This window comes from Rhinopithecus roxellana, chromosome 21 (assembly GCF_007565055.1).
Source record: "Rhinopithecus roxellana isolate Shanxi Qingling chromosome 21, ASM756505v1, whole genome shotgun sequence".
NCBI classification, from domain to species: domain Eukaryota; kingdom Metazoa; phylum Chordata; class Mammalia; order Primates; family Cercopithecidae; genus Rhinopithecus; species Rhinopithecus roxellana.
The window spans coordinates 43142075-43286253 of NC_044569.1; the positions used below are offsets into that span (position 1 = coordinate 43142075).

General features: G+C 37.2%; 3 protein-coding genes and 1 pseudogene across 10 annotated transcripts in view; 1 reads left to right on the forward strand and 3 right to left on the reverse strand.

The window, feature by feature from the left end:
- Window positions 1-4127: 4127 nt before the first annotated feature.
- On the reverse strand, window positions 4128-17999 carry LOC115895474 (annotated as a pseudogene).
- Window positions 18000-39088: 21089 nt separating this feature from the next.
- Window positions 39089-62873, reverse strand: C21H18orf54 (chromosome 21 C18orf54 homolog). 4 transcript variants are annotated; one of them, XM_030926167.1, is made up of 9 exons: window positions 62667-62873; window positions 61684-61810; window positions 60674-61002; window positions 59090-59878; window positions 58603-58753; window positions 55698-55800; window positions 48774-48905; window positions 47012-47082; window positions 39089-42969 (listed from the first exon to the last, which is right to left on the reverse strand). In XM_030926167.1, exons 3-9 carry the CDS (start codon window positions 60954-60956, stop codon window positions 42897-42899), a joined length of 1602 nt encoding a protein of 533 aa, XP_030782027.1. In that variant the 5' UTR covers window positions 60957-61002; window positions 61684-61810; window positions 62667-62873; the 3' UTR covers window positions 39089-42896. The 4 variants fall into 4 exon arrangements, with proteins under 4 accessions (XP_030782027.1, XP_030782029.1, XP_030782028.1 ...); XM_030926169.1 differs by lacking the exon at window positions 61684-61810 and having other exon boundaries at window positions 59630-59878; XM_030926168.1 differs by lacking the exon at window positions 61684-61810 and having other exon boundaries at window positions 59573-59878.
- Window positions 62874-63486: 613 nt separating this feature from the next.
- Window positions 63487-107266, forward strand: STARD6 (StAR related lipid transfer domain containing 6). Of its 4 annotated transcripts, XM_010375364.2 has the most exons (9): window positions 63487-63562; window positions 64456-64478; window positions 65284-65367; window positions 67144-67237; window positions 67624-67673; window positions 94626-94752; window positions 99912-100029; window positions 102336-102429; window positions 106883-107079. In XM_010375364.2, exons 4-9 carry the CDS (start codon window positions 67148-67150, stop codon window positions 107064-107066), a joined length of 663 nt encoding a protein of 220 aa, XP_010373666.1. In that variant the 5' UTR covers window positions 63487-63562; window positions 64456-64478; window positions 65284-65367; window positions 67144-67147; the 3' UTR covers window positions 107067-107079. The 4 variants fall into 4 exon arrangements, with proteins under 4 accessions (XP_010373666.1, XP_030782030.1, XP_030782031.1 ...); XM_030926170.1 differs by lacking the exons at window positions 63487-63562; window positions 64456-64478 and adding an exon at window positions 63618-63742 and having other exon boundaries at window positions 106883-107266; XM_030926171.1 differs by lacking the exons at window positions 63487-63562; window positions 64456-64478; window positions 67624-67673; window positions 94626-94752 and adding an exon at window positions 63618-63742 and having other exon boundaries at window positions 106883-107266.
- A 15798-nt stretch (window positions 107267-123064) lies between these two features.
- POLI (DNA polymerase iota) overlaps window positions 123065-144179 on the reverse strand; it is a 26320-nt gene continuing 5205 nt past the window's right edge. For both annotated transcript variants that reach the window (XM_010375359.2, XM_030926173.1), the window contains 7 exons: window positions 139898-140050; window positions 136881-137117; window positions 134781-134959; window positions 133737-133828; window positions 130345-130475; window positions 125744-125949; window positions 123065-124144 (listed from right to left, as the gene is read on the reverse strand). In XM_010375359.2, coding sequence (XP_010373661.1) covers window positions 123326-124144; window positions 125744-125949; window positions 130345-130475; window positions 133737-133828; window positions 134781-134959; window positions 136881-137117; window positions 139898-140050 — 1817 coding nt within the window. In that variant the 3' untranslated portion in view covers window positions 123065-123325. The remainder of the gene's footprint in view (window positions 124145-125743; window positions 125950-130344; window positions 130476-133736; window positions 133829-134780; window positions 134960-136880; window positions 137118-139897; window positions 140051-144179) is intronic.

Below are 144179 nucleotides of genomic sequence, written 5' to 3' on the forward strand. Positions count from 1 at the left end.
GGTGGGAAGACCTGAACTTTGGTCTCAAGTATCTTACTTGCCATCTGGGCAATTTAGACTTCTCAGGTCTCAGTTGCCATTTCTGCAAATTAAAGTAATGGGACCAGATGTTACATGGCTTCTACCAGCTCCACAATTCTCTGATTCAAAGGTATCCCTTAACTGTTTTTTTCCATAGTTTCAACTTAATTACATGATGAAAATAGTTTCCCATTTCTTTAGCCATCGCTATTATTTTCTGGACTCTCCAGTTTCTTCCTGTTTTTGTTTTTTTTTTTTTTTTTTTTTCCAGAGGAACAGTGATCCAAAATAAACATATCAGTTTCATAAAGTTATGATTAGTGAATAATATGGAGGAGACATCACTTGTAAATTCTAATTATAACACAAAATCACTGTAACTCTTTCTTTCTTTTTTAGTTTGTTTAAGCAATAATATTATACTGCTGACTTGTTTTTGACAATTGATAAATTATGTAGTTGAGAATCAAGTTATACAGTAACAGTAACTATTTTCCTTTCCTTAGATCATTTGGGTGATAAAAAGCAGCCCAGTGACTCCTCCATCCACAGGTAAGGATGGGAGTATGAACAAAGAAACTTTCCATTATTCAGAAGAAATAAGGAGCATGCAGTGGTTCTTTACCTAACCTGTAGTTCCTGTATTCAAATTAAATTCATTCCACTCAGTCAAAGCTGCTGTTAAAAAGAAAATTCTTTTTAAAAATCTTTTTCAACATCTAAGTATATTTTAGGTATTATAATTTATGTCATTTCAAATTCATCAAGTGTGGCTATATCATTGAATGTGTGTATAAAGTTGTTAGGGTGAATTCAGTTTTAAAGCAGATTTTCTGTCAAACATCTGTTTACCTACATGATAGCAAATATCAATCTGATTGAGCAATTCACACTTCAATACATTGATTTTTTTTTTAAATGAAGTAGATACACCAAAACCTCTAAAAGCACTTGCAGGGTAACAGACAAATGTACCCTGAATAATAAAGTAGTATGAAGAAACAGATACCATCCCAAGAAAGGGAAAAAAAAACAAAATTCATGAAATGAAAGAACACATTCCCACTGTAAACTAATATACCAACAAGATTTCAATGGGATTGTTTTATTAGGTTATTAGGTTTTTCTTATTTCATGGTGGATTAAGTTTCTAAATCAGACTTCAAGTATATTATTATCAGAAAATACAGAAAGTTCCTGCACTATAATATATATGTTTTCTTTTCTTTTCTTTTCTTTTTGAGACAGAGTCTCACTCTGTTGCCCAGGCTGAAGTGCAGTGGCACAGTCTCGGCTCACTGTAGCCTCCACCTCCCAGGTTCAAGCAATTCTCATGCCTCAGCCTCCCGAGTAGCTGGGCTTACAGGCGTGCACCATCTTGCCCAGCTAATGTTTGTATTTTTAGTAGAGACAGGGTTTCACCATGTTGGTCAGGCTGGTCTTGAACTCCTGACTTCAGATGATCTGCCCACCTCGGCCTCCCAAAGTGCTGGGATTACAGGCGTGAGCCACAGCATCTGGCCCATATTTTCTTTAGGTAATGATAAATCATATTTGAAGAATGCCTAAAAGGATCCAATAATGCCTCAAATACACAAACCTACTAGAACAGATTTTATTCAAAATTACAATGACAAAATAATACACGGAGGCAAAAATCTTTATTAAATGACCACATCGTAATCTGATAAAATATTTCCTGATATAAGAGAATGAATTATGAACTGGTTTATAACATATTTTTTAAAACCCAAGGTAAAACAAAACTAATAGATAAACTCTGCATACATTATCATTTACATTTTATGATTATTTTCTATTTGGACATCCTCTTCCACATACCCATTGCCCTGTGCTTTTCACTGATTTTCTCAGCTACACTCCTCCTCCTGGACTGTGAACATTCGCTAAAAATCTCTTTGAAACACCACCACCACCACAGACTTCCCACTGCTGCCATGCTCTCAGATTGTCTAGCTCTCCCAGAAAAGGACAATAAGCTAAATAAGCTAAATTCACAATAAGGTGGATTTAAGGGATAACAGGTCTTTTCAAACCCGATTCCTCCCTTCTCCTCCACCCTCACCTCTCACCACTGGGCCTCTCCTTTCCAGCCACAGTGAACTGCTTTCTCACGCTTCACAATCATGCCTGGCATGATTGGCTCCTTCAACCTTCACCATGGAGCAGCCTTCACGCACATACATTCCCTCTTCCTCTTCATGCTTTGGCTAACTCTTCATCTTCATTCAGAGCGATTCCAGGAAAACTTATTGACACCCTCCACCTCCCATCCCATAGCTGGGTGTGGTGTCTAATTTAGGTATGTATTTACAGATATATCCTTTGTATGTGTATATATACATATATATCACTGATTACAATGTATACTTCTCATAGCACTATTACAATGTATCACTGTTTTTACTGTGTCTTTCAATAGGCTCTAAGCTATTTCAGGGCAAAGATCATTTAAGTCAATTTTACATCCCTAACATCTAACATAATGCTTCACTTATAGTCATAGATTGTAAATGGTAAATGAATAGCTAGATAAACAAATAGTCAAGGGCAGGGAGAGGTTGTCCTGTTCCTAAAGTACATTATGGAGGCGGCCACCTCCCGCTGCAAAAAGTGAGCCATTCCTGATTTTCACCACATTCTGTACTTGTAGTCAAGAGAAGTAACCGTTCAGATAGAGATAGACGGGTCAATGGATGGATGGATGGATGGATAGATAGATAGATAGATAGACAGACACAGATTCTTTGTAGCCTAGGAACAAACAGCCTAAAATATATTTTTAAATATACCACCGAATCTCAAGGCAATGACTGAAAGGGGTTGGATCAAAGGCATTAAAACCCAGCTACATCTACTTTAAAATGTTATATAGGGTAGCACAAAACTGATGGTGGTACCCAGTGTACTGCAAGGGTACCAAATACCTGTTGAAATAAATTGCAAACAAGTCCGGGTGCAGTGGTTCATGCCTGTAATCTCAGCACTTTGGGAAGCCACGGTGGGTGGATCACTTGAGGTCAGGAGTTCGTGACCAGCCTGGCCAACATAGCGAAATCCCAACTCTACTAAAAATACAAAAATTAGCTGGGCATGGTGGCGTGTGCCTGTAATCCCAGCTACTTGGGAGGCTGAGGCATGAAAATCACTTGAATCTGGGAGGTGGAGGTTGCAGTGAGCTGAGTTCATGCCACAGCACTCCAGCCTGGGCAACAGGGTGAAACTCTGTCTCAAAAAAATAAATAAATAAAATAAATTGCAAACAAAAACCAAGTGCAGATTAGGTCTAAACAAATTATTTTTTACTTAAGACAGTAATCCCCAACTTGAACACTACCAGCTTCAGAATCATAATAAGGTATCCTTGAATTCACATTTACAGGCAGCATTGCCAATAGACAAAATAAATGCTTCTCAAACACAAGGATGACTATTTGTCAAGTATAAATAGACGACGGTGTGATTAATAAAATCCAAATACATTTAAAGATGGTATTGAATTAATAATCAGTTTATCATTAAATATTTTCTCAGCTAATATAAGTATTAATGAGTCCTTGAAAATGTTGGCATTATTTAAAGCATCTCATGCCAACAAAAGGATTGAGAATTGCTAGTGTAGGGTTCTTTATAAACTCTGCAGAGGAGGCTGGAATTTCTGGGTTCCAGTGCCTTAATATGTATATATGTAAGCTAACCTCTTTACTTCCTTTCACAAAGATTATTAACAAAAATAGTTGCAATGTATTAAGCTTTACTGATGAACATAACGAGAATGGACTTACATTTGGAGTAATAAATTTGAAGTACTAAAAGGAAAGTAAACAATTATGTACATACATGCTAAAACCGATATAAAAATCTATTAATTTAATTTATTGGGTCTCCTCCATAGATATGCTCATCTACAGAGTGTACTGAAACTTTCTCTTAGCACAAAGTTAACTGAGCCCCTCAGGCTGCTTCGAACCTGTTTTCCCACTTCCACTTTGTAAAGAGCTCCAAGTTCACTAACAAAGTGGTCCTTCTTTAACAGCAATAACAAGAAATGGGGAGGAAGAATAGATAGGAACTCAACAGCAACTCTAAGGCGGGTTGATTACCTGGTCCTCCTTAAACTGGGGGCTCTTGTTAAACTCACTTTGCTTCCTGAAGAAAAGCTGGGCCAAGATGCGGCCTGCTGTAGCCTGGATATAATCGTCCATGTCAAGGGTTTGAAGCTGATAGTGTAAACCAAAAGAAGATATGTCAGCATCTAAAAGAAGATATGTCAGCATCTAACTACTCAGATCCCTGCAGAGATCTTACAGCTGTCAAGGCATTTGCTGTACTACACAGTACTTGGCTACCTGCACAGCTATTGAGAGGTGACAACATGCTAGCGGCCCTCACTCTCGGAGCCTCCCCGGCCTCCGCGTCCGCTCTGGCAGTGCTTGAGGAGCCCTTCAGCCCGCCACGGCACTGTGGGAGCCCCTGTCTGGGCTGGCCGAGGCCGGAACCGGCTCCCTCTGCTTGCGGGGAGATGTGAAGGAAGAGGCGCGGGCGGGAACCGGGGCTGCACGCCGTGCCTGGGGCCAGCGCGACTTCCGGGAGGGCGTGGGCTCGGTGGGCCCGGCTCTCGGAGCGGCCGGCTGACGCTGCCGGCCAGGGCAGTGAGGGGCTTAGCACCCGGGCCAGCAGCTGCAGAGGGTGCGCAGGGTCCCCCAACAGTGCCGGTCCGCCAGCGCTACGCTCGAATTCTCGCCAGGCCTTAGCTGCCTCGCCGCAGGGCAGGGCTCCAGACCTGCAGCCCGCCATGCCCGAGCCTCCCCCAACACTGGCCATGGGCTCCTGCGCTGCCCGAACCTCCCCGACAAGCGCCGCCCCCTGCGCCATGGCTCCCGGTCCCACCAACTGCCCAAGGGCTGAGGAGTGCAGGCTCGCCTGGGACTGGAGGGCAGCTCTGCCTGCAGCCCCCGCGCCGGATCCACTGGTTGAAGCCAACTGGACTCCTGAGTCTAGTGGGGACTTGGAGAACCTTTATATCTAGCAACTGGATTGTAAATACACCCATCAGTACTCTGTGTCTAGCTCAGGGTTTGTAAATACACCAATCAGTACTCTGTATCTAGCTAACCTAGTGGGGACTTGGAGAACTTTTCTGTCTAGCACTCAGGGTCTAGCTCAGGGATTGTAAATGCACCAATCAGTACTCTGTATCTAGCTAACCTAGTGGGGACTTGGAGAACTTTTCTGTCTAGCACTCAGGGTCTAGCTCAGGGATTGTAAATGCACCAATCAACACTCTGTCAAAATGGACCAAATCAGCTCTCTGTAAAACAGACCAATCAGTGCTCTGTAAAATGGACCAATCAGCAGGATGTGGGTGGGGTCAGATAAGGGAATAAAAGCAGGCTGGCAGAGTCAGCAGCAGCAGGCTGGTGTGGCACCATTCCATGGTGTGTAAGCTTTGTTCTTTCCCACTTTACAATAAGTCTTGTTGCTGGTTACTCTTTGGTTCCACGCCCACTCACCGTGAAGGTCTGCAGCTTTACTCCTGAAGCCAGCGAGACCACGAACTCACCAGAAGGAAAAAACTGTGGACCCGTCTGAACATGTGAAGGAGCAAACTCCGGACACACCAAATTTAAGAACTGTAACACTCACCGCGAGGGTCCGTGGCTTCGTTCTTGAAGTCAGCCAGACCAAGAACCCACCAATTCTGAACATACTATGACCTCCTGCAAGTGGTCATCTTGTGTACCAGTTTCGCCTTGCCATGGGGAGCTCACATTCTCAACTCTGAGTGGTAGGGAGAGTCTGATAACTAGAGGGCCTGAAGCATCTGAAACTTTCAGGGATGGATGGTGCAGGACCTAGAGACAAAAGGGCTTCTCAGAATTCCATGCCCAGAGGCTGCCAAATAGTTGGTTCTGGTGCTCTGCAGTCAGAGACTGATGGTCTGTCTCCGCTGGGGCCAGTAATCACCGTCTGCTGGGCCGGGATGTTTAGTGGGCTGGGTCTGATGCTCTGTGTCTGCCTTTGCGTATACGGCTCTTGCTGTCCTTATTCTTCTTCCCACTCTTGACATTCTGTTTCTCAGTCTGCCTCTCAGTTTCTGTGTGTGTGTGTGTGTGTGTGTGTGTGTGTGTGTGCGCGCGCGCGCCTACCTCTCAATGAGTGTTTCTCCCTGTGTTTATGTGTGCACGCCTCTGCACATCTGCGTCTGAATCTGTCTTGTCTGCATGTGTGTCTGTGTGTGTTTGTCTTTATGTATGTCCTTGTGTCTGCCTTTCTTCGTGTATAGGCCTGTCTGTATATTGGCATGCGTGTGTGTTTCTTTTCTTCTGTCTCTCTATGGGTTTCTGTCCCTCTTTGTGTGTATGTCTGTGTCTCCTACTTGTGTATGGCTGTGTTCTTCTTTTCTTTGCGTCACTCTTTTCATGTCTGTTTCTCTGTGTCTTTCTCTTTATTGGGGCTGTGTGTCTGTGTGTGTATGTGTGCCTCTTCCTCTCTGGGCATCTCTCCGTGTATCTATCACTGTGCTGTGTCTGTCCCTCTGTATGTGTGTAACACTCTCTGTGTTTCTCTCTGGGTATATGTTCCTTCTGTCTCTCTGCCTGTCTATCCTCCCTCCCTCCTTTTTCTTTCACACTCCTGATGCAGAACACATCCCCCGTCACCCCATGAGAAGCACTTCCCATCACTTACTCTGATGGGGGTTGGCGGATTATCCTCCATCAAGGTGCAAATCAGACATTCCTGAGGGTGGGTGAGGAGTGAAAAAACTTCCTCCTACCCCCAAATTCTGATTCATTTATTTATTTCCTGTTGTAAATCAATTATTGTTTCATTTAAAACTCCGTACTTCCGTTCTCTTTTTAAAATATTTGTACTCTTGTAATTTGGGATTTGTATTTAATGGTTTTCAATTGTCATTTTTATCTTCTATAATTTTAAGCTTTAATTTGTTGGTATTAGCCTTTCATATCACATTAAATCTTATTTTGCCTCCAAAATAATTTTGATTTTTAACATTTTGCCTTTGTCATATTTTGCACATACATAACATTTTTATTCTAATCATTTTTCTATTCTCTTATTCACTTTTTAAACTTTAATTTGCTATCTTTGAGTTTTCCCTTATTTTCCTATTTTATTTGATCTGATTTTGCTTTATGATTTGTTCTTATTATGGCTATTGAGAATGATGGCCAAGAGGGTGGCAGTCACAGTGAGACCCACACCGAAATTCGGGGTCACCAGAATCCTCCTTCCCTGCCATCCCCTGCCAATAACACCTACAGCCAACTTTCTGCTTTTTCTCATATAGCTCTCCATAAACCTCTCGCCAGGTAGGCCTAGGAAGGTTTTGAGACCAAGGTGCTAGAATTTGCCAGTCTCCCTCAAAGAATGGAGGGAGTCATCCTGGGAAATGAGTTTCACCAGGATCAGGTCCACCTTTGGACTTAGGCCCCGTAGAGACTGCAGAATTCACCTGTGCTTCTCCCTGGAGGCCTTGTTGGGTCTCCTTGTAGAAAGAACCACAGCGAAGAGAAATGCCTGTCTGTTCCCAGACTCACCCCAGGGGTGCCCAATCAGACTGTTTTATTTTCCACCCAGTCTCAAAAAGCAACCTAGTCCTAAGGATTTTTAAAATCTAAATTCACAATGTATCCCTCTCTCAAACCCATCATTTCATCTAATTAAGGAGCCCAGGAGTGAATTTTTTAAAGCAAATAATTATTTAATGCAGTGAACAATTTATCTTAGTCTGTTTTGTATACACAGGTCATCATAGATTTCCCAAAATAAAGAATGAAAGGGAAGAAATTCTACCTTGGTACTCCTGAAGTTTCTCTTCATATAGAAGAAACTCTCTCTCCCTCCCCCTCTCCCACCCTTTCCCCCTCAAGTATACTTGAAAAGTAAGTTGGGCATGCTCACTTCATCTCCTCCCTCTTTTTGCTTGGGAGCTGGCAAACCTTCCAAGAACATGCACTTTTACTTTATGCCATAAGGTATACAAAGACCTGCCTCAACATGGGGAGGCCTATCCAATTCTGGGGACCACTATTAGGAAACCCACCTGCCCACAATATTAGTACATTCTCTAATACGTGATTTATTACTAATAAAAGTGATTTGGATCTCTATATGTTGACTTTTTGATCTTTATTTCTGGGTTCAAAATTTCAAGCATTAAGAGAGAATGTGACATATTGGATCCCTTTTTAAAAAGATGAGAAGACTATTTGATTCTCCTGTTCACATGTTAATTCATCCAGTTTATTTATTCATTCATTTAATACACATCTACTCAGGGGTCCCTTTGGTCCAGACACATTGCTTACCAGAATATTGTGCAGAACACTGACACTTGGCAATCTCTCTCAAGCTGGCTTATTCTCACCTGGTCTTCAGGGTTATAGGCAAGAATGAAAAGCAAATCCTAATCACATGTGCTCTTAATGTAATGCTGGGTTCCAATAGTGAAAAATACCACATCTTCAATGTGAATGTTGAATTCTATGGTACCCTGAGTGCCAATAATCCCCACCTAAGGAGGAAAATGCTGTCTATTTAACTTTAAGCAAATAAAATGTACACTTGTTGTCTTGGTGAAATTATTGGTCACACCCCTTTGATTCTCCAGAGAGCCTAATTAAGATGATCAATTATATGGATACCATCAGAAAATCTAATTCATTATTCAATCAAATATTCATTAAGAATAAGTATTAATAGTGAAGAACAGATGAATAAAAGCACGTGATTATACAGGAACTCCTTAGTAAGGGTAAGAGTGGAAGGTAGAGGCCATCCCTAACTCCTTCACATAAAATCTCCTAGCCCCACAAAAATCAAAAGATAATAAAGTAAATGTTCCTTAAAATGTATTAGTGAGTTCAATACACAGAGCATTATGAAAAAGGGTATCAATCACCATGTTCTAATTAAGGGTTACAAATGATGCTCCCTAACACAACAGGCAGAAGATTTACATTTCAGTGTTTTACCGCCCCCGTGCCTTCCTTTGCACTTGCTTAGCAAAAATCATCCTTCTAGGATAGGAACATCCTAACAATCTTCCTTAAAAGGGCTTAAAAAGTAAATTTGTATACAAATGCTCACACACAAACACAACAAAATGAAGTCTAATCCTTGAAATATAATTTGTGAAAAACCACAATGCCCTTTTCCAATTTATTAAAGCCTTCACTTCTAAAAAGATAAAACAAGACTTTTGCTATGATGACATAATGAGTAAATTCCAGTCTGGTTTTAGTTCTTTCTTTCAAGATGGAGAAAGGTACAGACTTCTTAGAGAAGCCCATTCCATCTGTGTATACTATTGCTGATTTCCCCAGGGAAATCCGTGAAACTCTGGAAGAACCACAGCCAAATCATTATAGAAACATGCTACACAGCTTGGCTTTTCTTATGGTACCCATGTAATTGATCATCCAAATCAGGTTTTCTGGAGAGTTAAAAATGGTGATCAATAATTTCACCAAGACAAGTATACATCAGGGATACCCTGGACAAACTGGAATATGGCCACTCTACTGATGCTCCATGTCTCCCCAGCTACCCACACTCACATTGCACTGAGAGGCAATCTGTTATTTCACACTCTCCCAAGGGCAGCACCTTCCACTATGCATTACCTGAGGATGCAAAACTGTAAAACCTCAGCAAGCATTCCAGACCTTTCATCATTGTGATAACATCTTTACCACTTCTGAAATATTTTTAGCCTCTTTTCATGCACGTCTTGAATCATTCTGTCTCATTAAACTCAGAAACTACCTTGCAGGATCTTCATGTTTTCCTCTGTAGCAACTGTGCCCACAAAGCCATTAGGACTGAGTCATTCTATGTTATTAACAACTGAAGCAAAATGAAAAATACCTCCCATTTGCTTCTTTCTGCATTAAAAAGCAAATTCCCCCCCAAAAAATGTTTAGAGATAAATTACCTTTCCACATCCACTTAACACATAGTGCATTTTGTTTGCATTAAAATGAAAATGTGGCTGTCATAATCCATTGTAATTCTGTTACAAATTCTGAGTGTACTCAAAGTGAGGACATTTTGATGCTTACAAAAGAAAAAGGAAAAAGAAACCCCATTAGCCAACATCCTTTTTAGCAACTTAGCAATTCATACAATCATAATAATAATTAATATTTATGCAGCCCTCACCAAGAACATGCAATTTTCTATGTCTTTTACATTTATTATGTCACTTCTTCCTCACAACCACCTTATAAGTTCAGTGGCATTATTCTCCCCATCTTACAGATGACGGAATTAAAATCTAACTTGGTTGAGGAATTTACATAGGTCTTCACAGGTAAGAAATGGCAGAACTAGGATTTGAACCCAGGGAATCTGACACCACAATGATACAATATAACCAGTTGAGCATTTAAAAACAAATGAAAAGAGAACTCTCACAGGCATCTAGTCTTTTCATTAATATAATTATCTATAAGCAGAGAAGTTTAGTTCCTAAATCCACATTGAAGCCTCAGTCAACCATTGAAAACATGATTGCATTATCTGCAGCAAATTTCTTCCCATAGAAAGAACGGGTGAGTTTATGACTCTTCAGAGATACAAATTATAGCAAATTTTCTGTTAATTATATCATAATCTTTCTGCCAATACATTATAATTTCCTGTGGAAGACCTTCATTAAGGAAAATAAAAAACAACTCAACTTCAACAAGATTTTGTCATTAGGAAAAATATAAGATGTACTTTTGAGTCCATTATCCAACTTCTATTATATATACCTACTAGTCAATTTTCCCTGGACTTAGCTGACTGCTGCCCTAGAAACATAAATACTCATGCTCTCTTTGTGTCATACCTTCAGGGTGATATGTCTTTTGAGATATGGTACATAATACATACCTTCAGGGTGATATGTGTTTTCAGATATGGTACCTACCTTAACTTGCCTGGAAGCAATGTCTCAGTTGCAGAAAAAAATACATCATCAACATTCAAAGTCTGAAGTTCATCATGTGTGGAAAAGAAGAGTAAGGAAAAACAGTCTTCATTCACCACATTCTTTATCCAGTATAGTATATTTTTAGGGAAGAAGATTACTTGGCCAGCTATAACATTGTATGTGTAACTATTTTACCATCATCATCAACTATCCCAATCTATGCTGTTCCCTAAAATATAAGCAGAAAAACATAACCAACATCACTTTGGAGCAATGTTTCTCAACATCTTTCCATTACTTTCCCTCTAAGTTATGCTTTTAGACTTTTTTTCTATTACCACCCTTTGCAATTTTAATACCGTACATATACTGTAGATCAGTATACTGTATAAATCTATTGTTTATACACTCTATGCATATCTATTCATTATACATAAAAAGGGTAAGACTTTTGTCTCCCTCAAAAGTTGTTACCCCGTTGGGGGCAATATCAGCTCCTATTAAGACTGCATGTTTTACACTTTGAGAGGCCGAGGCAGGTGGATCACCTAAGGTCAGGAGTTCAAGATCAGCCTGGCCAAAATGGTGAAACCCTGTCTCTACTACAAATACAAAATTAGCCAGGAGTGGTGGCGCATGCCTGTAATCCCAGCTACTTTGGAGGCTGAGGCAGGAGAATCACTTGAACCCGGGAGGCAGAAGTTGCAGTGAGTGGAGACTGTGCCATTCCACTCCAAACTGGGCAACAAGAGCGAAACTCCATCTCAGAAAGCAAACCAAAAACAAAGACTGCATATTTTAAAGTTTAAAAAGACTGAGGTCACTTGGATAGGATGTGTGCATGTTCTTAATTGGTTGTACAAGTAGGAATGTATGTGTTTGTGTGTATGTATACATACAGATATGTGTGTGCTTTCCAGATAAGAAAAAGTCTACATACAATTTTAACAATGACAGCTAACATGTAGTGCCTTTAATATATGTCAGGTATTCATGTGATCACTTTACTTGATTCAGCCTGATTATTCCTTACATCAATCCTATGAAGCATGGTAATATTATTATCCCTGTTTTACAAAAGAGAAAACTTTGGAGAGAACTTATTTTCCAAGATTACTCAGCTAGTCAATGGAAAAGCTGAGATTTGGACCCAAGCAGTCTGGCTCCAAAGTCTATACTTTTTATTCATACTAAACCATATTTTGATTCTGCTTCTATAAAATTATATACTTTCTCATCCTCTAATCTGTTCCTCAGTATTACCCTGTGAGGTAGGCAGAGAAGATACCATTATTTCTGTTTTACCAGAGACTCATGGTCACAAAATGGAGCAGCCACAGGGGCAGACAAAAAAGAAGTCTTCGTTCTGTCTACACGGACATGTATAACTCAAATTCAGATTGGTATTAAAGATACAGAGGAAAGGTGGCCCTCTAAAGAGCTCTCTCTTCATCCATAAGCAAGGAGCAGCAGCAATGTGTACCTATTCATATCAGGGCACCAATTACTCCAGATACAGAGCAGAGATTGCACAGGAGTCAGTAGGATCTTCGCGGTGAAGCCAGGCACACCAGCCAGCTTGCCCCCCCTACTCTCAGGGTCCCTTCCAAAGCTTCCATGAAGACACCCAGAAGCAGAAGCAATCTCCCTGGACGATAGGAGTAGAGGGACTTCTTCACATACTGTTGCTTGGTTTCTTACCCTGATTGTGAGAAACAGTAATCTCACAATTTTCTGGGCATCCAGAGAATATTCAACTCCATGTAGCTCACATTATGAACTCTCAGGACTGCCTGAACAACCTCCTCAGGCTGAGCTGGGTCCCGGGGTCTATTTTCTACTAGAGAAGGCTCCAGACCCATTTCCCTAGCTTGGAGTTTCTTTTCAGGGGTCTCCCCTCCCCCAAGGAAAGTCCACTGAGCTGCCTTTTCTTCTACTGTTCTGCTACTGCTCAGTCAAGGCCATGAAAATGAATCTTTTAGAGATTATCCTCTTTTATATATTTTGTCTAGGTGGAAAAAGACAAGAAGTCAGAAAACATGAGCTTTGTGCCAGTGAATCCAATGACTACAGTTTATCTTTAGAAAACCGAACTAATCTCTCTGGCCTCCTGTTCTCTTATAAGTAACAAAAGAATAGTTTGGTCTCATGTAAAGGAAACTCTAATCTCTCTCTCTCTGTTGTAAATTCTAAAATTGAATGCATTGTCCAAGAATAAGAAAGAGGGCTTTCTTAACCACAACAAAAACATCACATAAAATCGGCTACGTGTCTTTAACTAGATCACCAGGGAAAGACCAAACTCTCAAAGTTCTGTGAGGGCTTAGTCACTACTGCTTCCCCAGTGTCTGGAATGCAAAAGGAAATCAATAAATACTTTTGGGAATTAATGAATTATTTGAAATTCAAGTAAGGACACTCATTTTACCTCCAGCTATCTCTATTTCACTAGACTTCAAGAACATTCTGAAAAGTCTGAACCACAAAAGGGCATCCAATTGGCCTGATCTTAGACTCCAGACTGAACACAGCAAACTACTTTGTTATTCTGATTGCTGTTATTTTCCTTAGAGAAAAGCTGCTGTTTCTTTGATCATTAAATCAGAGCTACTGGTTTTAGCTTTGGCTCAGAGGACCAAACAGTGATCTTATTTTAACAATAGTGTGTGAAAAATGATTTCATACTGAAGAAAAGAGTTCAAAGTGATGCCGAATATAATTTAAACAAACAGACTAATGCTTAAAGGCACTTGTAACTAATCTAGTTGAATATATAGCCAAAGCATAAATGTTTGTCTATCTCTTAGTTAAGCAGATTTTGTAACAACTAAAATAATACTCTCAGGACAAACAACTTAGATGCTTAAGAGGAGAGTGTGGGCAAACTAGTTATACCTGAGCAAGACAGTCATGTTCATCGGTGTTGAAGTGCCAGTGAAGGGCCTGGAGGCCATTGCTTTTTATCCTAAGGGTCCCCAGAGTCATTTGTGATCTCTGACTGTTCAAGTTGGTGCCAAAGGCCTATTCTTCATTGCTGAGATAGTCTTTGACATTGTTCCTGTACTGGGCCCACTGAATTGTACCACCAAGGAACTGAAACACCTGGAAAACCATAAACAATCCACCATAAGCATGGAGGCCACCTCCTAAGAGCATGGGGCCATCATGGCCTATAGAATAAGAAGGAAGCAAAAGGGAAAAGGCAATGGTAGTGAGGTGACTTTTGGAGTCCCAGAAAGGAAGAGGAGGAATGGGTCTGTAAGAGTCCAGGAATGGCAATAGTAACACATGCAGTGCTCTCAGTCTAGACCCTGTTAGACATTTAAAAAGACACCTAGGGTGGCAAGAGAATAGGGGAATTTCCATTTGTCCACGTGCAATTCTCTACACTAGTCAGACATGGAGCTATCTACTGAAGAACATTTCTGTCTTATCATTTTAATGCACATGAAGGTAATTCTATGGTGTAGTACAGAGGACTCTCAAACCCCACCAATAAAGGGGACACCAGTTTTTCACATAAACCTCAGAAATGCAGTGAGTTCTTTAGACCACTCATAAATGCTTGGCAGGCTGGGAAGAAAATAGGCAGAACTATAAACTGAACCAGATTCTACAATAGGAGCCAAATCACCAATCAAGTGCCAGATGTATAGAAAGAATAGAAAACTGGTGACCCTACTTAGACTTCCTTCTAACATATTCAATCACTCACCTAATAATTACCTTTAAACAAGAGCCATACTACTTATATGTTGTGGCCATGGACAAATGTGGACTAATGCCTCAAAACTGGGAAGAACAATTAACAAATACGTGTCCAATACTCCAGCTTTCACTTCAATGTTTCTATTGTGCTTCCAATCATAAACACCAAAAATATTTCCTGAGGTTCACTTATACTTTCAAATGGAATACATGCTCATTCAAACAAAACTAGGACAAATATTTTTACTTAACAGTGCCCAGGCTTATGCCCAAAATATTTAACAACCTATTTAACAACCTTGTTAAATATAAATTTTTAACAAAATATTTACTTAAATATTTAAGAACCTAAATACTTAAGAACAGAAGCAGTTAGCTGGTATGGCCACACTAGCATGTACTAGATGAATATCCATTCTGCAACCAGGACACAAGTGCATAGTGAAGTGGTGAAGAGTCCAAACTCTGGAGCTGAGCCACCACGGTTCAATTCCTAACCCCACCATTTATTCACTGTGTGGCCTGGGGCAAGTTATTTAGCCTCTCTGGGCCTCAAGTTATTCATCTATATGATGGGGCTAATAACATTGCTCTCATAAAACTCTGAGAGGATTAAACTGGTTAATGGATTCAAAGCTTGGTCCTGCATATAGTAAATGTACAATAAATGTTAGCCTTGTTCCTTTTAAATAAGCACAAGTAGGCTTGCTCCACTTTGATAATACCTGTATTTTAATTGGCATAATAAGGATGCTCCAAATTCATAAAACAGATATTACCCTTCCTAGTAATTCAAAGTAGTACATCCTTACACATTACTTTGGACAATGTATAGAATTACTCTTATTTTACAAATTAGAAAATTAGAGTAAAAACAGCTCCTTACATTTAGCTAATAGAAGAATTGTAACCAAAACTCCGGTTTTCTTACTACCATTCCAGGAAGCTTGCCATTTGGACCACATCTAAGCACTACAGAGCTGTGGCAGTGTCCCTTATCCTTTAACCCTTTTGTCATCTTTAAATGATGACTTGACATCATTTAAACCATAGTCACTTTAATCTCCAAAATGCGGGGCATGGAGAGGAGGGCAAGGATCCTTAATATCTATGTAACCATCAGATATCCACCAAAACTTTATTTTTTAGTGAAGGAAACAGAAAATTATCATTAGAATATCACAGTAAAAATTGCTGCAGCAAGATCCCTTGACAGGTGCTAAAATTACTGATTGAAAGGTAAACCATAAATAATATTTGCATATTCTTGAAGTATCTCTCCCAAATATTTGATAATTGCCAAGGAAAAATGGTAATTTTATTTTATTTTTAAAAGTTTTTTGTAGAAACAGGATCTTGCCATATTGCCTGGGCTGGTCTTGAACTCCTGGGCTCAAGTGATCTTCTCACCTTGGCCTCCCAAAGTGCTGGGATTCCAGGCACTTTAGTGTCACCACACTTGGCACTTCTGGTGAGCCACTGCACCTGTCTGGAAAATAGTGATTTTATAGTGGAGGATTCTGGTAGACACCACCTTAGCCAAATGATCAAGGTTAACCACCTATAATACACATCGACATCACATACCCACGATTTGATGCACTGAGAAGGGCAGATCGCCTCCAGTCTATGGTAGCCTTCCCTGGAAGGCTTAATTCCAATTTAATCATGAGAAAACATCAAACAAACCTAAATTGAGTGACATTTTACCAAACTACTGAACAGTAATTACTGACTCTTCAAAAGTGACAGGATTATATAAAACAGAAAGATAAGAACTATTACAGATTGGAGGAGACTAAGGAAATGTGACAATTACATGAACTGGATCCTGGAACATAAAAATGACATTACAGGAAAAACTAGTGAAATCTGAGTAAGGTTTATAGTTTATAGTATTGTGCCAGGTTTTGAAAATTCTTTTATCGTTATGTGGATGTTAACATAAGGATAAGCTGAAAGAAAGTTATTCAGGGAATATCTTTGCAACTCTAAAGTCTAAAGTCTAAAAGTATCTCAAAACAAAAATTAAAAAGAAAGAAAAGAGGAAGAAGGAAGGAAAAATCATGAAAAATATCCATGACATCTTTTCCCTGGGCACATGACTACTCTATGTTTCCCACCATCCCTTACAGTCAGGTTTTGCCATATGACTGAGTTTTAATCAATAGACTATGAGCAGAAATGCTGTGTGTCATTTCCAGGCTCAGACTTTAAAAAAAAAAAAAAGGTAATTCCTCCACTGTTTTCCCTCACACTTTCAGCAGGTGGGTGTAATGATGCCCTGGTGGGAAGGGCAGATCCATTAGATGGAAGGAGCCTGGGTCCCCAGGTCACTGTAAAGAAAACCCACCAGACCAGGGAAAAACACCCATCTCAAACTCTTGCATATACAAGCAATAAAGCTCTGTTGTATTTTACCATTATACATTTGGTAGGTCTATTTTTTACCACAAACTAAAATGAAAACATATTTATAACTTTTTGAGCTCTTATTTCTCACTAGGGTATGCTACAAGTTTTATTATTTGAAATGTTTATCTCCATCACAAGGGCTAGACATAACTAATAATAAATTTGGCAAGTACAAAGAGCTGCTGATTGCAGTATCTGTCAAAGGGAGAAACTGAATATATAAGATATAACTCTTCATTATATGACTTGAGTTTATTTTCCTGGAATATATCCAATCACAAAAGAATATTGTTTTCCTCAGAAAAACTGAGCCAAGTAGATTCTTCTTTATATCATACTGGTAAAGGAGAAAAAGCAATACTACTAAGTTCCAGTAAGAAATTTTCCCCATCTCTATGTTAATCTACCTTTATAATCATTCGGGTGGAAAAGGCTGATAAGACAATGTTGGGCAATTCCTTCTAATTACTCACTTTGAAATGTCTACTATTAACAGGACTGATCAATATTCTCATTATGCAAATGTTTCTTATCTATTGTTCAACTTTCATATGACCACTGGATTATCAGAGATGTATGAGAATGTACTATATAACAGACACTGTGAAGAGTTAGTAAATTTAGAAGACACAGATCCTTGCCTCAAAGATTTTACAATGTATGATTCATTCCAGCTAACAAATATACAAGGAAAATTAAACAGGAAAAAAATGTGTTTTATGGTACCCTGAGAACAAGATGGGAAAATCACCTTCTTGGTCCCATAGATAAAACTTAAATAAGTACTTTAAATATTTTATCACCTCAAAATCAATGCCATACATTTAAATTCCTTTGTGGGAGAGGCTCAATACAAATCCCCACTGCTCCCACCCCCACCATTACCCATTCCGGAAACACCCTTGTTCTCAGGAGAACCTTAACCCTGCAGGCATTCGGTGGGTATTGGCTTCTAATACAGGCATCAGAGAATGCTGGGAAGGACCCCTAACCTTGTGAAGTTAAAACAAAATGAAAATGTTGTATTCATTCAGCTCTACTCTACATAGCAATATGACTTTAGTCTAGTTCCTTAACCGTGCTAGGTCAGTTTCCTCATCTGTATACAATTATGACTGGATTAAATGACTGTCTAGCTCTGCCACTTGAGTTGGTGATATAATTATTTTGAGAAATAACATCAAACTGCTAGCTTCCCAACACTCTCATTTTTTAAGATTCCATTGGACATAATAATAAAGATATTCAGGCTTGGCACCATGGCTCATGCCTGTAATCCCAGCACTTTGGGAGGCCGAGGTGGTCAGATCACTTGAGCACAGGAGTTCAAGACCAGCCTGAGCAACAGGGCAAAACCCCCGTCTCCACCTAAAGTACAAAAATTAGCCAGGCATGGTGGCTCATGCCTGTAATTCCAGATACTCAGGAGGCTGAGGCATGAAAATCACTTGAACCTGGGAGGAGGAGGCTGCAGTGAGCCAAGATTGTGCCACTGCCCTCCAACCTAGGTGAAGGAGTGAGACTGTCTCAAATAAAAAAGATATTCAACATTCGAGCAATTCATTTCCCCAAATAAGTACTCCATATATAATTTATAATGCCAATCTAATGGCATAATAGAAGAAAACTCAAACTTCAGGATGGCTACTGAGTGATCATATGGACAAGACCAGACGAGTCCAGCTCCAAACAACTTCTGTTATAGCTCATGTGCATTCACTCAACAAATATTGACTGAGGACTCACTATGTTCAGGACACTGTTCTAGATGCTTCAGTTTTACTGGTAGACAAAACAGACAAAAATTCCCTGCCTTCATGGTGCTTACATTGTAGTAGGAGAGTCAGAATTAACTAATTAATAAAAAATTAATTAATTAAAAAGTGATAAGTACTATGAGAAAAAAATTAAACAGGGGAAGACCAGAGGGTGGAATGTCAGAAGGAGTCATTTTAATTAATAAGATGATCATATAAGCCTTGTCTGGAGTTTAGCATAGAGTTCTATGCTAGTCTCAGTTATATTGGTGATACACTATGTGCCCTTAGGCAAAGAATATAAAGTCGTGTGCCTTATTCACTCTTCAGATAAATGGATAAAGTCATAAGCCCCACTCCTTGCCAACAACCCACTTCAGGAGTAAGAACTCTTGTTTCCTTGGAAGAAGATTGTGTCTACATCTAGGATAGGAAAAAAAAAATCAATAGAATCCAGAACATTCTGTTGTTGACAGAGAGCAATGATACTTTCAAGAATGTCAACACAATAGAGGCTTTCAAGAACTCACACAAAGCCAGACTGTGACAATCTGAGCTTCAAATATGTAATAGTTATACTGTGGTTAATTGGAATATATTAAACCTATGAAAGATCCTATGTTCATAGTGATACTCTAAGGTTAAAAGGTAATATAGGTCCCAGCACTTTGGGAGGCCGAGGCGGGCGGATCACGAGGTCAGGAGATCGAGACCATCCTGGCTAACATGGTGAAACCCCGTCTCTACTAAAAAAATACAAAAAACTAGCCGGGCGAGGTGGCGGGCGCCTGTAGTCCCAGCTACTCGGGAGGCTGAGGCAGGAGAATGGCGTAAACCTGGGAGGTGGAGTTTGCAGTGAGCTGAGATCTGGCCACTGCACTCCAGCCTGGGTGACAGAGCGAGATTCCTTCTCAAAAAAAAAAAAAAAAAAAAAGGTAATATAGGGTGTTGAGAAAGGTAATCATAATATAAAAGGATAAAGTAATAGAATATACGCTATATTTTATTTTATTTACATATTTATTTATCTTATTTTATTTTTGTTTATTCATTTATTTATTTTGAGATGGACTCTTGCTCTGTCGCCCAGGTTGCAGTGCAGTGGCACAATCTCAGCTCACTGCAACCTCCGCCTCCCAGATTGAAGCAATTCTCCTGCCTCAGCCTCCCAAGTAGCTGGGATTACAGGTTCAGGCCACCATGTCCGGCTAATTTTTGTATTTTTAGTAGAGATGGGGGGGTTCACCATGTTGGACAGGCTGGTCTCAAACTCCTGACCTCAGGTGATCTGCCTGCCTCGGCCTCCCCAAGTACTGGGATTACAGGTGTGAGCCACTGCACCCGGCCTATGTGCTACATTTTAATAAGTAAAAGAGTATTACTATAAGAACTTTGTTTCTTCTATTAATAATATAAATTATTTTTAAATTATGAATATATACTTTTTCTGTTTAGGCACAGCAGTAAACATAGGTTAAAAGGTAATATAGGGAACCACTTCAGAAGGTTATGATAAAAATCCAAAGATTGTGCCACTGCCCTCCAACCTAGGTGAAGGAGTGAGACTGTCTCAAATAAAAAAGGAGACAGTATTTTAGAAAAATTTTAATTCACCATAAAATGGAAAGGATTAGCAGTTGTCTCTTCTCCCATTCAGGGGGAAATAAATATACATTTAGATTTCTCACACTCCTGGCAATGCTTCCACATCACTCTTCCTTCAACTCTTCACCTGCCATATTTGCTACGGACCCACTGCAGAGAGATGGGATAAGATCTATCCATTAATGAACTCCTTCTAGTTAAAACTTAGAGATTTTGGGTAATTCTTCTAACAGATGATCAATCCACTGGAACCCGGGTTACTTTTCATACTTTATTGACACTTCACTGGGCTTCACAAACCTGGAACAGTCTCTTCCTTTGACATCATCTCCTGAACTTGCATACCACAGAAGAATTTTTAAATATACAATGGGAAAACCTGAGTTTTAAGAATGGAAAAATCAAAGAAACACCAAATATGGTCCTAAGAAGGAAGCAACCAATTAAAGGGCACTCTTTGTCAAAGCCATCACAGCACTAACAGATCATTGACATGCATCAAGGGTTTGTTCTGTAGAGACAGCATGCTGAGGAGCTGAGAATGCCAAAAAACATAAACTGCAATCTCTACCCTCAAAAAGTGAGCTGCAATTTTCCTTTTCATAGAAGCTACCCTCCAGAAAAAATAAACACACTGCAGAGAAACCTCTGTATCATTCCAGTGCCCAATGGTCATACCAATGACCCAAGTATACAATGTGAGATTGTGGATAATGACTGCAGGATCCCTGAGGCAATCATACAAGTTCAGAGGAACTCATTTTGAATAATGTTCTGTGTGTATTTGCTGACAAACACTGACGTTATGGCTACCACTCGGGGTGGCACAGATTCTCACTTCTTTTGTGTTCCTAGTGTGAATGAACACTGTCTGTAAACATGGACCTCTTTTGTAAATTCACAAAGCTTTGGAAGCAAAAGAAATTATTTCTTAAAAAATAACAAAACTTCAATGGTTATAATTTCATTTCTGGGTGGGCCACTTAATGCCTCCAAATACAGCAATTTCCTTCTGAGCATGGTTCACTGTTTTTACCACCAACGAGCTAAATGCCATTTCCATTCCTTGCACACATCTATCAAAACTCTCTAATATCCTCGGAACTAGGTTAAGTGCTCCTGTAATACATTCTCAACACACCCTGAATGTTTCATTCAAAGTGTTCCTTTCAGTTAATAATTGTAGAATTATTAGCTACATGAATGCCTCCACTGCCAGATTATAGATTGTGTATAGCAGAAATACCATCATTAAAGCTTAGCATAAAGCCTGGCACTTAGTAAGCTTAAATGAATAAATAATTGACTCTTAACGTGATACTTATAATTCAGTACAACCACATTTCTTACCCTAAACCACTAACAAGAAGTGATCAATGCATCCAGCCTTCAACATTCTCTCCTCTTTACCTTCTAAGAGTGCTGTTAGTATAGGAGAAAATTTAAGTGGTCAATGAAACCATATACAGTATGGTTTTAAAACACATAGAAATGGTATAGCAGTACAAGATGCTAAATAAGAAATATGAATATGAATTCATGTTATTTTTCAGCTCTATTACTACCAAAAACAGTCCAACAACAGTTGCAGAAGCTATACTTTTGCCCTATGTTCACTCTCATATGTTTTGGTAGTATCCAGCCTATGGTACTTTATACTATTCTTTACCATGAGGAGCAAGAACTCTTGTTTCCTTGGAAGGAGGTTGTGTCTATACCTAAGGCAGGAAAAATCAGCAGAGTCTGGAACATTCTGTTGTTGCCAGACAGCAATGATGCTTTCCAGAATGTCAACACAATAGGAAGCTTTCAAGGGCTCACACAAAGCCAGACTGTGACAATCTGAGCTTCAAATATGTAATAGTTATATTGTGGTTAATTGGAATATATTAAACCTGTGAAAGGTTCTATGTTCATAGTGATACTCTAAGCATAAAGGGTAACAGAGGGTGTTGATAAAGGTAGTTGTAATATAAAAGGATAAAATAATAGAATATATGCTATATTTTAATGAGTAGAAGGGTATTAATATATAATACCCTTTGTTTCTTCTATTAATGATACATTTCTTTATAAATTATGAATATATTTTCTTCATGTAGGCACAATAGTAAACATAGGGAAGGGGACAGTGAGTGAACTGAGTCATACTGGGAAAAGCAGATACAGTACCCAAAATAGGGAGGACTGAGATCACCAATGACCACATACAGTTACTAGGAAGAAAGGGTGTTCAACATTTTATCAGCACTTGTGGTCGTGCGCAATTACCAAGTAAAAGAAAGATTTGACTGTGTATCAAAACTGATGGATTTGCTAAATTTCTAAATAGAGAGGATAATTACAGAGCCAATCCTCATCTCCTAGGAGAAAAAAATCTTCTGGATGTTCTTACTAATTATAGTAAAATTCTTTAAAGAATGAATATGTTTTCATAATGCCAACATACCCAGGCATTAAAATACAGTAACAGGACAATGGTTCAGGTACTGCTGGCTATGGGAAATCTAAAGACTAAATTGTTTTTCTGATAAACACCATTTAAAAGTTAAAATCAGTACGAACAAGAAGTACTTAAGAGTCTCATGATACAATACATAAAACTTCACTATTAAAAGAAAAGGAACACCATCTAATGTTCCTATAAGCAGGTCCAAAATCTCAACCAATAATTAACTTGATATTCAGTTCCTATAACATCACATGAAATTACAAAATCCCTGGAGAAAAAAAATTAAAATAATAAAACCCTAGGAAGCTATCAAAGTAAGTATAACACTTGGAAAATATAAAATCTAATACACGAGTATGAATTAAAATCATGGGGCTGATGTTTTAGGTTTAAGCATAACTTTAGAAATAGTTTTGAAATGCTTGTGTTTGTGTATAGTTTATCCCCTGTTAAAAGAATCAGAAATACTAGTTTGAGTATAATCTAAATTGCTTCAGGGAATTAATCAACTTGCAATTGTTGTTTAAATGCTTGGAAAGGTTGGATTTTTAAATTTTATGTATTTAATAATTCACCATCAAACCACATAGTGGTTGGTGTTGCTTTCCATGTTCAAAGATCTCTGGGACAAAAGACCTATCAATAAGAATTTAAAATATATAGAAAACTTCAGGCCTTAGGCTGCAATTGAGGCCCCACAAGAATATAAGTATTCATATACATTTCTGCCATGACTTAAAAGGTTACTTCAACCCTATATTCTAAGAACATTCTGCCAGAGGCGGGGTTTAGGCTTTGTAGTCCAAGAACTAAAATCAAAGATACTATGTAGGTACTTACATGCCAAGAGAGAACATTAATTTCAAAACAACTTTATAGATAAAATTTAAAATATAATAATAATCAAGTATAATTTTTTGTAATAAAGGTCTACTAATGAGAAAAATTGAACTCTTCTTTCTCTTCTTTAGGAGATAACATTTTGCTTAATTCGGATTCAAAGTTAGTGCTCCTTGTCATAAATGTTCATCCGTTAATGAGGAACAGTTGCAATTTCATCTTTGAAAATGTTTTTGTACACAGATAGGTACTGCCCAATACTAATGTCAGTCTATAAACATATTATTTTAGTTGAACATATTCATGATTAGAAAGCATTTATGAATTCTATTAGATTCTTCTCTTGATATTTGCTTTTCAGCATGTCATTACATTAATAACCTCTGATTGAAGGTAAGGTGAAAGTTCCTCAATTGCACAATTAAATGAATGCTTAAATATAGAAAGTCCCTTTACATTTGAATTGAGGTCCAAAAGTGCTGCTAAAACTATAATTTGATCTTGGAAATTACATCCACTTCAAGTCTGTGTAGGAGTGGAGATTTCACTTCTTGTTTTACCATTTGGAAACATGAGAAATGATGACATTACTTGTGATTCAAATGTTAACTGTCATCAAAACAACTTTACCACAGTAATATTTGCATGTATGTGATGTTTTACTTTGTAATTTTAAGTTGAATTCATTAAGAAACATTATGAAGTCTACCTCAAGTGTTAATTTCAAAGCCATATAGTGTTCCTTAAGAGTTGAAGCTAATTTTTCTCATTCTGAAAAATTTTAATTTTCCCCTAAACACTAAAGTATCACACAAAACTTGACAACTACTAAGTTATCAAACTGCTGTGTAGTAGGGCGAGAGAGAAGATTAAACTCCTATTTCTGACCCCCAAAAAATGCAGAACTGATGATGGTTAAATCTACAAGAGTAAATGAAGTTCACTGTTGATACTATTGGTTCAGTAACATATGGTAGATCTAAATATTTTCTCCAAAGAATGCTAATGAATAATGCCATGAATAGGACTTCAACATCCTACATTTTGATAAGATTTGTAAATTTGTCCAACTAAGCTTTTTGTCTGCTTCACACATATTTTTACCACAGTGAGTTGTGATAAATCTTAGCAAATTCCATTTCAAGTTTCCTGGTTAGTTTTTCTCAACTTCTTTGAATATACTCCCCCTGTACTTGCAACTTGCAGACTATTCATAGAAACTAATTCTTTAGACACTTCAAACTTGGGATTGACTCCTTAAATAAAAAACAACTAAGCAGTATCAGTAACATCACTGACTCATCAAGAAACAAGCAAAACCATTAAAATGAATTTTTCTCTGCTTTTTATTTGACTATTGATGTTGCTTTCAATGTCCTCAACTCTTTGAACAACTACTCTCCCCAAACGGCTAATAGTCTTAAACACGAGTATGAGTATTTCCTTCAGTTGCTGCAGTCAAACTCAGTTTAAATAACCTAGCATTGATAAACAGATTTCCTTACTTGACCCACAAATCAGCCACTCAAAACTTAGTGGCCTCATTTCAATTTTTTATTTTTGTAAAGAAATTCAACAGTGATTCTATTAAATGTTCTAGTTTATCTCACTGTTGCTTTCCCATGAGTTGAAAATACCATGACAGATCGGGCCAGGTGCGGTGGCTCACGCCTGTAATCCCAGCACTTTGGGAGGTTGAGGCGGGCAGATCACGAGGTCAGGAGATCGAGACCATCCTGGTTAACACAGTGAAACCCCATCTCTACTAAAATTACAAAAACTTAGCCAGGCATGGTGGCAGGCGCCTGTAGTCCCAGCTACTCAGGAGGCTGCAGCAGGAGAATGGCACGAACTCGGGAGGCAGAGCTTGCAGTGAGCCGAGATTGTACCACTGCACTCCAGCCTGGGCAATAGAGCGAGACTTCATCTCAAAAAAAAAAAAAAAAAAAATACTGTGATAGATCTTCAGCCTAGTAATGTTAATGTATATTTGTATTCTTTTAGTACAACTGCAGTGTCAGTGCATAACAAACACAATGATTTCCCATCTAATTTAATAACAAAATAATCTATATGCCACCATGCCTAAAAGTATGACATTTGAAGTTCACTTTTCCCATCTTGTTTTGACATGATGGGTATGCACTGGCAATAACACATAAATAAAATGTTATTGTGGCAGGCCAATTCTCCCCGACAATCACACAGACAGGTCTGCACAGCACTTCAGTTACACAGACAGATTCCCACCGCACTGCCTTAACATTGAGCAAATAGTTAAATCTAGGGAAACCGGTGCCCAGACATCAAAGCTAGAAATGAAACATATGGTCAGTAGCAGCTTTGCAGGGGCTTCTCCCTAACCTGGAGCAAGTCAAAATAATAGAGGCAATCTTAAATTCTTAGTGCCAGGATCTGTCTGAGAGTCAAGGAAACAGAGGCAGTTGTTTGAATAGATTCATTGGAGAGTGCAAGGCAGCTCTCCAGACCAAGCTATAAAGGAGATAAGATAGAAATAATCACTCCAGTACCATAGACAGGCCTGAAAGTACTGGGGTCCTTTTAAACAGACTTAGCAAGCATTTTTTGCCTCTGACCTTGTAGCTGAAACAAAATTAGTTACTAATAGACTTAGGTGAATGCTATACTGCATATAGGCACATAACCTCAACCTATATAAGCACTGAGAAAATTGTAACACTTTGAGTGAGTTGGTCTGATGGAATTATCTCTGACCTTCTCCCTGTATCCAGTTACAACAATAAATTCCCTTCTTTCCTAGTTTGTCTGCTTCTCATTATTGGACCTTAAGAAAATGCTGCCAGAGCTGGCTTGGTTCTGGGAACATTATGGTACAGTTATACGGGCAGAATTCAAAACACTGTCAAGTGATAACTATGTCACTTTAATTCGTAGTGCATGGAGCAGCAGTGCAGTGATGAAAATACCATATATGGTCTCTGTTGCAACTAGTCTGTACTACCGTTAGTACAAAAGGTGGCCTGTAATCCCAGCACTTTGGGAGGCCGAGGCAGGTGAATCACTTGAGGTCAGGAGTTCAAGACCAGCCTGGCCAACATGGTAAAACCCTGTCTCTATTAAAAATACACAAATTAGCCAGGTGTGATGGTGCACACCTGTACTCTGAACTGTTCGGGAGGCTGAGGGAAGAAAACCGCTTGAACCTGGGAGGCAGAGATTGCAGTGAGCAGACATCGCGCCACTGCCGTTCAGCCTGGGTGACAGAGTGAAACTGTGTCAGAAAGAAAGAAAGGAAGGGAGGGAGGAAGGGGTGAAAGAGAGGGAGGGAGGGAGGGAGGGAGGGAGGGAGGGAGGGAGGAAGGAAGGAAGGAAGGAAGGAAGAAGGAGAAGGAAGGGAAGGAAGGAAGGAAGAAGGGAGGAAGAATGAAATTGAGAGGTTGTAGGGAGTTTCAGGCATGTCCAGGAACTGGAGTAAGTAAGGAGACTAAAGAAATAATCCTCATCAAGCACCGACCGCCCGAACTCCGAAGCCTCGCCCTAGACCTAATAAAGAAAAAAGAAGAAGGAAGAAAGGAAAGAGAGAGAAAGAGAAAGAAAAAGGGAAGGAAGGGAAGGAAAGAAAGGAATTGGCCATACACTCACACCTGTAATCTCATCACTGGGAGCCAAGGAGGGATGATAGCTTGAGCCCAGGAATTCGAGATCATCCTGGCAATACGGAAAAAATCCCATCTCTACAAAAAATAAAAAATTAGCCAAGCATGGTGGCATGTGCCTATAGTCCCTTCTACTCTGGAGGTTAATATGGGAGGATCCTGTGAGCCTCGAGTTCAAGGCTGCAGTGAGCTATGATCGCACCATCACACTCCAGCCTGGGCACAGAGCAAGACCTTGTCTGAAAGAAGAGAAAATACATAAATGATTAACTGTGATTGTGTTCCAATAAAACTTTATGAACACTAAAGTTGAAATTTATTTTGTCATAAAATATGACACATCTTTTAATTTTTATCCAACTATTTCAAAATGTAGAAACCATTCTTAGCTGGCAGGCCATACAAAAACTGGTAGAGGCTAGAGTCAGACTGTAGTTTACCTACCCCTGATTTGATCTTACTTCTCCCCACTTCCTGGTTCAGAACCTATGATGATCTAGAAAGGTGCATGATCAGAACCAGTTAATCAGCATTGTTAGGCTCCTCTTCCAGGCAGGGTAGATCCTGCTTTATTAAAACGATGATTATTTCTACTAGATTGCTAATAATCTAGTTCCGGCAGAACCAGTGATTGACCATTTTTAATTACCTTTTGGAAAACCTCTAGTCATGTCTCAATTTTGACCTTTATTACAAATCTGTCAACATCAAAATCATTCCTAACTTGCCCTCTTTTTATTCAAGGTGAGATGTGTGGTCCTGAGAAGATGCTGTTCAAATTATTGAACCAGATCCTTGATTTACTTGTGTCTCTCAGATAAGCAGGCCTGTGGAAGGATTTGGCTCATTCTTAACAAGCGAGGACTTCCAATAGCCAAGGAACCCCTAGTACACAGTTGGTGCTATGTTTGCACTTTTTCATTTGAACCTAAGATCACGGGTCATAGAGAATGTGGCTTTCCAGAAACTAGAGCAGGGACTCCATCTCCCAGGTACAATTCAAGATCTGTGATTTATAAATAGTGATGTTCTCAAAGTTTGTATCTCATCCTTTTTCTCCCTGTCTCTGCCTGCCTCTTTCCCCATCCCACATTTTCTGTTTTTTTCCCTGACTTAAAATAGGAGAGATGTTGGGGAGGGTACACCACTGGTTCAGTCCACTAGGTAGACTTGGTTTAATCATGCATATGGGAGGGAGAATGCTCAGGGTAAGAAGTAATAAGGATGTTTCCTTTGAATTCCTACTCCTAGCTCACTATATCAAACCTATGTCTTGCTGAACACCCAAAGCCAATTATTATTACATATTTTACATGTAATAAAGGACCGCCCTTTAGACTGGCAAAAGCATGTGTCAAGGCTAAAACATCCTTCCGCTGCTACTCTGCAAATTTTTTCTTCTCCTATCTTTTAAAAAATCATTTTATTAAGGTATGATTGATGTTGCTTTGCTCACTTTTAATAGAATATCTATTCTGCTTTGGTTTGGAATGAGCAAATCTGTTTCTGAATAAATTCTATGTTTCTCCAGGTTTCTCTTTAAAAAATTATTGAATACTTGTGATTTAAAGCGGCACTGACTTTTTAATTGTTAGGGGCACCATCTTGAGCCAGGTCATGCACGATATTATTCCTCACTGTCACCAGTGCTTCTGGATCACCTGCCAAAAGAAACTTCTTTGTGTTCATTTCCGTTTTCTTTTACTTGTGTCTCCCACCCCCCCAAAAAGTAAATTGTTCAATAAATTAAATATTATCTACTACTGCAACCTAAAATAAATCAATAGCCCTCTTAACATCGTTATTAAAATACTGTATTCTGGGAACTTATTTTACACTAAAACATCACAGAAACCTCACGAAGAGTAGCTCTATCTCTGAACAAAAACAATAAGCCTTCATTCTACCTTTCATTACTATCTAAAGAAATTAATATAGCGTGTTATTGCCATGGCATCAGGTTTTAAGGACTGGCTACTGGAAAGAAAAAAAAAATGGTTTTAGTATCTGAAAAAAGTTCCACTTACTGCAAGCACAAATCAATATAGGGACTAACAAAAAATTAATATTCATTTTAGGTTTCATCAAAAATGCTAATCCCCTTCCTTTTGCCCACAGAATAAATCCAAAATTCTTGGCTGAGTATATCAAGTGCCTCAGATGGGCCCCCAAGTCACCTTCTCAGCCTCATTCATTCAGAGAACAAGTATTTTTGGAGCTTTTTATATAACTGCTAAGCACTCTTCTAATTGTTAGGGATACAGCAGTGAATGAAACAAAGGCCCTAACCTCAATATTAATTAAAGAAAAATAAAGGAGGAAAGGGGCAAAGAGTAATGGTGTGAGCAATGGTGGTGGTCAGGGTCGGCCTCTGGTAAATGACATTTGAGCATACACCTGAAGCGAGGAAGTGAATCACAGAATATTTGAGGAAAGACTATCCAGGTGGAGGAAACAGTGCAAAGGTCTAAAAGCAGACACTCATGTTCATAGTAATTGAGAACAGCAAGACCAATGTGGCTGAATTATACAGCAAATGGAATGGTAGAAAATGCACTGGTTTTGTTAGGTGAGGGGACTGAGAGATATTGGCATACCATAGAGCTTTCTAGACTATGGCAGGAATTTCCGTTTTACTCTGAAAGGAAGGCACTGGAAATTTTAAGAAGAGATACAACATCACATGACATGTTTGTAAAAGATTCTTCTTGCTGTAATGTGGAGAACAGAATGGGGAGGGCATTTTATTGCCTTAGAGGCAAAAGCAGCTTTATGTCTTATTCGTAGTGTCTCCCTCAACTAAATGTATTACCCCCTTGGCAATTAGTATTTTCTGAGCTCATATGTGCCAGGCATACATTTTCTCATTTAATGCTCAAAACAAAACTGCAAAGTAGATATGAAAAAAGAGAGGGAAAACAAAAAAGACCCCAGGCAAGGTCAGGACACTAGTCCACAGTAAAGAGCTAATAAAATAGTGGAATCATGAATCTGCTGTTTCTGAAGCCAGACTTCTTTTACAGCACACACTATTCTGATTCAACAAATTCTGTAGCAGGCTTTTCACTACTCAATCTTTGCACACATATTATCTCCTGGCTAGAAAAAACACCCTTCAGGCTGGGCGCGGTGGCTCACGTTTGTAATCTCAGCATTTTGGGAGGCTGAGGCGGGTGGATCACCCGAGATCAGGAGTTCAAGACCAGCCTGGTCAACATGGTGAAACCCTGTCTCTACTGAAAATAGAAAAATTAGCCGGGCATGGTGGCAAGCTCCTGTAATCCCAACTACTCGGGAGGATGAGGCAGGAGAATCTCTTGAACCCGGGAGGTGGAGGCTGCAGTGAGCCGAGATCGCACCATTGCACTCCAGCCTGGGCAACAAGAGTGAAACTGTGTCTCAAAAAACAACAACAAACAAACAAACAAACAAATAAACCACCTTCTACCTAATTTCCTTGATGGCAAACTTCTGTTCATTTTTCTGTATCAACTCAAGTATGCTCTCCTGAGTGAAATCTTTCCCGATTTTCCCCAGGCCACTTAGCTGATCCATGTTCTGTGCAATTCTTTATCAGTTGTTCTAGCTTCATTTCTCTGAAGCAATACTTACCTGGTTGTAGTATAATTTCTCCATTTATATATTTCCTCCACTGAGTTCCTCATGATAGAGTGATGCCTTATTTGTGATCAACCCCCCACCCCACCTCCCCCACACACACACCCTAGAACAATGCCAGGAGCCAAATAAATACTAGTCAAATAAAGTACTGTAATAAACTATTACACATAGAGTCCCCATATTCTACTCTATGAATTCTAGACATCTGGTGCCACATTAAAAAACAAAAATTAAAAGCTGGAAAGCATCTAGAAAGGTGAAACAATAATAAAGAAATAAAACTTTTACCACAGAAATAATTTAGAAACATTGAGCCTAAAGGATGGAACATTACTTCTGTTGATTTCAACAGAAATTGGGAAGACTGAAATATGTATATGAAATTGTCTTAAGAGGCAAAATTAAGAGTAAAATGTGAAGACAGAAATGTAAATCATGACTTAACTGAAGCAAGTATATGCTAAAAAACAAAGCATTCCGACTGCAGAGAATGTTCCACTTCCAGAATTGCTCATATAAAACTATATGACCATCTTGATGAAAAGTAATGAAAGGAATATTCTATGCTTCTGCTATATTGAGGGTGCCATTCATGTAACTCCAGAATATATATAGTAGTCTCGATTTCTAGTTCATATTATGAAGTTATTAAATTCATTAGATTTTGAAAATATTGGCTCAAGGTTTTTCACGGTTCCTCAGTTTTCTAAATGACCTGATATTTTCACTACCTTACCCGTATGCCCACATTTCTTGGACAGGCTATGTAATATGTTGCAAAACAAGGAGGGCAAAGGAGGATGAGTGAGACATTTTATATTTACCTTGTGATGATCTCTCTCATCAAAACCTTCCTACAACCTGATCAACTTCTGCACTAGTTATCAATGTATGGTCTCCCAGCTCCAAATTCACCCCGAAGGGACTCTCCTGCTGCTTTCTGGCAGCTACACCATCAGTAAGAATTGTGGGTGTGAAGACATCTGGGGCAGCTCTGCCCTAACCATGCTTCGGGAATGTATTATTCTTAGTGACTTTACAGACCTCATCCGGGCTGGTGATCACCTTCTGCCACCCTCCCAAAACAGACGCCTCATGCTCCAGATGTCCTGCCAGCACCAGTGCCCCTCCCCCAACTCCTTCTGCATTCGCACACACTGAGTCACCAGTGTGACTTCCTGCTGGCCTGGTAACTAAACGCCAGCACTGGTCTGAGCAAACCATAACTTTCACTGCAATCCAGTGGGCCACAGTTACCCTTTTATCAACAAGGTCTGAATCCAGACTTTGGGTCTGGAATCCCTCTTCCAAGTCTGCCCTTTCTTGAGTACTCTCCCTCAACTAGTTTAAAACTTTTACATTAAACTTCCTTTGTTTAAAATCACGGTTTGGTTTGCTTCTAGATTACACCCAAACTGATAGTGACCAATGAGCCAGGCTTGAAAAAGCAACACAATGCAAAACCAGTGCTGTGGTCTGCATGTGTTCCGTAAATTTATGTGTTGGAAACTTAATCCCCAATGCAACAGTATTGGAAGCTGGAGACTTTTGGAAGGTATTTAAGTCATGAGCAGAATCAATGTCATTATAAAAGAGTTTGGTGAAGGAAGCTGGTGAGTCCTTTTGCTTTCTGTCCCTTCCACCCAACACAAAGTTCCTCCTCTCCAGAGAATGCAGCATTAAGATACCATTTTAGAAACAGCAGCCATCACCAGACAACCAAACATCTGCCAGCACCTTGGACTTCCCTGCCTCCAGAACTGTGAGAAATATATTTATGTTCTCTATAAATCACCCAGTCTCAGGCATTTTGCTGTAGCAACATAAATGGACTTGACTCTTTATAACAGACTGAATTTTCCTAGATTTAGTCCTAAAGCTGTAAAATTGAATATATAACTGATGAAATGGAAAACACTTAAAAACTCAAAAATCTCAGTTTTGAGGACTCAAGAGGTCAGAAGGCTACAGCTATGTCATCCAAAATACACAACTGTTGCTCCTATTTAATGAATAGGAGCAGCAACATCAAAAAAAAGAAATAGCTCCTCCAAAATAGGTTTAATTTACCTCATTTTAGGTGGGTTTTCAGGCAGTTGGAGTTGGGACCAATAGGTGGAGCACAGAGGATTTTCAGGGCAATGAAAATAGTCTATATTGAGACAGCCAAGTGGGAATGGGTCCCCAGAGAAACTCCAACAGGCCTGTGCACGGGGATGAGTGTGCACTGGGGTGGAGCCACAGAAGTTCATGCCATTTGCAGCAGGGAAAAGCCTGGTCCCTCCTCTTCCTGGGTGAAACCTGGAATTCTATCTGCAAAGCAGGAAGCACACTAGTAGGGACTCTGGTTTTTCAGAGAGTCCCTGTTTCTCTTTCTTCCTTTTTGCCCGATAAATCCCATTATTCTCACCCTTCAAAGTGTCTGCGAGCCTAATATTTCATGGCTGTGTCACAAGGACCCAGCTCTTAGCTGAACTAAGGAGTAAGTCCTACAACAGCTTTGGTGCCCACTGTGAGGCTTAAGAAGTGAATGAAATAGGGACTCAAAGCCTCTCACCGTCCTAAGCCTTTTCATCGTCGGACTTCTAAGGGTAGGGGAAACTGTACTCCTACCCCTGTCACTCCCAGTGGTCGCAGGCATTTCCATGGCCTTTTCCTTTCTGTTTTGGGATAGACAAGCAAGCAGGGCTTCTCACTCCTCCCCCCTCCTGGTATTACCAGGGGGTCCTTACTCCCAGAGCTCCCAAGATGGTGGTGGGCCCCTTCCAAGATGGTGGCAAGCCTCCTGTTCTCTGACCTGGGGTTCTTGGCCTCACGGATTCCAAGGAATGGAATCTTGGGCCATGCGGTGAGTGAAATAGCTCTATTAGAAGTTGTGGGTCATGGAAGAGAACATGGAACCCAGTGACTAGTGTTCAGCTTGATTAGGACAAACCTGGGCACTTAGCCGTGCGGGAACAATGGCAAACCTTTAGTCCGATTTGGAGCAGCAATGGGCGCCTTGCTAGATCAGGAGCACAGTGGACACCCTGCTGGATCCGGAGGGATGGAAGTCAGCGGGGGGTCTGCGACTGCGGCAAACAGCAGTGGTGGACTGCTAGCAAAAGTTCAGCTGGACCCGTAACAAACACGGACCAGAAGAGAGCGCAGTTGCAAGATTTAATAGGGTGAAAACAGAGCTCCCATACAAAGGGAGGGGACCCAAAGAGGGTAGCCGTTGCCTGGGTTTATATCCCGATCACTGTCCCTCCTGCTGTGCTCTCAGGTGATAGATGCTTGGCTATTTCCTTATCTCCTGTTTTTGCCTAATTAGAATTCTAGTGAGCTCTCTTTATTACCTGATTGGTCAGGTGTGGGCTAAGTTGCAAGCCCTGTGTTCAAAGGTGGTTGAGGTCACCTTCCCAGCTAGGTTTAGGGATTCTTAGTCAGCCTAGGAAATCCAGCTAGTCCTGTCTCTCATTGCCTGGGGCTGGGGAATGCCATGAGATCTTCCCCTTCCCCTGCCAAGGGGTTCAGCTCCAACAGATAGTAACTAAGCTTTTCTCCCTGGTGGAGGAACCAGTTGTATAAGAATAAGATGCTCTTCCTCAGGCATTTTTAAACTGTTTCTTTTCTTCCCCTTCTCCACCCCACCAGCAGTTAACTTTTAAGCAAGGTTTTTCCTTTTAGAAGATGTTTTACTAGGCTAGGAATGATAAGGATCACTGTTTATATTGTCTGTAAAGTTTTGTGAAAAAGGATTTGTGAGGCTGGTCTTAAGCTGTAGCCAATCTGGTGTGCTTGGAACGTGTGTATGGTTAGTAGCAAACTTCGCTGCAGGCCTCCATCTTTTTTTACATCCTGGGGGTGTGGCAAGGCTTTGTTTAGCAATCCTGCCTTAGAGAAGAAGTCCTTTCAGGTTTGATATCTGTATGTTTTCCTAGCCCAGTCTCTTACAGGGTTCCACCAGGGGATTCAGTTTTCTCCTGCCTGTCTATGTAGCTATATGTGTTGTGTGGATGATGTCTGTAAAAAGAGCTCTAATTTGACGTAAAGAAATACAGCTCTTAGATCAAATATTTTTTAAAGGGAAGATAAAACCTGTGGTACCTCTCAGTTCACATGACTTTAATCTTTGAGGAAACAATAAAATAGCCTTAAAGATTATTGGTTAAAAGCACATGCCATCAAAATGTAAATAGGTGGACTAAATTATGCAAGTTATATGTAAGGTGTTTTGAGGTTATAAGCTGCTTTTTGGATTTTGAGAACTATCTGACTTGCCTGGTCCACAACTGTTAAGGCCTGGGGACATATGGAACTAACCACACCTTCTATTATGCTGGAAGGAGTCAAATCTTGGTTATACCTGGCATAAAATTAAAACAATTTACCAGGTTTTACATTAAAGTTAAAATTGCTAGGAGTTACCATTATAACATGTAACTGAAACTACTAGAAATATATTTACATGCAAGGTGTGTAAGAACAGTAAAATGTGTTTTTTAGTAAAAGGTTATAAGAAGGCATGGAAACGTTAAGTTTTTGCCTATGGATAAAGGATTGTTTTAAATTAGATAAGATAAAGCTGAAGGGTCAAACAAGTGGCGAAAGGATTTTAAGAATTAATCTTGCAGAAGAGGTTCTCTGAACATATTGACTAAATTTTAAAAAGGTATTATATGTTTTTTCTGTAAATTGAGCATTAAAATAAAAGCACAACAAGGTATTCTTAAGGTGCTAATCTGCTCTTTAGCAAAATTTGTAAAGGGTTATAAAAGGTTTTTGTTTCTTTAAAATTTTGGAGTCATCATTTTGGGAAAATAAATAACTTATAGTAATCTGAAATTCTATTTCATAATACCAAGCGCTTTGAACTTCTAACATATTTAATAGGCTTCCCAAAAATCAAACTTCAGTTTCAAAATTGTCTTTCCTGATGCCTGGCTTTTTGGATGGATCAGAGGGCTCCTGAAACATGCACAGAAGAAGTAAACATGGTTATTTGACATATTTAGTTACATGGGATTGCCAAGATGATGTTTGATCTTCTTTAGGTTATATTTTGGTGAATAATACTATTACATGTTCCAAAATTTTATGGGACTTCTAAAATTCTAATGTCTAAGTATATGCTATCAAACATAATTAAGGTTGTAAACCACAGAGATAAACTTCTTTGTCAATTGTGTTTCTAACCATCCTGGACATTTTGCTATTGACAATTATTATCTTGTTTTAATCCTTTTCAAAAGATGGTTTATTATAAGCCATAGGACTCTGACAGGTGCTCTCAAATACAGGTTTCTGATAACTTTGGAGATCGTGACATTGGAATTAAGGAAAAATGTACAGGACTCAAAGAGCTGAAGTGTTAATGAATATCAGGCAAAACAAGAGTTCACTAAATGGACTGAACTCAGGAAACTGAAGCAAATCTTTTTGACTTTTGCTTCGAACATTGCTGATCCATGTTTTGTTTTTCAAAGTCAAGGAAATTTATTTTGCACTATTACGGCCTTTAATTAAATTACACTCCTGTGAACAAAAATTTGGAGTATGTTTGTTTCTCTCTGCCTGGTTCCTCTAGAATTTGGAAACTGTGAGTATTCTTAACTTATGGCAATATAGTTATTTGGATCAGTGCAATAAGGATCCACTTTTCTTTTGCAACAGGATGCAATTGGAGAAACTGGTTATTTTACTAAGGCATTGACTGGAAGGGTATGCTTCCCTTTAAGGAGTCAATCTTGACTTGCAGAGCTCCTAAAAGCCCCGTAGGAAGAACTGGCCTCATACCCTTGCCTAAAAGCCCCGTAGGAAGAACTGGCCTCATACCCTTGCCTACACAGTCCCTGTACAGGGTTCCTGACCTGTGATCAGTAAACAATGTCACTTTGTAACAGGCCTAGAAGCTCCAAGTTTATCTTAGGACCTTAAAAGGAGAGAATCACCCAACTCACATGTATTTGAGGATACAAACCCATGGCTGGGCTTACCTTTAAAAGGTCTCAACTGAGATTCCTTGTGGAACAGAGTTCCATCAAAGCCTATTCAAAAGGACTATGTAGAAATAATTACTCTTGCTGCACCTTATGCAAATAATCAGCCCAATTATAAGACTAAAGTTCATTTTGGAAACCACTTAGTCCTATGATGATTTGTGTTTTTTACAGAAAAATGAGGACTGGTGACAGAGAAATTAGGTTTCAAAAATTATCATACATTTGTTATTAAATTCTCAACTCATTAGTTGTTTTAAAGTTTTCACCTACATTTTAGAATAACCCTACTTGTTCCTGTGAACCAACCAGCAACATCCAGCTGCAGCTCAGAAAGAACAGAGGAATGGGTAACGTAAAAATCTGGATCAATATTCTAGTTCTGAGCAGTTATCCTGCAAATCCTGTCAGGTGATGGGAATAAATAGGATGCCCATCACTTGGAGGTTTCCTTTATGGGAAAGTAAGACCAAGGGAGCTAACCAAAGCCAAGCACAATGCACCCAAATCTTAGCAGCATAACTATAGCCACCAGTTATCTGGATGTATCACAAGACATCCTTTTCTCTCCCTTGTTGGAGGAGGACTCAACTCCACAGCTTCACCTTAGCATTTGGCTTTTAAGAAGTCCATGCAAATCCCCGAGACATATTTCTGTCCCAAACTCAATTCCAAGCTTCAGGTCAAAGCCCTAGGAAGGAAAACTGGATCTGAGGGATCCAGAGGCAGATGATAACAGAAAAGGCACAACACAGGTGAACGTGGCTGATTGCTGTCAATTAAGCCACGCTTCCCATTTCATAGATAAAGGCCATGCTAGTATCCATGGCATGAGGTCTCAGGAATTCAAGGCTATGGACAGCAGGGGAAACAGAACATACGTGGGAAGAGTGGATAATTCCCACCTCCTAGGTACCCTGTTAACATGAGTGAAAGCCGCTTTAACATCCATGGCGGTACCTGCCAAGGTTGCCGGGACTCAGGGATACAAGGACGAAAGAAGAGAATGCTCTTCCTTCTCTCTCACGTACCCTGGGTATCTGCTAAAAAGAGAAGTAGGGATGCCTGCTCCCCTCTTTGTAGATGGATGGTCTTTCTTCTTCAGTTTGTACCCCTTTCAAATGCATCCTGAACTCCTAGGACTCCTTTGAAAAGAGCCTTTTTCTTTTTCCCTCCTTTGTCCTCTCTTCACAGACGGGTAATTGTGTCTCCAAACTACAAGACACTCCCCTCAGATGCACCTTCACAGTGGGAAAAGTTAATTTCCCAAACCTTAAACTGTTTGGCTTAGGACTGGGCTCAGGGGAAGGGAATCCAGAAGCCCAACATGCTGGTAAAAACCTAAAGGTGTTTATTATGTCAGGCTTTTGACCTCTCTATCCCTGTGCAAACTGGTAAAAGGCCTTGGGATCTTTGAGCTGTCCTTACCTCTCCCTTTGTTTCGTTTTGACACATATTTTTTAATAACCTGGCTTGTCTGTTCTTGCCTTTAGACCATCAAACTCCAAATGGCCATGCAACCAGAGCCTCCGATGATGGCCCCTTCTGCTGGGAACCCTAAGACAGGCCTATGAGGAATCTCTGACTGCCATTTTCCCAAAACAGCACCCCCTGTCAGCAGGAAGCAGTTAAGATGGGTCTTCGTCCTTATCCTTATCCTTCTAACGGCAGATAGATGTACTTTAGAGGGGAATGAGACAGCCAGGTGGGAAGGGGTCCCCAGAATCCAACTGGCCTGTACACTGAGAGGATTGCACACTGGGGTGGAGCCACAGTTTATTACACATCTGTCCAAACTCACAGAATGTACAACATCAAGAGTGAACCCTGACGTGAACTATGGACTCTCGGTGATTATGATGATTCAGTGTGGGTTTACCAATTGTTCAACACTCTGGTTGCAGACAATGAAAAGGGGAGGTCGTGCATATGCAGGAGCAGGAGGTATATGGGAAATCTCTGTGCAGATTATTTTCCTCTTCATTTTGCTGTGAGCCTGAAATTGCTCTTAAAAAGGTTTAAATTTTTTAAAAAGTTATCAAAATGTTTTAAAAAAAGAAATAAAGGATTTCCAGAACCTCAAATAAGTAAAGAATGTAGTCTCTTTTATCTTGAACTTATAACTTTATACAGGAAACCAGGTTTAGAATATCAGTCAATACTTAAAACCACTATGTAAAATACACTTTACTTTTTCTTGATTCTGTAAAGCAGTATAAAAGGTTCTATCATCGAGGAGATAAAACAATCAATCATCTAACATATTTTGATATACATTTCCTTGTCTAGGAATACAACACAGTATAAGAGGCACCATCCAAAATATTAAAATGAAATATAACAGCTAAATAAATGACAGGGGAAGGAAAAAGAAAAGCCAACTTACCACAGTTTGGTGGATAGTTAGAATGTTTAAGGACAAAATAAAATACTTGGCCAGAGCTTTAAAGAAATGTAGACTAAGCTTTAGATAAAAGAATAAAAATTGAGTATTTCATGCATGAGAAATAATATACACAAAGGCGAGAATACACATATAAAGTTTGGGGGAATCTGAGTAAAGCAATTGAACTAAAGCAAATTTGCTGAAACAAATCAGTAAGGTTACAGTGGTGATACACAACAGAGTCTTGCCAAGACCAGTCACTCTGGCTTCTGTGTAAAAGACAAAGGAGAGGTTAAAGGTTGAAATAGCTATTTGAAAATGAATGAACTAGTCCCAGTGAAGGTACTGAAGGGTGGATAAAAGTTGCTACATTGTGAGAAAAATTGTTACACAGAAGGGGCTGATCTAGGGTAAGGACAATGCAGAATACACTGGGAGGATAAAAAGCTAAGTTTTGTGTGTGTGTGTGTGTGTGTGTGTGTGTTTTTTTTTTTTTTTTTTTTTTTGGTCCAAAAAAGGAAAACAATCTTAGGGACATATGATTACAAAGAAAAAAAGAAAAAGAAAATGGGAAAATAATAACTTCAAATATCACAGGAAAATATCTAACAATATGCTCTACAATGTGTTCAGGATTAGGCCTCAATTTACTCTAATTGCTGTATGATAGGCACTGCAATCCAACAGAACATTTAATTAGGGATGAAATATCCAATTTATACATCTAATAGGAAGACACACAGTCTTGTACATTTGAAGAAACTTCAAGTGCTCAGAAATTATGCACTGTATTGGCCTTTTGCTTCTTCTGTCTCCTTTCATGCTACTTGCCTTTTGACAAGTTCACTTTTGGATAGCACTTCTACCAAAAATGTTCTGAGATATAGAGAGCGAAGGGTGGAACAGAAAAAAATGAAACAAAAATTCAAATCTACAAGATCAATTCCATGTATCTATAACATAAACATGGGACCTTGTCATGACTTATCTTCAGGCAACATTTTGGTGTAACTACATATAATTTAATAACACATTATACACCATTAAATACTAAAACAATAAAAAAACCCACAATTATAAATTTCAACAAGAAATAACATAACTATAATGACATATACCCAAAACAAACCCAAGAAAACAGTGTTTTTTAATTTGGTCAGAAAACTCTATGAAGCTGAAATTAACTGTCTGAGAAAAAACTGAAAGTAGAGTTCTTGATAGTAAAGACAATACATTTCAGTCTTGACCCTTCATATTGGTCGCACCATTGTCCCTTGATCTCAAATAGTCTTTTGAAATTACGCCTTTTTGTTATATTTTTCATACTCAAAGATCTGAAACATCTTATCAAAATTTCTTACTTTTTTCTATTTAACATTTTCTCAATACGTCTAAAAGAGTGAGAGCAAAAGATAAAAATTTTACATTCACAATGCAATTTTAAAAATTTTATGTTCTCATTTCTTTTAAATTCTCAACTTAGCAGTCTCCACACTGTTATCCTGCTCTTTTCTCCTGGAAACCTAAAAAGAACCCTGAGATATTAAAATTGTAATTAAATCTCTTACTTAGAGTATTTCTTGAATGTTTATCACTTAGATTCATTATTTTTCTTAGTTGACTCCTAGATATTTCTTATAAGAAGGTTGGAATGATTCATTTTGCTAAAATTAATTCCTTTGTTAGGTAAAGGATTAAACCTCTCCATATTTAAAACAAGGGAAAACAATGTTCCTTTGGTAAGTATAATCAAGTTTCTTAAAATACTGGCTATAAGATTTTAGAACAGGCTTATCTCATTTAGTATTGGAGATATATTCTCATGAATAGGAGCACTAACCAAATAGGTGCTTTTCGGTCATTACAATTTCCAGGCATAATATATATTATGTATGATCAACATATAATATTCAATTAGAAGTTACCACCTGATGCCTTTATCTCCTTGCCTTCTCTAGAACTTGTCCAATAGTGGATTTTTCTAGGCCTAGAACATGACCCACCCAGACCTACCTGATGTTTACTCACCTAAACTCTGCATTTTTAATAGTCAGGCATACTTTAATTTTAAAGTAATTCCTTGTTTGTTTATGCAGGCTATTTTCTATGAAGCAGACTATAATCAGAAAACAGTGTCAGTGGCAAAAACATCTCCACAGAATAAAGAAAACAAATCTATTGGTGATTGCCTCTCAAACTGGTCAGAGCAGCATGGTAAAAAACTCACTGGCCAAAAAAAAAAAAAACAAAAAACAAAAAACAAAAACCCACAGAGCTCACTGTAGTGTTTGACGTGTCACCTCTAACAAAGATGTTAAATGATGCTTTATTAACGTGGAAAAAATGCTTTGACTCAATGTGCTTAGAAATTCCTATTTGACAATAAATCTACCGAGGAAAAACGCTATCATTTGGGTGAAGTGTTAATCTGTGGTAGTTACATATACACATTTTTTAATTTCATCAGGCTGTAATGTGCTGTATTAGTTATGTTTTATGACTTAATTCTCAGTTATGTAATAAAGATGCTTACTACTTATAAGAAGTATCAATAATAAGTGCTTGGTAAAAATTATAGAGCTTTGTTCGGTTCCAGCTAGAGACAAACTTAAGACTAGAGATTGTGTTAAACAAAATACTACTCTCACAAAATTGCTCTAAAATACACAGTTGCTTTCTGATTTTCCATATTCATTTTAAGTTTTAGTTATCAAATTTCATAAAGCAATTGGCCATTGAGTCATAGTTTTCACCAGTTTGAGCTAAACCCAAAATTAAAATCTGGGAAACAACCTAATATTGAAATATTAAATTCTTAAATATCCCTCCAAAAAAAGGTTTGGAAACTGTCAAGTATTATCAAGATTATCTTACACAGAATCAAAGTACTAATTAAATGAGGTTCTCTTGAATGTCACAATACAACATTCCTTTTAACACTGTATCACTCTACTATTAATGCAATTTTCAAATACAATGTATCTTAAATATTAAATTTATGAAAATTTCAAAGTAACAGACTTCTGCATAGACGAGATACACAATAACAATTTTGATATTCCTTTAAGCTGTTTAAGTGATGCTAACTATATCTAAAAAAAAGTCTATTTCACATAAAAGATTTTGGATAAAAACCAGTAAGTTTCTTAATGATCCTGAACCAGATAATAAAATGTTGAGGATGCTGAAGAAGGTTAAATCCAGGTAGGCTTCAAGAATAGAAGTCATCCATCTTTAAATATTAGACATTTGCTGGCGAAAAGATGAAAGTAAGACTTTAGGATATATTGTGGGTCCTTGCAGTTCACATTCTAGTATGTTGGCACAAAATGAAGACAGGTCCTAAAACCTATGGGTATTTTCAAGTTTAGTGTTTTAGAAATACATAATCCTTGAACCAATTAAAAAATAATATATGGCTTATATCTACTTTGTCAGTTTAAGTAACAGAAAAAATGACTATTTGTTCTGTGGTGATTATTGTGATGACAGTTTCATTTTCCTCTTCACATTTTCGGTGACTGTTCTCCATTGGTATCATCAACCAGGTCTCTCAGGCGAGATAAATGGTGCAAAGCCCTTCATTAAAAAGTATAAAACACATTACAAACCAATTATTAGGAACTGAATAGCCAATGCAGACAGCAAAAAAAAATAAAATAAAGTTGATTATTAACTTCAAAATTGCTATGAGAAGTAAATTTATATAAACGTTGAGACTTATTCCTTATAAAACCTTGAGATGTGAATAACTGAAGGTTAAAATAATTTAAAGTTCTATAAACATTCACTTTAACAATTATATTTTTTGACATTAACTTTTTTTAAGATAGTCTGCCAAGGGCCCTAACAAGAAACAATAGGTATCAGTTGTATCACACTTAACAAATACACTTTTTTCAAGTAATTTTCACTACAGCTCTGTGAAATGACACCTTCGCTTTTGGTATCCTGTGTATTAGTTAAGAAGTAAAATACAGAAATTATTTTTAACATTTATGTTCAAGATAGCTATTTTTTAAATAGCATTTAAGGATTAGTTACAGATCTAAACAAAACTCACTTTTATTGAGTGTAGGAGAAGCTGCTAACTACTCCAGCAAGTCTATATAATATGGTGTTTTACCAACAACCTAGATTTTTCTCTAAAATAATGCCAATACTGTATTGCAGGTCTCAGTGGAGAAAACTCAATCATTCCTCAAACCAAGAAAAGAGGCCCTTAACTTTCCAAGCCTTCTCTAATTATATTTTTTCAGTTTTTCTCTCCCCTATCTTTCAGTTCCTGGAGGACCACTCAGAAAACGTCAGTTAATTAGTCATATTTCAGATCTTTCATAAATACGAAAGATATTAAGGAAAAACAGAGTGACAATATAGTAATTAAGATGTGCAGTAATTAAGATGTGCAGGAAGGGCCAGAAGCAGTGGCTCACATCTGTAATCCATGCACTTTGGGAGACTGGGATTGGCAGATCACCTGAGGTCAGGAGTTCAAGACCAACCTGGCCAACATGGTGAAACCCCATCTCTATTAAAAATACAAAAGACAATTAGCCAGGCGTGGTGGCAGGCATCTGTAATCCCAGCTACTCAGGAGGCCGACGCAGGAGAATCGCTTGAACCCAGGAGGTAGAGACTGCAGTGAGCCAAGATCGTGCCACTGCACTCCAGCTCCAGCCTGGGCAACAAAAGCGAAACTCCATCTAAAAAAAAAACCACAATTAAATGTAAAAAAGAAAAAAAACATAAGCTGTGTAATAACCTCCAATGTCAGTAATTTCCACTTATGGTGAGCAGAAAGGTAATGACTACAACACTCTATTCTATAGTCTCTAACACATAGAAGTTATTCAATAAATGTATAATAAACTGCATCTTCCACTTTATCGAGGACAAGGAGATGGAAGGAAACTAGTAGCATTAATTACTGCATGTATATCTATTTCCCTGTACTCTATACTTCTTAGACACTTTTACTCAAATGTAATAAGAAGACTCTTAATTCTCCCACCTTTTTTGGCAACTTCAGTTAATTTCTGAGATTCCCACCTTCATTGACTAAGTGCAATAATTCACCCAGAGCTACTAACCAATCAGAGGCAAAATAACTAAAATTTTAAAACATTCAGCTGGAGGTGGTGGCCAGCACTGTAATCTCAGCACTTTGGGAGGCCGAGGTGGGTGGATCACCCTAGGTCAGGAGTTCAAGACCAGCCTGGCCAACATGGCGAAACCCCGCCTCTACTAAAAATACAAAAATTAGCCGGGCGTGGTGGCATGCGCCTGTAATCCCAGCTCCAATGAGTCTTCCTAGAGACCACATATTTCCACTTGAAGAATATAAGAAAACTGAGTACTTAAGGGACTAAACAAAGGCCAGACTACTAGCTTACAGTTCCCTATGGGTAATGAAAGATATCTTAAAACTGGTTAGCCACCCAAATTATTATTATTATTTTATTATTATTATACTTTAAGTTCTAGGGTACATGTGCACAACGTGCAGGTTTGTTACATATGTACACATGTGCCATGTTGGTGTGCTGCACCCATTAACTCGTCATTTACATTAGGTATATCTCCTAATGCTGTCCTTCCCCCCTCCCCCCTCCCCACAACAGGCCCCAGTGTGTGATGTTCCCCCTTCCTGTGTCCAAGTGATCTCATTGTTCAATTCCCACCTATGAAGCCACCCAAATTATTAAAAACAAAAACAGTTATTCGAGGAATGTAAAGAGCCATAATAGGACTTTTACCTTAGGAAAGGCCAATAAAGCCTACAAAGTATAATCAGTAACTTTTGAAAGATTTTGGAAATATTTTAGAAATTCTGAAATACATTTGAAATATCTGAAGTATGAAAAGATGACCATATACCTAACCAGAATATTTTGCAGCCAGAAAAAGGAATTCTGAGAAGGAATTAAATTTAAATTGTCCTTAAAACAGTTAATCTACAGACTGAAAATAACTTTTGTAAGTGTAAGCTTACTTCATTACAGTACAAACGTCTTACTGACAATACTTCTGAATGTAAAGACAAATTAAGACTGCTCCAATTAATACAACAGAATTAATAACTAAAGGCCATGTAACAAAACATAAAACTTACTCTCTCTAAAAATGAAACTCCATATACAGGTAAGACTTGATTGCTTATAGTAGAAAAAAAGTTACTATTAAAAAAATTCTAGCAAATGGTAAAAGCACTTATAGATCAGTATTGATTTTTGTGGTGATTTAATGACTTGCAATCTAGTGTTTGTTTTCACCAGAAAAAACATCTAGGATAATGTACATTACCTCAGAAAACACATTTAGGTCTGTGATAAGTTCAGTATCAATGCTTTAAAGAGCAATGGAAAACTTACCGTCATTCACCTCAAATTTTAAAGCAGAATGAAGTCTTCATACTAGATGATCAACTGAGGCCCTGTACTTAGTCTCAATTAATAATTCATCACTATCATTAATAAGAGGAGTGTTAAAAATACAGACTTTCAAATCAGACTACCTAGTCTGAATCACCCTTCTTCCTCTTACTAGCTATGCAACACTGGACAAGTTACTTTACTACTCCATGCCTATTCTCTGATCTGTATTATGAAAATAATAATAGTACTTATCGCATAAGGTTGTGAAGATCACATGAATTATATTCAATAGCACTTAGAATACTGACGTTTGGTAAACATTCAATGTTAGCTACTACTATCATTATTCACTGAATTCTATTAGGTATGGAACATTATACCCCAGTACTACGGCAAGCTACAAACAAAGGTGCATTATTTATACCCTAAAGATAATAAATTAAGTAGAGAGAAAAAAATTATCTTACATGATATATTTTAACTATGAAAACTATATACACATTTGTGACAATTAGATTCATAAGTTTACATGTCTAGTGTTTTATTTTTCCACCATTTCCTTAGATCACAGAAGCCTAAGCAAATTCTCAAAGTATAAAAGGTAGCCACGTGAAATGGTGTGATTAGAGTAGAAACTTTTAATCTCAGTATTTCCTAAGCTCAGTATTCCATCTTCTGAGGACACTTTATAGTCACACAAACACTCCAAAATAAATACCCTTCTCTTCTGTCAATATTATGACTATAGAAACAACTTGTATTTTTCTCCATTTTATTATTTAAGACAATGTAACTAAGAAAATTAGACCTATCTTTATATCCAGGTCATTATATCTACTTTAGATTTCTGTAGTGACGTTCCAAATAATGATCCATTTACTATTAAATTTATTCTAGAGAGAATATATGAAAACACATTTCATACAAGTTCCTGTTATAGGATACTCACAAAAATACTATCATAAATTGTTGCTATTACTACTCAAAAATGAGTCATTCATATCCATTATATTTTAGAGGTCTAAAGCTATCCTCATTAGGTCCTTAGGACATTTTGAATAGGAAAAAGCACAAGTTTAAAAGAAAACAATGTTTTTTAGTGTAATTAAACAGTGTGCTCCAAGAAGCTTAAATATGCCTAGTAGTGCTACTCTTAAAACTACTTATTTCTACCCTGTAACTTTGATTTGAGTCAGAGGAATGGCTAAGATGGATTCGCATCCATATTAGTAAAGAATACTTACTTCTGAAGCGACCTAGTAATAGGAATCATACTTTCCTTCAACTGTAATTTAGAGAAATCATCTTCTGAAACCTAATATTAAAAACACCAAATATTAAAAAATATTTAAAATATTATATAACTATAAAATTAAATGGTATTTACAATGTGATTAAAACATTAAAAAATATTTTCTACATTTCCAAAGAATTCTAATAATTTTCAAAAGAACATTAAATATTTTTATTTTCCATTTATTGTAAAAACACTCCAACTAACAGCCATTTTTCAACTGTCCTAAAGTATACTTCTACACATATGTCCATTAAAAATCAAGTCTTGGCTTAAAATTATGACTTTACTGAACAGGCTTGTATCTCAATGATGTTTAAAACTAGAGGGGAAAGAAGGATAGATTACATATTAACGTTATGATTATTAGAATGTAAGGACAGAAATTAAGAAATACAACTCAAATGAGCAGACTATGAAGGTTCTCAAAAGCTGATCCACTCATTTGTAATGAAAACTGAATTTCATATATCTACTGAATAACAAAACAATGACAATAAAAACAGCCATCATCTATTGAGTATTTACCATGTACCAAGCACTATACTAAGTACTTTATATAGTTTGTCTCAACAAACTATATATATATATATATATTTATATTTATATATTTATATATATATATATCTTCTTAACATCCTCACTGCACAGAAAAGGAAATTGATCAATAAAATAAGGCCAGCACAGAAAGACAGACACTAAATAATAATCTCACTTCTAGGTAGAATCTGGGTGTGGGGACAGGGGAGTTGCAGAGATGTTTGTCAAAGGATACAACATGTCAGTTAGGTGAGAAGAATAAGGTCAAGAGATCTATTCTACAACATGGTGACTAAAATTATAAACAACATATCGTATACTTGAAAATTACTAATGGAGCAGATTTTACATGTTCTCCACAAGAAGTATGTGAGGTAATTAGCTCCCCTAGCCATTCCATGATGTTTCGAAACATCATGTTGTACACCCAAAATATATATATAGTCAATTAAAAATCAATAATTTTTTAAATAGGAAACTGAAACTAAAGAGGTTAAATGATTTGCACAAATATTGCACTTGCTAGTAAGTGACAGAATTAGAATTCACTATCATATTTGGGAAAACAGAAACTCTATGTTCTTAAACACTATACTTTTGTGGGAAAAAATTCATCATGTAGAATGGCAGTCCAAAACAGAAACAGATTTTCAAATTCCCAGGAAATACACAAATTGAAAAAATAAAATGGCTTTAAAATAAAACTTGATATGACTGTATTCATAACAGCCAATAAACACACAGTAACAAAATTAAATTCCAAATGACAAAGGTGTGTGGAGGAATCTAATGTTGAAAAAGTTTTCTAGGCCTCCCCGAATATAACTATCAGAAGATGGGCCACATAGATTAATTTTGTAGAGTATTACAAAACAACTCTTAAAACCCTTTGATACTATAGTTGTAACATCATCATAACTAAATAAGATGTTGGATTTATAACCATAAGTTAAATAGAACAATCTGTTTAGAGATAAACACCTACAGAAATCAAACAGAATTAAATGTTCAGTACATTACTTCCCAACAAAAAAGAATACTACTGCCACTTACAACATGTGTATGTGGCATGCTTACTAACATGAAACTATAAGTAGGTCTATTAAAAAATGTAGAAAAAAATCTTTATACAAATTCACAAATCTCAATTCATAAATCATGTTTGTGCTTACTTGTTTAATCTCTTCTTTTGGCTCTGTGGTCTTATTTTGATTAAAACGTTCTTGTACTGCTTGAAGGTTAAATAACATTTGTTTCAGGGCTTCAACAGGACCATGATGTTTGCCTCCAGAAAGAGTACAGCTCTAAGGTTAAAACAGATGATAGTATAAGGTTAACCATCCAAACTGAGGGAAAGAAGAGTTTTATTTTGTATTAATTTCCCCTAATAGAAAACTAATGTAAAAATCCAAACAATATACATCAATATTTTAAAAAATCAAAATTGTAACTCACCACTTCCCTATTCCGAGGCCCCAGGTGAAGTTACTTAGAGACAATCATGATTAACAGTTTGGGATATCCTTTCTAGTCACTGCTCTTTTAAAACAAATAGTGCACGTTTATATTTATGACAAATTAATTTAGCACATTCAAAATCACAAATTTTAAATGAAATGAAAGGTCCTCAGAGGACAGGTAAACCAACATGTTCTTTTCAGCTGATCAAGGACCAAAATTTCAAATACAGTATTTCTGCACACTTTAAAACATGTTTTTATAACAGAATGCTAGCTTTTCACCTCTTCATGGGCCACACATTCCTTCTACCTAAATAACACTCACAGCTCGATTACCACTGACCTTATTTGTGTTCAAAGAATGCAGCAGTGTTTCAGATACATAAGATGGCAAAGATTCTTTTAAGATAATCAGTGAGGGATATTTTAAAATTTCTTTTTAAAAGTCTTATCAGTCTATTAGTTTACATCTTTCAAATGAGTTTCTGTGTCCTAATAGCCATCTACCAAGTAGCAAATAGGACTCTACAGATGTCTGTAATTTAATATATTTTAGCATAGACTGTGCACCATAAGTACTACTTAAACTTCAATTCTATAGAAAGTTGTTGATTAGCATAAGATACTCAAGGTAAGCAGTATGGCTAAAAAGATTTTAAAGACACTTCCCCAGTTATAGAACAGGATGTAAGAAACAGGGAGTGAAAAGGTAAAATGCCATAGCCATTGTGGAAAACAGTACAGGAATTCCACAAGAAATTAAACATAGAATTACTGAATGATCTTGCAATTTCCCTCCCAGGTATATATCCAAAAGAAATGAAAGCAGGGACTTGGGTAGATATTTGTATACCCATCTTCACAGCAAAATTATTCACAATAGCCAAAAGATGGAGGCAACCCAAGAGTCTAACGACGGGTAAATGAATAAACAAAATGTGGCACATACATACAATGGAAAATTGTTCAATCTAAAAAAGAATGGAAATTTTGACAAATGCTACAACATACATGATCCTTAAAGACATTATGCTAACCAAAATAAGCCAGTCACAACAAGATATGTATATAATGATTATTCTTATACAAGGTTCCTACAGTAACAAGTCCATAGGGACAGAAAGTAGAAAGCTACTTACCAGGGGCTGGGGAGAGGGGGAAATAGGGAGTTAGAGTTTAATGAGTACAAAGTTTCAGTTTGAGAAGATAAAGTTCTGGCGATGGACAATGGTGATAGCTACACACAATGTGAAGGTACTTAATGCCACAGAACTGTACACTTAAAAATGATTAAAATGGTAAATTCTATGTTATGTATATTTTACCACAACAATATAAAAACATTAAAAAAAAAAAAAAAAAAAACCAGGGTAAAAGTATCCAGTTAGGATATACTCCTACACCTTGGGAGACAGCATCTGAGGCATAATCTCCAAATGATCTGCATCTAGCCACTATCTTATTTTAGAACTTCGGCTGCCTTATGCCAACCATAACAGTTACAAAAGGCTGCCTCTGGAATTTATGCCTGAGCTGAGTGATTTTCATGCAAAGTAGTGGTCACAGTATCAAAAGAAGACAGAAAACTAGAAAACATATGAACTGTTTGTGGCACTGTTAATGAATGTTTTAAAAATATTGTATGGATAATACAATTTGTTCTGAGACTTGTCATTGACACCTGCTAGTAAATGTCTCTGGGTATGTCTCTGTATATCTCTGACTCTTAGAACCATAGTGACATTTCATACATTCAAAAAACAAATTATTTAAACCAAACAGAACAAGAGGAGAACCCAATATACAGTCATCGCTGGTTTTTTGGGAGACTGTTTCCAGGACTCTGTGTGAATATAAAAGTTCAAGGAAGGCCGGGTGTGGTGGCTCATGCCTGTAATCCCAGCACTTTGGGAGGCCAAGGTGGGCGGATCACAAGGTCAGGAGATTGAGACCATCCTGGCTAACATGGTGAAACCCCATCTCTACTGCAAATACAAAAAAAATTAGCCAAGTGTGGTGGTGGATGCCCGTAGTCCCAGCTACTCAGGGGGCTGAGGCAGGAGAATGGCCAGAACCCGGGAGGCAGAGCTTGCAGTGAGCCGAAATCGTGCCACTGCACTCCAGCCTGGGCAGCAGAGTGAGACTCCATCTCAAAAAAAAAAAAAAAAAAAAAAAGCTCAAGGAAGTTCAAGTCCCTGATTACAAAATGGCACAGTATTTGTATATAACTTACGCATATATTCCTGTAAACTTGAAATCATCTCTAGATTACCTTTAATAAATAATACACAACGTCAACAGTACATAAATACTTGCACATTGTGTTTTAAATTATGTTTTACTGTTGTATTGTTATGTATTGTTATGTTTATTATTATTCTCCAAATTTTCAATTTGCAGTTGGTTGAATCTACGGATGTGGAACCCACACATACAGAGAACCAACCGTATACAAAGACAAATGAACCAACAGTATTATAAATAAACAGCACAACCACACCAAAGGGAGTTGGGAGGAAAATAATTAACCTAAGTAACTCTGGAAAACAGTATTTTGATATGATGTTATAAGGCTAAAGATGAAAAGAGGAATATTTAGCTGGGCGTGGTGGCTCACGCATGTAATCCCAACACTTTGGGAGGTTGAGGCAGGTGGATCACTTGAGGTCAGGAGTTCAAGACCAGCCTGGCCAATATGGTGAAACCCTGCCTCTACTAAAAATATAAAAATTAGGTGGGTATGGTGGGTGCCTGTAATTCCAGCTACTCGGGAGGCTAAGGCAGGAGAACTGCTTGAACCTGGGAGCAAAGGCTGCAGTGAGCAGAGATTGTGCCACTGTGATCCAGCCTGGGAGACAGAGTGAGACTCTGTCTCAAAAAAAAGCAATAGACAAATAATGTAATCTAGTTAGTAAATTGGTTAATTACAGGGAATATGGGTTAGCAATTCTAAAACTACTTTGCATGTATAATAAGACTGAACAAACAAACTTACTGCAGATAATGAAAGGATTCTCATAGGAGGAGAAAGTTACAAATAGGGAATGGGAAAAGCTAAAACAAACCGTGGTATTAGACTGGAATCAGAGGTATCAATACGAACTCATGATTTTATACATATATGTGTTTATATGTACACACACATATACACATATATGTACACAGATCAACAGATAAAGAAATGTACATATGTGAGTATGTGTGGGTTGGTAAACTTGTTTCCTAGGTCTTCCTGCTGACATAGTTTAGAATGAACAACACCCTAGTAGCACTCAGCACAACTAATGCCTAGATCCTAGTTTCTAAATGCCATTTTCCAATACAAAGAACCATGGCTCCATAAGAACTGCTCAAAAAAGAATGGAGACATGTAAAAAGGACACAGGAGCCAACATGAAGGAACTCCTAATGGCCTAACCTGAAAACAATTTCAACAGCAGCATAACTAATTATGCTGTACTCTAAACCAAGAATAAAATAAATTAGTGAATCTGTATAATATAATTTACTAAACAAATATAAAGGAAGAGATAGTTTTTCATTATACAAGGTTTTCAGTTAATACAGAAACAAGATAGGATTCACAAATGGATACTAAAATTAGTAGACGAAAGTTTGAGGAGAAACAGGATATCTGCAAAGTCTCAAAGTTCTTTCTAAGATATTTAATAATTACAAGTAGAATCAGTATCTTTACTAAGGATAAAGATCACCTTAACCAAGTGTTCAAAGTTAATACAACCAGTTTTTACATATTATATCTTTATTACATATTACTATTATTGCATTAACTTATCAATATATTAATGATATAAATATATAAGGAGCCCTCTGAGATGATGCAGTGAGAATAGCATATCACTTCTTCAGCATTCTTGCCAAAAATGCATAACCTCATTCTAATCATGAGAAAACTTCAGACAAATCCAAACAGAAAACCTCTACAAAATAAGTGACTGATCCTGAAGACCTGCAGATGATCTGGCAAACTAAGAATTCAAAATAGCTATTCTAAGAAAACACAACAAACATCAACAAAACACACAGAAAATAATTCAGAAAGATGCACAGATACCAACAAACAAATACAAGAAACATGAAAAACCAAGAAAATATGACACCACCAAAGGAATATAATAACTCAAGTAACAGACTCCAATGAAAAGGAAATCAGCAGATTGGTGGGAAAAGAATTCAAAATCTTTAAAAAAAAAAAAAAAAAAAAAATCAATGATACACAAAAACACAGAGAGATAATTTGACCAAATTAGGAAAACGATTCATAATATGAGCAACAAAGTCAACAAACAGAAATCATAAAAAAGAACCAAACAGAAAATATGCAGTAAAGAATTCAATGAATGAAATTTTAAAATACAATAGATAGCTTAATAGACTTGATCAAATAGATAAAGAATCTCTGAACTTGAGGATAAGTCACTTGAAATTACCCCATCAGAGAAGGAAAAAGAGTAAAGAAAGCCTACAAGATTTGAAGGGTACTATAAAATGAACAAATGTCTTATCATGGGAATTCCACAAGGAGAAGAGAAGTCAAAAGGCACAGAAAACCTATTTAATGAAATCATAGCTGAAAATTTCCCACATCTAGGAAGAGATATGGACATCCAAATCCAGTAAGCTCAATGGCCCCAGTAGATTTAAGCTAAAAACAGCCTCCCAGAGGCACATTATGGTTACACCGCAAAGGCAATTCTAAAAACAGCAAGAGAAAACCATCAAGTCACATGTAAGGGAGTTCCCATTAGACTGACAGTGGATATCTCTGCAGAAACCTTAAAGGCCAGGAGAGGATGGGATGATATATTAAAAGGGTTGAAAAAAATATCGCAAGCCAAGATACTATGTCCAGCCAAGCTTTCCTTCAGAAATGAAAGAGAAATAAACTCTTTCTTACGTAACCAAAACCAACAGAATTCACCACTACTAGACCTGCCTTACAAGAAATGCTCAGGGGAATCCTACATCTGGAAGCAAAAAGATAATCACCATCATGAAAACACATGGAAATATAAAACTTACTAGCAGAGGGAAAAGAATAAAACACTACTACAGAAAACTACCAAATCGTAATGATAATATGAGGGGAAAAAAGGAAGAAAGAACATATAAAATGACCAGAGTACAGTAAACAAAATGACAGGAATATGTCCTCACTTATCAATATTAACCTTGAATGTGAACAAATTGAATTCCCCAGTTAAAATTTGAAATGGACTTCCTGAATGGATAAAAATAACATTGTTCAACTATATGTTGCCTACAAGAAACTCCATTCACCTTTAAAGATACACATAGACTTAAAGTGAAAGAATGGAGAAAGATATTCCACACAAGTGGTAACCAAAAGCAAGTAGGAGTAGCTTTACTTATATAAGACAAATCGGACTAAGTCAACAATTGTAGAAAGAGACAAAGAAGGTAATTATTATGGTTTAAGATTTCCCACTACAACTTACCTTTAAGAAATAATCACTTGTGGAATATAAATTAGTATTATCCATTACTGCAGCATTATTCACAATAGCCAAGATATAGACTCAACTTAAGTATCCATCAACAGATAGAAGGGTAAAGAAAATGCGACATATATATACAACAGAATATTGTTCAGCCAGGCCAGGCGCAGCGGCTCAAGCCTGTAAACCCGGCACTTTGGGAGGCCAACACAGGCGGATCACAAGGTCAGGAGATCAAGACCATCCTGGTTAACACGGTGAAACCCCGTCTCTACTAAAAATACAAAAAAATAAATAAATAAATAAATCAGTCAGGTGTGGTGGTGGGCGCCTGTAGTCCCAGCTACTCAGGAGGCTGAGGCAGGAGAAAGGCATTAACCCGGGAGGCGGAGCTTGCAGTGAGCCGAGATCACGCCACTCTTCTCCACCCTGGGTGACAGAGCAAGACTCTGTCTCTCAAAAAAAAAAAAAAAAAAAAAAAAAATATATATATATATATATATATTGTTCAGTCTTCAAAAAGAAAGCAATCCTGTCATTCGTGACAAAATGTATCACTCTGGAGGACATTACGTTAGGTAAAATAAGCTAGGAGCAGAAAGATAAATATCATAGTTCCCATTTATATGGGAAAGCTTACTAGTGGATCTCATAGAAGTGAAGTGTAGAATAGTGGTTACTGGAGACTGGGAAAGGTAGGAGGGAGGTAAGGAATAGAGAGAGATTGCTTAAAGGATAAAAAAAATTATAGCTAGATAGAAAAAATAAGTCCTAGTGTTCTAAAGCAGTATCAGCTAACTATAACAATAAATTATTACATATTTCCAAATACCTTAAAGAGAGGATTTTTAAATGTTCCCAACACAAAGAAATGATAAATATTTGAGATGATGGTATGCAAATTACCCTGATTTGATCACTATATATTCGTGGTGTTTCACATCACCATGTATCCCAGATATGTATGATTGTGTTAATTTAAAAATTTTAAATATTATAAAAAATAATATAATCAATAATTCTGGAAGGAATTATGTGTATTTGAGAGGAGATTTGAGTCTTTTTTACTTTAAATTATCTAAGTAACTTAAAAATTAGTATCTACATATTATTCATAAATTTTTTAATAAGTTTTAAAACTTTTAATTTCACCTACCTGATTATCATTATTTAGAAAGTCTTCAAGAACCCCTGTAGCACTCTTTGCCCTTGAAGTTTGTTGAGGACTATCATCAGAGTTAACAGGAATAGGAGATTTGCTAAACAGGATTTAAAGGATGCAAGATAGTAATTACGTTCCCAATTTCTAAAAAGTAAACAGTACATAATTTAATAATTCTCATTTAAATACAAGTAATCACCAAGAAATAATCATCATGGATATGATCCATATTAATGTTTATGGTAATTCCCTTATCTTCTCCCTAAACTGATACCAGAATCCAACCCCTTCTTATCTCCCTGCTTCTCTTTTCAAGTTTTAAGAAAACACTATGAAGAAACTGAAGATATTAGCATTCAGCTAAACAAGGCCTAAACTACAGACTATGCTCCACAAGTTCACCTTGTTTGAAAAAAACGGTACATTTTTCCAATTAAACATTGTTACCAGATAATAATCAACAACCCCATGAACTATTAAAAGTTTTTACTAGAATGGCAGTTAAATGTTCTCCTACTTGAAGGCAACAGAACAGACTTCCCCTTTATAACTGGTATTAACATAAAGGACAGATTATTCTGGAAAAATAACATTCCTGCATGAAATCTCAGTCCCACTCACTGTATGACTTTAGGTAATTTATCTGAATTTCAGTTTCAACATTTGTAGTCCCATCTATCTCACAGATATATTGCATAAACTGAATAAATTTTCTATGTACCTAGTACCTTTAATACCCATTTTTTTCCTGATATTCACGGGGTAGTAGAGGAAAGGGTATCCCCAGCAAAAATAAGAATGTTCCAAGAATCCATTAATCACAAAAATGAATTCAACTTATTTATCTTATTTTTACATCACTATAAGGTATGTTTGTAACTCAAGAACTCAGATATCTAAGAATCTTTTTTTAACATTTACACAATGCTGATGTTTTTCTTAATAAGCATGCTTCTTTATTGACATATTTGATTTCTAATTCACAAGCTCTTTCATCCTATCAGGTAGTCCTTTCCCCGATTCTTTACTAACACTTTGTAGATCTGCCCATCTGTTATTAAAAAACATTTACCACATTGTTGAAGATGGGTGAAGAGTACATAGAGGTTCATTATGCTATTCTACTCTCATAATTTATTTGAGCTTTTCCATAATAGCCGTTTTAAAAAAGCAATGATCTGATTGTGGTTTTGCTCTACCACTTAAAATACTACCTTGAGTACTCCTATTCCATTTTGTTTTTGATGACAGGTTGATAATAATTTGTCAATCTCAAATTGAGATCTATTCCTTCTCAGCAATTCATCACTAGTTTTATCTACAAACATTCCCATCACAATATAAATTCAGTCTTCCAAATTGAATTGTTACATGCGAGGTACTCAGCCAAACTATTGATAGTATTAACTACACAAGTTAGAAGTTACATTATCAAATTATAAAATACATTAAGTACATTCAAAAATTTTAAGCACCCTGATACTACTTGCTTGCCCATTTTGGTTCCAATTAAAATCAGTATTGCAGCTACGATACTTTATTAATACACAGAACTAGTGATAAAATAAGCAACTAGGAAACAAGAAGGATAAGAGAAGTTAAGCATTACATGAACTCATTATCAACCCTATATATATATATATATCTATATATATATCTCTCAACATATATATGAAATATGATATATGATATATGTGATATATATGAAATATATAAGGAGAAATGAAGTTAAAAGGAGAAAATAAAATATTCTAGATAACCATCATCACTACTAAAATTTATAAGAGAGCTCATCCTAGGTCAGAAACTTTATATTCATTTTCTAGTCAAATTAATCCTCACAATGACCCTGAAGCAGACATTATTTCTCCATCTTTAGAGTTTAGAGAAGTCAAGTAAATTGTACAAGGCCATACAGCAAGAAAATGGCATAGGTAGGCTTCTAAATTGGAATTATAGTCAATGTCTACATTCTGAAAACAGACAATCAACTGAGAATAAAAAAAAGAATCCAGGAACTAACAGACTCTGTCTATAACAGAATGAAAGTTTAGACAACTAAAGACTAATAAATTGTCAAAGCCTAAGGCATGATATGGGGTTAGCAATAAGGCATTTCTGTTTATTCTGATAATAAAAAATGTACCATCATTTAAGGAAAACAACAACTAAAAGGGAAAGTAAAATGTAAACGATAAGAAATCTGTAACTCTAAGCCGGGCACAGTGGTTCAAGCCTGTAATCCCAGCACTTCGGGAGGCCGAGGCAGGCGGATCACGAGGTCAGGAGTTTGAGACCAGCCTGGCCAACATGGTGAAACCCTGTCTCTACTAAAAATACAAAAATTAGTTGGGCATGGTGGTGCAGGCCTGTAATCCCAGCTACTGGGGACGCTGAGGCAGAAGGGCAGGAGAATGGCTTGAACCCAGGAAGCGGAGGTTGCACTGAGCCGAGATAGTGCCACTGCATTCCAGCCTGGGTGACAGAGCAAGACTCCATCTCAAAAAAAAAAAGAAATTTATAACTCCATTATATGGAGAGAATATAGAGGAACAGAGGAAAAGCTTTAAGTCAGAAGAAAATAACAAGAATTTCATAACCCTACTCTGCAAAATAATTGTTTCTAGTTCTAATCCCTCATATTAAGATGCTTATCAATATTTTATAATGAAACAAAATGAACACGTAACAAAGATAGATGTTATATAAAGTACCTAAGGTTATGAAACATTATACCATCTTGTGGTAATAAAGGGAAAATGAAATTTAAAACAAGTAACACAAAGCTTTGTTCTATGGAATTACAGTATTATTAATCACCATTTAAATATAAATCAGATATTCACATGACATTTTTCATTTGGAAAACTAAACAGTTTTTCCATTGTCACTTACTTACAAAGTAACAGGAATATTTTCCCATGATCTTTCTGCTTCAAGTTTATCTAATGAGCAAGGACTGTCATCCTTTTTCATGGACTTTGGTAATTCTTCAGTACACTGTTCTAGATTTCTCTTGGCCTTCAAGATAAGCAATTCAATTTTGTCACCTAATTGTAAAAGACGGCTATTAATCCTTAAAGAAAAAAATTAACGTAAAGCATAGCAAGATCTCACAAAGTCAACAAGAGTTCTGATCATTTGGAATGTACATTCATCTATAACAGCAAATTACGTTACAATGTGACATCTCAAGCAAAGAAAAAAATGGGAGAAAAGACATTTTCTAGGTACAAAATGCTGTATGTGAAGATTATAAGCATTTTAAAAAGATATATTACATGAAAATAAAACATAAAAGCTCCCAGGTATCACATCAACTTTATAGCATTTCTTTTGGTTTAAAAAAAAAGAAAAAGAACTATAAGCTATAAACAAAGTATTACCACTGAATGGCTTTGTGGATTGTCCTGGGAGAAGTGGATTCTCACATTGACATTGACTATGTTCAAAATCACATTTGTATTCATTAACTAATTCTTTATCATCACTCAAGGAATTTGAAAAGTTTGAGGGTTCAAAAGCATATTCAAAACAATCTAATTTATTCATAAGCTGAGAAGTTTCTTGTGCCTGATGACTGTGTCTATGGGAACACTGATCATCTTTAAATATTTGACAAACCCTTTGACTATTTGCATCAGGTAGCAAGTCTTGATTGTGGAGCCAGACTGGGTATTTGAAATCAGGTATACTAGTTATCCCTGAAACATTAAGGTCAGATTTCTGGCTAGTGAGCCATCTTGGATAATTCTTTTCAAGACTGTGTTCTGAACTGTCCTTGATAGACGATTTCTTGGGAAAAGACAAAGATGATTCAGAAATGCAATTATTAGTCCTATTCATAAGTTTTGGGTTTTTTAGCCTACCACATTGCTTTCCATTTATATTTGTGCATACAACAGGAGTAACAAAGTTATCCTTGCCCACGGGAGTGGAGGGTCCTTGAAAATTTGGATTCTTCTCAACGTCCAATGAACCCAGTCTTCCATGGCATTTCTTGTTTTTCTTGTTCGTTCGGTGACTCGGTCCAACATAAGTATAAGAAAATGATCCATCTGCTGGGAGTCTTAATAGATCATCAGTTGTTAGGCTCATGGAGTCTATGTCATTAATAGCCTGTCTTCTACAGGATATGAAGTTTGAGTGCTTTTTGTGATCAAGGTTTTCAAAAGCTGAAAAACAAAGAACAGTTCTGTTTATTACATACAAATATTTTATAATATCCAACAGTAAATGAGAATTAAGAATTTAAGAGTCATTTTGCTGCTTTCCCCTTATCCTCACTAAAGCTTCGATTAAAAGTATAAAAAGGTATAGGTTGATAAAATACGATGTGCTTTTTTTCTCACATGATTCTTCATTCTGTGCTAATTTCTGCATGTTTCTCTCCAACCTCCTGAATTTTCCTGTGTTCTCAAATTTACTGTTTCTTCAACATTTTTCATCTAGACATATTTGATACACTAATACAATCACAGTAACATTGGTCACTCAATATTGGCTGCAGCTTAGAAAAAAATATGCTATTAAACTAGGTGGAAAAATAACTTGTTTTCTCACCTACAAACCCTGCAATGGCATGGATTACACATAGAGAACAGCTCTTCTCATTCTTTTCTTCTGGAATATATTGACCACATACCCCTAAGAACTGAATACAAACTTTTTCTATTCTAGGGTCATTCTGTAAGTGTTCAGTAAAGTAGTAATTGACTTATCAACAACTGCATTTTCCAAACTTATCTTCAAGGGAGCTTTATTATGGACAAACTCTTAACATCTTGTGAATATTACTGTTACATAGAGAATTATATAATCATTTTACAAAAATACCCAGATCTCAATATTGTAAGTTATTTTTACTCAAAAATAACAAAAATAATGTCAAACTTTACAATACTACAGTACATCTCTCAAATGCTTCAAAACATATGAACATAAAGAAAACATAAAAAATAAAAGCATACCATTGTTTGGTTTGTAAATATAGTTGCAGAACTGTGACATATTAGTAAAATCCTCATCAATGTTAATTTTTCCAGTGCTGGCACCAGGATACATTTGGCTTAGATCAAAATCATCAATATAAGCCTGTAGAGCTTGAGAAGCAGATCTGTACAGCTTATCTTTATAGTGATAAGAGCCATCAGAATTAAAGGAATTACTACCACTCAGACTGCAGCTTGCCAGCAGCGAAGATACTGAAGATTCCCGAGAACAAAGTCTATGTTTTGTCTTCGATTTTGCCATGGCTTCTTCAAAGTGGATTATTTCTACTCATTTCCCTTAAAAACAACTGTAATACAAAAACAAAATGTTAAGGTGCCAATTAAAATAGTGACCATATACAAACAAAATTATTAAATATGTAAACCTTTCATAATTTTCTTTAAAGAATAAAATCCATTATCTATAACAGACACTTCTTGTTTGGAATTGTAGATTTTTTGTTATCTTTATTATTGTGAATTGCTTAATCGATGATTTAGAAAACATTTTGTGAGTACCTACTACGTGCCTGGAAGTATGTATACAAAAATTATCTGAGAATATACATGGAAAAGACCAAAGAAAGAGTACTCACTCCTTAAAAAGTCCTAAAAACTACTTACGAATAGTCTTTTCTCTTATGGTGATATATTCTATGACATCACAATACCTAAAATTCCCCTATACACAATATTTTTCAAATCATAAGCCTACCACCATGTGCTGCAGATAATAGTGCTCAATAATTTTTTTAAAGCCATCAAATGAAGTATTCAAAAGAAGAAGGAACAATGGAGAATATTCACTTTCAATGTTATAAATGCTAGTACATTTACAACATTTAACTGTAAATAAACTGCAGGTCTTATTCTGGAATGAGCTAACAATATGCACGTTTCCTAAAATAGTTAATAACCATTTCCTGACCTTCGTTTTTTGCTACCACCCTCCCTATTTTCAATTCTTATGTTAAATGGATTCAGCTCACCTCTTTTAAAGGAAGCTTAAATAATGTGAAAATCAACCCAACGTGTTCTTCTTACTGTTTTTCCATTATTAAAATTGAGAGAATCCCTGTCCACCTCAGTACAGTAATAGGATGTATATTTGAAAACCTAAGAAATAACAGAACGAACCGGCACTAATTCAGTCCATGATGACATTCTTTTTAAAATTAAATCAATTGATTTGCTATGCTAAAAAAGTATTGTTGAGGACTTAACATATGCTATGATGTTATAATGTTTAATTTTTGGCTATAATCTTAGAAATATTTAAGTTATAACAACTTGTAATCTTAGTAACTATTAAATTTGACTTTAAAATATCGAAAGTTTTCTAATTAAATAAGAGACAAAGTAAAACATCATCCTACCACAGCGTTAGAGCATACAATGGCCATTACAAGAGATCTGACCGTGGTCAGTGGAAATGGCAGAATATAAGGTAACAGTTGTTTCGTCTCATTGATTCCTCTGAATGCTGTAATATTGGTATTATCTCTGACGAATGGCTAAACTAAGCCAGCTTCACCTTTTTCGTATCCCTTTTATTTAAAGAAGTTTAAATTCACTCAAATTTGTTTGGATAAGCCTGACCAAACGTTTTCCCTCTTTGAATGCCGAACAGGCTACTGATTTTATTTTACAAAACCGTAAAAGAGAAAGCTGTTGTATTGGTATCCATAAGTGGATGATAATATTTACTAGTTATTTCAACACACAGGACAGACAAAAAGAAAATGCACAATTTAAGTTTTATTATGAAAAGTTTTCCAACTTTTCCCCAAAAGAGTATGCAAAAGTAGAATCATTCAATAAACCCCTATGCACTCATTATCCTGTTTCCAACAATCACTGAACAGACCCCAATTGTGGCCGAAAGTGGGTATGGACCCACCCACTTCTTCCCACTTCAGCCACAGGATTATTTTGAACCCCATATATCTCATGCAAATCCCATATATCTTACCATTTCCTCTGTACAGGCTTCAGTTCGAATCTCCAAAAGAAAATCCATCACGCGGAAAAACAGAATTGTAAACTTATTGACAAGAAATTTCAACTACCTTTGATTCAAAAACAGAGCGTTCAGTGTCAAATAGCCAATGGGAATATCGCACAGGAAATTAAGAACAACTCTTGGAAATAGCTCTGTGACTCCTAAGTTAGGAAAGGGAACGTTTGTTTACTCAGCAGCAGAAAGCCAGGAACCCACGACCGGCCAGCGAAGGTCGCCCGCCCCCCGCGCTGCGCATCTTTCCCCTACCGGGCGCTCTGAATTCCAACTTTTCCAGCCCCAATCAGGCGACACCCTCCCTTTGATGTTCCACCGCCCGTCAGTCACAGACACAGACAAGGTCTTCAAAGAGGTGCTTTTCACTCCGAAACCATTTATTCAGCAACCAGGGCGAGCGCCGCAATGGACTGAAGGAGAAGTGTTCGGAAGCGACGGACCCAGAGCGCAAGCCCCTTCCCGTCGCCGCCTCAGGTCCCCAAACGCCTGTGTCAGGCCCCTCCGCCGCGTACCGCGACCCTGCCTCGTCCAAGGGGCACTCCCCCTACAGTGTTCCTCCTTCCACAGAAACTCCACAAGCGCCCTCCCTCAGGAGACGTCTCTTCCTCTTTCCTCGCCACTCTCCTTTGGCCTTTTCTCGGCTGTCACAGGATGGGACAACCCTCGAAAAGACACCGTCCTTCCCGGCCTAACTCACCCCTAAGGCCCCAAAATAAAAATAAAACAAAACCAAAAAAACCGCACACTTCCACAGCTCTCCGCCGAAAGCTCAGGCCTGTTACCCAACGCGAGACACCGCAAAGCTTCCCGAACCCGGACACCGCCTCGCCTCAGGCTCGGCTTACGCGCAGGTTCCTCAGCAGTCACAGCAGAGCTCAACGCCCGCGCTCGCTTTCAAACCGCCCCAACATGGCGCCGGCCTGCGGTGCGCACGCGCGGCAGTGGGGCGCCGGGCGCTAGGGGAGGCGAGGAAGCCGCCGGAGCAGAAAAAAGGATTCTGTGGGGCGTTAGGGCGCGACCCCTGCTGGGAGGTGCTGTTTCTCCCTCCTTTCTGGGGCTGGGAGGGGGCGGATGTGGGCTTGTTCTAAGTCGCTGCCCCCCACGCCCTCCCAACCTCGGTCACAGCTAGTCTAGGCCAGTTTTCGCGGGGACTAGCTGATCTCCTTTCGGCCGGCCCCGGGGTCTGCGGGAGGGGACTGGATGGGGAGGGAGACTTAAGGGCGCTGGCGGCCGTCGTTCCGGTTGCTGAGAGTCGGCCCCACAGCTCCAGTTTTTCCAAGTGAGCTCAGCCTCCCCGCTTTCAGAGCATCCCCCGCCAAAAATAAGACATCATCTCAGCTAGTAGGCAGCGCCCCTCACCACTTCTTTCACTCCCTCTTCAGTGCCTTTCCTATCACACCCCAGAGCCTCTCACACACAAAGCAGATGGGAGATGGGAGAGCCGAGTTTAGCCAGGGATGGGATTTAACAAACTCCTAGTGAAGCTTGATTCCCAGGGAAGAATAGCAGTGACCCAGCACGGATTGGGGACCCAGTCAGGCAGCCCAGACAGAGGGACATTATACAAACAGATGTAAAGACCCACTAACATGTGTAAAACTGATTGCAAGTCTGGAAAGAATCCAGTTTCAACCAATTGGTGTATACAAAAAAGAGGCCATCCCAATCTTGGTTTATGTTTATTTTCCACTGACCTTATGAGTGAAGATATCCTTGACCATGACTCCATCTGAATATGTTCCAGCTCATCCGATGCTCTATCACCAGGTAATACAACTGTAGTCTTACTGTTGGTGCTTTCTTCTATTATGGCAGTAATAGTTGGTGATTTGAAAATAAGACATACCCTCTAGCGGTATGTCCCAATAATCTTCAAAGTGTCTGGATAAGTTAATATCAAGTAGGTTTCTAATAGGAAATCAAGAACCGTATTTTATGCTAAGACAAGCCCTGTTCAGGGATTAAACAAGGATTGTTAATGACATGAGCTTAAAAAGTTAGATTTTTGTATCCACATTCTACCTAAATGTCTTTTTAAACTGAGTTTCTTTAAAACGGTTTCTTGGCCGGGCGCGGTGGCTCAGGCCTGTAATCCCAGCACTTTGGGAGGCCGAGGCGGGTGGATCACGAGGTCAGGAGATCGAGACCATCCTGGCTAACACGGTGAAACCCCGTCTCTACTAAAAAAATAGAAAATATTAGCCAGGCGTGGTGGCGGGCGCCTATAGTCCCAGCTGCTGGGGAGGCTGAGGCAGGAGAATGGTGTGAAACTGGGAGGCGGGGCTTGCAGTGAGCCGAGATGGTGCCACTGCACTCCAGCCTGGGCCACAGAGCGAGACTTCGTCTCAAAAAAAAAAAAAAGAAGAAGAAGTAGTTTCTTAAAGATTCTTTTTATCTTTTAAAGTTTTTTGTACTAACTTTTTCTTTCATCTTGGGGCATATATATAGCAAATGTTTCCTAGTGAAGACAAAGTATAGACAAAGGACATTGAGAAGATATAAAGGAAATTATCAAATATATTACCTAATTCATGGATCTAAATAATTCTACTTCTGCCTTGTTTCCTCACAGGTTAAGAAATATGGAGATTTCCACAAGGATTTGGAGAGGAGCCCCAGTGGTTACTAAAATTCTGCATTAAATCTGTCAGGAAAGGTAAAGAAACTAGGACTCTGCTAGGAAAGAGGAGGTTATAATAATGGTTTACTAAAACTTTTCAAATATAGAGGCTATCACCTGTTGTGCCTTGCTGGAGAATTAAATAAGAGAAAATAGATTTATGTCCAACCTGAAGAGTTTTAGGTGAGAGCTAAGGAAGAAATGTTATAATAATTAAACTTTAAGAAGGTTTATTTAAGTGCTTAAGGAGGCAGATCTTTGGAGAGTTTTTTAAATGATGGATTTACATGTGTCCATTTTTTAAAGAGAAACTAACCATTTTGATAACCTAGTATAGGGCTCCACACTGTTTCAAGCATTTTTACATATATTAATTCTCATAATGATTCAGTGAGATAGATATTATTATCCCCATTCTATAGATGTGGAAATTGACGTTCAAAGATTAAGCAATTTACCCAAAATAATATAGCTGGTGCTAAGTGACAAAGTCAGGATTTGAATCCAGTTCTGCTTTCAACTTACCGGCCAGCTTCCCCTAACTGAAAGCTGGATGATGAACCAAACGACCAGTGAGACTGCAGCTTCCTGAACTCATTCACAGCAGAAATAGTATCTAGTATCTTACTCAACTGTTGTTGCTACACCTACCACAGTGCCTGTCTCAGTCCTTTTGGGCTGCCATAAGAAATTACCAAAGACTGAATGACTTGTAAACAATAAATTTAATTCTCAGCTTTCTGGATCCTGGAAGTCTGAAATCTGGGTGCCAGAGTGGTTAGGTTCTAGTGAGGGCCCTCTTCTGGTTGCAGACTGCTACCACTTCTGGCAGTGTCCTTACATGGCAGAAGGGGCCAGTGAGCTCCCTGGAGTTTCTTTTGTGAGGGCACTAATCCCATTCATAAGGACTTTGCCCTCATGACCTAATCATCTCCTAATATCACCCTGAGAGTTAGGATTTCAGCATATGAATTTTAGGGAGACATAAACATTCAGTCCATTGTAGTTTCTAACTTCAAGTAGGGTTTAGTACATTTAAATTCAGTTGATTTAAACTTGATCCTATCTGAGGAGGTGACATTTAAGCAAAGATACCTATGAAACAGTTGTATGAACACATTGCAGAAGAAAGTGACAAGCAGAAGGAACAGCAAGTACAAACAACCTGAAGTTGGAAATTGCTTGATTGTATTTGAGGAACAGCCAGGAGATCAAATGATTGGAGCTAAGTGGACAAGAGGAAGCCCGGTAGGAGGTATATTTGAAGAGGAAGGCAGGGGCAAGATCATGTAGTGCCACTGCTACTCACTTTAAAAAGATTAAACCTCAAGAACACATAACCAACAGCTCATGATGCTTCAGAAGAGAAAGGACGCATGATTAAACTGTTAGAAATTAAAATTATTTATTGAATGACTATAGTATGCCAGGCACTGGATAGAACCTTAAGCATATCATCTTATTTAATCCTCACACTAATTCTACAAGACAGATATTATCCTAATTTTATACCTTGAGAAAAATGGAAAAACAGAAATACTAAGTAATATGCTTCACAGAATTATTAGGTGGCAGAGACAGGATATGACCCAGGTTTCTGTTTCCAAAGTCTAGATTTTTCTACTATACCACAATTTCTTGTTTGAAAGACTATAAGCAGAGAGGGGTTCATGCATACATGCATTTATCAAGTAATAGTGTTCATTTCTATGTGATAGGCACTATAGAAATAATATTAAAATGTAAGATAGCACTTCTTAAGTTTTTATATGATTATATTCTTACCAGTTGTTTGTTTTTAAAACTTTGCAGACAGATGGACTACAAGGCAATTGCCCAAAAAACTGTCCAAGAAGTTTTAGGTTATACTCAAGATACATCAGGCTGGAAAGTGGTTAAAATTTCAGTAAGAAAATAAGTTAAAATATGTTTCAAGAGTTTGTTTTTAAGTAAGAAACAATTCATTGTAAAGACTTTTTTAAAAAAAGTATTTTCTGTGCCAGGTGCAGTGGTATGCACCTATAGTACCAACTACTCAGGAGGCTGAGACAGGAGGACTGCTTGAGCACAGGAGTTTGAGGCTGTCATGCACTATGATTGTGCCTGTGAATAGCCACTACACTACAGACTGGGCAACATAGTGAGACCCTGCCTCTGAAATATATATATATATATATATATATTTTTTTTTCTTTTACAAACCAGAAAAAAAGTTTTTTTACTTTTGTTTTTCATTTTCATTTTTCCTGCATTTGACAGCTAATTATTTGTGGATTTTTATTCCCCTTTGAGAAAAAGATAACTGTTTCCAGTAAGGCTTCTAGAAAATTCCATGGAAACCTGTGAGTACAATCTTCTATTTGCAATTACTGTTTTAAATTCAATGTCATTGATGTATCTGGAATTTCAGTGCTGCTTCATTAGCTATAATAAATTATTTTATAGTAATAAATAGAAATTATTGTCACTAGGCTGAAATGTGATATTAATACAGCAATTAGATACCATCTAATCTTCTATTTTCGAATCTGATGACAATCAGATAAAAAATCTCTTATAATTACTAATTCACTAAAATAGGAAATTTTCACTTCAAGAAATAATTACTATAAGAGCAGATTGGCATTTTCTTGCTAACAGTAATATTTTATGGAATTTTAAACCCTTCATATGTCCGTTAAATGAGCCATTAACAAGTAAAGTTTATTTCTTCAGTTTATTTTATTTTTTTGAGACAGGGTCTGGCTGTCACTAGACTGGAGTGCAGTGACATAATCTCGGCTCACTGCTATCTCTGCCTCCTGGGCTCAAGCAGTCCTTCCACCTCGGCCTCCTGAATAGCTGGGACTACAGGTGCACACCACCACGCCCAACTAATTTTTATATGTTTTTGTAGAGATGGGGTTGCCCAGGCTGGTCTCGAACTCCTAAGCTCAAGCGATCTGCCTGTCTTGGCTTCCCAAAGTGCTGGGATTACAGGTGTGAGCCACTGTGCTCGGCCTACTTCCTCATTTTAAATATGCATTTTTTCTGTATGCTTCTTTTAAATATACTTTTAAGGATCAAATTATTTCAAATACAAGTACCCTAAGGGAAAGTCTATCGACTTTTTTTAGCTTAATCTTTCAGAGTTCATTTATTGCTCATGATAGTACATCAGGGCCATCAGATCATCATAAATTTTATTCAGTTCCTTTCCTTTTGGTGTCCACTCCTTCTTTCAACTACCTCATTTTATGTTTCTTTCTTTTATAAAATTTCACTAAAGTTTACCTATCTTATATTTCAACTCAATTTTTTACCATTGGACAAAGCTGATATGCTTTCTCCCACTCACTTAACAATTATCAGGAAAATAATCCCTACCTTATCGAAATAATGATTCCAATAGAGGCACTTTCAAAAATAAACTGAGGGAGGAGTGGGTGTGGTCAAGCCTAGGTACACTAGGGGAATTAACTTTTAGATAATATGGCTTTTTGATATCTTACAGATCAGACCAGTGCAGACAGCAACCTTGGCATTTTTTAAAAGCTTGGAAGTTATTCATTTAGTCTACAAGTAATTATTGAGTATTTATATACAGGGTGCTATACAAATGCCTAGAGCCAAAGAATAGGTTCTGTTAAGCTGTTCTAAAGCTTTATTGGAAATTTTTATCAGAGGTATTTTACTCTCACATGCAAAACTAAACAGTTGGTACTTTTTGCACTCACAGTTTGAGTGAAATTTATATGCACTGTGTACTAGGTATTTATTGGTGCACAACAAATTATCCCATAACTTAACTACTTAAACATTCATTATCTTATGGCTTCTCTGGATTAGGAACCCAGGAACAGCTTTGCTAGGTGCCTCTGCCTCAAGGAATCCACAAGGCTGTAATCAAGGTGTCAAATGGGCTTAGGTCTCATCTGAAGACTCAATTGAAGGAGGCTATGCTCCAAACTCACTCACATTGTTGTTGGCAAGATTCAGTCCCTCACGGGCTTGTTGGACTAAGGTCGTCAGTTCCTTGATGGCTCTTGGGTGGAACCTTCCTTAGTTCCTTGATATATAGCCTCTCCATAGGGCTATTGAAAACATAGCAGTTTACTTCCCTCACAATGAGGGGGCTAGGAGACAGCAAGAAAGAGCAAATAAGGCAGAAGCCGATGTCTTTCTGCAACCTAATTGCATAAGTGACATCCATCACTTTTGCAATATTCTTTATATTACAAGTGAATCACTAGATCCAGCCCTGACACAGAGGGAGGAGATTACACAGAATGTCAGTACCAGGAGGTGGGGTTTATTGGGGATCACTTTAGAGCCTGCCTACTGCACAGTGGTTTTGGAAAACTGTCTTTTGATTCTGTTTTATAGTTGAGCTATAGTCTATTAAGTATCAAACAGCTTTAAATTTAACATTGATTTAAAAAGTACATGAAGCTCCATTTTACATGCATATTTTCTCCAGCATGACCCACTGCCTATCCTAATTTTGTACATTCTTATGTACGTAAGGAGAGTATAATGAAAGTAGTTTATATTTGTCAATATGTATTTTTTTTCAAAATCAGCTATGGCAAGTATTTAGGTTCTTGTAAAATAAATCAAGCAGAATATGTTAGCTCATTTGAAGTTTACCTTCCCCAGCCGAAGTAAAAAGAAAGTGAGATTTTTATCAAATAGGGAGGAAAGATAGGGAACCTTAAAATGTTTTGGTGCTTCAAACAAAGCTTCATGGCTTTATTTTAAAAGTTGGGAATAAAAAGGAAGCAAGAAATATGTGCATATGAATTTAGAATGGGCAACTAAATATAAACACTATACACTTTGGAGATATATGGTAGGTCCAGTGCAGTCTGCCAAACTAGCATCTGAGAGAAATGTAATACCTTAAAATGCCTTTTGGAAAAAAAGTGGGTTGCACTGCTGTCAAATAAGTTTCTAAAATACTTCATACTATATTATCTTTTTATTTTTCTATTTTCTTTTTTTGAAATAGGGTCTTGCTCTGTCACCCAAGCTGGAGTACAGTGGTGTCATCGTAGCTCACTGCAGCCTCTATCTCTCACCTCAGCCTCCCAAATAGCTGGGACTACAGGTGTGCACCACCACACCTGGATAATTATTATTATTATTATTTTTATTTTTAGTAGAGATAAAGTCTCATTGTATTGCCTAGGCTGACCTTCAGCTCCTGAGCTCAAGCACTCCTCCCACTCCATCATCCCAAAGTGCTGGTATTACAGGTGTAGGCCACCACACCAGGAAAGATTCACTCTAAGGTTCAGAGAAGTCCTGAAGTAAAAAACTTGTGTGACTTTGATTCAAATTTTTCCAATTTTTTTTTTTTTTTTTTTTTTTTTTTTTTTTTTTTTTTTTTTTACCGAGAAGGTGCTTATAAAATGTTGGCCAACAGAAAGGATGATTGACCTCAGATTTGGATTCTGATAGAGGCTTTAAGTGACCAAATATGTACAGAGAAAAGTAGGTTAATTTTCATTATTATTCTGTTGCCATCCTAGTGCGAGCTGCTATCATCTCTCAATGGATTATTTTAGTATCCTCCTAATCTCCTTGTGTCTACTCTTATTCAACTACATCCCACTCTTCACACAATGGCCAAAGTATATTTTTAAAATTATCATTCAGATTGTCACTCTGCTGCCTAAAATATTCTAAAGGTATCCATTGATCTAAAAGTCCAGAAGAATTCTGCAAACTGAGACTTTGGGATAAGATGGTGGATAGGAGGCAGGACTAATATGCAGCTCCCACTTGGACATACAGAACAGCCTGTGGAGACACACCATGAACTTGTGCTCCAAGAACTACTGCAGGAGTATACCAAGAAAACCAAAGGAATACACAGACCTTTGAAAGAAGCAGCACTTCGCTGCAGATTCCATGAGACAGGTGAAAAACTGTGAGTTCCCAAAGTGTGGAAGGGGGAAAACCTGCCTCCAAACACACATCCCCACTGGGGAATCTGAAAATCCAGATCATGGGAGAGGGATATAACCATACCTAGAGATGAAATGGATTTAAGAAGCTGAGTGAAATATAAAAGCAAAAGCAGTGGCAGGAAGTGCTTTGCAGGCACTCTCAGTGTCCAGCTTGAGCCCAGGGAAGCCATCCATGACTATATGTCACAGGGGCCCTCAGAGAAGGCAGCCAGTGGAATTAGGGAGGGGTCACAGGGTGAAAGAAACTCCCAACTGAAATTAGTAATAATTTTGATGAGGCAAAAATTTTCTTGAGAGAATCGGTGGGATCGGGGCCGTGGGGGTGCTGCAAATGGGAACTGCTGCAGATACAAGTGTGGGAGTCACCACCAATGGAGTGGGCAGGCAGGGAGGGGCAAGTTCCAAAAACTTTGCTTACCTTCTCAGCAGGGAAGCTCATGACCTGGGGCAAAGTCCGAGTAGGGCACTATGGGAGCAAGACTGGCCTCACCAACTGCGTGGGAGCTGGGTGAGACCCTTGCTACCTGCTATCACTTATTTCCCTGGCAAACTATATGACACAGCAGAAGGCAGCCACAGTTGCCTCTAGAACATAACCCCATTGGCTGAAGACCACCCCCCTATTCCCCACAGTGGCTACAGCAAGCCCTTCCCAAGGAGAGTCTGAGGCCAGATCTGCCTAATCCTGCCCCCACCTTACGGTATTCCTCCCCCCTGGTAATCGAACACAAAAGACAGAAACTCTTGAGAGCTTAATGGCCCTGCCCATTGCCTGAGAAACCAAAATACATACCCTGGCCAACTTAGGGCAAGCTTAGATCCCCCTACTACTGGTGCTCTCTTGAAAGCACCACCTCCTGGCTGGAGGCCAACTAACTCAGGCCATTACAGCAACTCATGACAGAATAACCCTTATCCTAGGGGAAGACAACAGCTACTTCCAGGATGTTCCTGGAACATCCTGTCTAACCAGAGGTCCTGAGTGCGTCCACATGACAACTTCACTGCTACCATAACCAGCATTTGAGAAAGCCAGCACCCGAAACATCTACAACCAAGGACTCTCACAAAGTCTACTTTACTCCCCTGCCACTTCCACTACAGCAGATGTGGTATCTATGGCTGGCAGACCTGAAGACTGATCACATTACAGGCCTCTTAACAGACATTCCCCAGCCACAGCCCAGAGCCTTGTAGCCCTGCTGGGTGGCTAGACCAAGAAAAGCAATAACAATCACTGCAATCTGGCTCTCAGGAAGCCCCATCCCTAGGGTAAGGGGGAGATCACCATATCAAGGGATCACCTCTTGGGACTAGACAATCTGAACAACAGGCTTTTAAGTTCCAGAGCATTCCACTGAAATAGTAGACCCAAACAAGAAGAAACAAAAAAAGTAATTCTTGTAATCTGACAAAACAGGGTTCTATAACCCTCCAAAAGATCATACCAGCTCTCTAGCAATGGATCCAAGCCAAGAAGAAATCTGTGGGTTGCCATATAAAGAATTCAGAAGGTTGATTATTAAGCTACTCAAGGAGATACCAGAGAAAGATGAAAAGCAACTTAAATAAATTTTTTCAAAAATACAGGAAATGGATGAAAAAATCTCCAGAGAAATAGATATCATAAAAAACAATCACAACTTCTGGAAATGAAAGACACAGAGAAATACAAAATGCACTGGAAAGTTTCAACAACAGACTAGAACAAGTAGAAGAAAGAACTTCAGAACTCAAAGACAAGCCTTTCAAATTAACCCAATCAGACAAAGACACAGAAAAAAAATAATTTTTAAAAGCTGGGACCAGGCACAGTGGCTCACACCCATAATCCCAGCATTTTGGGAGGCTGAGGTGGGTGAATCACCTAAACTCAGGAGTTTGAGACCAGCCTGGGCAACATGGCAAAACCTGTCTCTAGTAAAAATACAAAATATTAGCTGGGCATGGTAGTGGATGCCTGTGGTCCCAGCTGCTTGAGAAGCTGAGATGGGAGGATCACTTGAGCTTGGAAGGTGGAGGTTGCAGTGAGCCAAGATCACACCACTGCACTCCAGCCTGGGTGACAGAGTGAGACCTTGTCTCAAAGAAACAAAAAACAAAAAAAATGGACAAAGCCTCCAAGATATTTGGAATTATGTTAAATGGCCAAACCTAAGAATAATTGGTGTTCCTGAGGAAGAAGAGAAATCTAAAAGTTTGCAAAACTTATTTGAGGGAATAATTGAGGAAAACTTCCCTGGCCTTGCTAGAGATCTAGACATCCAAATATGAGAAGCTCAAAGAACACCTGGAAAACTCATTGCAAAAAGATCATCACCTAGGCACATAGTCATTAGGTTATCTAAAGTCAAAATGAAGGAAAAAATGTTAAGAGCTGTGAGACAAAAGCATCAGATAACCTATAAAGGAAAACCTATCAGATTAACAGCAGATATTTCAGCAGAAACCTTCCAAGCCAGAGGAATTGTCCCATCTTTAGCCTCCTGAAACAAAATAATTGTCAGCCAAGAATTTTGTATCCAGCAAAAGTTAGCTTCATAAATGAAGGAGAGCTGAAGTCTTTTTCAGACAAACAAATGCTGAGAGAATTTGCCACTACCAAGCCAGCACTACAAGAAATGCTACAAGGAGTTCTAAATCTTGAAACAAAACCTTGAAATACACCAAAATAGGACTTCCTTAAAGCATAAATCTCACAGGGCCTATAAAACAATAACATACACACACAAAAAAAGATATTAAAACAATAACTAGCATGATGAAGAGAACATTACCTCACATCTTAATACTAACATTGAATGTAAATGTCTCAAGTGCTTCACTGAAAAAATACAGAATTCAGAAAGGACAAAAATTTATCAACCAAGCATCTGCTGTCTTCAAGGGACCTAACACATAAGGTCTCACATAAAATTAAGGTAAAGGGGTGGAAAAAGATATTCCATGCAAATGAAAACCAAAAGCAGCAGGAATAGCTATTCTTATATCAGAAAAAAAAACTGACTTTAAAGCAAAAACAGCTTTAAGATACAAAGAGGGACATTGTATAATAATAAAAAGATTAGTCTAATAGGAAAATATCACAATCCTAAATATATACACACCTAACACTGGAGCTCCCACATTTATAAGACAATTACTACTAGACCTAAGATACAAGATAGACAGCAGCACAATAATAGTGGGAGATTTCAGTACTCCACTGATAGCACTAGATAGGTCATCAAGACAGAAAGCCAACAAGAAGACAATGGGCTTAAACTAGTAGCATATAACAAATGGATTTAACAGATATTTACAGAAAATTCTACCCAACAACTGCAAAATATATGTTCTTTTCATCAGCACATGGAACATTCTCTAAGATAGACCATATGATAGGTCATAAAACAAGTGTCAATAAATTTAAGAAAATCAAAATTACATCAAATATCCTCTCACACCATAGTGGTATAAAACTGGAAATTAATTCCAAAAGGAACCCTAAAACTGTGCAAATACATAGAAATTAAATAATCTGCTCTTGAACAATCTTTGAGTCACCAATGAAATCAAGATGGAAATTTTAAAATTATTTGAACTGAACAATAATAGTGACACAACTTATCAAAACCTCTGGGTGATGCTAAGAGGAAAGTACATAGCATTAAATGCCTACATTAGAAAGCCTGAAAGAGCACAAATAGACACTCTAAGCTCACACCTCAAGGAACTAGAGAAACATGAAGAAGCTAAACCCAAACACAGCAGAAGAAAAAAATAACAAAAATCAAAGCAAAAGTCAGTGAAATTGGGACAAAAAAATTACAAAGGATAAATGAAACAAAAAGCTAGTTCTTTGAAAAGAAAAAATTGACAGACCATTGGTAAGATTAGCCAAGTAAAGAAGAGAGAAAATCCAAATAAGCTCAATTAGGAATGAAATGGGAGATATTACAGCCGATACTACAGAAATACAAAAAGATCATTCAAGGCTCCTGTGAATGCCTTTACAGGCACAAGCTAGAAAATAGAGGAGATCAATAAATTCTGGGAAAAAATACAACCATCCTAGATTAAATCAGGAAGAAATAGAAAATCTGAAAGAAAAAAAAATAACAAGTCGCAAGACTGAAACAATATTTTTTTAATTGCCAACAAAAAAGTCCAGAACGAGATGGATTCACAGCTGAATTTTATCAGACATTCAAAGAAAATTGGTATGATCTTACTGAAACTATTCCAAAAGATAGAGAAAGAAGGAATCCTCCCTTCATTCCGTGAGGCCAGTATCACCCTAATAACAAAACCAGGAAAAGACATAAAAAAAAAAAAAAAAGACCAATATCCCTGATTAACACAAATGCAAAAATCCTCAAGAAAATACTAGCTAGCCAAATCCAACAGTATATCAAAAAGATAGTATATACCATGATCGAATGCGTTTCATACCCAGGATGCGGGGATGGTTTAACATACCCAAGTCAATAAATGTGATACATCACATAAGCAAAATTAAAAACAAAAATTTTGATCATCTCAATAGATGCAGAAAAGGCACTGGACAAAATTCAGCATCTCTTTATGATTAAAATCTTCAACAAAATAGTCATAGAAGGAACTTTCCTCAAAGTAATAAAAGCCATCTGTAATAAACCCACAATCAACATTATACTGAACAGGGAAAAGTTGAAAGCATTCCTCCTGTAAACTAGAACAGAAAAGGATGCCCATTTTCACCACTTCTATTCAACATAGTACTGGAAGTCCTAGCCAGAGCAATCATGCAAATGGGTAAAGAGGAAGACAGACTGTCACTGTTGATCAATGATATGATTATACACCTATAAAACCCTAATGACTCATCCAAAAAGGTCCTAGATCTCATAATTGAATAAAGTTGCAGGATACAAAGTCAGTGTACACAAATCAGTAGCACTGCTATGCAGCAACAATGACCAAGCTGAGAATGAAATAAAGAATTCAACCCCCTTTTCAGTCACTGCAAAAAAAGAAATACTTAAAAATATATCTAACCAAAGAGGTGGGAGATCTCTACAAGGAAAACTGAGAACACTGCTGAAAGAAATCATTGACTACACAAACAAATGGAAACACATCCCATGCTCATGGATGAGTAGAATCAGTATTGTGAAAATGACCCTACTGCCAAAAGCAGTCTACAGATTCAATGCAATTCCCAACAAAGTCCCATCATCATTCTTCATAGAACTAGAAAAAAAATCCTAAAATTCGTATGGAACCAAGAAGGAATCCACATAGCCAAAGCAAAACTTAGCAAAAAGAGTAAATCTGGAGGCACCACATTACCCAACTTCAAACTATTCTACAAGGCTCTAGTTACCAAATACCATGGAACTAGTATAAAAACAGGCACATAGACCAATGGAACAGAATAGAGAACACAGAAATAAAGCCAAATACACCCAACTGATCCACAACACAGCAAACAAAAACATAAAGTGGGGAAAGAACAGCCTATTCAACAAATGGTCCTGGGATAATTGGCAAGCTACATGTAGAAGAATGAAACTGGATCTTCATCCCTTATCATTTACAAAAATGTACTCAAGATGGATCAAAGACTTAAATTTAAGACCTGAAACCATGAAAACTCTAGAAAATAACACTGGAAAAACTCTTCTAGACATTGGCTTAGGCAAAGAGTTCATCACCAAGAACTCAAAAGCAAATGCAACAAAACCAAAAATAAATAGATGGGACCTAATTAAACTAAAAGCCTTCTGCATAGCAAAAGAAATAATCAGCAGAGTAAACAGATAACCCACAGAATGGGGGAAAATATTCACAAACTATGCATCCAACAAAGGACTAATATCCAGAATCTATAAGAACTCAAACAAATCAGCAAGTAAGAAACAAATAATCCCATCAGAAAGCAGGCAAAGGACATGAATAGACAATTCTCAGAAGAAGATATACAAATGGCCAACAAACATATAAAAAAAAAGCTCAACATCACTAATTATCAAGGGAGTGAAAATTAAAACCACAATGAGATACCATCTTACCCCTGCAAGAATGGCCATAATTTAAAAATCAAAAAATGATACATTTTGGCATGGCTGTGAAAAGGGAACACTTTTACACTGCTGGTGGGAATGTAAATTAGTACAACCACTATAGAAAACAGTATGGAGATTCCCCGAAGAACTAAGAGTAGAACTACCATTTGATCCAGCAACCCCACTACTGGGTATGTATGCAGAGGAAAAGAACTCATTATATGAAAAAGACACATGCACACACATGCTTATACCAGCACAATTAGCAATTGCAATTATATGGAACCAATGAGTGGATAAAGAAAATGTGGTATATATAAACCATGGAACACTATTCAGTTATAAAAAGGAACAAAATAATGGTATTCACAGCAACCTGAATGGAGTTGGAGACCATTATTCTAAGTGAAGTAACTCAGGAATGAAAAACCAAACATCGTATTTTCCCACCTATAAATGAAAGCTAAGCTATGATAGCATAAGAATGATATAATGGACTTTGGGGACTCCAGGGAAAGGGTGAGAGGAGGATGATGGATAAAAGACTACACATTTGGTACCGTGTACACTGCTCAGGTGATGGGTGCACCAAAATCTCAAGAAATTACCACCAAAGAATTTATCCATGTAGCCAAAAACCACCTGTTTCCCCAAAACCTATTGAAATAAGTCCAAAGATTTTATCGTAACCTGCAGGTAACTATCTGGGCCCTGCTTACCTCTCTGACTTCATTTCTGACCACTTCTCTTCATTGTCCCTGTGTTACAGTCACAATGAACTTCTGTTGTTTGAATGCACTGAACTTAAACCCATCTCAGAGCCTTTTTAGTTGCTCTTCTTTTGCCTGGCAAGCTATTCCCCAAAATGTTTCCAAGGCTAATGTCATGTTTATTTTCAAGATTTCAGTTTCATTTTCTCCTCTTCAGAATGACTCTAGCCACGTGGCCAAAGTTTCCAAATAGACACACATTCAACTTCTATTAACTACACTGTTCTGCTATTATCTTCTTCATAGCACTTTTCCCTATATGAAATTTATCTTCTTTGTTTTCTTATGTATTATATGTCTCTCTTATTAGAATATAAACTTGATGAAGATACTAACTTTAATAGTCACCAGACTAGAGATAAATCACTTGTGTTCACTGCAGTATCCCTAGCACTAGAACAGTGTCTCTCACTAAGACACTCAATAAATATTTATTGAATGAATTTATGGACTTTAGTTATATTATACTGGCTACCAAATGGAAAGTTATATATTTTATAACTGCAGTACAAAAAAAACTCAAGATAATTTTTCAAAACTTATGCCTTTTCTTAATAATTTGTCACTCAAAAAGGGCCTTTTGTGGTTAGCTTTAAGTATTTGCCTGAAAGAGGGGCAGTTCTTTGGTTGGAATTTCATTCCTTTCTGCTCTTAAGGGATGAAATATAGACCTACCAGCACACGGGTTTACACATTTATCTCAGTGTTAGAAGCAGTGAACAGTAATGTCTTACTATATGTCAGGCACTGTGCTAAATACTTTTCTTTCATTTTCTAAATGTATTTCTCATATTTCCCACAATGTAAGCACTGTTATTTTCCCCATTTTACAAATGAATAAGGGCCTATGTAAGTTACTATCTCCAAGTAACCTAGCTAGTGTTAGTGAGACAAAAACTTAGACACCAAGACTTTACCTCAGATGCTGTACTTTCTTAATCATAATTCTCTCTGACCTCATCAAAACTGTCAGATGTATCTGTGGAATAATGAAAGCAGATTTTCCAGAGATGGATTCTAGCAGAATGTACCTTTTCTGCCTATATGCATTTCATGCTTGTTTAGCATACTACTTTCTCCTCCATCATTACTACTTATTACCACCATCATTACCACCACTACATTTAATCCTCTATTCTACCTTCTGAGGCAGACGTGTGAGACAGTTTGTAAGTTTTATAAATTAAAGCATTCAGGTTTAAACAGGTTGTATTCGTTCATTTTCACACTACTGATAAAGACATACCCAAGACTGGGCAGTTTACCAAAGAAAGAGGTTTAATGGACTCACAGTTCCATGTTGCTGGGGAGGTCTCACAATCATGGGAGAAGGTGAAAGTCATGTCTTACATGGCAGCAGACAAGAGAGGATTGAGAGACAAGTGAAAGGGGAAACCCCTTATAAAAAACATCAGCTCTCATGAGACTTATTCACTGACACAAGAACAGTATGGGGGAAACCGCCTCCGTGATTCAATTATCTTCCACCAGGTCTCCCTAAAACACATGGGAATTATGAGAGCTACAATTCAAGATGAGATTTGGGTGGGGATACAGAACCAAACCATATCACAGGTTAAACATTTTTTAAAGTAACAAATGTAATTAATAAAGTTGCTGTGACCAAAATAAAGAGTTCTAACAGCTCAGGATTCATCCTGTTCTACATAATGTGTAGATATATTTGGAGGAACAATGAAAAACCCCCCAGTTTAATATCTTCTTAAACCTGGTTCAGTATCTTCCCAAACTTAAAATTTTTCTTAACTACAAAAATAATTCACATATTATTAATATAATAATTTGGAAAGTGTTGTTCAAACTCTGCTGCCATTCCATTTTATGAAAAACTTAAGGAACGAAAAGTTATGTTATTCAATGATGAATATTGTAGTACTATTTTAAAAATAGAATTTGGGGTTTATATTAGGTCATTTCACACAACTCTCTATTTCACAAATAAAAAATCAGTAACATCAGTATCATCAATAACTCCACCACCATTAACATCAGCTGGTTTATAAATAATACTGGGTGTGGGCAGAGCAGGAAATTGGGAAATATATTTATAATGAATAAATACAAATTGATAATTAAGAGATATGATAACAAAATAATTGCTGATGACTAGTTTATAAATTACTGAATCGTCTTATTTTGGTTTGCAGTTTAGAGCAAGTTATTTAGATAAAATATAGGTTCTCTACCTACTCTAGAGACATTAAGAATTTTTGTTATAATTGTTTTTATGCAATGGATTAGATGATAAATAAATTTAGTGTCATTCTCTAATTCAGAAAAAAGAACTTGTGGAACTAATTCATTTTTAACAATTTTATTGAGATAATTTATATACCCTAAATTTATGTACACTTTAAGTGTACAATTCTGTGATTGTTAGGATATATACGGAGTTGTACCAGGATCACCATAATTCATTTAGAACATTCTCCTCACCCAGAAAGAAACTTGTGCCTACTAGCATTTACTTCCCATTATCCAATTCACCCCAGCCCCAGGTGACTAGGTGACAGCTTCTGCCTTTTATGTTTGCCTATTCTGGACATGTTATAAAGGAGATCATATGCTATGTGATCTTTTGTGACTTGCTTCTTTCACAAATTCTTTTATCATGTTTTTGAGGTTCATCCATGTTGCAGCTTGTGTCAGTACGTCGTTTCTTTTTATTGCAGAATAATGTTCTATGGTATGGATATGCCACATTTTGTTTATCTATTCATCAGTTAATATACATTTAGCTTCCATCTTTTAGGTATTATAAATAATTCTGTTATGAAATTTGTATACACATTTTTGTGTGGACATATATTTTTATTTCTCTTGGCTATAGATCTAGGACCGGAATTGCTAGATCATATGGCAATTCTATGTTTAATATTTTGAAGAACTACCAGACCATTTTAGAGAGTGGTCGCACCGTTTTATATTCCTAACAGCAGTGGTTCCAATTTCTCCACCTCTTCAACATTTTTCATATCTGTCTTCTTGATTATAGCTATCCTAGTTGGGTATGTAATAGTATCTCACTGTGGATTTGATTTGCATGTCCTTAATGACTTGTGCCCATAAGCTTCTTATTACATGCATATTGACCATTCATGTATCTTTTTAGATAAATATTTATCCAAACTCTTTTTTAAAAAACTGGATTGTCTTTTTATTGTTGAGTTGGAAGAATTATTTATACATTCTGGATACGAATTTAGTATCACATATATGATTTGAAACTATTTTCTCCCATTCTGTACGTCGTCTTCTCACTTTCTTGATGGTGTCCTTTGAAGCACAATTTTTAAAAATTTTGTTGAAGTTCAATTTATCAGTCTTCTGTTGTGTTATTTGTTCTGTGGGTGTTGAATCCAAGAACTAATTGTCTGACCCACAGTCACAAAGATTTATCCCTAGGAATCTATGGTTTTATTTCTTACATAAAGGTCTGTTGTGATCAGTTTGAGTTAATTTTCTGTATGGTGTGAGGTAGGAATCCAATTCAATGTCTTTGCATGTAAATATCCAATTGTCCCAGCACTATTTGTTGGAGATTCTTCTTTCCCCATTACACTGTCTAGGCTCCTTTTTCAAAAATCAATTGACCAAGGGGTGGAGCAAGATGGCCGAATAGGAAGAGCTCCAGTCTCCAGCTCCCAGCGCAAGCGACACAGAAGACAGGTGATTTCTGCATTTTCAACTGAGGTACTGGGTTCATCTCACTAGGGAGTGCTGGACAATCGGTGCTGGTCAGCTGCTGCAGCCCAACCAGCGAGAGCTGAAGCAGGGCGAGGCATCGCCTCACCTGGGAATCATAAGGGGGAAGGGAATTCCTTTTCCTAGCCAGGAGAACTGACACACACAACATCTGGAAAATCGGGTAACTCCCACCCCAATACTGTGCTTTACCAAGGGTCTTAGCAAACAGGCACACCAGGAGATTACATCCCACACCTGGCCAGGAGGGTCCCACGGCGACGGAGCCTCCCTCATTGCTAGCACAGAAGTCTGAGATCTAACAGCAAGGCAGCAGCGAGGCTGGGGGAGGGGCACCCACCATTGCTGAGGCTTAAGTAGGTAAACAAAGCCGCTGGGAAGCTCGAGCTGGGTGGAGCTCACAGCAGCTCAAGGAGGCCTGCCTGTCTCTGTAGACTCCACCTCTGGGTACAGGCCACAGCTAAACAACAACAACAACAACAACAAAAGCAGCAGAAACCTCTGCAGATGCAAACGACTCTGTCTGACAGCTTTGAAGAGAGCAGTGGATCTCCCAACATGGAGGTTGAGATCTGAGAATGGACAGACTGTCTGCTCAAGTGGGTCCCTGACTCCTGAGTAGCCTAACTGGGAGACATCCCCCACTAGGGGCAGACCGACACCCCACACCTCACATGGTGGAGTACACCCCTGAGAGGAAGTTTCCAAAGCAAGAATCAGACAGGTACCCTCGCTGTTCAGCAATATTCTATCTTCTGCAGCCTCTGTTGCTGATACCCAGGCAAACAGGGTCTGGAGTGGACCTCAAGCAATCTCCAACAGACCTACAGCTGAGGGTCCTGACTGTTAGAAGGAAAACTAACAAACAGGAAGGACACTCACACCAAAACCCCATCAGTACGTCACCATCATCAAAGACCAAAGGCAGATAAAACCACAAAGATGGGGAAAAAGCAGGGCAGAAAAGCTGGAAATTCAAAAAATAACAGCCCATCTCCCCCTGCAAAGGAGGGCACTTCATCACCAGCAATGGATCAAAGCTGGACGGAGAATGATTTTGACGAGATGAGAGAAGGCTTCAGTCCATCAAACTTCTCAGAGCTAAAGGAGGAATTACGTACCCAGTGCAAAGAAACTAAAAATCTTGAAAAAAGAATGGAAGAATTGATAACTAGAATAATTAATGCAGAGAAGGCCATAAACGAACTGACAGAGATGGAAACCATGACACGAGAAATATGTGACAAATGCACAAGCTTCAGTAACTGACTCGATCAACTGGAAGAAAGAGTATCAGCGATTGAGGATCAAATGAATGAAATGAAGTGAGAAGAGAAATCTAAAGAAAAAAGAAGAAAAAGAAATGAACAAAGCCTGCAAGAATATGGGATTATGTAAAAAGACCAAATCTACGTCTGATTGGGGTGCCTGAAAGTGAGGGGAAAAATGGAACCAAGTTGGAAAACACTCTTCAGGATATCATCCAGGAGAACTTCCCCAACCTAGTAGGGCAGGCCAACATTTAAATTCAGGAAATACAGAGAACGCCACAAAGATACTCCTCGAGAAGAACAACTCCAAGACACACTAATTGCCAGATTCACCAAAGTTGAAATGAAGGAAAAAATCTTAAGGGCAGCCAGAGAGAAAGGTCGGGTTACCCACAAAGGGAAGCTCACCAGACTAACAGCAGATCTATCGGCAGAAACTCTACAAGCCAGAAGAGAGTGGGGGCCAATATTCAACATTCTTAAAGAAAAGAATTTTAAACCCAGAATTTCATATCCAGCCAAACTAAGTTTCATAAGTGAAGGAGAAATAAAATCCTTTACAGATAAGCAAATGCTTAGAGATTTTGTCACCATCAGGCCTGCCTTACAAGAGACCCTGAAGGAAGCACTAAACATGGAAAGGAACAACCGGTACCAGCCATTGCAAAAACATGCCAAAATGTAAAGACCATCGAGGCTAGGAAGAACCTGCATCAACTAACGAGCAAAATAACCAGTTAATATCATAATGGCAGGATCAAGTTTACACATAACAATATTAACCTTAAATATAAATGGACTAAATAGTCCAATTAAAAGACATAGACTGGCAAACTGGATAAAGAGTCAAGACCCATCAGCTTGCTGTACTCAGGAGACCATTCTCACATGCAGAGACATACATAGGCTCAAAATAAAGGGATGGAGGAAGATCTACCAAGCAAACGGAGAACCAAAAAAAGCAGGGGTTGCAATCCTAGTCTCTGATAAAACAGACGTTAGACCATTAAAGATCAAAAGAGACAAGACCATTACATAATGGTAAAGGGATCAATTCAACAGGAAGAGCTAACTATCCTAAATATATATGCACCCAATACAGGAGCACCCAGATTCATAAAGCAAGTCCTTAGAGACTTACAAAGAGACTTAGACTCCCATACAATAATAATGGGAGACTTCAACACCTCACTGTCAACATTAGACAGATCAATGAGACAGAAAGTTAACAAGGATATCCAGGAATTGAACTCATCTCTGCAGCAAGCAGACCTAATAGACATCTACAGAACTCTCCACCCCAAATCAACAGAATATACATTGTTCTCAGCACCACATCACACTTATTCCAAAATTGACCACATAATTGGAAGTAAAGCACTCCTCAGCAAATGTACAAGAACAGAAATTATAACAAACTGTCTCTCAGACCACAGTGCAATCAAACTAGAACTCAGGACTAAGAAACTCAATCAAAACCACTCAACTACATGGAAACTGAATAACCAGCTCCTGAATGACTACTGGGTAGATAATGAAATGAAGGAAGAAATAAAGATGTTCTTTGAAACCAATGAGAACAAAGATACAACATACCAGAATCTCTGGGACACATTTAAAGCAGTGTGTAGAGGGAAATTTATAGCACTAAATGCCCATAAGAGAAAGCTGGAAAGATCTAAAATTGACACTCTAACATCACAATTAAAAGAACTGGAGAAGCAAGAGCAAACACATTCAAAAGCTAGCAGAAGGCAAGAAATAACTAAGATCAGAGCAGAACTGAAGGAGATAGAGACACAAAAAACCCTCCAAAAAATCAATGAATCCAGGAGTTGGTTTTTTGAAAAGATCAACAAAATTGATAGACAGTTAGCAAGACTAATAAAGAAGACAAGGGAGAAGACTCAAATAGACGCAATAAAAAATGGTAAAGGGAATATCACCACTGACCCCACAGAAATACAAACTACCATCAGAGAATACTAGAAACACCTCTATGCAAATAAACTAGAAAATCTAGAAGAAATGGATAATTTCCTGGACACTTACATTCTCCCAAGACTAAACCAGGAAGAAGCTGAATCCCTGAATAGACCAATAACAGGCTCTGAAATTGAGGCAATAATTAAGAGCCTACCCACCAAAAAAAGTCCAGGACCAGATGGATTCACAGCTGAATTCTACCAGAGGTACAAAGAGGAGCTGGTACCATTCCTTCTGAAACTATTCCAATTAATAGAAAAAGAGGGAATCCTCCCTAATTCATTTTACGAGGCCAACATCATCCTGATACCAAAGCCTGGCAGAGACACAAAAAAAGAGAATTTTAGACCAATATTCCTGATGAACATCATTGCAAAAATCCTCAATAAAATACTGGCAAACCGGATCCAGCAGCACATCAAAAAGCTTATCCACCATGATCAAGTGGGCTTCATCCATGGGATGCAAGGCTGTTTCAACATACACAAATCAATAAACGTGATCCAGCATATAAACAGAACCAAAGACAAGAACCACATGATTATCTCAATAGATGCAGAAAAGGCCTTTGACAAAATTCAACAGCCCTTCATGGTAAAAACGCTCAATAAATTCGGTATTGATGGAACGTATCTCAAAATAATGAGAGCTATTTATGACAAACCTACAGCCAATATCATACTGAATGGTCAAAAACTGGAAACATTCCCTTTGAAAACTGGCACAAGACAGGGATGTCCTCTCTCACCACTCCTATTCAACATAGTGTTGGAAGTTCTTGCTAGGGCAATCAGGCAAGAGAAAGAAATCAAGGGTATCCAGTTAGGAAAAGAAGAAGTCAAATTGTCCCTGTTTGCAGATGACATGATTGTATATTTAGAAAACCCCATTGTTTCAGCCCCAAATCTCCTTAAGCTGATAAGCAACTTCAGCAAAGTCTCAGGATACAAAATTAATGTGCAAAAATCACAAGCATTCTTATACACCAGCAACAGACAAACAGAGAGCCAAATCATGAATGAACTTCCATTCACAATTGCTTCAAAGAGAATAAAATACCTAGGAATCCAACTTACAAGGGATGTAGAGGACCTCTTCAAGGAGAACTACAAACCACTGCTAAGTGAAATAAAAGAGGGCACAAACAAATGGAAGAACATACCATGCTCATGGATAGGGAGAATCAATATCATGAAAATGGCCATACTGCCCAAGGTAATTTATGGATTCAGTGCCATCCCCATCAAGCTACCAATGACTTTCTTCACAGAATTGGAAAAAACTGCTTTAAAGTTCATATGGAACCAGAAAAGAGCCTGCATTGCCAAGACAATCCTAAGTCAAAAGAACAAAGCTGGAGGCATCACGCTACCTGACTTCAAACTATACTACAAGGGTACAGTAACCAAAAGAGCATGGTACTGGTACCAAAACAGAGATGTAGACCAATGGAACAGAACAGAGTCCTCAGAAATAATACCACACATCTACAGCCATCTGATCTTTGACAAACCTGAGAGAAACAAGAAATGGGGAAAGGATTCCCTATTTAATAAATGGTGCTGGGAAAATTGGCTAGCCATAAGTAGAAAGCTGAAACTGGATCCTTTCCTTACTCCTTATATGAAAATTAATTCAAGATGGATTAGAGACTTCAATGTTAGACCTAATACCATAAGAACCCTAGAAGAAAACCTAGATAATACCATTCAGGACATAGGCATGGGCAAGGACTTCATGTCTAAAACACCAAAAGCAACGGCAACAAAAGCCACAATTGACAAATGGAATCTAACTAAACTAAAGAGCTTCTGCACAGCAAAAGAGACTACCATCAGAGTGAACAGGCAACCTACAGAATGGGAGAAAATTTTTGCCATCTACTCATCTGACAAAGGGCTAATATCCAGAATCTACAAAGAACTCAAACCAATTTACAAGAAAAAAACAAACAACCCCATCAAAAAGTGGGCAAAGGATATGAACATACATTTCTCAAGAGAAGACATTCATACAGCCAACAGACACATAAAAAATGCTCATCATCACTGGCCATCAGAGAAATGCAAATCAAAACCACAATGAGATACCATCTCACACCAGTTAGAATGGCAATCATTAAAAAGTCAGGAAACAACAGGTGCTGGAGAGGATGTGGAGAAATAGGAATACTTTTACACTGTTGGTGGGATTGTAAACTAGTACAACCATTATGGAAAACAGTATGGCGATTCCTCAAGGATCTGGAAGTAGAAGTACCATAAGACCCAGCCATCCCATTACTGGGTATATACCCAAAGGATTATAAATCATGCTGCTATAAAAACACATGCACATGTATGTTTATTGCGGCACTATTCACAATAGGAAAGACTTGGAATAAACCCAAATGTCCATCAGTGACAGATTGGATTAGGAAAATGTGGCACATGTACACCATGGAATACTATGTAGCCATAAAAAAGGATGAGTTTGAGTCCTTTGTAGGGACACGGATGCAGCTGGAAACCATCATTCTCAGCAAACTATCGCAAGAACAGAAAACCAAACACCACATGTTCTCACTCATAGGTGGGAACTGAACAATGAGATCACTTGGACTGGGGAAGGGGAACATCACACACCAGGGCCTATCATGGGAAGGGGGGAGGGGGGAGGGATTGCATTGGGAGTTATACCTGATGTAAATGACGAGTTGATGGGTGCTGACGAGTTCATGGGTGCAGCACACCAACATGGCACAAGTATACATATGTAACAAATCTGCACGTTATGCACATGTACCCTAGAACTTAAAGTATGATAATAATAATAATAATAATAATAATAATAATAAATCAATTGACCGTATACGTTAGGAGTTTCCTTTGGATGCTCAATTACATTCAATTGATCTCTATGTCTATCCTTATGTCAATACCACACAACCTTCATTACTATAGCCTTTTAGTAAGTTTTGAAATTAAGAAGTGTGAGTCCTCCAACTTTTCTCTTTTTCAAGACTGTCTTGGCTATACTGGTTCCCTTGCATTTCTATATGAATTTTATACACTCCAGCCTGGGCAACAGAGCAAGACTCCATCTCAAGAAAAAAGTCAGCTGGGATTTTAACAAGATTGCTTTGACTCTGTAGTTCAATTTGGAGAGTTATTGTCATTTTAAAAATATTGAGTCTTCCAATACCTAAACATAGGATGTCTCTCTGTTTATTTTGAGCTTCTCTAACTTCTTTCAAAATGTTTTATAAGTTTCAGTATATATCTTAAACTTGTTCTTTTTTTTTTATTTTACTCTAACACCATTCAATGACTTTTGTTGAATTTATTTCAAGGCTTTAATCTTTTCGATGTTATTGTAAATGGAATTGTTTTCTGAATTACTTTTAAAAAATTTTTAATCCTAGTATATAGAAATAAAATTGATTTTTATATATTGATCTTGTATCCTGAAGCATTACTGGACTTATTAGTTGTATTATTTTAGTGAATTCTGTTGTTTTTTCTCTATATAAAAATCATGTCATGAAGAGTTTGACTTCTTCCTTTCCAATCTGGATAACTTTTATTTCTTTTCCTAACCTAACTGCCTGGGTTAGTACCTCCAGGACAATGTTTAATAGCAGTGACAAGAGTGGACATCCTTGTCTTATTCCTGATCTTAATAGAAAAGTATTTAGTTTTTCACCATTAAGTATGATGTTAGCAGTGGATTTTTCTTTCTTCTTTTTCTTTTTTTCTTTCCTTTTTTTTTTTTTTTTTTTTTTTTTTTGAGACGGAGTCTTGCTCTGTCGCCCAGGCTGGAGTGCAGTGGTGCAATCTCGGCTCACTGCAAGCTCCGCCTCCCAGGTTCACACCTTTCTCCTTCCTCAGCCTCTGGTGTAGCTGGGACTACAGGCACCAGCCACTGAACCCAGCTAAGTTTTCGTATTTTTAGTAGAGACGGAGTTTCACCGTGTTAGCCAGGATGGTCTCGATCTCTTGACCTAGTGATCTGCCCATCTCGGCCTCCCAAAGTGCTGGGATTACAGGCTTGAGACACTGCACCCGGCAGCAGTGAATTTTTCATAGATGCCCTTTATCAAGTTGAGGACATTTCCCTATACCCCTCATTTTATGAATGCTTTATCCTGAATGGGTGTTGGATTTTGTCGTATTTTTTCCATATCGATTGAAATGCTGTGATTTTGTTATTTAGCCTATTAAAATTGTGTATTATAATAATTGATAATTCATAGGGTAAACCAACCTTCCATTCTAGGATAAATCCCATTTAGTCATGGTTTATAATCCTTTTTATACATTGCTAGATTTGGTAGGCTAGTACTTTCTTGAAGGTTTTTGCATATATATTCATAAGAGATACTGGGGTATAGTTTTTTTTTTATGATGTCTTTATCTGGTTTTGATATGAAGCTAAAATTTGTTTGGGAAATGTTTCCTCCTCTTTTATTTTCTGGAATATTTGTGAAGAATTTACGTAAAAATTTTTCTTTAAATGTTTGGTCAGATTCACCAGTGAAGCCATCTGAGCATGGACTCTTTTTGTGGGGATTATTTGGATTACTAATTCAATCTCTGTGTTGTTATAATTAAGATGTTCTATTGCTCCTTAAATTAGTTTCAGTAATTTGTGCTTTTCTAGGACGTTGTCCCTTTCATCTAAGCTATCTAATTTGTTGACACATCATTATTCTCTTACAACCCTTTTTATTTGTATAGTGTCAGTAGTCCTCACTTTCAGTCTTTATTTTAGTTGAGTCTATTCTCCTTTTTTGCTTAGTCCATCTAGCTAAACATTTATCAATTCTGTTTATCTTTTTCAGAGACATAACTTGTGTTTTTGTTGATTTTCTTATTTTTCTATTCTCAATTTCAGTACTTCCTACTGTAATCCTTATTATTTTCTGCCTTCTGCTAGCTTTGGGGTTAGATTGCTCTTCTTTTTCTAGTTTTCTAAAATTAAAGGCTAGGTTATTGATTTCAGAACTTCTTTTTTTAAAAAAGATAGACATTTACAACTATAAATTTTCCCCTAAGTACTGCTTTTGCAGCATCCTGTAAGTTTTGGCATGCTGGGTTTTCATTTTTATTTATCTCAAATTATTCTCTAATTTTTCTTTGACTTAATTTTTCTTCTTTGACTTATTGGTTATTTAAGAATGTTTTGTTTAATTTCTACATATTTGTGAATTTCCCAAATTTCTGTTGTTAAAATTTAATCCCACTGTGATGGAAAAAAATACTGTGTAAAATTTCAATCCTTGAATTTGAGACTTGTTTCATTGCCTGAATGATGGTCTCTCTTGGAGAATGTACCAGATGCACTTGAGAAGAATGTGTATTCCGCTATTTTTAGGAGTATTCCATAGGTGTCTCTTAGATCTAGTGTTGTTCAAGTCTTCGATATTCTTGCTGATTTTCTTCTGAGTGTTTCATTCATTATTGAACATGACCTGGGCCTGGCGCGGTGGCTCACGCCTGTAATCCCAGCACTTTGGGAGGCCGAGGTGGGCGGATCATGAGGTCAGGAGATCGAGACCATCCTGGCTAACACGGTGAAATCCGTCTCTACTAAAAACACAAAAAATTAGCCAGGCATGGTGGTGGGCGCCTGTAGTCCCAGCTGCTTGGGAGGCTGAGGCAGGAGAATGGCCTGAACCTGGGAGGCGGAGCTTGCAGTGAGCCGAAATTGCGCCCCTCCATTCCAGCCTGGGTGACAGAGGGAGACTCCATCTCAAAAAAGAAAAAAGAAAATGACCTATTGAGGTCTCTAATTATTATTGTGAAATTATCTATTTCTCCCTTGAGATATGTCCATTTTCCCTTTATGTATTTGGGCTCTATCATTAGATGAATATATATTTATAATTATTACATCTTCCGAACCGGTTAACCCTTTTATCATTATAATATATCCCTCTTTATCTCTGCTAATAGTTTTTATCTTAAAGTCTACTTCATCTAATACCAGTAAAGTCACCTCAGCTCACTATGGTTCCATTTGCATGGTGTATCTTTTTAAAACCTTTACATTCACCTATATGTATCTTTGAATTTAAAGAGTATCTTTTGTAGACAGCAAGCATATAGTTGGAACTTGTTTGGGGTTAAAAGAAATACTGTCGACAATCTCTACCTTCTGATTGGATTGTTTAATCCAGTCACACCTAATGTTATTGTTATGTGGTTGTATTTATGTCTGTCATATCCAGTCATACCTAATGTTATTGTTATATGGTTGTATTTATGTCTGTCATTTTTCCTGTATTTTAAAAATTTATTTTGTTTTCTGTATGTCTCATGACTATTTTGTTCTTCTGTTCTTTTACTATCTTCTTTTGTATTAAGTAGGTTTTGTCAAGTGTAACATCTTTAATTCCTTTAATAATTTTTTGAACTACATTTTTTGGTTATTTTCTTAGTAATAACTCTAGGGGCTACAATATATATTTTAACTCATCAGAATCTACTGCAGATGTATACAAACTTAATTCCACTAAGATATAAAAGCTTTACTTCTATATAGTTCCAGTCCCTTCCCCAACATTTTGTGCTGTTTTTTGTTGTTCATATTATGTCTACGTATGTTACAAATACCATATTGTTATAATTATTGCTTTATATATTATATTTTAAAGAAGTTAATAGGAGAATACAAACATCCTTAAAGATATTTCTGTCTTACCCATCTAAATACACATATATATCTGTAAGAATACATCTATATAGGAATATAGCTGTAGAAATATGTTCTTTCTTATTTACCATTTCTGGTTCTCTTCATTTGTTTCTATGGATTTGAGTTACTATCTGCTGTTATTTTTTTATTCAAATACAGCTTTTTTCCATCCCCCTCTGTTGTGTTTATTGTCAATTATATCTATATGTTATAAGCCCAATAAAATGTTATAGATATTATTTTATGAAATTGTCTTTAATCAGTTAATAGAAGAAAGGGCAAGAAATATTTAATTATACTGTCTTGTAACGTTAGCTACATACTATTGTTACTGTAACTCTTTATTTGTAAGGATTTGAATTACTATTTTGTGTCTCTTCCTTTCGCCTGAAGAACTTCCCTTTAGTATTTTTTGTAAGGCAGGACTACTACCAATAAATTCTCTCAGTTTTTCTTTATCTCAGAATGTCTTTTTTTAACCTTTGTTTTTGAAAGATAACTTGGCTGGATATATAATTCTTTTTTGGTAGCTTTTTTTCTTCAATTCTTTAAATGTCATTTACTTCCTTCTGACCTCCATTGTTTCTAATGACATGCCAGCTGTCAGTCTTATTATGGTTCCCTTCTATGTAATGCCTTTTTTTTTAACTGCTTTCAAGACTTTATTTTTATTTTCATGTTCAGGTTTTTGACTATGATATATCTGGAGGTGGATGTTTTTCCACCTGTACTACTTAGAATTCAATGAACTTCTTGAATGTAGTATTTTCCTACAAATTTGTAGAAATTTTAGTTATTTTTTTTTCTATATTTTTTTGCATATTTTTCTTTTTCTCTATCCTCTCTTGTTTTTAGAGACGGGTCTCACTCTCTTATCCAGGCTGGAGTGCAGTGTCTGTTCTTTCCTTCTGGTACTCTCAAAATGTGTATGTTGATGTGTTTAATGGCATATCACATTTCTCTGAGGCACTGTTAATTTTTCTCTTTTTTTTTTTTTTTTTTTTTTTTTTTTTTTTTTTTTTGCCTGCTTTCCTTAGTTCTTTGAACATGTTTACAATCATTGCTTTGAGTTTTTTTTTTTTTTTAGACAGAGTCTCACTCTGTCGCCAGGCTGGAGTGCAGTGGCGTGATCTCACCTCACTGCAACCTCCGCCTCCCGGGTTCAAGTGATTCTCCTGCCTCAGCCTCTCAAGTAGCTGAGACTGCAGGCACATGACAGCACACCCAGCTAATTTTTGTATTTTTAGTAGAGACAGGGTTTCACCATATTGGCCAGGATGGTCTCGATCTCTTGACTTCATGATCTACCTGCCTTGACCTCCCAAAGTGCTGGAATTACAGGAGTGAGCCACCGCACCCATCCAAATTTTTTACATGATAATTCCAACATCTTTATGTGATAAGGCCCCCTAAAATGTAGTTTCTCCTGCTTGCTGTTTTTCCTAAGTATAGGTCACAGTTTTCATGTTTCTTTGCATGACTCACAGTTTTTTGTTGAAAACAACGTTTTAGGTAAAATATTGTAGCAACTGTGGATACTGACTCCATCCACCCATCCTGGGTTTGTGGTTATGAGTTTGATCATTTGTTTATCTGTTTGGTGATTTAACTGGACTAATTCTGTGAAGTCTGTTTCCCCCACAGCCTGTAGCCTCTGATATCTCTGCTCTGACTTTTTACTTGCAGTTATCTTTTAGCTTGGCTTCCCATGGATCACTCCTTGGTCAACATAAGCCATTTTGTGGTAATTTTTACCTTCTACTGTCAAATATGTATGTAGATTGAAGACTGCTTTTGTAATTCAGGAAGTTTTGTGGTTTTGCTCTGGATTTAGCTAGAGACTGGTAGCTTGGAAGTTTTGTCACCAGTCTCTCCTCAGAGGGTGCAGCCTTCAGCATACACAGTCTTCTAGACCCAGCTATGAGTATATTTTATTTTACAGTGGATAGAATAGATTATTTTCCCGTCAGTGATGCATCAAAGGTTGTACTATACTTATGTCCCTGAGTCAGTAAGGCATCAGCTCTTTGCTAATCAGTCTGAATGTGGCTTGGGGAATACTTACAAGTCTGCATTACATCTTACCCTGATTGGTACTGAGTAGGCAGAGCCTGTGCATAAACACAGCCATCCAGACCCCAGGGATGAGTGTGCTCTTAGTGGGTCACTTTAGCTGTATGTTCCCTGCTTCTCTCTATTAAACTTCTGGCTGGTCCTCTTTGTTTCTTTGTTACTGTTAGTTTTATGCAGCTATTAACCTTCTAATTGTTCACGAACAAAAAAATAATTTCTGCCTTACAGCCATAAATATAACTGTAATTTGTACTTTTCTTACTTTTACAAAGTGACTGGAAAATGAAAGATTAGCCACTGAGTGGACACCCTAAATCAGGGGTTGGCAAAGTTTTTCAGTAGAGGGACAGAGAGTAAATACTTTAGGCTTTGCAACTCATATGGTCTCTTGCAACTACTCATCTCTGTCATTATAGCACAAGAGCACCCAGAGTTAACACATAAATGAATGAGTGTGGCTGTGTTTCAATAAAGCATTACAGTTGACCCTTGAACAATGTGGGAGTTAGGGGTGCCAACCCACCATGCAAAAATCCCATTGTAACTTTTGACTTCCCAAAAACTTAATAACTAATAGCCTACTTATAGAAAAAATAATTTTGAAATAAGGTATTTATTGCAATGCATATTTAAATAAACCTTGCTACTTCCAATTGAATATTAATGTATTGAATTGCTGATAGTACCTTCAAGTTTTCTTCATTGCTGTTTGTTAAATTAGCCTACCTTTATGCCTTGAAAGTATTATATTTTCAGCTTAGACTAAACTTTGTAAGTTTTGGATTTTCTTGATTTTGTTAACTGTAGATATCGTGTTGAAGGGATAATTCCAGAATCAGCAGCTAAACTATCTGATTTCCTCTACCAAACTGGAGAGAGAGTTACATGGGATAAATCATTGCAAGTATACGATATAGTACACAGGATTGATTCGGTAATTTGTTGTTTAATACTGGACTTTTAGAACATTAATATATTTTTAGTTTATACCTTAGTGAGTTGAGTTTATTAAAACTATGTTATGTAGACACAGTATTTTATAGTTTCAAATTGACTTGAAGTCTTTAGAAAAGCTTTAAAACTTCCCTGCTTTCCAAGAGTTTAATTCCAATTAGCTTTATTCTGCTTGCAAATGCATTATTACATTTTGAACTGGTAACCTCTCTTGCAATGTGTGCCATTTGTTATAAGGGAACAGAACTCAGGGATTCACCTCCATTACATGGAAAACAAAGGTTAAGTATGCCTTATTGATGGGAAGTCTGTAGATTTATTTTAGTCATATTACATTAGATATTAGGAAACTTACAATCATGGCAGAAGGTGAAGGGAAAGTAAGCACATTTTACCATGACAGAGCAGGAGACAGGGGGAGCAAATGGGGAGATGCCACACATTTTTAAACCATCAGACCTCATGAGAACTCACTCACTATCATGAGAACAGGAACAATGCAGACACATACCATAAGGACTTAAAGAACAAATGGCATATAATGTTTAAGAGTAGGTGTATGAGTCCGTTCTCATACTGCTATGAAGAAATACCCAAGACCGGGTAATTTATAAAGGAAATATGTTTAATTGACACACAGTTCCACATTGCTGGGGAGGCCTCAGGAAACTTATAGTCATGACAGAAGGCAAAGGAGAAGCAGGCACCTTCTTCACCAAGCAGCAGGAGGGAAACCACCCCTATGATCCAATTATCTCCACCTGGTCCTGCCCTTGACATGTGGGGATTACAATTCAAGGTGGGATTTGGTTGGGGACACAGAACCAAACCACATCAGTAAAGATAAAGTAAGGAAATAACATTATATAGAAGGTTGAAGTTTAGGAACACTCAAATACATTATCTCAGTTAAATAGATACAAAGAGAGAGAATAAAAACAAAGAGAAAATAAAGGTAACTGGAGTAGAAAGTTGAGAGAAGAGAGAATGTGAGAGGAAAGTATGGTTTAGAGAGAGACAGAAGAAAGGATCAGTATGAGGTAAGGGCAGAATGAAAGCTCAGGAGGAGAAAAAATGAATGAAATGACAGGAATAATGATACATGGCAAAAAGAGGTTGCATTAGTCTGTTTTCACACTGCTATAAGTAACTGCCTGAGACTGGGTAATTTATGAAGAGAAAAGGTTTACTTGATTCAGTTCTTTTTTTTTTTTTTTTTCTGAGACGGAATCTTGCTCAGTTGCCCAGGCTGGAGTGCAGTAGGGCGGTCTCGTCTCACTGCAAGCTCCACCTCCCAGGTTTGCCATTCTCCTGCCTCAGCCTCCCGAGTAGCTGGGACTACAGGCGCCTGCCACCACACCTGGCTAATTTGTGTGTGTGTGTGTGTATTTTTAGTAGAGACGGAGTTTAATCATGCTAGCCAGGATGGTCTTGATCTCCTGACCTCGTGATCCATCCGCCTCGGCCTCCCAAAGTGCTGGGAATACAGGCATGAGCCACTGCGCCTGGCTGACCCACAGTTCTATAGGCTTCACAGGAAGCATGACTGGGAGGCCTCAGGAAATTTACAATCATGGCAGAAGGTGAAGGGGAACACCTTGGCATGAGGTAACAGGTAATTCTTCTGTTACCATGGCAGAACAGGAGAGAGAGGGAACTAAGGGGGAGGTACCACACACTTTTAAACCATCAGATCTCATGAGAACTCACTCATTCATGAGAACAGCAATTGGGAAGTCTGCCCCATGATCCAATCACCTCCCACCAGGCTGATCCTCCAATTCAACATGGACACAAATTCAAATCATATCACAAGTAGAAACAAGGATGAAGAAGTGGGATAAGTGATTCCAAACTTTGGTCCAGCACACTATAGATATCTCATTTATTTATTAAGCCATTGTAAAAATAACCACCTGGGACTGAGTGCAGTGGCTAACACCTGTAATCCCAGAACTTTGGGAGGCAGAGGCGGGTGGGTCACCTGAGGTCAGCAGTTCAAGACCAGCCTAGCTAACATGGTGACCCTGATTCTACTAAAAATACAAAAAATTAGCCAGGCGTGGTGACATGTGCCTGTGACCCCAGCTATTTGGGAGGCTGAGGCAGGAGAATCGCTTGAACTCAGGAGGCGGAGATTGCAGTGAGCCAAGATCATACCATCACACTCCAACTTGGGCAACAAGAATGAAACCCCATCTCAAAAACAAATAAATAAATAAATAACCAACTGGAGGGATGGAGGGATGATTCTCCTCTCTTCCAGTAATATGTCCATTCCAGTTGTTTGTGTTTTCTCCGTCTTAGGAAACCTGTTTCTGGGGGAATCCTGACTTTGTTCCAAACTCTCCCAGACTGATGTTTATGTTCTTTTGAATAATTAATTCACTTCACAAATATTTCACACTTCACAAATACTTTTTGAGCAGCTATTGTGAACTCCATACTGTTTCAGTTCACTAGGGACACATAAGGGAAGAAGACAGAAATTGTCCCTGCTTTCACAAAACTTATATTCTCATCAGAAGAGACATAATAAACAAACAATTTTTTAAAACTTATCGGATAATGAAGGCTAGGATTGGTAAGAATAAGTGTTATGAAGGATAATAGTATAGGCAATAACCAGGAGAAGTTAATTTATAGCTAGAGAATTGGGAAAGGCCTCTCTGAGTGAGAGACATTAGAAACCTGGGTAACCAAATGGAGGCTGGGGAGATAGACATGCAAAGATCTGGGAGAGAGTAGCAGACACAGGGGAAAGCAAATACAGAGGCTTTGAGGTGGAAAGAGTTTGGCAGTGTTTAATCAGGAGATAAACAAGATCTGTGGGGTTTGACCACACAAAGCAAGGAGAAGAGTTGTTAAGAGGTGAGAGGTTAGGCTGGGATCAGATTCTGCTAAAGTATCAAAGGTCAGGGGGAGAAGTTTTGCTATACATTCAGTGGGAAGCCATTGGTGTGTTTTAAGCAGGGAAGTGACTGATTTGATTTATACTTTTAAGAGACAGCTGCTGAAAGAAGCATGGATTACAAGGGGGTAAAAATGAAATAAGCAAAAACAGTTATGAGGCTATGAGAGTAATCTAAATGAGACATCATGGTGGCTTGTGCTAGGGTTGTAGACATGGAGAGGGAGGTAAGTCAGGAAACCCAAAGATACAGAGATAGAGTCAGTAGGGCTTACTGATGCAGGGAGAGAGGAATCAGATAAGTCTTCTAAAACTGGATTGTGGTGAAATTGCACAAATAAATTTCCTTTGGGAAATTAATTGAACTATATATTTAAAATAGGTGAATTCATGTATGTATATTATACTCAAGCTGTTTTTAAAAATGAGTCCTAGATTTTTGGCTAATAGTAGCTTTATTTAAAAGAGATGAGAAATGTGAATGATGGAATAAAACTAACTTTTATGATTTTCACAAATGATTGCATTTGTAAAATTTCAGATCACTAGGCCTTTAGTTCTTTAAGTCTCCAACCTGTATTTCATTTATCAAACAAAAATAAGTAAATAAATAAATAAATGTCCCACATATCTGCCATCAAGTTATCATTTATTTAGAACTCCGTAATTTTACCTACTTTTATTAAACTCATCTTAAAATCTAGGAGAGAAGAGTTGTAGAAAAGCCCATGAAGGTAAATCTGTTTCATCTTGCAGAAAGTCCTTGATCTTCATCTTGTAAATCAGTTTTATTTTGTAGAGAGGAAGTGCCTATCCACAAAAAACACATGTCCATGATCTTCTTGGGATTTGAACATTCAATTTGAGAACCACTGGGCATCACAAATGAAAATCCAAAAATTTAACTATTTCATTCATCGTTTTATAATACTAATCATACAGTTCGATTAGCACTTCAGATATTTCTATTGTTGTTTCAATTCATATGGTATAATAGAAAGAATACTAGATGTGACATCCAAAAACCTGAAAACAAATTCAGAGAGATTTTGTGACTTACTCAAGGATAATGCAGCCAATATGTGGTAGAACCAGGACTTGTACCTGGTCTCCTAATTCTAAATTAGAATTATTTTCCCTTTCTGTAAAGATTTATAGTATTCATCTCCAGGAGTATGTTTTATTTACTTATTTATTTTTATAATTATTATTCTTTTTAGAGATAGGGTCTCACTCTGTTGCCCAGGCTAGTGTGCAGTGTTGTGATCAAATCTCACTCTAGCCTCGAACTCCTGGGCTCAAGCGATCATCCTACCTAAGCCTCCCAAGTAGCTGGAATTACAGGCATGTGCCACCATGCCTGTTCAAGGATGTGTCTTAACTGCCTCTTCTTCAACCTACTGGTGAGGGAGAGAGTCCCACTCTAGGGTTATGGGGATGGTCAAACACATAATACCCACCAATGGACAAGTGAGGTAGACTGAAGTTTATTAATCATTGATCACAGACCAAGAAGGGAGAACAAACTATGCAACACAGGGCAACATGGGAACAGAGTGAACACCTAGGGGCTGTGGGAGGCAGCCTTTGTGTCAACAGGGTAGGGTGAGCCCCAGTTCCTGCAGAAGAATGTGATTGTCTTGTTTGAATGATTCCATTGGCCAGCAGGGAACTGAGACCACTAAACAGGGATAAACAGTAACCGTGCTGGTCCTATTGAGAAGGAGGATTGTTTGGCTAGGGGATCTTATCTGCAAGAATGAAGAGGGAAAGGAATGTGTAGTTAGGCCATTCAAGACCAACATTGGTCTTTAATTTTAGACCTTACACCACAGGGTGCTACATCAATGTATTTTTCAGAATATATTACTTAACCTATGTGGAGTAGCAGAAATAGTGCTATATGGGGAATCAGGAAACCTGAGTTCTATTTCTTTACTTATCTCTAGTTTGTGAATGTGATTTAATCTGTTAGGCTTCAATTTCTCCATCTAAAAATGGAAACAGTAGATGATCTCAAGATTGCTTCTTGAATTTTCTACACTCCTAGTTTTAATGCTCCTTTAACACTCAAAATCCAAGCTGATTTGGTGATGAGGTCTTAAAATTTCAAAGCCCTGCTTTTTCCAAATGGAGGTCAATCATATGCAATAAAGTTTGGGAGGGAAACAATGCAGAGAATAGATATTAAATAATGGTTGTTTTCTTTATGGTTTGATTTGTTGCAGGACACATTCATATGTCATACCATTACACAAAGTTTTGCCATGGGCTCCATTTCCCCTCGAGACTTTATCGACTTAGTGTACATCAAGCGCTATGAAGGAAATATGAACATTATCAGTTGTAAGTTGAAGCATTTTGCCCATATCTTGGAATTACTATGAACCATTAATAAATGTTTTCCCTTTATTCACAGCTTCAAATAAATTATATTTATAATTATTTCTTTTTTAAGTTTACTCAGTGGGATCAACAAGTACACATATCATGTAGATATGCCTAGTGACACTCCGAACGTGCCATTTACATAATGGTCAATGTTTACAACATCTCTTAGACTTTTGTAGCATATATCATGTAGCAGTGAATATAGATAGATACTTGTAGCCTAAAACTTCAAGTATACCTTTTTAAAATACGAAGAAACAAAATTGTTAGATATAATTTTATATTTGAATTGCTTATAATGAGCATATCCAGTAACTGATAAAACTGTTAAAGAAATTTCCACTAGATGGCTCTTTACATAAATGTGCTTTTATTTCTTTTAGAAACTGCAGGTTTTGATATATCCCTATCCCCACTTCCAAATGTGTCACTCTGTAAAATGCAAATGTGTAATTTTCTAACTTGCATTATGATCAAAACATACCATTCCATACCATGAGGATCTATGGACTCAGATAACTTAAGATAACTCATGGTGAAGGAACTTTGGTAGCACAGTGGCATAGAGCCCGTTTTTCTCTATAATTTGAATTAATTTCACTATTCCTACTTGGGACCAAGGACAATTACATTTTGTTAACTATTATTTCCTAGCAAGATTTCAGTTCCTTCGAGATGTCTTTAGTACTCTACTTTTCAGAGTCCAGACTGTGTCGTAGCACTCATTCAAATCCAGTTAGCTCTTTCTTCACCATACCACTAAGGGCTGATGTTCATAATGTTCATATATGTTTAGTTGTCTCATTTTTGAAATGAGGGCACATATAATGTATTCATGGCCTACAACATAAAATAATCTGTCTAAACAGATCATACATCTGTTATTTTCCACATTTTGAAAGCAGACCATTTCTATATAATTATTAGTGATCAGAGGGAAGCTAAAAAAGAAGTAGAGATTAAAATCAACAACTAGAGGTAATCAACCACGTGGTGCACAAATCACTATTGAATTTGCTTTAAAAGTTTCCATTGAATGAATTTTCGATCAGTACTCACAGTTTTCTTAACATTCCTTTTTTTATCCTACCCTGTACCTTGCTATAAGCTAAATATTTTGCTTGCATTATCTCACTAGTGAGGAAACTGAAGTTCATGGAAATTCAGCAGTTAAGAAATTAAGTTACATAGCTAATAAGCAGGTAACCCAGAATTAAAACTCAGTTCTTTCTGATTTTCCAAAATAAGTGCTAACTACCACACCATATGCTTCATAAAAGACCCATACCTGTTTGTAGACTACAACAGATTTTTTTTAAAAGAAGACAAGCAGAATTTCCATATTTCAAACAGAGAAAAAATCTTTTATAATAACATCACTTCTGGCAGTACTATTATAGGCTCTGTCAAGATAATGATATAAGTCATAAAAATGGAAAATTTATTCAACAATTCTAGTCTCCCAAGTTAGTGTTTTACATTGTATTTCCCATGGAATTGATTTGCTTATGTTAAAATCATATCAGAAAATCCATCTTCTCTGATAAGAGCAGGATTCAGTTGCACAGAATAAACAAATATATGTTTTAAAATATTTTTAGAAAGAGTATATATATTATCATAAATTAAATAATAAACCAACCCCCTCTGCATTCACATAGAATACAGATAATATGTTGCATAATTCTAAAATAAACTCTACTGATTTTCAGTTAGAGTTTGAAGTTAGTTACAGGGAATTGCAGAGGGGAGCATTTTAAAATATCGTTATTGACAGACCATCTAACCACTTCAAATATTTTACTTAAAAAAAAAAAAAAACATGATTAACACAAAAATCTATGAACCCAGGACCCTAGCAGAACAGTTTTCACCCAAAGCCAGTTAACGGTCTTCACTCAAACCCAGTGAGATTTAAGTTAGTTATAGGCATTAACTATTTTCTGAGATTTGAGCTATCTTTTGCTTCAAATCTCAGAAAATAGTTCAGTGATACTTTTAACCATTTTTCTTGTATACAGAAGTTGACAGCATCTTTAGAAATACTAGCAGGAAAAAATTTATGAAGACAATAGTGCTGATACTGGTATTTTCTCAATTTTGGCTTCATATGTGCAAATAAACATTCACATATATAAAACTAACGTTAATGCTATTAACCAACTTAAATGCTATATTATATATTTTTAAAAATATGCTGCTGGAAATAATTTTTCCTCTTTGTGAAATAGGTTTCATTTTAATTTTTTAAAATCTCTTAGCTAAAAGTGTGGATTTTCCAGAATATCCTCCATCTTCAAATTATATCCGTGGTTATAACCATCCTTGTGGCTTTGTATGTTCACCAATGAAAGAGTAAGTGTTATTTGCACTTATTTATTTTAACAGGTTTTTTAGTTCAACTTGTGATTTAGTTCAAGATTCCTAGCTCATCAGTAGAAATATGTACCAGCATATTCTGTTGGGGGAAAAAAAAAACTACCCCTAAATATGATTTTTAAAATAACGTCATATAATCATTTTCATTTTAAGTATAATCAGAATGGATACTTCCCTATAAAGTATGATCTGAGGTTTCTGAGAACAATCAAACACACACAAACATTCCCAGCAGTTAAGCTTCCTTGATGTTTTCTATTTCTCCATTAGAGTCATTTCTGTAAATTATTAAGGAACTTTTATGAATTAAAAATAAACTTTCCTAGAATTATAACACACATTTATCAGTAATGAATGCTTTACTTTGAATGAATTCTTCCCAATGGACTACTTACTAAGAGCAGATGCCTGCAAAATGAGATCCAGTAGGTACATTCAGATAAAAGAAAAGCTGAAGAAATCAGAGATGAGTCACTGCCTAAAGGTGGCCTTGGGATAAAACGGCAGCATAAAATATACATATTTTGTAAAAGCATATACTCTAATTCAATGTATATCATTTCATAAGTTCCTTAAGTTTTAATGTTTGCTAAATGATTTTTTTTATTAAGTAAAAGATATTGGCACATGAAAACAGATGCATTGGTTAGATATAAGTGTTTCAGTACAAGAAAAAAAATGTATGTGAATGAAGCCCAAATGAAATTAAATTTTGGACCTGTATTCCTTAACATTTCCTCTACTGAACTGGAAAACTAAAAAACCTCACAATTATTCACGTTAATGTACAGGATTGTTGATATAGATAATAACAACAATGTGTGGTCTTTCTACCCATTTGTCAATTTTGAATCTATGGCCAAGATTTTATTCTCCATAGCAAGAGAAAACAAAACAAATGAAGGGTAATTACACCAATTCAGCAAGGTAATCAACCGCTGGCATGGACTATAGTTGGAAAATTTTACACCTTAAAGCATGCTTCACTGGCCAAGTCCCCTTCTTGCACCTTGTCAATGCAGAAGTGCACTCCAGTAAATATTAGAAAGGCTTTCTTATGTGTGTAAAACCATTGTAAACACAAAGAAAGATTTAAGACCATACGAACTACTAGTAAGGACAGCAGTTCCCATTTATCCATGGAGATATGTTCCATGACCCCAAGTAAATGTCTAAACCCATGGATAGTACCAAACCCTATGTATACACCATGGTTTTTTGATCTCATAATCAAGGAGGTTACTAAGTGACTAATGGGTGGGTGGCCTATACAGACTGAATACGCTGGTAAAGGGATGATTTCACATCCTGGGTGGGACAGAGCAGGATGGTGTAAGATTTCATCACACTACTCAGAACAATGTGCAATTTAAGGCTTATGAATTTTTCTTATTTCTGGAATGGGTTGACCTTAGGTAAATGAAACTGCAGAAAGTGAAACAGAGGATAAGAGGGAACTACTCTGTTCTCAATCTAGCCATTTGAGGCACTGTAAAAATAGTCTAAACCTTGCATGGAGAAAAGTGTAAGAAAATGGACACTCACAGTATTTGTTGGAACGGTAGTCTTCCTTGAAAATTTTATACAACTATATTCTCCCTTGCACATTTTTAAGTTGACATTAAAGTTTTTCATAGGGATTACACTGATGAAAAGTAAATTACACTGATGAAAAGTACAATTCCTAGCATGTGCTAAACATTGACTTTTTTAAAAAAATGGTTATATCATCCTTATAAACATATTCAGTAGATTATAAATACTATAACTTGAAACCCACCATTAAATTATCCACTTTAAAATAAATACAATTTTAACAGTCAGAAAATTTACATCATTCCTTTCCTCCTTGAACTCACATTTTTATTTTTCCCCTCATATAATTTTATTCTAATAGAATATATTTTATGGTTTGAATTATTTCATAGTCATCCTAACTCTTTGCAAAAATGACATGTGTTTAAAGTTTTAAAATTTGTTTTACTTCCCATAACTCTACTGTCTAACAATTACAAATATATATATGCCTTCTGGATTAAGTTATCATTACATATTGATCAAAATTTAAAATGTTTATATATAAATATTAAACATAATGCAAACTGTTATTAGAAACACATATTTTATTATTAGCAAAACTGAAATAGCACTTACTATGTGCTAGGCACTGTTATAAACAATTTGCATATATTGACTCATTTGATCTTCAAAGCAACCCCATAAAGTAGGTAGTATGACTGTGCCCAATGGGCAGGAAAGAAAGTGGAAGCCCAAAGAGATTATCTGAAGGTTATATATAGGTAATAGCAAAGCTCAGTTTCAAACCAAGGCAGACTAGTTCCTGAGTCCACGCTTTTAACCATTACACTCATTTCATTTAACTGTGGGTGTATATTACTGATAAAATAAGACAGCATTCAGTATCAAGTCTACTACTGCTTTCATTTTAAGAAAACTGAAGAAAATTTATTAACATAAATGTGTTAAAATGGAGAGTATAATTCCAGCACTGTCAATTAAATAATTTCTGATTTAATAATAATAAATAAAAATAAATTTCAGTTATATAAAAATATTTTTTATTTTTATATAAAAATTTATGAATTATATACCATAAATTATGTAGTGACCTATCATCAAAAACTATTTATCATTAAAAAAAGACCTGGCCAGGCATGGTGGCTCTCACTTATAATCCCAGCACTTTGGGAGGCTGAGGTGCGTGGATCACCTGAGGTCAGGAGTTCAAGATCAACCTGGTCAACATGGTGAAACCCCGTCTCTACCAAAAATACAAAAATTAGCCAGGCATGGTGGCGCATGCCTGTAGTCCCAGCTACTCGAGAGGCTGAAGCAGGAGAATCGTTTGAACCCGGGAGACGGAGCTTGCAGTGATCCCAGATCATGCCACGGCACTCCAGCCTGGGTGACAGAGTAAGACTCTGTCTCAAAAGAAAAAAAAAAAAGACCTGTAGCTGACCGCTCAATTAGATCCTTCAGTTTTACTGAAAAAAAAAATGGCATGACTTGGAAAATATTTTTTTCTCAACCCGCTTCTAATCAGATTTTCCCTTTAGCATCTCAAAGATTTTTACATACCAAGGTAAAGCACCATAGTACTATTTAGTGTGGATAACAGGTATGCCTTTGTTGTATAAAGCAAGAGAAGGGCGATTTTGAACAGGCCGATAGGAAAGAAAAAGCCCACATCTCCATCAGAGACATATTTATTTACACATCAGATAAGGAAAAAATGCATATGGAAGTTAGAGATTTGAAAACTTATTCTCTTAAAAGTATTCATCCTTTCCTACCCCAGTGTGAAGATCAGTGGGCTAGAATATAAAATACCACTTAGAGTGCAGTTTGGAATTAACATGTCAAAAAGCTTAATGCACAAACCTTTGACCTAGAAATTATAAGGATTTATAAAAGTGTAAATGGGGCTGGGTGAGGTGGGTCGCACCAGAAATCCCAGCATTTTGGGAGGCCGAAGTGAGAGGATCGCTTGAGGCCAGGAGCTTGAGACTAGCCTTGGCAACATAATGAGACCCTGTCTCTTTAAAAAATTTTTAAAATCTAGCCAGGCATGATTGGGCATGCTTGTAGTCCCAGCCACTCAGAAAGCTGAGGCTGGAGAATCGCTTAAACTCAGGAGTTGGAGGCTGCAGTGAACTATAATCACGACCCTGCACTCCAGCCTGGGCAACAGAGTAAGACTGTGTCTCAAAAAAAAAAAAAAAGCATAAATGGATACATTACAAAGATATTTTATTGCAGCTTTACTTACAGTAGCCAAAAGTGAGAAACAACCTAAATGATAGTCAATAAAAGGACTGTTAAATAGAATAGAAATACTGTCTGTAGCCATGAAAAACAGTTAAGTAGATCTGTATGTACAGACACAGAAGGAAGTTCATAAGATAAAAATAAAACTAGTTGCAGAAAAATGTCTCCATTAAAAAAATAAAACTCTATTTATATATGTGGGGTACATATTCATTGATGTACATATGTATGCTGTCTTTGTATATATGTGTGTGTATATATATATATACACACATATATATATATAGACAGTCACCTGAAAAGATAACAATTAAAACTATATACAGTGATTATCTCTGGGAAACAGGAGAAGGGAAATAAGGGAGGGAAATTTTTCTTTAATTATGAAAAATTTATATTGTTTAAATTTTCATAATAAGCATACATTACTGTTAGAATTTTTAAAAGTCAGTAAAATAACAAAAAGGAAAGGGTGCCTAAAACTGAAGATTTTAAGAAATATTCTAGCCACTTAATATTTTTAAGTACAATTTTTAAGTATGTCAATGGTGAATAAGAATCCTGCTCTCCAAAAACCTGTAAATTCAGTAGGTAAATCTAAAAATTTCTTGTCTTTTTTTAACTCTTCTTTTGCTTACAGAAACCCAGCATATTCCAAACTAGTGATGTTTGTCCAGACAGAAATGAGAGGAAAATTGTCACCATCAATAATTGAAAAAACCATGCCTTCCAACTTAGTAAACTTCATCCTCAATGCAAAAGATGGAATAAAGGCACACAAAACTCCATCAGGACGTGGATTTCGTCATAATAGTCATTCATGATACCAAAAGAAGAAATGAGGCCATTCTGCTATAAAATCATGTGTAGTAGTTATTGCAGTTTACTTCTAAGTCAACATGCATAAATAATACTGTTAAACTATTCTAAACAGTATTCTTGTACACATTGCTGAAGATAGTTCATAAAAATAAGAACTCATAGTTGTGCAAGAATATGGCATTAAATACAGTTTTTAATCTCACGTAAGAATGATGTTAAATAACAAGTGTTATTAGCATATTTTCATCTTTTGCTTTTGTCCCTGTAAAATCCTCTGTATAAGAACCAATAAGAAAGCAGATGCAGTCAGAAGTCAGCATTAACTAAAGGTTAAAATATATTTTAAATTGTTTTTCTTTCACTTACTGCTTAAATTGAGAATTGTAGGGAAAATGAACATAAAAATCGAAAAGAATTCCACTAAAATGTATGACCAATGACATTTAGAATTTTAAATGGAATGAGTCATCAAACAATTTCTGGTGTGGCCAAGATGCAATAGCCCATTCCTCCCAAGTTTTTCCTCTTAAAACTTAAAGACCCTGCACATAACACAACAAACAAGCATAGGAAAACTCAAGCATAGGTGGAAAGAATGCAGCAAGCTATCTATGGACGTTGGGACTTAAGGAATGACATTCAGTGAGTTCTCTGGGTTTCCTTATTTCCCCCCACATATCCCAGGTGGGAAAGACACACACACACACACACACACACACACACACACAACTGCATGCATGAAAAGCCTTCTCCTCCTAGTCATAGGACCAGGCACCTAACAGAACAAAAACACTTTTTTATAATGCCCACCCTACACCAGCCAAGCATCAACCTACAAGCCACCCCCACGGTTTCAGTGTGGCAGAGCAAGGAGATACTTTTCCATCCTACCCAACCCCATCCCACAGAAGCAGATGGGAGTGCCCTGACACACCCCTATCCTATGGTGTCTGCAAAGCTGAGCAGGGAGCTAATCTCCCATCTTCTACCTGGCAGATGTAGGCAGCACTGATTGCCCTTTCAGGTGATGTAGACTGACCAAGCAGGGAGCTGATTTTCTGTCTTCCACTCAGCAGAAGCAGGAGGTAATATAGGTAGTATAAGTGAAGTCCAGTGACAAAGACAGCTTCCACCCCCAGCTGGCAGCAACGAGACTTAACCAATGTCTTAGTCCATGTTCTGTGGCTACAACAGAATACCACAGGTTGAATAATTATAAAGAAAATAAGTTTATTTAGTTCACAATTCTGGAGACTGAGAAGTCCAAGAGCCTGGTACCGACATCTGGTGAGGGCCTTCTTGCTACATCATAACATGGTGGAGGGCATCACATGGCATGAGGGTAAAAGCAAGAGAGAGCTCACTTTTATAACAAAACCACTCCTGTGATAGTAACATTAATCCATTCATAAAAGCAGAGGGACATTCAACCCATAGCAACTAGGTAGTGCAAAGAAAGACTAGTGACCAGGGAGCTTCACTACCCTCTCCCACCCCTACTCCCACCCCTGGAGTCACCAAGGCCCAGCAGGATGCTAAGCCTCCATCCCCACCCTCCATCAGGGTGTAGTGGGAACAGTGACCCACCAAAAAAAAATGTCCATGTCACATCCCTGGAACTTGTGAATGTGAACTAATTTGGAAAAAGGGTCTTTGCAAAGATAATTAAAGACCTCAAGATGAGATCACCCTGGATTATCCTGGTGGCCCTAAATCCAAAAACAAATGTCCTTATAAGAGATATATAGAGGATAGAGACATGGAGAACAGGAGAAAGCCATGTGAAGACAGAGGTAGACACTGGAGTTTTACAGCCACAGCCCAGGAACACTTGGAGCCACCAGAAACTGAAAGAAGTGAAAAAGGATTCTCCCCTAGAGCTTTCAGAAGGAGTGTGGCCCTGCTTTCAGACTTCTGGCCTCCAGAGTTATGAGACAAAATATTTGTTTTTTTAAGCCACTAAATTTGTGGAAATTTGTTACAGTTTCCATTGGAAACAATATACCCTCTCTGGTGTTAGCAGGGTTCAGCAGGGATCTGAGCCTCCATTCCCACCTGGGTATCAACAAGGTGAAACAAAGAGGTAGGACACGGGCCTAGGCAGCACTCCACTTCCTTGTCACCTCCCCTGTGTCATCAGGTTCCATCGGGGAGGTAAGCTTCCAGTCCCACTGGGAAGCAAAAAGGATGTGCAAATCAGTGCCCCCCTTTGCCAGGAGGATGTCAGCAGGGCCAGAAGGGGAGCTGAACTGCCACCTCACCCATCTGCAATGAGAGGCAGTCTGTGCTCTACTTTTGCCAGAGTGGTGACGGCAGGGCTCAATGGAAGGCTGAACCAACACATCCACCCAGTTCTCATACTACACCTGAACAGCAGGACTGCCTGCTAAAAATGAAGATTAAATAGGATCCAGAGGTCTTCAGAAAGAAAAGAGCATTGGAATGGGTAAAAATAAACTGTTCTCGTGAGTATATTAAATCACCTTTGATGGGTGACAAAGGTTTAAAAACAATTCAGTGGAACAGCCTTTCAGCAAATGGTGTTGGAGCAGCTGGACATTCATAGGCCTTGATCTAACCTTACGCTAAGTACAAAAATTTACTTAAAATGGAATATGGAGTTATATGCACAATATAAAACTATAAAATATTTAGAAGAAAAACACAAGATAAAATTTTCAGAACCTACAACTAGGCAGAGATATTACACTTGACACCAAATCATGATTCTTAACAGAAAAAAATGACAAATTGACCTTAATCAAAGTTTAAAAAAAAAAAGGTATACTACGTGAAAGACCTGAGAGGAAGATGGAAAGATAAGTGATAGACTGGAACAAAACTATTTGCAAGACATTTCCAACAAAGTACTTGTAACTAAAATATATAAAGAGCTTTCAAAACTCAACTGTATAAGAAATAATCTAATTAGGGACAAAGACATGGACATTTCACTAAGATATCCATATCAAAAGATGTTCAGCATCATTGGCCATTAGGTAAAGTAACATATCAGTACAAGCTTACCAGAATAGCTAAGTTTTTTTTAAATAGTGATAACATCAGGTGGTGGCAAGAATTTGGAGAAAATGGATCACTCATACATTACACCTGGAAATGTGAAACGGTAACTGCCTCTCTGGAAAAGTGTGGCAGTGTCTTGCAAATCAAACAAATACTTACTGTACAACCCAGCAATTGTACTCTTCATCCCATAGAAATGAAAGCATTTACACAAAAACATGTACACAAATGTTGATAGTAGCTTTATTCCAAATAGCCAAAAACTTCAAACAACCCACATGGGTGAAGAGTTAAACTGTGGAAATCCATACACAGAATACTACTAAGTAATAAAAAGGAACAAACTATCGATGCACACAACAACTGGAATCATCTCAGGGGAATAATAATGAAAAAGCCAATCTCATAAGGTTAAATAGTGCATTCTTCCATTTATTTAACATTTTTGAAATGACAAAATGATAGAGATGAACAACAAAGATGCTTACATCTCATTAGCCAGAAATGGAACACTGTTCACATCTGGCTGCAAAGGCATCTGGAAAGGTATTCCAGTATCTATAGTAAAAAAAGCAAAGAAGTTCCACTAGAGTGTGGAAATAAAGTAGTACAACTTATATTTATATTTATTTTTTCAGAAAATTAAGCTTTACTAATACAGAATATGCAGCTTGACTTTATTATCTTATTTATTAAAACTTATTTTGCTATTTCAGTGGTTATTTTAAGGTTTATATGATACATCTCTAACACACAGTCTGTCTTCAAGCTGTCTTCAAGCTGTAACCCACCACTTCATGTTTAGTTTAAGGGCCTTACAATAATATATTACCATTTATATACTTAAAATTACATACTTCCCGTCCTGGCCTTTGTACTATTGTTACCTTTTACTCCTACATACATTGTAACCCTCCAATGTATTTTTAATAATTTTTATTTTTGTTTTATATAGCCAACTTTTAAAAAGACACTTGGAAATAAGAAACAAAAAAAGCTTTTAAATATACCTACATTTCTAGTGCTCCTCATTTCTGTATATAGATCTGTATTTCCATCTGGTGTGCTCTTCCTGCCTGTTGGACTTCCTCTAATTTTATAGGTACTGTAGGTCTACTGGGCATGAGTTCTTTCAATATGTATGCCTTATGTTCTTATTTTACTTTTTTTAAAAAAGATATTTTTGCTGGGTTTGGAATTCTAAGTTAACAGACTTTTCCCCTATTTCTTTACTTCATTTGAGGATGTTAGACCACTGTCTTCTGGCTTCCAATGTTTTCAAAATTGTTGGTTTTGCTTGTTTTTCTCTAATAGTATGTCTTTTTGAAGGGATGGTGTTTATCACTGGTTTTAAGAGCTCTGATTAGGATATTCCTTGGTATAGTTTTCTTCATGTTTATTGTACTTGGGATTTGCCAAGCTCTTTGGACCTGTGGGTTAATAGTTATCCTCAAATTTGGAAAAATTTCTCCATTGTTTCTTCAAATATTTTTTACATCTCCCACACTCTTCTCTTCTTTGGGGACTTGAATAAGACATACATTGACCAGGCGCGGTGGCTCACATCTGTAATCCCAGCACTTTGGGAGGCCGAGGTGGACGGATCACCTGAGGTCAGGAGTTCGAGACCAGCCTGACTAACAAGGAGAAACCCCATCTCTACTAAAAATACAAAAAATTAGCCGGGCCTGGTGGTGCATGCCTGTAATTCCAGCTACTTGGGTAGCTGAGGCAGGAGTATCACTTGCACCCGGGAAGGTGGAGGTTGTGGTGAGCCGAGATCATGCCATTGCACTCCAGCCTGGGCAACAAGAGCAAAACTGTCAAAAAAAAAAAAAAAAAAAAAAAAGAAGAGACATATATTAGCCTGCTTGAAGCTGTCTCATAGCTCACAGATGCTCTGTTTATTTTTTTTCTGTTTCCTTCTGAATAATTTATTGCTGTGTCTTCAAGTGTACTAATTTTTTCTCCAGTACTATTTGCTGTTAATTCTATTCAGTGACTGAAATGCAGCACGATACATGAGATATTCAACATTTTATTATAAAACAGGCTTTATTTTTGTTTTGTTTTATTTGAGATGGAGTCTTGCTCTGTCACTCGGGCTGGAGTGCAATGGCGTGATCTTGGTTCACTGCAACCTCTGCCTCCCAGGTTCAGGCGATTCTCCTGTCTCAGCCTCCTGAGTAGGTGAGATTACAGGCACGTGCCACCATGCCAACTTTTTGTATTTTAGTAGACATGGGGTTTCACCATGTTGCCCAGGTTGGTCTCGAACTCCTGAGCTCAGGCAATCCACCCACCTCGGTCTTCCAAAGTGCTAGGATTACAAGCATGAACCACCCCACCTGGTCCAGGCTCTGTAAACAGGCTTCGTGTTAGATGATTTTGCCCAACTGTAGGCCAGTGAGTTGTTCTGAGCATGTCTGAGGTAGGCCTAGCTAAGCTATGATGTTTCATAGATGTATTAAATGTATTTAACTCATGATATTTTCAATTTAGAATGGCCTTGTCTGAGCATAACCACATTGTCAGTCAAGTCATACGTATATTTACTAAAGTAGATCACTTTGGGGACCATAAGACATCTCAAAACTTGTAAGATTCTATAGTAGGGCCGGGGCAGTGACTCACGCCTGTAAACTCAGCACTTTGGGAGGCTGAGGTGGGCAGATCACGAGGTCAGGAGTTCAATATCAGCCTGACCAACATGGTGAAATGTCATCTCTACTAAAACTACAAAAATTATCTAGGCGTGGTGGTAGCTGCCTGTAATCCCAGCTACTCAGGGGGCTGAGGCAGGAGAATCACTTGAACCCGGGAGATGGAGGTCGTGGTGAGTCAAGACCACACCACTGCACTCCAGCCTGGGCAACAGAGTGAGACTCCATCTCAAAAAAAAAAAGATACTGTAGTACAATCGGTCTGGTCTTCGTTCAGCGTTCCTAGACACCGAGCTCCTAAAACCCATGGAATTTCCTAAACAACAGGAGTGCCTTCATTATTCATGGTAAGCCCTGAAAGTGTATGCTAATGATGTGACCCACAGTGGGCCCTAGACAGCTAATGCTAACAAAATGATTTAGGATGGAGGTAGTTCATGTCAAAAAAATAACCATGATTAGGGTGTTGAGACTTTGAGCCAGCCTGATGTCCAGGTAGAGGAGGGAAGCTGGAGATTAAGTTCAATCACACAGTAAAGATAAATCATGCCTACGTAATGAAACCCCAAAGAAAACTCTGGACTTCCTGATTACTTGATATGTTTTATTTCTTGACTTGTATAGTTACACAGTTGTTACTATTACTCATTAACATGTCCATTTATGTTTATGTACCTTTCTATATACAGATTTTAAAATAGAAGTTTTTTAATATTGAAAACAATCCAGATTTGATGGAAGACACAAATCTGCAGATTCAGAATAAACCTAAATGCATGATAAATCTACAGCTAGGCATATAATAAAAACTGCACATCTCCAAAGGAAAAGATATTATCTTAGAACAGCTCAAGAGATGTCAGTTCTAAATCTAAAGCTCTAAGGACATAATTTCAGAAAGTATAAAGAATTTTACCTAGAAGAAAACATCTGACACACAAGAAAAAAGGTAAGCTCCCACCATGTCCCATCAAAAAAGATAAACGTTTGGGCAAATCTAAACAAACATTGACTATATAAAATACTAATAATACCCAATGTGGAGATTCAATAAAGAACTTGTGGAATTTAATTAGAATTAATGTTTTTTCAATACCTTTGTGTTGTTTGGAAAGAAGGTAGCATTTTTACATGTTTAAGGATAATCAAAACTACTTGTAACATTCACATTCCAAATCAGTAAAGGGAAAAATATATGATTAAATAGAAAACCCAGCTGATATCAAAAGACAGGAGGAGAGATAAAGGTGGGAAAGAAGCATAACATAGAAAAAGAAATATGGCAAAAAATAAGATGGCAAAAAATAAATCCAAATAAATTTGTACTTTGGCACTACAGTGGAATAGATACTTTTTAAAAGTGTTCTCCCAGTACAAAACACTAGATCTTGGAGAAAACAGACCTCTTAATTCATTGCTGGTTTGTACCATATAAGGAAAATCTCCAGGCCTACACTCAAGACAGGAACCCCCTCTACACTATACACTCAAGACAGAAACAGAAAAAAAAAAAAAAAAAATACCCTTTACATTCAAGGCAGATACAAAAAAAAAACTTGAGCTGAAACAAAAGCAAGAAAGCAGCAGGAAGCATCAAGCAAGAAGACAGCTTGAAAGATGGGGTTTATCCCTGAAGGCAGATAACTTCTGCCTGTTAGTTTGCAATTGACCTGCAGAGACAAAACCTTCAGCTAGTAGTAAGGGTTAGGGAGCTTAAATTTAAGACAAGGCATTGGCATTCAATCAGGATCCTCAAAGGTGAATAGAGTATGCCAAGGAGTTTGTACCACCTCACCCAGAAAAGCAACGAACCCAAATCATACTGAAGGAAAACACACAACTTAGGTCCTCTGTCTTCTCACAGATTAACACATACTCAAGGAAATAAGTCACAATATATGCAATAAATAATAACCTTAAATGTAAACTTATAGAGACTTAAAATATTGAAATTATCAAAAATATCAAATATTTGACTTTTAAAAATTAGAACTAGACTTACAAGGGACTGTAATCAGTAAATAGGAAGTTAAAAAGAATTAAATGAAAAATATATTTATTGAAATTAAAACCATCATTGTTTTCAACAGCAGGTGAGATGCTACTGAAAAATGAACTAGTAAACAGAAAGATACAGCTGATGAAATTACCCAAAATGCAGTAAAATGAAACAAGAGGATGAAAAATTTGAGAAATTAAAAGACATGAGGGATACAGTAAGGAAGTCTATCATTTGTATACAGTCCTAGAACAGGGAAGAAATATTTGAAGAGCTAGTGATTGAGAATTTTACAGAACATGAATTTAAAAATACAGGAAGAAGCCAGTATATGCTAAGAATAAAAAGAAATTCGCACTTCCAAATAATACAGTAAACTTGCAAAACATCAAAAAAAAGAGATAATCTTAAAAACAGAGAAAAAAGATCCCATAAAAAGTTGATTCTGAGACCCAAAGATGTTGAGACTAACTTAAAACCACAAAATAAGTAGCATAACTGTGACACAGCCCCTACATTCTCAATCTATGAAATGTATTTTTAACTATTTTACCTTCTCTTTCTAAGCTGGCCAAAACCATTATTCACTTTCTTTTCTTAGCCATTTTTTCTTAAGACCCTTCTAGGAAGTTCCTGAAATCATTACAAGGATTATAAAATGTTTTAATGAATTATTTACAACAGTTATATAACCCTTCCATAAGTTTAATTACCTTACTGGAATACTTCATGTAAAAAATACTATGTTCCTTGATTCAGAGTACTAAATATTTGCATGGTGAACAATTTCTGATGTTCTTGCTCCAAGTTACTTTTCTTGATAACCTCAAACTACCTATTTAAAATCCTCCGTGTTAGCATATTTTCAAATTCCAAGGAATCCAAAACTAAGTTAAAATTTCAGACCTGGGGCCGGGCGCAATGGCTCACACCTGTAATCCCAGCATTTTGGGAGGCCAAGGTGGGGATCACCTGAGATCAGGAGTTCAAGGGCATCCTGGCCAATATGGTGAAATGTGGTCTCTACTAAAAATACAAAATAAAAATACAAAAATGTGCTGGGTGTGGTAGGGTCTGCCTGTAATCCCTGCTGAGGCAGGAGAATTGCTTGAACCTGGGAGATGGAGGTTGCAGTGAGCTGGGATCGCGCCACTGGACTGCACCCTGGGCGACAGAGTGAGACTCTGTCTCCAGAAAAAAAAAAGGAAAGAAAATTTCAGATCTAGAAAAAAGTATTTTTAAGCTACTCTTTGGTTCATATTTGTGTACTTTATTTTTAAAGTCTCTTCTTTAGATTATATGTGCAAAAATTATAAACTTGAGAACACAATACTCCCATATTGGTGCTGTGGGATACACTAGTATATTCTATAAACATCCTCTATGTCTTGCAAATTATATAACACGTTCTCAATCTTTTTTTTTTTTTTTTTTTTTATTATACTTTAAGTTCTAGGGTACATGTGCATAACGTGCAGGTTTGTTACATATGTATACTTATGCCATGTTGGTGTGCTGCACCCATCAACTCGTCAGCACCCATCAATTCATCATTTATATCATGTATAACTCCCCAATGCAATCCCTCCCTCCTCCCCCCTCCCCCCTCCCCATGATAGACCCCAGTGTGTGATGTTCCCCTTCCCGAGTCCAAGTGATCTCATTGTTCAGTTCCCACCTATGAGTGAGAACATGCGGTGTTTGGTTTTCTCTTCTTGTGATAGTTTGCTAAGAATGATGGTTTCCAGCTGCATCCATGTCCCTACAAAGGACGCAAACTCATCCTTTTTTATGGCTGCATAGTATTCCATGGTGTATATGTGCCACATTTTCTTAATCCAGTCTGTCACAGATGGACATTTGGGTTGATTCCAAGTCTTTGCTATTGTGAATAGTGCCGCAATAAACATACGTGTACATGTGTCTTTGTAGTAGAATAATTTATAATCCTTTGGGTATATACCCAGTAGTGGGATGGCTGGGTCATATGGTACATCTAGTTCTAGATCCTTGAGGAATTGCCATACTGTTTTCCATAATGGTTGAACTAGTTTACAATCCCACCAACAGTGTAAAAGTGTTCCTATTTCTCCACATCCTCTCCAACACCTGTTGTTTCCTGACTTCTTAATGATTGCCATTCTAACTGGTGTGAGATGGTATCTCATTGTGGTTTTGATTTGCATTTCTCTGATGGCCAGTGATGATGAGCATTTTTTCATGTGTCTGTTGGCTGTATGAATATCTTCTTTTGAGAAATGTCTGTTCATATCCTTTCCCCACTTTTTGATGGGGTTGTTTGTTTTTTTCTCGTATATTTGTTTGAGTTCTTTGTAGATTCTGGATATTAGCCCTTTGTCAGATGAGTAGGTTGCAAAAATTTTCTCCCATTCTGTAGGTTGCCTGTTCACTCTGATGGTAGTTTCTTTTGCTGTGCAAAAGCTCTTTAGTTTAATTAGATCCCATTTGTCAATTTTGGCTTTTGCTGCCGTTGCTTTTGGTGTTTTAGACATGAAGTCCTTGCCCATGCCTATGTCCTGAATGGTACTACCTAGATTTTCTTCTAGGGTTTTTATGGTATTAGGTCTAACATTTAAGTCTCTAATCCATCTTGAATTAATCTTCGTATAAGGGGTAAGGAAAGGATCCAGTTTCAGCTTTCTACTTATGGCTAGCCAATTTTCCCAGCACCATTTATTAAATAGGGAATCCTTTCCCCATTTCCTGTTTCTCTCAGGTTTGTCAAAGATCAGATGGCTGTAGATGTGCGGTATTATTTCTGAGGACTCTGTTCTGTTCCATTGGTCTATATCTCTGTTTTGGTACCAGTACCATGCTGTTTTGGTTACTGTAGCCTTGTAGTATAGTTTGAAGTCAGGTAGCGTGACGCCTCCAGCTTTGTCCTTTTGACTTAGGATTGTCTTGGCAATGCGGGCTCTTTTTTGGTTCCATATGAACTTTAAAGCAGTTTTTTCCAATTCTGTGAAGAAAGTCATTGGTAGCTTGATGGGGATGGCATTGAATCTATAAATAACCTTGGGGAGTATGGCCATTTTCACGATATTGATTCTTCCTATCCATGAGCATGGTATGTTCTTCCATTTGTTTGTGTCCTCTTTGATTTCACTGAGCAGTGGTTTGTAGTTCTCCTTGAAGAGGTCCTTTACATCCCTTGTAAGCTGGATTCCTAGGTATTTTATTCTCTTTGAAGCAATTGTGAATGGAAGTTCATTCCTGATTTGGCTCTCTGCTTGTCTGTTACTGGTGTATAAGAATGCTTGTGATTTTTGCACATTGATTTTGTATCCTGAGACTTTGCTGAAGTTGCTTATCAGCTTAAGGAGATTTTGGGCTGAGACGATGGGGTTTTCTAAATATACAATCATGTCATCTGCAAACAGGGACAATTTGACTTCTTCTTTTCCTAACTGGATACCCTTGATTTCTTTCTCTTGCCTGACTGCTCTAGCCAGAACTTCCAACACTATGTTGAATAGGAGTGGTGAGAGAGGGCATCCCTGTCTTGTGCCAGTTTTCAAAGGGAATTTTTCCAGTTTTTGCCCATTCAGTATGATATTAGCTGTGGGTTTGTCATAAATAGCTCTTATTATTTTGAGGTATGTTCCATCAATACCGAATTTATTGAGCGTTTTTAGCATGAAGGGCTGTTGAATTTTGTCAAAAGCCTTTTCTGCATCTATTGAGACAATCATGTGGTTCTTGTCTTTGGTTCTGTTTATATGCTGGATTACGTTTATTGATTTGCGAATGTTGAACCAGCCTTGCATCCCAGGGATGAAGCCCACTTGATCATGGTGGATAAGCTTTTTGATGTGCTGCTGAATCCGGTTTGCCAGTATTTTATTGAGGATTTTTGCATCAATGTTCATCAGGGATATTGGTCTAAAATTCTCTTTTTTTGTTGTGTCTCTGCCAGGCTTTGGTATCAGGATGATGTTGGCCTCATAAAATGAGTTAGGGAGGATTCCCTCTTTTTCTATTGATTGGAATAGTTTCAGAAGGAATGGTACCAGCTCCTCCTTGTACCTCTGGTAGAATTCAGCTGTGAATCCATCTGGTCCTGGACTTTTTTTGGTGGGTAGGCTATTAATTGTTGCCTCAATTTCAGAGCCTGCTATTGGTCTATTCAGGGATTCAACTTCTTCCTGGTTTAGCCTTGGGAGAGTGTAAGTGTCCAGGAAATTATCCATTTCTTCTAGATTTTCTAGTTGATTTGCGTAGAGGCGTTTATAGTATTCTCTGATGGTAGTTTGTATTTCTGTGGGGTCAGTGGTGATATCCCCTTTATCATTTTTTATTGCATCTATTTGATTCCTCTCTCTTTTTTTCTTTATTAGCCTTGCTAGCGGTCTGTCAATTTTGTTGATCTTTTCAAAAAACCAACTCCTGGATTCATTGATTTTTTGGAGGGTTTTTTGTGTCTCTATCTCCTTCAGTTCTGCTCTGATCTTAGTTATTTCTTGCCTTCTGCTAGCTTTTGAATGTGATTGCTCTTGCCTCTCTAGTTCTTTTAATTGTGATGTTAGAGTGTCAATTTTAGATCTTTCCTGCTTTCTCTTGTGGGCATTTAGTGCTATAAATTTCCCTCTACACACTGCTTTAAATGTGTCCCAGAGATTCTGGTATGTTGTATCTTTGTTCTCATTGGTTTCAAAGAACATCTTTATTTCCGCTTTCATTTCGTTATGTACCCAGTAGTCATTCAGGAGCAGGTTGTTCAGTTTCCATGTAGTTGAGCGGTTTTGATTGAGTTTCTTAGTCCTGAGTTCTAGTTTGATTGCACTGTGGTCTGAGAGACAGTTTGTTATAATTTCTGTTCTTTTACATTTGCTGAGGAGTACTTTACTTCCAATTATGTGGTCAATTTTGGAATAAGTGCGATGTGGTGCTGAGAAGAATGTATATTCTGTTGATTTGGGGTGGAGAGTTCTATAGATGTCTATTAGGTCCGCTTGGTGCAGAGATGAGTTCAATTCCTGGATATCCTTGTTAACTTTCTGTCTCGTTGATCTGTCTAATGTTGACAGCGGAGTGTTGAAGTCTCCCATTATTATTGTATGGGAGTCTAAGTCTCTTTGTAAGTCTCTAAGGACTTGCTTTATGAATCTGGGTGCTCCTGTATTGGGTGCATATATATTTAGGAGAGTTAGCTCTTCCTGTTGAATTGATCCCTTTACCATTATGTAATGGCCTTCTTTGTCTCTTTTGATCTTTGATGGTTTAAAGTCTGTTTTATCAGAGACTAGGATTGCAACCCCTGCTTTTTTTTGTTCTCCATTTGCTTGGTAGATCTTCCTCCATCCCTTTATTTTGAGCCTATGTATGTCTCTGCATGTGAGATGGGTCTCCTGAATACAGCAGACTGATGGGTCTTGACTCTTTATCCAGTTTGCCAGTCTGTGTCTTTTAATTGGAGCATTTAGTCCATTAACATTTAAGGTTAATATTGTTATGTGTGAACTTGATCCTGCCATTATGATATTAACTGGTTATTTTGCTCGTTAGTTGATGCAGTTTCTTCCTAGCCTCGATGGTCTTTACATTTTGCCAAGTTTTTGCGATGGCTGGTACCGGTTGTTCCTTTCCATGTTTAGGGCTTCCTTCAGGGTCTCTTGTAAGGCAGGCCTGGTGGTGACAAAATCTCTAAGCATTTGCTTATCTGTAAAGGATTTTATTTCTCCTTCACTTATGAAACTTAGTTTGGCTGGATATGAAATTCTGGGTTTAAAATTCTTTTCTTTAAGAACGTTGAATATTGGCCCCCACTCTCTTCTGGCTTGTAGAGTTTCTGCCGAGAGATCTGCTGTTAGTCTGATGGGCTTCCCTTTGTGGGTGACCCGACCTTTCTCTCTGGCTGCCCTTAAGATTTTTTCCTTCATTTCAACTTTGGTGAATCTGGCAATTATGTGTCTTGGAGTTGCTCTTCTGGAGGAGTATCTTTGTGGCGTTCTCTGTATTTCCTGAATTTGAATGTTGGCCTGCCCTACTAGGTTGGGGAAGTTCTCCTGGATGATATCCTGAAGAGTGTTTTCCAACTTGGTTCCATTTTCCCCCTCACTTTCAGGCACCCCAATCAGATGTAGATTTGGTCTTTTTACGTAATCCCATACTTCTTGCAGGCTTTGCTCATTTCTTTTTCTTCTTTTTTCTTTTGGTTTCTCTTCTCGCTTCATTTCATTCATTTGATCTTCAATCGCTGATACTCTTTCTTCCAGTTGATCGAGTCGGTTACTGAAGCTTGTGCATTTGTCACGTATTTCTCGTGTCATGGTTTTCATCTCTGTCATTTCGTTTATGATCTTCTCTGCATTAATGAGTCTAGCTGTCAATTCTTCCACTCTTTTTTCAAGATTTTTAGTTTCTTTGCGCTGGGTACGTAATTCCTCCTTTAGCTCTGATAAGTTTGATGGACTGAAGCCTTCTTCTCTCCTCTCGTCCAAGTCATTCTCTGACCAGCTTTGATCCGTTGCTGGTGATGGGCTGCGCTCCTTTGCAGGGGGAGATGCGCTCTTATTTTTTGAATTTCCAGCTTTTCTGCCCTGCTTCTTCCCCATCTTTGTGGTTTTATCTGTCTCTGGTCTTTGATGGTGGTGACGAACTGATGGGGTTTTGGTATAGGTGTCCTTCCTGTTTGATAGTTTTCCTTCTGACAGTCAGAAGGACTCTCTGTTGGTCTGTTGGAGATTGCTTGAGGTCCACTCCAGACCCTGTTTGCCTGGGTATCAGCAGCAGAGGTTGCCGAAGATAGAATATTGCTGAACAGCGAGTGTACCTGTCTGATTCTTCCTTTGGAAGTGTCCTCTCAGGGGTGTACTCCACCCTGTGAGGTGTGGGGTGTCAGACTGCCCCTAGTGGGGGATTTCTCCCAGCTAGGCTACTCAGGGGTCAGGGACACACCTGAGCAGGCAGTCTGTCCGTTCTCAGATCTCAACCTCCGCGTTGGGAGATCCGCGGCTCTCCCCAAAGCTGTCAGACAGAGTCGTTCGCGTCTGCACCGGCTCCCGCTACTTCCCCTGTTGGTCTTCAGCTGTGCGCTGTCCCCAGACGTGGAGACTACAGAGACAGGCAGGCTTCCTTGAGCTGCTGTGAGCTCCACCCAGTTCGAGCTTCCCAGCGGCTTTGTTTACCTACTTAAGCCTCAGCAATGGCGGGCGCCCCTCCCCCAGCCTCGCTGCTGCCTTGCGGATAGATCGCGGCAGACTGCTGTGTTAGCAGTGAGGGAGGCTTCGTGGGCGTGGGACCCTCCCGGCCAGGTGTGGGATATATTCTCCTGGAATGCCTGTATGCTTACAGCGCAGTATTGGGGTGGGAGTTACCCGATTTTCCAGGTGTTGTGTGTCTCAGTTCCCCTGGCTAGGAAAACGGATCCCCTTCCCCCTTGCGCTTCCAGGTGAGGCGATGCCTCGCCCTGCTTCAGCTCTCGCTGGTCAGGCTGCAGCAGCTGACCAGCACCGATTGTCCGGCACTCCCTAGTGAGATGACCCCAGTACCTCAGTTGAAAATGCAGAAATCACCGGTCTTCTGTGTCGCTCGCGCTGGGAGTTGGAGACTGGAGTTGTTCCTATTCGGCCATCTTGCTCCGCCCCCACGTTCTCAATCTTATATCCAATTTATAGTTTAGCAGGCAAAAGAAGAAGATAGTAACAATGAGAGAAAGAAGACATCTACCAGTTTAGTAATGGTCTATATTTGTGGTTGTTATGACAACCTAATATCATCTCCAAATGTAGGCAAGATACAAAAACATGTAACTCAGTGCTTTTAGGCCCTTCAAACTAGCTGGAAAGAAATGGACTTATTCCATTATCCAGTATGCTTATAGGCCCATCACCTTGCATTTCTGGTGTCCATCTTTCCCTTAATTTACTTGCACAGAGAGTTCCTTCTACCACTGTTCTCTACAACATATACTGTTCTCTCACTTCAACTCCCCACCCTGGCCCTAGCCAAACCATTCATTCATTCATTCAATGTTTATTGAATGGCCCTTATGTGCTGTGTATTGTGGTAGATTATTGGTATATGAAGAAGCATTAATTGAATATAAATTGCTTTGGTATTTTAAAAGTCAACATACTAAATGTAATGTACTTTAGTCAAAACTATCTATATTTTTAATAGGTTAGTTGGCAGTAGGATTTGCTATTTGGTTATATCCTAAGAGGCTGAATTTGAGATATTCTACATATCACAAGAAAAAAAAAAATGTGTCCTTTACCATAGCATTGCAATGATTTGGCTATTTTTTATATACAAGCATATACATCTCCTCACCAATTCATGAAAAATATTCTATGTTGATCATGATATTCTTTTTATTGAAAAGCAATATAAAACGGCTTTAGACATAAAAGATAGTATTTTACATTATTTCTTCTGTTATATTTTTATGCTTTGTGCCAGAATTTACTTCCTGCAACTATTCTTGCTTTATCTCGAACAGTTTACTCCATTATTGAATATCTATTAGTGTTTAATATAGAAGAGCTTAATAAACCACTAATTTGAAAATAATGGTATTCCCTAGATTTTCAGACGTTTTTGCTGAATATGCTTATTTATGTCCAATGTGGAAATCTGATCCTGTTCTCTTCCACTCTGCCAGCAGTTCCTTTTGTACTACTTCTGGTAGTTCATAGAAAACTTGAGGATCAATGTCAGAAGGGAAAGTAATTTTCTCATCAACAGAATCTGGCTCTCTATTTTCTATAAGTCCTTCATGAGAGTCTGTTGCTACTGTTTGCTTATGGCTATGTGTAGTGTGGTTTTTGGAGAAAAGTTGCTCACTCTGCAAATTTGGAAATGAATGAAAAGCAGACACAGCAGGGTTTGAATTTGTAAAGTGGAATCCTTGAGGTTCTTTAGGTCCTTGACTCATTCGTTCATCTTTTAATCTATTATCTAAATAATATGAATAATCCTTTTGGCTAGACATATAAGAGGAACTACCGCTATTTAAGCCTGATGTTCCCGGTTCACAAGGAGATACAGAGGATACCTGTTTGAGACTGGATAAATGATCTCTAGGATTTATGGGAATATCTTGCATTTGTTTTTTAGAAAAGAAAGATAATACTCCTCTAGAAGCATGTAATGGACAACTCACACTTCCTTTCCCTTGAAATTTTTCCCTAGATTTTCCAGAAAGGATTTCTTCTTGAATATCTATTGGAAGCTGCTTAAAGACTTCTTGATCAACACCTTCAGGAAGTGAACAGAGTGGGAATTCATTAATATCTTTTCCTTTAGAAAACTTTGTGGTATCTAGTGGAGACTCCCTAGTTCTTGTACTTTCCATTCTTCCACTTGGTAGGAAATCCCAGTTTGTTTCTTTGTCTTTGGGAAAATCTTCCATATGAGTGTCTTTCATTTTCTAGAACACAAGAATAACAGACTAATTTAGATATCTGATACGTTTTAAATATCCCTGCTGCTGCTATGTGCCTGTAGCTATTATCTGACATGTTTCTAACCTACTCAGCAAATTTAACTCTTTGTGATCTGTTCCAAATAACTAGAGATCTACTACCACAATTAGTCACATTATTGTGTGAATCTTTACCCACTATTCCAGGAAGAGGTTTCCTTCCTAGATAGCACTGAGACAGAGGTAAACATGCATTTGGAGACCTGGGAAGAGTGTAACAATCATGCAACCAAACTTTCAATTCTATAAATACAAGAATGGTGGCCTAGAGAACGCAAGTTCACCTAAGGGTATTTTTCAGAAAAACATACACATACAGCATCAATGGCTAGTTTTCCAAAAATTACTATTCTAAAGGGTAACTTTTAACAAAAAGATAAAAAAGCCTGTAACAAAAACCCAACATCATCAAGATATAGTACTAGTTTATATTTATATAAAAATTTAAAGACACTTTCAACTCTAACTTGTGTAATTTTCCTATAGTTTTTCATTTAAATGTCTCCTCTAGTTTTAAGCAGCATAAAAATATAAACATAGTCAAATATAACTCAGTAAACATCAACACAATATGAACTCCAAAAAAGTAAAAGGAGTAGAAAAGATTCAGGCCCTTATATTTATTGAATACCTACTGTGTGACAAATATATACAAGGTACTTTCACTTATATTTACTTCTCTAATGCCACTATAAGTGAGCACTTTTAATTCCAATTTCACCGAATAAAATGTAAACAGAAAACACTTTTTCAAACAGACGGAATAAAAAGGGTCACAGAAAAAAGTAATTTGAAGAGACCATTAATTCACTATTTCCATACACTATACTGTTCTCACTTTAAACTTAAATGAAAATGAAAAGGTTACTAAAATTATACTGACTAAACAAACAAAAAAGTATTTTAAATTGAGTTAATTATAGGCATGAACAATTTAGTAAAAAATAATTATTTTTAAGGTAACCCACATTTACTAAATAGTGATCTATTAGTAAAGGGGTTTTGTTTTAGTCGTCTGAAAAATGTGACTGGCCTCTGCCTTTCTATTGCCACACTGTTAACTTTACAACTATAAAATCAGTAGTCAATTCTATCAATATCGCTATCAAAATTCACTACTATTTCAAAACCAAGAAAATGTAAATACTTTAACAAAAGAATCGTGGGAAAGGTACTGGTAACTCATGTGTCAGCTAAAAGACAAAAAGATGTGACTTCTAATACCTGAAAATATTTTAATACTTATGAGCTAATCCATCATATTTTTATAGACTACTATAAAATGTGTTAACAATTCCAAAACAGAGAACCTCCATAATGGTTCTCTCTTTTATCCAGTGATGCTTATGTTTTCTTCTTAGATCACAGTATATTTAAGGCCAGCAACCATAAGATAGGTATTATAAACAAGTTAATTACCTAAACAATATCACCCAAAAGAATCTCTAAACTCTATCAAAAAGACAAGCACTTAGATTTGTAATTTAACCACACAAATCCCGTAAGGGTATACTTAGAAAACTGAACAAAAAAGAGTGTACTTACAAAACTGTGCTTGCCAGAGCATGAAGTTGTTGATAATGATGGCGTTAAATAATAATCAATAAGCCCTCTCTTAGCAGTATTTACTGCTTTAAGGTTGCAGAAGCACACACTTAGAAGGGTAAGGTGAAATGGCATCTTCACATTCACCATATTTCGAAAAAGTTTCATTAGTATATCAACCATTGGGGTCATCACATCATAATTTCCTAAACAAAATGTTAAGAAGATAATAAACATAATTAATATTGAGCATAATATATTTTATATTGCTGAGATTAAGAAATTAAAATCCTAAATAAGTATCACTGGGCATCTTGACATTATATAACAAATTAAGACATTTCAACATTAATACTAAATGGTTAAAAATTTTCAAAAGATTTGAAATCTGGGATTTCTGGTTATAGTACAGTGATATGGTCAGAAAACCCGCTCTCAAAAAGCTACTATAAAACTGAATATTGTCAAAAACAATCATTTTGGTGGAAATCTGGAAATGAACCAAAGGCAAACAAAGTAAGAAGTACTGATTTATGAACAGCTGCTATATGTTAGCTAACAAAGTAGGAGACTTTGTCTGGGACTTCATTGTCTGGGACCGTTCGAATGCCCGTTTACATACCTCAGTTGGTACAGGGTGAAGGCTGCAAAAGTCAGCAGTTTCACTTCTAGAGGAGACAGACCTGATGTGAGGCAGAGGGCAAAAGCCCACACTTAGCAACGTTGCCAGTAAAATGAGCAAACTTGATAGGAAATGAATGGGAAGATCCCACAGCTCTGCTAGTCTGAGGCTTTAGTTGTGGTTGGGGTGAATGACAGATCAGTGGACCAGCCAGAAATGTCACCAGGAGATTTGGAAATGAGAGAACCAAAGAGGGACTACATAGGCTCCCCTCACAACCCTAGCTGACTAGGAGGCTACATGCAAATAAACGGAAGGCCATAGAGGGCCTAAGCTCTCCATACACTCATTGAAAGGGCTACATGCACATCACGGGGAGATAAAGAGGGCCTAGCAGAAATTAAAATTCAAGAAAAACTTGAAAATGGCCTAATTTTTTTTTCTTTTATACTTGAAGTTCTGGGGTACATGTGCACAATGTGCAGGTTTGTTACATAGGTATACATGTGCCCTGTTGGTTTGCTGCACCTATCAACTCATCATTTACATTAGGTATTTCTCCTAATGCTATCCCTCCCTCAGCTCCCCACCCCCCCAATAGGCCCCGGAGTGTGATGTTCCCCTCCCTGTGTCCATGTGTCCTCATTGTTCAACTACCACTTATGAGTGAGAACATGCGGTGTTTGGTTTTCTATCCTTGTGATAGTTTGCTGAGAATGATGGTTTCCAGCTTCATCCATGTCCCTGCAAAGAACATGAACTCATCCTTTTTTATGGCTGCATAGTATTCCATAGTGTGTATGTGCCACATTTTCTTTATCCAGTCTATTACTGATGGACATTTGGGTTGGTTCCAAGCCTCTGCTATTGTGAATAGTGCCGCAATAAACATATATGTGCATGTGTCTTTATAGCAGCATGATTTATAATCCTTTGGGTATATACCCAGTAATGGGATGGCTGGGTCAAATGGAATTTCTAGTTCTAGATCCTTGAGGAATCACCACACTGTCCTCCACAATGGTTGAACTAATTTACACTCCCACCGACAGTGTAAAAGCATTCCTATTTCTCCAGCATCTGTTATTTCCTGACTTTTTAATGATCGGCATTCTAACTGGCATGAGGTGGTATCTCATTGTGGTTTTGATTTGCATTTCTCTGATGACCAGTGATGATGAGCATTTTTTCATGTGTCTGTTGGCTGTATGAATGTCTTCTTTTGAGAAATGTCTGTTCATATCCTTTGCCCACTTTTTGATGGGGTTGTTTGTTTTTTTCTTGTAAATATGTTTGAGTTATTTGTAGGTTCTGGATATTAGCCCTTTGTCAGATGAGTAGATTGCAAAAATTTTCTCCCATTCTGTAGGTTTCCTGTTCACTCTGATGGTAGTTTCTTTTGCTGTGCAGAAGCTCTTTAGTTTAATTAGATTCCATTTGTCAATTTTGGTTTTTGTAGCCGTTGCTTTTGGTGTTTTAGACATGAAGTCCTTGCCCATGCCTATGTCCTGAATGGTATTACCTAGGTTTTCTTCTAGGGTTCTTATGGTATTAGGTCTAACATTTAAGTCTCTAATCCACCTTGAATTAAGTTTTGTATAAGGAGTAAGGAAAGGATCCAGTTTCAGCTTTCTACTTATGGCTAGCCAATTTTCCCAGCACCATTTATTAAATAGGGAATCCTTTCCCCATTTCTTGTTTTTGTCAGGTTTGTCAAAGATCATCAGATAGTTGTAGATGTGTGGTAATTTCTGAGGCCTCTGTTCTGTTCCATTGGTCTATACATCTGTTTGGGTACCAGTACCATGCTGTTTTGGTTACTGTAGCCTTGCAGTATAATTTGAAGTCAGGTAGAGTGATGCCTCCAGCTTTGTTCTTTTTGCTTAGGATTGTGTTGGCTATGTGGGCTCTTTTTTGGTTCCATATGAAATTTAAAGTATTTTTTTTCCAATTCTGTGAAGAAAGTCAGTGGTAGCTTGATGGGGATAGCACTGAATCTATAAATTACTTTGGGCAGTATGGGAAAATGGCCTAAATATTTTAAGTCCTCTCCAACCCATACACTTATCCACTGGCAGAGGGAGATAGCTTCCAGACTGTAGTGTTTGAGCAGAACCTTTGCCAAACATTGGGTAACCATGAAACTATACAGATATGGGCAACTTCCCAGAAGCCAATATTAAAATAAAAATTTGAATAAAAAAAAAAGAAAGAACACTGAGCAGAGAAATCAGTGGCTACAGAATCCAGGGGAGGTAGATTCTGCAGATTACATTCAGACAAGTTACCTAAAAAAAAGTACAAGAAAGAAAAAAGAAAAAAATCTACAAGAAAAAATTTTAAATCTACAGTTGCTATAATACATTAACTATGAGGTCTAGTTTTCAATAAAATAGTTCAAAACATGCAAAGAAACAGGAAAGTGTGATACATATTTGGGGGAAAAAGCAGTTAACATAAATTGACTTTGAGGTGGACTTAGCAAAGACTTCAAATTCATTATTATAGATATGTCCAAAGAATTAAAGACAACCATGTTTAAAGAATTAAAGTAAAATATAATGAGTACAAAAAAAGGAGAATCTTGATAAAGAAACAAAACCAAACATAAAAACAAAAGACAAACAGAAATTCTAGAGTTAAAAAGTACAGTAACCAAAACCAACAAATCACTACAGGGGCAACGGCAGTTATGAGATGACAGATGAATCAGAGACCTTAAAGGCAGCTCAATACAGATTATCTACTTTGTAAGAAAGAACAGAAAAAAAAGATTGCAGAAAAATAAACAGAGCAGCAGAGACCATCATAGGGTGGAATCTGTGTAAGGATAAACATATAGACCAATGAAACAAGAAAGTCAGGAAATAAACTCTTATATTTATGGTCAATTAATTTTTGACAAAGATGCCATGGTAATTCAGTGGGTGAAGAATAATCTTCGACAAATGATGTAGGAACAACTGGATACCCACATGCAAAGCAAAGAATTAAGACCCTTACCATATACCACACATAAAAAATTAACTCAAAATGGACATAAACATAAAGCTTAAAAACTATAAAACTTCTAACAGAAAACAGAATATCTGTGACCTCTGAGTTAGGCAAAGAATTTTTACATATAACACCAAAAACACTATCCATAAAAGAAAAACCACACTACTATATACCGCTAGAACAACTATAATCGAAGAGACTGACAATACAAATATTGGCGGAAATATGAAAAACTGGAACCTTCATATATTGTTGATGAAAATGTAAATTATTACATGAACTCTGGAAAAAGTTGGCAGTTTCTTAAACAGTTCATGTTACCATATGATCCAGCAATTCCACTCCTTAAAATCTACCCAAGATAAAGGAAAACATACGCATATGCCCATTCAATGACTTGCACTTAAATGTTCTTCAAAATGGAAACAATCTAAATGCCCATAAAGACTCATGCTATCAGTTATCACAGTTTTGTTCTCTTTGAACTTGGAAAACATTCTTAAATGACTCTTTACTTATCTATTTAAAAACCAGGCCAGGTGCAGTGGTTCATGCCCATAATCCCAGCACTGTGGGAGGCTGAGGCAGAAGGATTGCTTGAGCTCAGGAGTTTGAGACCTTGTCTATCCTAAATGTCAAAAAAGTTAGCCAGGCCTGGTAGCCTGCACCTACTGTCCCAGCTACCCGGGAGGCTGGGGTAGAAGAATTGTTTGAGCCTGGGAGACGAAGGCTGCAGTGAGCTATCACAGCACCACTGCACTTCAGCCTTGGTGCAGAGCAAGACCTTGTCTCAAAAAATAAATAAATAAATAAATAAACAACAAAGTTTTCTGGTGAAAATTCCTGATAGAATAAAAGCATTTAATTGCTTGCTAATTCCCTGTGAAGACCCTCCATTTTTGGAGCATATTTCTAGTTCAAAGTTGGCTTATTTAAGAGTTCAACCTGCTAATGAAACTGTTGGAAAACCAGTTCATACCTGTCCCTAACTTCTGAATTACATGTGATGGAATAGGGCACTGACGACTCTCACGACCATAGTGCTTCTCAGAGGAATACCGACGGATTATTAATCTTACTGTATGAGGCTTCCTTCCATCTTGGCATACTCTAAAAATAAAGAGAAAGTGGAAATAAGGAATTAGAAAAGTATTACCTTTGTAAATTATGTAACACCTCATTTATCTAAAGGTGCCAGATTTTGTTAAATATAACAATTATACATATAGTAGATAACAAAATAGTAAGCAATAAAGGTCCCTGAGTATCCAAATAATCATCGCAAAGTCTATGCACTAAAACTCTGAATGTTTAGATGTCAAGCTCTCAGGCCTCACTCAGAATTGAGTGCTGTCAGAAATAGAAGAGATATAAGATATAATCATAACAAGCTGTTTTATAACACAAATCCAAAACAAAACTAAAAGCAACAAATTTTTTTTTTCAAGATGGAGTCTCGCTCTGTTGCCCAGGCTGGAGTGTGGTGGCACAATCTCAGCTCACTGCAACCTCCACTTCCCAGGTTCAAGCGGTTTTCTTGCCTCAACCTCCTGAGTAGCTGGGACTACAGGAACGTGTAACCACGCCTGGCTAATTTTTGTATTTTTAGTAGACAGGTGGTTTTGTCATGTTGGCCAGGCTGCTCTCGAACTCCTGACCTCAGGTGATCCCCCACCTCAGCCTCCCAAAATGCTGGGATTACAGAGGTAAGTCACCACACCTAGCCAAAAGGCAGCAAATTAAAATCAGCAGGAAATTTAAGAAACTGAATCATTCACTAACAAAAGCAAGTAAGTGAAAAATAACAAAATAAGTTTTTTCAAACTTTTTTCTTATGAGATTACCAAAAAAAAGATTTTTTTTTTTTACAAAATGAGATTACTTTTGTTAAAGAGTAATCACTATTATCATTATATGATAGCTTATTAGAGCAATATCTTCAAAGATCATATACTATATTTAGTATATAATTAATATACAATATGTGTACATGCATTTTTAAAAAGAATTTCATCCAATTGTCTTGGTTTTGGTGTTGAAACAAAGGTTTTAATTATATGACAAATTCACTTAAGAAGTACAAAACCTAATTACCAGAAAAAATGTCATTAAAGTATAACATTTCCCCTTTTATACACATGGCAATGCATATAAAACCAAATCTCAGACATAAAATGCAAATATTGCATATTGTTAAACACACTCAACTTGAACATTCTGATCTGAAAAAAACAGTTTTGGGCCAGGCACGGTGGTTCATACCTGTAATCTCAACACTTTGGGAAGTTCAGGTGGGAGGATCACTTGAGCCCAGGAGTTCAAGACCAGCCTGGGCAACATAGCGAGACCTCATCTACAAAAATTTAAAAATTAGCTAGGCTTTATGGCAGGTGCTTTCCCAGCTACTCTGGAGGCTGAGGTGGGAGGACTGCTTGAGCCCAGGAGGCTGAGGCTGCAGTGAGCTGTAACTGCACTACTGCATTCCAGCCTGGGTGACAGAGCAAGACCCTATCGCAAAAAAATAAAAAATAAAATAGTTCTGTATTAAATAATGTTTTTCTATCTCTTATTGCTTTGTGACAAAACTTCTCGATGGCTGCTTAACTAGAATAATAAAATACCTTAAATGGCTACTAGTTTAAATATCTTCCAGTTAAACGTGTTCTATTAATTATGCAATTCAAAGAGTATGATATGCTAATTAAGACACATTAGAAAAAGGCTGAATCATAAGCAATATTAAACTAGTGCCTAGAGGATGGATTAAAAATAATATGGTTTTTACATTTCTTACATACCTATAGTATTAATCATAACATACTCTAGAGAAAACAAAAGTAATTATACACAAATATACACACACACTCCTGTAATTTTTTTTTTTTTTTTTGCAAGTCACTTAGATGGTGTTATAATTCAGTCACTGAAATAAGGGCCTGTGGTGTGGGAGAAAAGGAGCTGGCAAACAGAGATACAGATAAACGGTTAATTTCACAGGTTTTGTATTTCACAGGTTTAGAGCACCTGGTCTCACTTCTGGGTTGACTCTTCAAATAAGAGAACCTGTAAAACTTATACTTCTTGTGGTTTTTCTATGTGAAGAACTGTCTCCAAATGTTAGGCATTTCAGAGTAGTCTTCTATTTAGCTGAAGCAAATGACCCAGTTTCACTAGCATATGCGCAGGCCCAGCCTGAGTCATATCACTGGAGCCCAGTCATACAGCCAGCCCCAGCTGCATGCAGCCAACAATGAGCTGCATGGCTCTGCTCAAGACATTTGAGCGCCACGTTGCATGCAACAGCAAAGTTGGAGGAAATTTCACTTCATCAGTTTTCTCAGACTTAGAATCATCCAAAAACCATTTTCTCTAAATACAGTTAGTCCTCCTAGAATCATTAGAGAAGCCACCTACTCTAAACTGTTAGAGCCCTGAAACCACAATTTGAGAAATTTCTAACAAGAAAAGCAGAAACAAAGAATGGGAAGAAAACAGATAATACTTGTCTGTGGAATATGGAATATTGAGAAATATATGTATAATGACAAGGAGCACCACAAAATTAAATTTCCTTTTCAGTTTATCTTGTGCTACTCATATATTTAAAACCCCAGGTGATACTCTTCACATACAGATCAGAAACCCTGCACATACCTGCAGTCACTCACCCTGCTCACACATAGCCCTAGCTAGCCATTCTTTCCTTCAACTCCATTTTATTTTACAGTCTGAGGCAAAAGAGATACAAGGGTTCTTCTGCTTCTTCCTTCACTGTTACTTTAATAATTTCCTATCCACAACAATCACAAATTTATATAGCTGTTCCTGTATCAGGAGTTTTAGAATTATGACAGTATTATTCCTCTTTGCATTTTTTCCTTCTTAATGAAATGCAAGTAACTATTAGCAGAGATAAATGGTTAATTTCACACGTTTTGTATTTCGCATGTATTTGTATTTAGCATGGTACTAACTTAATAAAATTCAAGTAACTATTAGGTTGAAGGCAAAGGCTTTGCAATTGCCACAGGGAAAAATTAAAACAACTTCTTCTCACCTGAAGACTAGAATAAGTCTAAGAATGTTAGAAATATCCATAAAACCCCTTTAGGTAACCATCTGCAACTTTAGATCCATAGGACAACCACACTGTTACTAGAATTAAGACCAATGAATTAAATTTAGGTAAGAGCCCCTATTACCATCTTTACAATAGTTTATAATGCAGAGAAATCACTTGATAAATTATTTTTACATTGTTTAGTCTCCAGATAATCTGTCAGTTCCAAGATGGAACATCAAATATCCTTTCTATATACCATATACAGAATTAATACATAGGATGACTTGGCAAAATGGATTGAAAATCACCTGTTTAAAAGACTAGCAAGTAGTTCTTCAATCTTATTTTTAGCTTCAACTTCGGATGAACATTTTTTAAATGAATCTTCTTCACTAAATGACTATCAAAGAAGCATAAATAAGGATTAGTGCAAACTCTAAGAATTATATCTAATTATTATCAGTGTATAGTCAAATAAATATTCAATACATTCTTTACTAACTTACCTCTTGTCCTTAGTTTCAGCCATTTAGTTCACTTTTATATTAACTGTTTTTTATCTGCAAGCTACTGTACTCACTAGAAAGTTAGTATCAAATATTACTAAATTAACAGTTAATATAAAACAGTTAATAAAAAATAATTCAAAGTTAAGAAAACTCTAAAGCTCTAGTACCAACTCCAAGCTTTATTGTATGATTATGGCAAGACTTCTTAATCACCTAGGACTTGAATCTAAGTTTATCCTTGGACAAACTTAGACTTATATCCTTGGACTATATCCTTGCACCAGTATATGGTCCTCAAGTTATTTAACCTTTCTAAAGTACAATATCCTCATCTTGAGAGAGAGAGAATGGAAGGAAGGAAGGAAAGAAGAAAGGTAAGAAAGAATGGACAAACAACAGTACTACCCACCTTGATGCTTCGTTGTGAAGATTAAATGGACTAATGTATTTCAAGCACTCAGTAAAGTGCTTGACCCATAGCAAAAAAATCAGTCAATGTTAACTGGGTGATTATACCTTTCCCATTTGCTAAATCACTGGACTACTCTGAAAACAAGATTTTTAAAAGATTAAAATATTTTGCCTCATATATGCATTATAGGCTATTAAGTTGCACTGTCTTCAATCATAGTAGCTAACTTAAGATATCAAAATATCAATGCTTAAGATTCAATTTAAGAATACTTATTAATCTAATCTATTAATAATAAATCAGCCTTCTAATAGGAAAGAGATCACATACTAAGCAAACTAGAATAGTAAGAACAAGGTACTGTAACTAGAAATCTTTATCTCAAATAATGTGATAACCAGTACTTAATTAAAATAAATATCATCATGTACCTGAGGTGGTCCTGAGGGTATCACAGGGGAGTTATCCTCTCCAAAACTTAGCTTCTGGATACGCTGAGCAAGTGAAATTCCTAATTCTTTTTCTAAAATTTTGGATGAAAAGGTTTGGAGATCATGCACACTATTGATACCCAGTGCTTCAAGACATTTGGCAGTTTTATAGCCAATACCTAAATAAAAAGAAGTGCATACAAAGTTAAAAATAGCTTTTCTCCTTAAAACAAAGCCAATTAAAATATTATAAATATATCAATCATATCTTTAAATTCTATAATTTACACAGTAGTCCCCCCTTATCCACAGGGGATACATTCTAAGACCTTCAGTGGATACCTGAAACCATGGACAGTATCAAACCCTATATATATACAGTACTGTTTTTTCCATTACATATATACCTATGATAAAGTTTAATTTATAAATTAGGCACAGTAAGAGGTTAACAATAATAATAAAATAGAACTACAACAATATACTATATACAAGTTATGTGAATGTGGTCTCTGCCTCTCTCTCTCAAAATACCTTAGTATTTTCAAACCACAGTTGACTGCAGGTAACAGAAATTGTGAAAAGTGAAACTGCAGATAATGGGGGACTACTGTATTTTGCAAAGATCAAACTCCATTGCAAACTAGGTTGCTGTTCTTCCACTCAGGGCTCCTGAATTATATGCATCTCTTTGAAGTCCTCACAAAATGCAGTAAAATAAAATGAATACAGAGACAGTCAATAAATGCTGTCTTACTAAAATAAAAATTTTACTACCTGTTATGTAAAATTCCAGAAATATTCAGAAATCATGATTATTATTAATGTACAAAAAGGCTGCCACTAGAGCAATTAAAATGAATTAAGTGTACATATTAGGTAAACTAACTGGTTCCTATATGCACCACCACACATTTATCCATAAGTCATATCTAACATTTACCATCCAGAATACAGCTATGAGCCAGAAAGCAAACAAACAAAAACTCTTGCTAGCAAAACTGTCACAAAGTTCTTGCACTAAAATTCAGTCATACTTTATCCACAAGAGAAAACACTCAGGCCATTTAGTGTCTCCTTATTCTTTTCATTTAAAAATAATCCACAGTTATCTGGTTTTCTTGCACAGGAAAGCCTAAGTTGGAGGAGACGGCTGTGTAGGGGGAATTATGAGAGTGACAGATTTTTCACACAAAAATAAAAGAAGGTTGGCAATTTGGCAATAAGTGAGAAAGCAGAAAGCCAAAAAAAAAAAAAAAAGATACAAGAACTCAAAAGTAAAGCCAAGTAATAATGTCTTGCACCAGTATACAGTCCTCAATTTATTACAACCTGACATTGTTCTTCAGAAGGCAGAACCAAAGTCATCCACAAAATTTCAAATTATAGTTATACTATACTAAGGAAGGCAAGGCAGTGTATAATACATTTTGGAATCACACAAGTATCAGTTAAAAATGTGAAGTTTGACATCTAAGTTTCAGAGGTATTAGAAATTCACTTCCACAGAACTCTTTTATAACATCTTATTCCCCAGCAATACCACAGAAATGTAGTTCAACATATCCATTATCAATGGTCTATAAAAACTTGGGTATTTGATCTGCAAAGAAACAAACTTGCACCATGACCTAAATAGGTCACCAAACTCCTCATGGAAATCAGTTTCCTCATCTTTAAACTGAGGAACTTGGCCTAGATGTTTTGGAAAGTCCATTGTAGCCTTAATATTTTATATATAATCCCAAAAGAGACTTAGTAAAAGACAAACTCCCCTCTCTAGAGGCAATGTACAGTATAAGAGTATGACCCAGGGACTGGAAATAAAGACCATGTATTTCTAGGCTATAACTTTTATGACCATATTCTAACCATCCAAAGTAGATAAAATAAGAAAAGTACTTTCACATATTTCTTAATCCAAATTTGCTTCAGAAAACATTATGGTTTTTGTTAGTTTTTTCCAGGAACCAAGTATACACATACATGCACACACTCACATACACCTCTACCTAAGAATTAATTACACTGTATCTATAATTTTAAAATTAAAGAAATATAATAAGACATATATGTACTTTTCAAAGATATTTGTCTTACCAGGTATTTCCTTTATGTGATTCAAACTATGAATAAGACGTTGACAACTTTCCGGTAATAAGACTGTTTGTTGATTTGGTTTAAAGACACCAGAAACTAATTTTGCCAACAGTTTATTAGAAGCCACTCCAGCACAGCCAGTGAGCCCCAAGTGATTATACATGGCTTCCCGCATCTCTGCTGCAATCTGAGATCCAATAAGTAGTCTGATGTGCAAGATGTCATGCAGGTTTATAGCTTTAAAAACAACAAATGTCATTCAAAGTCACAAGAAAAAAACTTTAAGTTTCTTTTTTACAAAATAATTTTTAAAAGGTAGAGGGCTTAGTCTATATCCAACCACCACCACCACCACCACCACGACCACCTGGTATGGTTGCGATGTTTGTCCCCTCCAAACCTCATGTTGTAATTTTATCCCTAATGTTGGAGGTGGGGTCAAATGAGAGGTGTTGGAATCACAGGGGTGGATCCCTCATGAACAGATTAATGCCCTCCCTCAGGGATGAGTAAGTTTCTCACTGTATTAGCTCCAGAGACAGCTGGTTGTTAAAAGAGCCTGGCACCTCCCCCAGCCCTTGCTTCCTCTCTCACCATGTGATCTCTGTACACACTGGCTCCCCTTTGCCTTCCACCATGAGGGGAAACAGCCTGAGACCCTCACCAGATGCAGAGGTCTAATCTTGACTTTTCCAGTCACAAGAATCATGAACCAAATGAACCTTTTTTTCTTTGTAAATTACTGAGTCTCAGGTATTCTGTTAAAGCAACACTAAATGGACTAAGAGACCACTGCCACCCTGTTATCCACTTGACTAATCTCTTTCATGCTTCATAGGAATACTGTAAACAAATTCAATAAGCAAATTCCAACGGCCTGTGATAGTGACTGTATACTGGGAGTGCTTAATAATTAACACATCATGAAAACTGATCTCATAAAAACATTCCTACTGACATTAACAAAACTTTTACTCATATTTACCTGTAAGTAAGCACAAAAGTACTATTATACAACAAGAAAGCTAACATTATGCTTTAAAGATCTAAATCTTAACCATGCACTAACTATATATGCTGCTGAAAACAATCTCTGACCTATACATAGTTTTAGAGCTCTTTTATAAAAACTATAAGAAAATTATATAAAAATAAATTTGCTTTAGGTGTTAAACAGTGTTGGAATTACATGAAACCATCCTAACCTCAAAGAGATTCACACTAAAAGTATTTAGAGATGAAATGTCAAGATGTCTGCCATTTGCTTCCAAATAGCTCATCAACCAACCAAGCGATCCATAGAGAGGACAAGAGAAAGCAAATGTGGCAAAATAACTAGTTTATCTATAAGAAAGGACATAATGAGCTTGGCGCAGTGGCTCACGCCTGTAATCCTGGCACTTTGTTTGGGAGGCCAAGGCAAGCAGATCACCTGAGGTTAGGAGTTCAAGACCAGCCTGGCCAACATGGTGAAACCCCATCTCTACTACAAATTAAAAAATTAGCCGGTGTGGTGGCACGTGCCTGTAGTCCCAGCTAGTTGGGAGGCTGAGGCAGGAGAACCGCTTGAACCCAGGAGGTGGAGGTCGCAGTGAGCCAAGATTGTACCACTGCACTCTGGCCTGGGCGACGGAGTGAGACTCTGTCTCAAAAAAAAAAAAAAAAAAAAAAGGACATAATGGGTATTTGTTGTATTATTCTGTCAACTTTCCTGTAGGTTTGAAAAAAATGTTAATAAAATCAAAATCTGTGTGAAAGATGAAGAATTAATCAATAATTCCACATTTCCTTTTTGGGATATAAAACCTAGCTCTCTATAATTTACTCTAACCAATAAAATCCAAGTTTGCTTTAAAAATTATATAGAAATATATCTGAAATACTCTTGCTACTTAGCCCTTGTAAGTTACAAATGAGCACAAGTACAAAAGATACATGAAAAGCTCCATGTATTATAGAAACTGTAGTTTTACCACTTTTCTTCTGTGGAGAACTATTCTGTAGACTGATGTCTAGTTCTCAAAAAAGAGGATAAGAGGAAATGCATGGGGAGGCTTAAGAGCAAAAGGGTCAGACAAGTCTTACACAACAGCAGAGTAACTTGTCTTGTATGTGGTATGATAAGGGAGTCACCAGCAGTCATAAGATGTCTGAAAGCCTAATTAGATATTCACTGGTGCTTACTACAGCTTATTTTCAAATGTAAATATCCCTGGAAACACTATCAGTCATTCATATCTTAATACACGAAGCAATTCTGCTTTCTTACTAACTTTGACAAAGATTATTTATAAATAAACGGATTAAATAGGAGCTTAGAGAAGATTCTGGCACATGGCAGATAAGCCTGGACAACATTCCAAAAGTGCTAACTTGGGAAGTCAGAGAGCAACATGAGGGTCTCAGGGGAATCGAAGGAACATGTAAAAGACACATCAAAGGCAAATCTAGCCTACCTGAAAATTCTGCTTAGAGACTGTCTTAGAATAATCCAAAATTATTCCAAAAAGCATATTAAGAAGCCAACTCTTGCAACTTAAGAATGACCTAAAGAGGTATGGCTTTTTGTTTCTTTAAGAGATGGGATCTTGCTCTGCTGCCCAGGCTGGACTCAAACTCCTGGGTTCAAGCAATCCTCTCAGCTCAATCTCCCAAACAGCTGGGACTACAGGGGCGCTCCACTGTGCCCAGCTGGGTATAGCTTTCTAAAACGGGAACAGATGCACTGTGTCAGACGAAAACTCTGCGCAGATGAATGCTCTGTGCAGATGAACAGGAACAAAGGTCTGTGCAAATGAAAAGTGCACAGAGCACTGAGCTACATGTCATCAAAATCTTAATACTTATTATGGAATAGCAATACCTAATTTTAGCTGTTCTAGACAGAGTACTGACTAAGTATAACTATACCTCCAACAAAAGTCATGAATCTTTCAAAATCACACAGCAAATTCACTGAACATTAAGAAATGTATGTACTTTTAGTTAGTAGGTAGAATCAATAAGAACCCACTCACACTGATTATTGTACACATGACCCGACACAGTCACCGCAGAAAGTTCGTCACTTTGCAGCTGCTGTAGTCTCTTCTCAACCATTTCTGTTAGATCCACAAAATTTTCATCAAATCCAAGTCTCTCAACAACTGGACTAAATTCTTCCAGTAATTCTAAATTGAAATAATATTGGAGCACAGATGTAAATGAAGTTATAACTAGGATAAATTTAACTATATAGTGCTTAAAAATGTATCAAATTTATTGTTAAAGGTTTTATATACATCCATAGTTCCATAATATCTTTAATAAAGCCCTCAGTTAACTGACTTTTTTTTCTGTACCACATCTTGAGTAGAGGCAATATTTTCCAAAAAGTCTAAAAATGGCATTCCTGGGGCAGTTATTCATGGCAATATATTTAGCTCAATCTTCTACACCTATACTTTTTGTATGTGTAGTACATTAAATATCAATGCTTACAGTAAATTGGTGACCTTGAAGAAGGGTGTCAAAGAATAAACTATAGGCTGCTCAGGAAAGTTAAAAACAAGTAATGGTATATTTTAGCTATATTTTCCCCAAGAGTTTAAAAGAGGCAAAACAAAATAACATTAAAAATTTCCAGTTATTACTGAAGAAAACAGAAAGTCAGTCAACTTTCAAAATATACTATAACACGGTATTTTTATTAGCCCAAGCATATTCCTTAGGACAGAGAGGCAGAGATGAACCACAACTTACAGGTATTCAAATGCCCAGCATCTAGCACAATTATCTAGTCCTTAAGTCAAATGTTTACTAGACTGAGCTGAACCAAAATTCAAATTAAATTCAAAAAAACTATCAATTTTCATATATTAACATTGAGACTAACAACTTAAAAATCATTGAGAAAGTTTTTCACTTCCCTCTGAATCACGTTCTACTGACACCAGCTGGATAAGAGAAAACAAATGCAAGTCTCTTAGTATACAAAAATGCATAGATTCTTAAGGTCATATAATCTCAAGCTCAGAAATAAAAGGACTATGTCATTCCACATAGATCACGTTTTTTCACAAATACCAAAAGTGCTTTTTTGTTTTGTTGATGTCAACATTGACAATGTAAGGGGAAACCAATAAAGATAACAATGTGACATGGTAAACACCAAAAATCACTCCTGAGAAAACAATTACCTAAAGAAAACTATTACCTCCTTTCAGGACAGACTGACAATATGTCTAATCATAGAAAATCATTGTTTTGCATTTCCTTCATCAATTTCTGCAAGTTATTTTCTAAAGTATACACCTGATATGCAAAGTAACATGTAGAAAACAAAAGAGTATCAAAAGAATGCTACATAAGAAAAATAAAGGATAAATTTTTAAGTACTAAATAGAAAAACAAGTTAAATACAGAATCATGCACAAAGCTGGTGGATCACTAAATACTGACTGATTTTAGGTCACAGGACAAATCCCTAATTATTCCATTCCTGAAGGTTTTTGTTGTTGCTGTAGTTTTAATGAGACAGGGTCTCACTCTGTTGCCCAGGCTGGAGTGGAGTAGCACACCACAGCTCACTACAGCCTTTACTTCCTGGGCCCAAGCAATCCTCCTACCTCAGCCTCTGGGACTACAGGCACATGCTAACCACCCAGCTAACTTTTTTTTTTTTTTTTTACTTTTGTAGAGGCAGGGTCTTGCTATGTTATGCTGCCCATGCTGGCCTCACATGATCCCCCCACCACAGTCTCTCAAAGTGTTGGGATTACAGGCATAAGCCACCATGCCCAGCCTCCATTGTAACCTCTTTCTTGGTATCAACTCCATAAGAAAGATACATGTATTACACATATAGGGCCCAAAAGAGGAGTCTGTAATTAGAGGAAAAAAACTACCTTGAAGAAAGGTATATATGCAGTAGCATAAAAATATGAAATAAATAATAAGGTTATATATTATAAACAGGTCAGAGATAAATACAGTAAGGGCCTACATTGGCTATGTTCCTACTTCAACTCAGAAAAATACTGTGAGAAAAACTGAAAATAACTTTTTTAAAAAAAAATTTTTCAAAAAAAAAATGACACAAAAAGTACCAAGTACTTAGAAAAAGATGAACAACCCAAATAAAAAACAGGTGCAAGTGAATAGGTTAACAGAAAAGATACATAAATGATCAAAAATATATGAAAAAATGCTCAACCTTACTCATGGAAAACTGCAAGTTGAAACAATGATTTACTCTTCTTCGACTATCAGGCAAAGATTTTTAAATCTAACACTCTCGTATATACTAGCAATATGTTGCAGCAATCTCATATGTAACATATCCAAACATTTAAATGCAAATCATGTTTGATCCAACAATTCACTTCTAGGAACTTACCTTATGGAAATCCCCTTAAAAGTATGCCAGCATTTCTATACGAAAATGTCTTAAGAGCAAAAATCTGGTAACAGCCTAATAATCCATCACTATGCAGGGAAACCATATAACTTACCATCCAAAACAAGACTTTTTTTTAGTGAAAGAAGGTGCAATTACTAATTATGTAGCAACAACAGGCATAAAGTTGGACATACTGTCTTCGTATCACTGAAGAACTGGTTAAATAAACATGGACTAAATACAATGAAATACTGTGCAGGCATTAAAGAGAGTGAGGAAGATCTCTGTGAATGACATGGAAGATCATTAAGCTCAAAGGCAAGCTACAGAATTGTATGTATTATATAATCACTTCTGTGTACACTAAAACTCAAGTTTTTATTTTTTCTCCACAGGGAAATTTCTAAAAACTAAAGTTTTAATATTTAGACACAATTTTGCATAATAAAAGAAGTGATATCCAGGAGTATAATCTTGTCTTTTCTGCTTCACTATCCCTTCTTCTTTCCTCCCATTTCAGCACTACGCCTTTCCCACCACAAGTTAATCAATGTTAAAAACCTGTAATATACCCTCTAATGTTTCTCTTCTTGTTCATATGTAGACATACACATATATATGAGAGGAGGCATTTAGGCCATCATTTTACACTTTTGGAAAAACATGATACATAATTTTGTACCTTGCCTTTTATTCACTCAACAAGGCCTATCTCCATCAGTCAAATAGTATTGCACCAATGCATTCTTTTTAATGGCTATATAATATCTATCATACAGATGTCTTAGTTTATTTGGCTATTCCTCTTGATGGATATTTTTCCTTCCATATATTTGACAATCATTAACCATGCTACGATAAACATTGTTGTACATATGTCTTTATGTACTTGTGGTTCTCCTTTTTTTTAGAGACAAGAGTCTCACTCTGTCAGGCGCACGCAGGCTGGAATGCAGTGACACAATCATGGCTCACTGCAGCCTCGAGCTCCTGGGCTGAAGCAATCCTCCTACCTCAGCATCCAAAAGTGCTGGGATTACAGGTATGAGTCACAATGCCCAGTCTCATGATTTTATTTCTATTTGATAAACTCCCAGCAATGATCTCACTGGATGGAAGAACATTTGTCTTTAAACTCAGTAAGTGTTCCTGATACTTTTTCTCACATTCCTTTTAATTTTGGGCAAGTATGATGGATATAAAATATCTTACTAATTCAAATTTCCTTGGCCACTAATGAATTTGAGCATTTTTTCCTTATAATTGTTAGACACTGGGTTAGGTTCTTCTTGTCAACTGCCTATTCATATTCTTTGTCCTTTTTTATTAGGTTTCTTTTTCCTGTTAATTTCTAAGAGCTCTCTGTATATTATAGACATTTAATCCAGTCATCTGAAAATTGCTATGATAAAAGAAAAACAAAAAAAAGTAAAAAAGACAAATAATTGCAAAGCTGATCATTATACATTTTTACACTATATATTAATTGAGGTTTTTGCAATTAAAAGTAATTGTGAAAGCCATAATTACTTTTGCACCAATCTACTATATTTGCAATGTGCCAGTGCACACTCATTTTCATTTTTCCTGTAATTTACTATAACACTAAGATTTAAATCCAAACCTTAGCATGGGAAAGTTTAGCTACATTGTAATATTTAGTATATATAAAAAACCTAAGAAAATATTAATATAGCCAATATTTTTATTAATATTTCATAAATCAATTTTTAATTATGCTGATCAAAAGTTACAGAAGCCTCTTTCAATTATCATGAATGCATTAGAAAACAACATTATTTCTTCATAATTCATTTAAACTTAAAATTTTAAAGACCTGGCATCTTTTACAGTATAGTTTCCCATTTTCTCATTTTTAAACTTTGTTTTCCATTTTTCCCTATTATATAAACATCAAT

Excerpts from the sequence above, each read along its gene's own strand:
- C21H18orf54 (XM_010375365.2), bottom strand. The coding sequence starts at position 60,956 with ATGGCAAAATCGAAGACAAAACATAGACTTTGTTCTCGGGAATCTTCA. Across the intron at positions 58,754-59,089 it reads ATCCACAAAGCCATTCAGTG|GTGACAAAATTGAATTGCTT; the intron begins GTAATACTTTGT and ends TTTTACAATTAG. Across the intron at positions 47,083-48,773 it reads CAAAAGAAGAGATTAAACAA|GTTTCAGAAGATGATTTCTC; the intron begins GTAAGCACAAAC and ends TTTTAATATTAG.
- STARD6 (XM_010375364.2), top strand. The coding sequence starts at position 67,148 with ATGGACTACAAGGCAATTGCCCAAAAAACTGTCCAAGAAGTTTTAGGT. Across the intron at positions 67,238-67,623 it reads GGAAAGTGGTTAAAATTTCA|AAAAAGATAACTGTTTCCAG; the intron begins GTAAGAAAATAA and ends TTCCCCTTTGAG. Across the intron at positions 102,430-106,882 it reads GTATGTTCACCAATGAAAGA|AAACCCAGCATATTCCAAAC; the intron begins GTAAGTGTTATT and ends TTTTGCTTACAG.